Source organism: Podarcis vaucheri (assembly GCF_965113315.1).
Source record: "Podarcis vaucheri genome assembly, chromosome: 12".
NCBI lineage: Eukaryota > Metazoa > Chordata > Lepidosauria > Squamata > Lacertidae > Podarcis > Podarcis vaucheri.
This window is the reverse complement of record NC_138750.1, coordinates 50,324,147-50,468,325: the sequence shown is the minus strand read 5'-3', so window position 1 is coordinate 50,468,325 and position 144,179 is coordinate 50,324,147. Positions and strand designations below refer to the sequence as shown.

At 42.5% G+C, this 144,179-nt stretch overlaps 1 protein-coding gene and 2 long non-coding RNA genes across 16 annotated transcripts; 2 read left to right on the top strand and 1 right to left on the bottom strand.

The window, feature by feature from the left end:
* The first annotated feature begins 33,653 nt into the window (after window positions 1-33,653).
* ZMYND11 (zinc finger MYND-type containing 11) lies at window positions 33,654-142,993 on the top strand. 14 transcript variants are annotated; one of them, XM_082192356.1, is made up of 18 exons: window positions 33,655-33,915; window positions 60,845-60,914; window positions 84,867-85,001; window positions 97,163-97,322; window positions 103,237-103,281; window positions 109,637-109,798; window positions 117,999-118,076; window positions 120,546-120,638; window positions 121,610-121,697; window positions 123,850-123,905; window positions 124,670-124,747; window positions 125,422-125,540; window positions 127,144-127,351; window positions 129,378-129,446; window positions 136,553-136,606; window positions 136,864-137,136; window positions 139,141-139,326; window positions 141,464-142,993. In XM_082192356.1, the coding sequence occupies exons 3-18, from the start codon at window positions 84,886-84,888 to the stop codon at window positions 141,584-141,586; spliced, it is 1,908 nt and encodes a 635-aa protein (XP_082048482.1). In that variant the 5' UTR covers window positions 33,655-33,915; window positions 60,845-60,914; window positions 84,867-84,885; the 3' UTR covers window positions 141,587-142,993. The 14 variants fall into 14 exon arrangements, with proteins under 14 accessions (XP_082048489.1, XP_082048482.1, XP_082048476.1 ...); XM_082192357.1 differs by lacking the exon at window positions 33,655-33,915 and adding an exon at window positions 47,097-47,233; XM_082192350.1 differs by lacking the exon at window positions 60,845-60,914.
* LOC309515131 lies at window positions 97,329-102,375 on the top strand. The gene is made up of 2 exons (XR_014212305.1): window positions 97,329-100,391; window positions 100,595-102,375. It is a non-coding gene; the product is annotated as an uncharacterized lncRNA (long non-coding RNA).
* LOC309515146 lies at window positions 101,547-103,230 on the bottom strand. Its single transcript, XR_014212321.1, has 2 exons — window positions 102,365-103,230; window positions 101,547-102,324 (listed from the first exon to the last, which is right to left on the bottom strand). It is a non-coding gene; the product is annotated as an uncharacterized lncRNA (long non-coding RNA).
* Window positions 142,994-144,179: the final 1,186 nt, after the last annotated feature.

Genomic DNA, 144,179 nt, shown 5'->3' with positions numbered 1-144,179 from the left:
GTTCAGATGATGCCTGAAGCAAAGGATCTGGTGCAGACTGAGTCTCCTCCGGTTCCGAGTCCGAGCCCGAATCCCAGGCCATCACAAATGACAAAGGTTACAGGTAGAGTTTCCTGGGACATCTTGAGTCATGCCAGCTAAGCTTCACACCACAGGGCTGGAGGCATGTCTCCACCCCGCTTATTCTAACAAGGAGAGCTCACCTTTGCTGGAAAAGGGATGAGCATGCACCTATCAGAAAATGCAGAGAGAACTTGGTTCAGTTATGGTGGGATGCGCTTGCCAGCTGGCTCCTATTCATCCTGACTGTTATTCATCTGTAGGAAATTATTAATGGTGTTGCTGGCCGGAGGATCAGTTAGGCAGGTGCAACCAATTGCTCGTGGCAGGTATGGAAACCATAATGCTTTCCTTGATTTGCCGCAGTGATGATCTTGTCGCTCACAGCAAAGTCAAATTGCACACAGGGTTCCAGGATGCGTACAGAGTTCCAGCTCAACTGAGTGGCTCAGTGGCATCACTGGCCAAGCTGGCTGGGGGTGGTGGGAGTTAGAGTCCTACAACATATGGAGGCCCACTGGTTCCCCACCTCTGTTTTATGGGGACAGTCCACAGCCTTATGTGCACAAAGTCTCAGGCTTGAGCACCAACATCTCTGCTTAAACAGTGTTGTTGTTTAGTCGTTTAGTCGTGTCCGACTCTTCGTGACCCCATGGACCAGAGCACGCCAGGCACTCCTGTCTTCCACTGCCTCCCGCAATTTGGTCAAACTCATGCTGGTGGCTTCGAGAACACTATCCAACCATCTCGTCCTCTGTCGTCCCCTTCTCCTTGTGCCCTCCATCTTTCCCAACATCAGGGTCTTTTCCAGGGAGTCTTCTCTTCTCATGAGGTGGCCAAAGTATTGGAGCCTCAGCTTCAGGATCTGTCCTTCCAGTGAACACTCAGGGCTGATTTCCTTCAGAATGGATAGATTTGATCTTCTTGCAGTCCATGGGACTCTCAAGAGTCTCCTCCAGCACCATAATTCAAAAGCATCAATTCTTCGGCGATCAGCCTTATTTATGGTCCAGCTTTCACTTCCATACATCACTATTGGGAAAACCATAGCTTTTACTATATGGACCTTTGTTGGCAAGGTGATGTCTCTACTTTTTAAGATGCTGTCTAGGTTTGTCATTGCTTTTCTCCCAAGAAGCAGGCGTCTTTTAATTTTGTGGCTGCTGTCACCATCTGCAGTGAGCTTAAACAGTACCAGTACTTTATTTCGGTATTAAGCTGGGAAGGAAAGAATGGGGTCATGGAGAGCAGCTGTCAATCAGCGAAGACTGGACTCGGTTTGATGGATCTATCAACTCACTTAGTATAAGAATTTTTGTACACTGATATTGCATCACAGACTAGCATAGGGCTGTGAAAGCAAAGCAGTAAAATAACCAGTAAATAATGAAGTATTCGATTAGCAATCTATTCTGCTTCCTTCACTTTCAAACTCAAATACAACTGCTTCGGATTGGTAGACCAGCAATTTTGTCTAATCCAATGAGCAGATATTGACTTGTTAATGTGCTGTTTGACTTGTAATTTTATTCACTCAAGCAGACAAATTGTAGCTAATGGCTTGCAGATGCATCTTCTGGTTTTATCAGAGTTTAATTTGAGACTTACTGTGAATAGGGAATTAGCATGCTAAGCTTTCAGTGAGGTGATCAAGACATTTATTAGTTTGTCCTTTTTGAGTCATCAATCATATCCATTACAATGCTATTATTTCTTCCCCATCAAATTTTCCCATGGGAAGTTTGCAGTATCAGATTGTGCTATATTAATGTTTGGGCATCCAGGCATAGTTCCTTTTGAGCTAAAATATTTACATTTTAAAATTGGCACTCTGGTTTTGATTCAATATGCAGTCTCATTATTTTTATAATCTGATAGTTGAAGATTGTATGTACCATGAATTTCTTTCGTGCACGCATAGACATTTTTTCCACATGTATTCAGTTTGGTTCCTTTAACTAGGAATCATAACTTGGTAAAAGCAAGCAATATGTTAAATGTTTCTGAAAACGTATTCCATGATACACACATTGCAAACACTTTTTATTTTCAGATCACTGCAACTCTCCTGTTCCCCATTTGTTCATCATAGAAGTTCTGTGAATGGGATGTGAGTAACTGAGACTGCAGCGTAATGAAGTTCTCATGATCAACTTCACCCCATGTGAAAAAATGTTATCATATTCTTGGCGATGTTTCATACCCTCCCTAGTGAAGCATGTCTTTCAGTAAAAACCTAAATATACTCCTGTTCACCCAGGCTTTGGGTGGCTGAAAGGTCTGTTCCTGGCAACCCTGAAGTTATCAGCTGTGAGAGTAGCTGATAATTTTCTTAGGGCAAGGGATAAAATATCTAGTCCAACAAAGGTCATTGATGGGTGTACCTTGGCTGAAGCAAAAACGGAAGAAGGCAAACTCTCCCTTACTCCTATTTATTCGCTTCTATTGATATAGTTGTGCTAAAAGTCTCCAACTGAAGAAAGAAGACCTAGTATTAGTTAGGAACTGTCAGTCTCAGACTTGTGTGGAAAATTGCAGTCAAACATAACTATGCATGAGTGCTAGTTAGTGCATGAAGGGGTTGAGACCACAGAGTTAGATTCCTAGACTCAGCTAGGTCACATCCCTTCTTCATTGAGGGAGGAAGGGAGGAAGTGAAGCTCCAAGCTTAGAGCATGTATTTGAAGTTATCTTTCTGTATTCTGCCTGTGTTCTACACTGCTGCTTGAATAAATGCATGAATCTGACCTTCAGAATGTTTTGTAAGTAAAACATTTTAAACTTACTTAACTGTGTGTGGTATGTTCATTGCAAGAGGGGTAGAAAGAGGGGAACACTTTGCAAGCAGACTAAACAGGATATGCAAAAGGTTTAACAGCTTATGGTACATTTCTAATGCTTCACTGTGCTGCTTGACTTTGTGAGTTTAAACTATGCTACTGGGGGCTCTCTCTTGCTAGAGAGTTTGAATCCAGGCACCCAGTTGATGCTTTTGCTATTCACCCTATATGAGTCACAGGGATTCATGTTTTCCTTCCACAGCCTTGAGGGGTCTGAACATGAGGCCAGAAGATTAGCAGCTGTTGAATGTATGCCATTGAATTCAGGTTCCACAAAGCTGTTAGTAACTTAATGGATTTAATTACAAGGCTATATACCCTAGAAGCACTATTAGGAGTTGTGCACCCAATTTCTCTTGGTCTGAGGATTGGTGGAAGGGGAACCTGGGCTATATGTAAGACGACAGTCAATAAACTAATACAATATGACAGGTTTATGGAGCATATGAGTTCAGTTTATTGTTCTGCCACCCCTACAGAGGAATTAAGGAACCATCAAGGGACTCTCCTGAACAATAGCAGGCCATGGCAGAATGTGTGGTAAGGCCCTATTTAAGCTATCTTGCCTGCTCCTAGCCTTCCTTGCCCTTTGGCTTATGGACGATAATGCTATCAATGTTGACTAGTCACAATGGCTATTTTCCACTTCCACTGTCAGATGCAGAATGCACCTGAATGCATATCTTGCGGGAAACCACTGGAAGGGAGAGTGCTGTTGTGCTCAGGTTCTGCTTGCAGGCTTACCATGGACATCTGGTTGGCCAATGTGAAGATGCTGGACTACATGGACCATTGGCATGATCCATCAGACTCTTCCTCACCACACCCAGCCTCTCTCTGGTCCTGGGATGCCGTCCCCTAACTTGAATTGACTGCAACTCTCAAGAGATACGTCAGTGCTTTGAGTGTTTCCCTAGTACTGCTTCTTGCTGCTAAGAAGTTCCAGTTCATTTCCTAGGCAGTTATATTTTTCTGTGGGTTTGTTTACTCATTATGGATGTAGGTCTGATTTCCTACATTAAGACATCAGTGCTGGATCTCATCTTTTTCATCGGGCTTTTGAATTTCGGTTAAAAGTGGAATGCCAGCATTTTGCTTGATCAGAAGCAGACTTAAGGTTCCATGCCTTTGGCTCATAAATAAATGAAATGAAAGCCCAGCGGAGCCCTGGAAATAATTCTTCGGTAAATAAAGTTATGGGAATCCTCCCTGCTGTGTCAACAATCTTGCATTCACTGTTTTTGTTGATGTTGGTAGCTTCCTAATTGCCTTCTTTCTATTAAAGGAATTCCGCTGAACTTTCAGGCAAACTCAATCACTTTTTCCATTACTAAAGAACACCACAAATATATGTAACGGTTTATATGCCCTTGCAAATAGAGACTGGTCCAAGGCATTCAATTTGCCAAAGCAACCTTAGTTTCTTCTAAACCCCAAACAACAACAATCATCCAAACAAATACAGTGGTGCCCCGCAAGACGAATGCCTCGCAAGACGGAAAACTCGCTAGACGAAAGAGTTTTCCGTTTTGGAGGTGCTTCACAAAACGAATTTCCTATGGGCTTGCTCACAATGTCTTGCGAGTTCCTGCTGGTTTTCCCCCCTTATCCCCCCCTTTTTCTAAGCCGCTAAGCCGCTTATCAGCAGATCCGATCAGCAGATAAGCCGCTAAAAGCCGCTAATAGGGCTAATCCGCTAATCCTTCAATGGGCTTGCTTCGCAAGACGAAAAAACCACTAGACGAAGAGAATCACAGAACGGATTCTTTTCGTCTTACGAGGCACCACTGTATTATTATAAGCAGAATTTGCACATTTATTTGTACAGTATTGCTTTGAGTTACTTGCTGATGCATTAACACAACCTTTCTCCTATATCAAGTAGGTTAATCAGGTGATTGGCCAGCTCCTCTGCAGCATCATTCTAATACCAATGGTCCATGGGTTGGACCATACCTGAGAAGGTAAGAATTAATGCAGATCTTAATGCAAGAATTAATGCTGATCTTGTAACAAAGACTAACTCCGAATTTAAATTACAGAACAATCCCATACATATCTACTCAGCAGTAAGTCCCACTGAGATCAATAGGGATTACTCCCATGTAAATGTATGTAGAATTGCAGTCTAAGTATACTTAGAATTGTATCCCTTATCCAATAATAATTACTAATTGCAATGGACTGGATCCAGACTAAGTTGTACTTTGTTGCCATTGAAATCAATAGGACTTAGACAAAGCTGTGAATAACGTGACCAATTGGTTTCAATGGGACCTAATTGTAACTAACTTAGTCTGGATCCAGCCCAATAATAATGATGGTAACTGTGATTAAGGCAAAGCAGGACTGTTACATTATATTCCAAAAAGCTATAATTCTTCAAATGCAACATCTTGCCAGGATGGGTTTTTTTTTTAATAGAGAGAGTGATACAGAGAATTAGCAATAATTAATGGGGGAAAACATGCTCTATGCCAATTGGTATTGTCTAAGAGAAGTGGCAGTTGTTATTAATGATGATGCTTGTGCTGGTGACAAGAGGGACAATAAAAGAGAGCTCATACAGCTGAAGCTGAAGCTGTGCAGGGAATAGCAAAGCACAGAATTATTTGTGTTCCACAGGGACTGCAGTGGGAAGTTTGCTATTTCTGCGCAACACTTGGAGTCCTGCATGTCCGTCCAAAGGAAGCCAGCGAGGTGTCACCCTGGGAGATGAGCGCTCCAATCAAACGGATGTGCCGTAATGGGCAGCAGGGCACTTAAGACTTATTCCTTATTACGAGCTCCTCCAAAAAGCAAAGCTGCTGGCATCTTTTGTAATTCTCAGTCGCTGAAAGGGATGTACAATTCACCAAGGTCAAATGAAGGTCCCTCACTACTAAAAGCTGCTGTTTGAGAACGAAAGTGAGGGTGATCTGAATCTGGCTGGAACTACTTCTCATTCCTGAGGGAAGCTGTGTGGCAAAATAGGCAGATAGACAAGCATAAAATGCTCCTTTAAAAAATAAAAACTCCAATTGTTAAAACCCCTCTTATTGAAGGAACCCTGTAAAGACAGACATGGGGAGTCGGATCAGAAGCCCGTTATAAATAGTCAGGCTATTAGCGGTCCTCTGTTGGTTTTGGATGGTTCCCCTAGTGGTTTAATAATCTTCCATCTGCTCGTGACAGTGCTTTATGTTAACAGAGATTGCCTGTAAGCAGAGAGGCCCTGATCCAGACTTCCAAGCACAATGAGCCCTTGCAAGCAGCCCGTGCCTTGAGACACTGGAAGGAGGTCACTTTAAAATTAAAAAAAGCTAGCCTACATTAAAGTAGACAAATGGCCTCTCTAACCTAGAAGGATCCAGTGTGCCTTGACATTGGTCCTCCAATGGCCGCAAGCCCCCCACCCACCATTATATGCCCTCCACCTAGGACCTTCTATGGCCACAGTCTTCCAGTGAGTGATAACAGGGTAGGTAGAAATGGCATTCCTAGCCAAGTAGTGAAGAGTCAGTGAGGATCAAGGCGAATAACTCACAACTGGTGTCCAACAAACAATGCAGGTACATATATTTCTTTCAAACAGCAAAGAAATCTGTGGAAAAAAGCCTGCACGTCTGCCTTCCTGGATTGTGATGTCTAGGACATAGAGAACTGCCTTATACTGAAGAAGAAGAAGAAGAAGAAGAAGAAGAAGAAGAAGAAGAAGAAGAATAGTAGTTTGGATTTGATATCCCGCTTTATCACTACCCAAAGGAGCCTCAAAGCAGCTAACATTATCCTTTCCCTTCCTCCCCCACAACAAACACTCTGTGAGGTGAGTGGGGCTGAGAGACTTCAAAGAAGTGTGACTGGCCCAAGGTCACCCAGCAGCTGCATGTGGAGGAGCGGAGACGCAAACCCGGTTCACCAGATTACGAGTCTACCGCTCTTAACCACTACACCACAGTGGCTCACCTAGCTCAGGGTTGTCTACCATGAATGGTAGTACATCTCCTGGGTTTCAGACAGAGAGCCTTTCCTAGCCGTACCTGGAAATGCTAGGGATTGAACCTGGGGACTCCATCATCATCATCATCATCATCAATTATTTATATGCCGCCCATCTGACTGGGTTGCTTCAACCAATCTGGGAGGCTTCCAACAAATCAAAATATCAAATATTAAAAAACTTCCCTAAACAGGGTTGCCTTCAGATGTCTTCTAAAAGTCAGGCAGTTGTTTATATCCTTGACATCTGACAGAAGGTCCTTAGAGCTGGACTTCAGTGTGTGGGCTGAACGGTGGGGGTGGAGATACTCCTTCAGGTATACAGGGCCAAAGTCGTTTAGGGCTTTAAAGGTCAGCACCAAGCCTTTGAATTGTGCCCGGGGGGAAATGTTCTGCTACATTTCCGGGAAGTTATAGGATCTATGTGATGCTTGTACAATGCCAGCAACAGTTTCTTGGTTGAAGCAAACAACTGCTGAACTCTAATCCCGGGTAAGCCTTGTCCCTTGGAGGATAAAGTGCCCATCATTAAGTACAGACTACTGGTACCAATTATCCTAACCTTTAAATGCCACATCTCTAGGGCCAAAATAAAGTGTTAGAACAGAACACCTCTAATGCCTGGCAGAGAGTGAGTCACGTCCCAACAATTAATCCTTGAGTTTAAGGCAACAAATGAAACTGAGTTGCTTGCTATTTGAATGGCTTTCATCTGGAAAGCATGATTTATGTGTGTGGCTATATATATATTTGAGGGTCCTTTCGATATCAAACCTAGTGCCACTGAATATTATTTTTTGTTTATCTCTCTACATCCGAAGGCTTTTGTTTCAGCGATCCCATAAGAGATCAGTACCATGATCTCCATATTGCAGACAAAAGTAAAGGTAAAGGGACCCCTGACCATTAGGCCCAGTCGTAACCGACTCTGGGGTTGTGGCGCTCATCTCGCTTTATTGACCAAGGGAGCCGGCGTCCAGCTTCCAGGTCATGTGGCCAGCATGACTAAGCCGCTTCTGGTGAACCAGAACAGCGCACGGAAGCGCCTTTACCTTCCCGCCAGAGTGGTACCTATTTATCTACTTGCACTTTGATGTGCTTTTGAACTGCTAGGTTGGCAGGAGATATTGCAGATAGAGAAGTCATTATTTTGCCAACCTCAGTTGCCCTACGTTGTGGGACAAGTGAGGAAGAGCCCCCGCTGGATCAGGCCCATCAGGTCCATCAGGTCAAGCATCCTTTTCTCTTGGGGTCCACTCAGATGCCTGTGGGAAACTTTTAAGCAGGACCAGAGCACAAGAGCACTCTCCCTTCCTGGGGCTTCCAGCACTTGGCAACTTTAAGCATTACTGCTGCCTGTGACTACAGAGGCAGAGCATAGCCAGCAGAGAGCATTGTTGGCTGCCCACTCTCCACCTTAGAGCAGATTTATGCCACAAGGTGCCATAGGAAGGCACTGGACATAGTAAAAGATCCATCACATCCTGGTCACTGTCTCTTCGAGCTCCTGCCGTCGGGACGGAGATACAGGTCGATGAAGACAAGAACGAGCCGTCTTAAGAACAGCTTCTTCCCCAGAGCGATCTCGGCCCTGAATGGGAAGCCTGGACTTTGAAAGTCATCTAATCTTCCTTGCTGTATTATACTGTATTGTTTTAATTAGTGTTTTTATAGTTGTTTTGATTTTGTGTGGAGTGCCCTACCTGGGTGGATGAAGCAGCCAAGTAATTTCGTTGCCCCCGAGAGGGGGCAATGACAATAAAGATATTATTATTATTATTATTATTATTATTATTATTATTATTATTATGAATAGTTGCCATTGATAGACTTAATTTCCATGAAATTGTCCAGTCCTCTTTTAAAGCCACGCACATTGGTAGCCATCACTGACTGCTGTAGGAGCAAGTTCCATAGTTTAACTGTGCACTCTTGTGTAGCTGAAAATGTCCTGATTTGCAACTGAGTCAGACTATGGAGAAACAGGAGAACATTATACAGTGGTACCTCGTGTTAAGAATTTAATTTGTTCTGGAGGTCCGTTCTTAACCTGAAACTGTTCTTAACCTGAAGCACCACTTTAGCTAATGGGGCCTCCCGCTGCTGCCGCTGCGCCGCCGCTGTACGATTTCTGTTCTCATCCTGAAGCAAAGTTATTTCCCCCCCTCACAATAATATTTATTATTTTCCATACAAAAACATAACAAAAAAGAAAAAGTTGACAATAACGAAGGAAAAAGAATGAAACAGAGAAAAAGAAAAAAAGAAAAAAATATATATAAAACATACAATACAACAAATCATCACTTGACTAACACTTAATTAATTAATTAAGATCCATCTTCATAAACATATTATTTGGCTTCCTCAAATCTCTTCCACCTGAATTTCTTAGTAATTATATATAGCAGTTTCCAATATCATTTCATAAATCATATCACAATCATAATCATATTTCCTTACTTTTCTTTTCATACATTTTCTTATTTATATTTTTAATCCCAATTTAATCCTAGGCCTAATTGATTCTTTCAAGTGATTACATACCTTTAATATTCTGAAGCAAAGTTCTTAACCCGAGGTACTATTTCTGGGTTAGCGGAGTCTGTAACCTGAAGTGTATGTAACCTGAAGCATATGTAACCCGAGGTACCACTGTATTGTCAAATAATAATAAACTAAGAATAATCTGTCCCTACTGTTATGACGGAATTAACAATAGTTGCTGTCTTTTTTTTTAGTCAGCTAAGCTTGTCTTTCCTGTACAAATGAGGAATTCTTCTAAAATGAAGTTCCTAATTATTATTGTCATGTTTGAGACAAATGTGGTTCCTTGCTTACAAAATGATACATTCCACCTCCTCTTTTTGAATGCAACAGTTGTTGAACTAATGTTGACATACTAATGAAGACCTGCAACAGAAAAGCAAATAAAATAAAAAAGATAGTTCCCCCCCTGACATTTGCAATATGAGAGTTGAAATTTCCAAAGGTTGTAAATGAGTCATCATTATCTCTTTCTGCCGAATCTTCAACCTCACCGAACTCCCAAAAGATCTAGGGAAAGTTGAGGCTAAAGGTTCTTTTGTTATTTTAGTTAGTCAATTTTAGTATAATAGGCAACCGGCTTTTGCAAACCAAATCATTAACAACATTAACAATTAGAAAGCAACGGCAGGCAACAGGCAATGTCACTTCCATGAGCGAGGGGAAATAAAATAAAAATTAGATCTGCTCATTTGCTTTCAGTTACATTCCTTTCAGTCAGCTATGCACCTGCAGGGATAAAACAAGAAAAGTGGCTGTTTTAAAAGTTGCAAATTTGAAAAATCAGCCACTGAGAAAACCCATCATCACCCTTCCCAAGAGTGAATCTGTCAGTTTGGGTTTCTCTCAGTTTCTCACTTTTCGAATTTTAAATTCAGTTATTCACATTTCCACATCCATCGGCCATGTTGCTTTTCAGATGTGGTGGTATGCTGGTGTGGCTTGGAGAAAACAACCTCAGGGGCCACATGCGGACGCCTGTCAGGCCCGGTGTGGCCTTTGGTCTGGAGGTTCACCGCTCTTGAGGTGCGTACGCTGGTTAAAAACGATAGTAATAATAAAAGGGAATTTTTGTACTAAGGTGACCCAACTTCTCCACCATGGAATAATTCATTATCTGCATAAATTATGCAGGCAAGCACCATTCCCTCTATTTCTAACGTTCAGGTTGTGAGTGCTCTTTATGTAGCCAAAATAGCACTGCCCCCGTGCACATCCAGAAGTACAAAATAACTTTAGGAACACCTCCTGCCCCACCATACCTCCAGGGAGAACTGAGCGGGCCCAGTGGCCTCCGATTACTGACTAACTGTTGGTGGGGTGAACCATGGAAGAGGGAATGCAATTGAGGAGCTGGACAATGGCACTCGGTGCTGGAACACTCCACTGCAGGTCTCAAGATCCTTCTGCTGTCTTTTTCTCTTCCCTTTGCATAATTTTTTTAAAGCATTTTTAAATAATTCATCCTGGGTTCGCTAATTGGTGAGTGACACATGGCAGGCACAGGAGGAGGAGCCTGACGACAAGGTATCTTTCATGAGCCCCTTGAAGATCTTTGGATGCCAACAAGGCCTCTGCAGCTACTTTATTTATTTATTTATTTTGATTAGCCGGTCACCTTACTGGTTAGATTTATTTTTTAAATGTTGTTTTGCTTTAATATTGCACACTGCCCTATTATATGCCACGATGGTACAGAAATACTTTTGTAAATATCTTGTGCCATCAGTTCTGACTGCCTCCTTAAAAAGAAGAAGTATTGATCCATTTATTTTCAAGAATGCAATGAATATAAAGAAACAATAATTAAGTTGGTATACCCTTCATTCAGCTCCTTCTCCCCTCCCTTGTCCTCGAGTTTCAAGATTTCTCATGACCTGCTTGTCTGAATGTTCATATAGTGTGGCATTATCCTATATTTATCTTAACAGAGCCACCCATAACTGTCCCATAATAGAATAAAGTCGTGCTACTGTTCAACAAAATCACTGGGATTCTACACCCCCTTCACTACATAGACATGTGCTCTCCCATCTATGGATTTAAATATACATTTTAAAATATTGAGGCAAAGTTTGACCTTTGCATTACAGCCTCCTTAAAATATTTGCCAGGAAATCGATTCCTAAAAAAAGGAAAACCTCTAACCCTCCAACAAGGGCCATTACAAACAAAATGATGAATCAGATGCCTTTTAAACAAATAACACTCGTTCTGCCAACAGTGTGGAAGTATGAAATCCTTTCACATTATTTCATTCATCTGCAAAATTACACTAATGCCTATCAATTGTGGGGCTGAAACAAAGGAACACATGAAAACAAACTTTAAAATTCTAATCCTTTCTGGCCGATTTAATTTGATTTATATTGGACTAAATTGTGCTTGTGAGTTTATAACATCCTGCTTCTGTGTGAGCTCAAGGTCAGGAGTGACCATTTTACAAGACCAGGACTGTTGTATTATATATATATAGAAGGGTCATGGTTCCAGCTTCAATCTCCATCATCTCCCGTTAGAAATCCCTGAAACCCCAGAGAGTGTGGCCAATCAGTGTAGATAATGCTGAGCCTTTGTGGACCAATGGTCTGACTTAGCATAAGGCAAACTCCTCTGTATGACATAGAGCTAAGATATTGTAAACATGGGAAGAAAGCCATAATGAAAGGCTGTCCCTTCTGGGAACAGAGACTGGCAATAAGGCGGTAATTAAGAGAATCTATTCAGAGGGCAATTCATCACTAATCTTTGAGTCACAATCCACAGAATGTAGTAATACACAGGTACCTCGGAAGCCGAATGGAATCCATTCCGGAAGTCTGTTTGACTTCCAAATCGTTCGGAAAGTTCCTGCAGCCAATCAGAAGCCGCGGAAGTCGCGTCAGATGTTTGGCTTCCGAAAAATGTTTGCAAACCAGAACACTCACTTCTGGGTTTGCAGCATTCGGGAGCCAAAATGTTTGAGATCCAAGGTACGACTGTAGTGGCAGAACCGTGAACAGCATATAATGGCAAGCAAAGCATAATACAGTGGTACCTCGGGTTACATACGCTTCAGGTTACAGACTCCACTAACCCAGAAATAGTACCTCGGGTTAAGAACTTTGCTTCAGGACGAGAACAGAAATCATGCTCCGGCGGCGCAGCAGCAGCAGGAGGCCCCATTAGCTAAAGTGGTGCTTCAGGTTAAGAACAGTTTCAGGTTAAGAACAGACCTCCAGAACGAATTAAGTACATAACCAGATGTACCACTGTAAAAGTATTTCCGCCCCTCCCACAGGACAGAAACTGACAATCAGAAGCAATTAAGAGAGGCTGAGGGGCTATTTATAACAAAGCCCCCAGCTATGATCCATAGGAAACAGGAAAAGTGGGTCAGTAAACGCTTGGTTAGGGCATGGTTCTGATAACCACAAAGGTCGCAGGTTTGATCCCCACATGGAACAGCTGCATATTTCTGCACTGCAGAGGTTTGAACTAGATCAGGCTTCCTCAACCTCGGCCCTCCAGATGTTTTTGGCCTACAACTCCCATGATCCCTAGCTAGCAGGACCAGTGGTCAGGGATGATGGGAATTGTAGTCTCAAAACATCTGGAGGGCCGAGGTTGAGGAAGCCTGTAGTAACTAGATGATCCTCAGGGTCACTTCCAACTCTGCAGTTCTATGATTTTGTGAACCTTGCAATTAACTTTGCAAAGGACCGTTGTCAATGGGACTTGCTTCTCAGTAAATGGGACGACAGGGTCTTTCTTGGCTACGGGCAATGGCATTGCTATACAGTGGTAACTCAGGTTACATACGCTTCAGGTTACAGACTCCACTAACCCAGAAATAGTGCTTCAGGTTAAGAACTTTGCTTCAGGTTAAGAACAGTTTCAGGTTAAGTACGGACCTCCGGAACGAATTAAGTACTTAACCTGAGGTACCACTGTATAATACAACACATGCAGTGCCGCCTTTGGGCTGATTGCAGAAATGCAATGGCTCAGAGTCAGCAGTGCTAAAGAATGAGAGGGAAAGCATCCTGGGTTCTAGACAGGTTCCTGTTATGAGTGTAAATATAGGTGGGGAGAAGGGGTGGAATTCAGAAGCTGAGTTGTGCTGAAGCAGCTGGGGGAGGAAGTATGTGCAGAGAAACAACTGTGAGTTTTTACCTTCGTTGGGACCTCCTGGGAAACTACGTCTCCTGTAGCCTGGAACCAGGTGTGTGAAAATACAGCTGACTGAGTCCTGAATGGGACACAGCTATGAGCATTTCATTCATTTTGGAGCCTGCCCACAAAAAGCAAGCCTAGACAGATGCTGGCAGGTTCCAGGAGTGACAACCTGAATAAAATATGGGGGTGTGTGGCTCAGGTAAGCCCCACCCCACATAAGTGATCACAAGGTGTGGCGTGCACACACCATTTGAATGGCAATTCTCATCGACTTTGGGGAGGGGCCTGTCCCCTCAAATATTTTGTGGAGGGGCTGAAGGGACCTCTGCCCCTTGGAGCTTCTTTGCTGTCAGATTTTGGAGGATGAGCTGTGAGTCTGATTGGGCCGCAAGTGAGAGCCAGGAGGCTGAGCTGTTTTCAATGGGGAAATGCCTCAGAAGGAGAAGGAATTAATATCAGTCTATATTGATTAATCAAGGGACACGGGTGGTTAAACCACAGAGCCTAGGACTTGCCGATGAGAAGGTCGGCAGTTTGAATCCCCACAACAGGGTGAGCTCCCATTGCTCGGTCCCTGCTCCTGCCAACCTAGCAGTTCGAAAGCATGTCAAGTGCAAGTAGATAAATAGGTACCGCTCTGGCGGGAAGGTAAACGGCGTTTCTGTGCACTGCTCTGGTTTTCCAGAAGCGGCTTAGTCATGCTGGCCACATGACCCGGAAGCTGTACGCCGGCTCCCTCGGCCAATAAAGCGAGATGAGCACCGCAACCCGAGTCGGTCACGACTGGACCTAATGGTCAGGGATCCCTTTACCTTTACCTATATTGATTAATCATTCATATTAATGGCTTTGTTTACTTTTGCAACATTTGTTCCACTTATTTGTACACTTAGATATTTTTCTCTCTCTATATATATATATACACTGTATATATTAAGTGGCATAAAAATGGTCTAAATATTTAAAGTAAATTAATAAGAAAGGGGGAAGAGAGGATCAAATAGTAAATTAAGGAAACTTGCATAATTATTTCACTGTGCTGCCCTGAATACAACACATAATGACACTGTTGAATTCCTGTCATGTGATGCTCAAGTCAAGCGAGCTTCACATGCTGCTGATGTTTCTCTGCCACCAGTCCCACATGGCTTCTGCATCCAGTCCAGTTCTTGATTTCTGAACCGCTCTTGTCAAAAAATACTCCTGTTGCAGGACTTAAGACTTTACCAGTGCTGTGTAGAAAATAAATTATGCATCACCACATTGATATAAGATACTTTCTCCCCTCAGCCGAAAATTGACGTTGAAGCGTGTGGATAATCTTAGTTGCAATTATTCAGAAGTAACTGGACGGAATACTGAAGGCAAAGGCAAAGTCAGCAGGACCACATACAACAGCGCCATCTGGCGATCAGCATAACATAGCAGGCATTCCTTTTTAAACGTAAGCAAAACAAATACAGTACCCTTAAAACACATGGGGAGTGTGTTTGTTGTTCTGCTTGAATTTAATATTATAGCCGTGACTCTGTAAACCTAAGCTAAGACTTAGTAAAATCTCATTCAGCCTCTTCTTCCAATTCTGAAATGGTGGTGCTGAAAGAAAGCACCGCTGAGAACTGTATTGTTATGAGTTTGTGAGTGCCAGACTCCCCTGTGTTAGGAATTTCAGGGTGCCAGGCACTGAACCCCTGGATTCAGCAAATGTTGAAAAATAAAACAGGCCAGTTTCCTGATGAGGAAATTGGAGAAAAAAGGAGGTGATGAGCCATTAGGAAAGCCAAAGAGAGGGGGATCTGAGCTAGATGGCATTGGGGAGGGGCCCCTCCCTCAACTCAGAGTTAGCAGACAAAAGAGTTTTTGGGGGGCCGGGATGTGAGCTGGAGGGGAGAGGTTGCACTCTGTTAAAGGAGGCAAACAGGAGGGAAGGCTAGAGCATGATAGCTGGTTTCTGTTTGAATCCTAGGCTGCAGCCTAGGAAAAACAAGACCCTCTTGGAGCGTCAATGCTGGGAATCCCTCCATCATATTCTCAAGTTATGTACATAAATCATATATCATAAAGACACCACTGTCTCTGCGGTGCCTCAGAGCCTGGCTAAGCAGCTGGAATCCCTGGAATCTCGCACCGCTCGGAGATTGGGGTGGCAGGTAGCAGTATTATTTATGCATCTCAGAAGTGACTCTGGTCTAGGTCCTTCTCGGGTTTTATTGTCCCTCTCTTGAGCCACAGCTGTGCAGCATAAACAAGAAGTCAGTTGCAAAACTTTCTCTTTTACATAGGGTTGCTAGGTTAGAAGCATTCTGGGCCTGAGGCCTGGGGGCAGCCCCTGGCGATTATCACAGGGGCAAGTCCTGGAGATAGAGATTAGAAAGGAGTGAAGGAGGGCAGATCCCACCCAGCCCCTCCCCAGTGTCTATGTTATAATTTGCAGACAGCTCCTGGCCAGCTGAAGCTTTGGAAGCTGCCTGTGCAGTCATCTTAATTATTTTGTTTATTAAAGGTACTCTTGACCACCGGGAGATTCAAGTCCTGCACATGCCACCTGGAGGAGGCCAGGAAAACCTGGAGACTTCAGGTCATATCTAAAGATCTGGCAACCCTACTTCCATGAAATCTATCCCTGATCTTCTCCAGGATATCTTCCCTATAGTCGCAAGACTGGACTTTGAATAGCAACACTAGAGCTGTGTGAAAACTCAGGGCCAGTTCAAGCAGTACATTTTTTTGTACTCGCTTTTTGGTGGAGGGTTTTGTGATGAGATATCATCAGGGTGGTCTGGATTTTAATTTTGGACCTGAGCCCAGAATGCTTTCGGCTTGGCCTTTAGCCCAGGAACCAGACCCTACCCTGTCAGTTGTGAACAGGCAATTTGGCAGCAACCTCAAAACCATTTACTTCAGAGTAGTAAGAAGGGGACGACTTTAGCAGTAAACAAAACTACTACAGTACTAATAAATGGTCCCAGAATTCAGTTTTAGGAATTCACAAATCTCTCTGTCTAATGAGTGGCCAACAAAAGAATAATAAAAGTATCTACATCTGAACATATTTATTAAATTTCAATGAAATAAATTATTAGCCTATTCATGAAGTTAATGTCCTGTCTTTCCTTTAAGGTGCTCAATGCAGCATGCATGTCTCTCTCCCTATTTCCATGTAATCCTCTCAACGACCCTGTGAGGTAGACTAGGTTGAGGGAAAGTAACTGGTATAATGGTTTCAGGGCTAAGTGAGAGGCACCTCTAACAAATTAGAAGGAAAAAGAGAAATTATATGTCCTGCATTAGTCACACACTAAAACATCTTCATGTTTCCCCTCCAAATGTGACAGAAATGGCCATATAACTATCACCAACAATATTTAACCGTTGGATGAAAAGAACCAAACTGAGGCATGATAGGGTTGAAGAAGCTTAATGGTAGGGCCACTCTTGCATAGCTGTCAAGTGTCCCTTATTTGAAGGGACAGTCCCTTATTTCAGCGCCATGTCACGCTGCTGTCCCTTATTGATGGATGTCCCTTAAATGTCCCTTAAATGATGTCCCTTCAATTTCAAAGGAAGCAACCCCTCTCCCTCCCTCCCTGCCAGCCAGGGAGGAGGGAGGCTCCAACTGTGTTGCTTGGCTGTGTTGCTCACCCAATAAGAAGTCTAAGAACGACTGGGGGTGGAGCTTGCATGCCTTGTGTGGGGCTAGTTAATGCAAGCTGAGGGGTTTTTTGAATGCTGGACGCCATTTTGTTGCACGTGCTGCTGCAAACTTTGCAGTGCAAAGCCAGGTCGGGGAGCCATCTTAAGTTGAGGCTGCATAGGCCTTGTGGTGCATGTGATTCAGATTCTATTCAGTTGAACCTCTGGTTACAAAGTTGGTTGGACAGTGTTCTCGAAGCTACCAGCATGAGTTTGACCAGACTGCAGGAGGACAGGAAGACTGGAGTGCCTGGAACAGGTGAGGCTGCAGGTCCCTTATTTTGGCTGCTGGTCCCTTATTTTCAAGGCTGCTGGTCCCTTATTTTCAAATCTGTAAGTTGACAGCTATGCTCTTGGTGGCTTAAATTTCTAATACAGTGGTACCTCGGGTTAAGTACTTAATTTGTTCCGGAGGTCCGTTCTTAACCTGAAACTGTTCTTAACCTGAAGCACCACTTTAGCTAATGAGGCCTCCTGCGGCGGCCGCGCTGCCGGAGCACGATTTCTGTTCTCATCCTGAACCAAAGTTCTTAACCTGAGGCACTATTTCTGGGTTAGCGGAGTCTGTAACCTGAAGCATATGTAACCTGAAGTGTATGTAAGCCGAGGTACCACTGTAGTGGTTTTATGTTCGCATTTTATCCTGCTTTGGCTGTGATTTGACTTTTTATTATGCTCTTGTAGTAATGATTGTTATTTATTATTTTGACGTTGTAAGCCACTTTGAGAAGCTCAGCAGAAGAGTAGCTAATAAGAAACTTCGATAATTCCTAATACGTAATGGCCAGGTTCCAGGAATTTACTCTTATCATCTGATGGAGAGAAAACAAACCCTTTAGGTAGCTAAGTTCTGGTGACCCTCAATTGAAATTCTGCACTAAAACTGGTTCTTAGGTTGTTCCAACAGTCAGAGTGCCCTTGACATATAAATATAGCCCAAGGACATTGTATATATTCCTCTAGAAAAGAGACTACCAAGGGCTAGGAAATTGCTCTGCTCTTTAGCAGAAGGCTAGTTACGCAAATAACTTAATAACCCACTTCACATTTTCACAGAGAAGTCCACTTCATAGGGTAGCCATTTATAGTTTACCAAAAAAGAAGTTTTGCGTCACTTTACCAAAAATAAAATAAAATTGCATCACCAAAAAAAAAGAAGAGCAATTTTCACAATATTTGCATATGGCAATTTATACATGTAGGTGCAAATGTCGAAATAATTATGATAATTTAAAAGGTAGGTGACTTCTGTGCCTCTTCACATACCCTCCAACATTTTCCCAATGGAAATAGGGAGGTCCCATTCCATAATGATAATTTTACTATTTATACCCTGCGCATCTTACTGTGTTGCCCCAGCCTCTCTGGGCAGCTTCCAACTTATATAAAAAACATAATAAAACATTAAATATTTTTTAAAAAACCTTCCCTATACAAGACTGCCTTCAGACGGCTTGGGGGTCGGATAACTCCATACCGTCCAGCATTTCTCCACTGAAAATAGAGACATACTAAGGAAAAGCAGGACATTCCGGGATCAAATCAGAAACCGGGATGGCTTCTCTAAATGAGGGATGTCCCTGGTAATTGGTACACTTGTAGGGTCTGTGTTCATTGCTGACTGGATGCTGTCAGCTATTGATGGGCAACCTGAAGGCTCGTGCTCACCCTTTTAATGGTTCCTTATACATTAACCAGATTTTGGCTGGAAAACCCTAAAAAATAGGGAGACCTTCAGAATAGAGAACTGTTGTCTGTAGACACAATAGTTTACATGGGCACCATTACAAAGCAGGGGAAGCAGTGCTATTTTTCTAGAAAAAGAGGTGCCAGAACTCACCATGAATGCCTCCCTTGGTCTCTCATAATGGAAATTGCTCCCACCTGCGAGGTGCCGGAACTGAGTTCTGGCTAGAAAAAAATCCTGATGGGGAGAAGTGTGGAGGTTTCAGCAGAGCCAAAAATTTCAACAAGATTGTAAAAAGCCCACTCCTGAATATATTAGGGGGAGGGGGGAAGTGTTAAGATTCCTGCTCCTTGTTTGCAGTCATGAGATTATCTATCACATGACGGTGTATGTTTTCATTCCACAGTGTGGGAAGTGATGGAGACAGGATGTTTTGTGTTACTGTGTTCCATGAAGTGGGACTATTCTATTCTATTCTATTCTATTCTCTTTTGCTGTCTGATGAAAAAGAGGTAGGAGCTAATGCTCTGAGTGTATAATATGTAAATAAACATAGATTAGCCAAAATGGTGAGCTACTGAGTTCTGTTACGCAAACTGCGAATGTTCTGCGGATCCCTAAGTGTGCTAATGCTTTCTGGCATCAGTTGCTGTGATGTTCGGGCAGAAGAAAGCTTTTGAAGCTCCCGAACGATCGACCAGGAGGGAGAGAACATGCCAGTCGGGCATGTGTCTCTCCCAGGGTCCTACACGAGAGTAGGACGCTCCTAACAGGAAGCAGTATATTTTAAGAACATTTGTTTTGGATACTGTACTTCAATATTGCATAAAACAACAGCAATTCTGGTTCAGCAGTCACTGTATTTTTAAGTATTCTGCCTACCAAGGAAACAGGCTGGTGTAACTATCCCTCACAACAGTTTTTTTGAAATCGAACGAGTGAGCTGAAAAAATATATGGATGCTCCTGAGATGTAATCATATCTGGTCTAAGAGTGCATACACACCATACATTTAAAGTGTGCTGCTTCTGCAAATAGTCGTGGGAACTATCCACAGAACTACAATTCCCAGAATTCTTTAAAAACTGCAGTTCCCACAATTCTTTGGTGGAAGTCATATGTATGGTGTGTATAGCAGCCTAAGACGTGTTGGGCAAGGTGGGGTAATTGGATGGCCACCACACCCCCTTGCTATCTCTAAATTGTGCCTCTAATGCATTCAAAACCCCTGCAAAACAGTAATATATCAGAGCTCTGATGAGCTATAGGCTGGCTGTTGCCAAATGTCTCTTTAAACAGAAAGAAGAGGGAGGGAGACATATTTCTTATCCTAAAGGATTTTCTTCATACCTGATTATCATCACCAGTATAACTTCGTATTCTGACATTTCCCTTGTTGTTTATGTTGAAACTTTGATCAGGCTAGCCTGGCTTTAACATAACCCAGATTTGTCAAGAGTACCACTAGGAAACAAATGATTGTTCCCAGTTATTTTTCTTCATATGGGAACCCATTGTAAGCCTAATAATTTACATGTGTATTATAAATATTAACAATGTCAAAACAAGCACGAGAGCAGCAGTTACTGGCCTGCTAGTAACACACATGGCAAAATGTCTGATTTATAGATAAAGTGGAGAACCAGAGGGGAACTCCCCTTCTGAAAACTTGGCTTTAAGCCCTCTGTACCCTCATGGACAAATAATTTCCTTTTGCATTCAGTTTGGATATAATATTTTTACACGCCATCTGAATCACTGAGCAGTAAGAGACTCCAGGAGTTCCACCGCTTACTCAGTTTCCTCAGGATGAAAGTTAGTGAAGACTGTGGTGCCTTTAGCATATATGGTTTTATTTCCACATATATGCAACCTGCCACAGCTGGAGTCAGACTTAATTATCTCCTGTCAGTGGAGAAACAGCTGAACTGCAGCTCCTGTCCCCAGAAGTGCTTTGGGCTCCAACTTTCATCATGACTGGAAATAATAGGAGCTGTACTCCAAAATGTCCAGAAGGCAACAGGTTGGGGGGAAGCTAATCTATATAAAGTCTTATGAAAAAAATAAATAAATCCAAAATAAACCTTTTATCTTTATCTGGATAATTTTATTAAGTCTACTTATTTTCAGAGTTTACTTTTCTTGCTATCTTTAATGAATAGCTTATACCATTTTATGTAAACAGTTTAGAAATTTTTATTTTATTTTATAAAGCAGCACATAAATCTTGCTAAATAGTAATAATAATAAATTCAATGGCAAGCCATCATTTTAAACTGTGGGCTGCCTTGACTGCGCTGCTCAAAATCTGGTAAATCCATCAATAAATGTTTTGCTCCACGTTGTGAAATGTTTCTGCTCTTGTTTATTGTCGATTTTCGGCATCTGCGTCTGCACAGACGCGATTTCCGGCGCCGTGGAAGTGAGTCCCCATGCCGCGCTGCACTGGTTTAGCGCAGCGCACAAGTGGGTGACTCGATTTAGGGGTGGCTTGTGGGCCGGTCAAACGGCATCCGCGGGCTGCTTCTGGCCCATGGACCTTAGGTTGCTGACCCCTGGCTTAAAACATCCAAACGCCCTGGGCCAGCTCTGCAACTAATATGTAGCTCCCAACAAGCCCATGTTCACCACCACAAATTCAGTCCTGAGAAACATATTTACACAGACCTTGCTAAAATAAAAATCTTCCTGAGAGATTAAAACGGAAAAACAGTATCTAATTCCGCAGATGCCTTTCCTTTTAGGCTCTCCTACCACCCACTTAAGCAGAAAAGGAATGCATTATTAATGGTAACACCACATAAATTAAAATAAGACAGTTAACATAAAGTGTTACCACATCTGTAATCTCTAAAATGCCGCGAAATATTTTCCAGTAAACAAAAGCAGGGGGAAGAAGATGACGGCACTTTGCGGAGCTTTCATTGGCAAATGCTGAACATTCTGGAAGAAACCAAATGTACACAGAGTGTGTGTTTGTGAGACAACTAAGTGAATAATGAACTGTACAACCTCCTAGCCAACATTTTGTTATATGGGAATTCTATTTGCAGATTGATACATGGGGAGGAATCTCTTACTTTGGGAATATCACGTTATCAGTTTGAGGGGTCAGTCTGGATCACACACGTAGTCCCTTCCAAATCTGTGACCCTGTGTGTCTGGGATTGTAATTTACGAGATGAAACATGCTGAACAAGTCAGACTAGTTCTAGGAAATGGCTTCAGTTGGGAAGGGTGCATGGCATTCAATTGCCCCAATAAAATTGGAACGTCCCATTTTTTATATATTTTTTTTGCATGAGAGCATGGTGCCCAAAACATATGTTTTGGGGCACTGCAATCTCACACAGTGCCTCCAAACACACTTTTGGCACTGTGCTCTCATGTAAGAGCCCGGTCCTGAGAAAAACGCGTCTTCCGGGGTCACATTGCCGCATGGGTCATGTGACTTGCATGGAAGCATGGCCCCGTAAGATGTGCATCCCAGTTTTTCACCACCACATGCTGGTGGGTTTGAGAGTGCTGTCGTGCTCCAGTTCTGCTTCTGGGCTTCCCATAGGCATCTAGTTAGTCCCAGGAATGAAGAAGGTACAGAACAAAATGAGCCACAGGCCAAATGCAGTGGGGTGGTTCTCATGCTCAGATGGAGAAATTCAGCTGCTATGTCCCCAAACGCTTTAGTCTTCTCTTGTAGGAAAAGTACTCCAATACTCAGGTCATTTTGGTTGCTATTTACTGCACCTTTCCAGCAATACAGCTTCCTTTTTGAGATGGGGTAACTAAGGTAAAGGTAAAGAGACCCCTGACTGTTAAGTCCAGTCACGGATGACTCTGGGGTTGCGACGCTCATCTCGCTTTATTGCCCGAGGGAGCCGGCATACAGCTTCCGGGTCATGTGGCCAGCATGACTAAGCCGCTTCTGGCAAACCAGAGCAGCGCATGGAAACTCCATTTACCTTCCCACCGGAGCGGTAGCTATTTATCTACTTGCACTTTGACATACTTTTGAACTGCTAGGTTGGCAGGAGCAGGGACCGAGCAACGGGAGCTCACCCCGTCGTGGGGATTCGAACCACCGACCTTCTGATTTGCAAGTCCTAGGCTCTGTGGTTTAACCCACAGCGCCACCCGCGTCCCTAGGGTAACTAAAACAATACACAAATACCAAGGTGTGTCGGTGGATTGTGACAGCCACAGTTTTTATTTGCAGTCCCTATCTGTGGCGCTGTGGGCTAAACCACGAAGCCTAGGGCATGCCAATCAGAAGGTCGGAGGTTTGAAAGCACGTCAAAGTGCAAGTAGATAAATAGGTACCGTTCCGGTGGGAAGGTAAACGGCGTTTCTGTGCGCTGCTCTGGTTCGCCAGAGGTGGCTTAGTCATGCTGGCCACATGACCCGGAAGCTATACGCTGGCTCCCTCGGCCAGTAAAGCGAGATGAGCGCCACAACCCCAGAGTCGTCAGCGACTGGACTTAATGGTCAGGGGTCCCTTTACCTATCCTAATAATCTCTGGCATCAAATCTGGCTGTGCAGTCACTGCTGCTGCAAGCTGAGTTGATGTTTCACACCAAGCATGGCTCCATATCCCTTTTTTGGTTACTCACTGCTTGTTCAGACAAAGAACATCAGTGTAGGAGGAAATAAGTTATCAAAATTTCCTTTATGCTCAGCTCCGGAATCTTTACTTACAGTGCCACCTTAAGATTTAAGATGGTAAAACAGCTGCAGTATGAGGGGAAAATATCGCACACAGTGCCCTCCATGCTTGCTGCTTTCAAATGAAATTAGATCTGATATATAATGCAACTGTTATGGCAGTATTGAGATAACTGCACTTATGCAAAATATTTCAATATGCTGCTGTTATGACACATAAATCTTGATGTCAATGTATCTGTTCACCTGGAGTCAAAATTAGCAAGCTTTAGGCACCAGGCAAAAATTGTTCTGTTTTCCCCATGCTTTAGACGATTTTCAAGTTTGCCTATTCAGAATCTTGCTGTTGCTGGAAAATTTTGTTTTTCATTTAACTATTTTTCATTGCACTTTAAATTTATGTTCTAATAGCCTTTAAAATGTTTTATTGAAAGGCAGGATATTTTTAAATAAATAAATATACTAATAGATGAATTTGTGTAGGTGCTTCTGCTTGGTTAGTGCTGACCCATGGCAGGGCCTTTTCAGTGATGGCTCCCTGATTGTGGAATGTCCTTGCTAGTGAGGTGTGCATGTCTCCATCATTCTTAACTTTCAGGAGGAATTTGAAAACATTCCCGTTTACCCAGCCATTGGGTGGCTGAAGAATACTGTTCCTGGCAACTTCAAAATCACTGGATGGAAGTATGTTTTTAACTGTAATTGTTTTTAGAATGATTTCCCGTATTTTTTGCACCATAACACTCACTTTTTTCCTCCTAGAAAGTAAGGGGAAATGTCTGTGCGTGCTATGGAGCGAATGCCTACGGATGGCGGGGGGATCTGCTGCAGTCGTGAGCAGAGGATCCATGGCTCCCCTTCCTTCCCTCCTCCATGGCTCGCTTTGAAACAGCAAAGCGGGAGAAGAGCCGCTGTGTGAGGAGGAAAGACAGAGAGCCTGCTTCCTTTAAAGGAGCAAAGCGGGAGAGGAGAGGAGAGGAGAGGAGCTGCTTACACGAGTGTAAGCGGCTCCTGTCTGGTTGGCTCCTTTAAAGCAAGCAGGCTCTCTGTCCCTCTCTCCTCCCCACTCGCTAAATAACAGCAAAGATTTTTCAAGCAGGCTCTCCATCTCTCCTCCCCACTCGCTAAATAGCAGCAACGTTTTTTCAAGCAGGCTCTCTGTCTCTCTCTCCTCCCCACTCGCTAAATAGCAGCAACGTTTTTTCAAGCAGGCTCTCTGTCTCTCTCTCCTCCCCACTCCTCCTATAAGAGCCTTCTCCTCTTATACCCCTCTTCTGCATTATTAACAGCACCCTTCTCCACCCACCCCACGCGTGTTCCTTGTCCCTTGAGTGCTTTTCCTTCCTTCCCCACTTAAAACATGGTTACAAAGCACGGATCCACATGGATCCTCAGGATTTTTGCATTGGGCTACCCCAAACTCACCGTCAGATCACATGTCTGTGGCCACAGCACGAACCACAAAAATAATACATCCACTGTTTCATTTATAATATTTTTTTTCTTGTTTTCTTCCTCTAAAAACTATGTGCGGGTTATGGTTGGAAGCGTGTTATAGAGCGAAAAATACGGTAATTTGTTTTAGAATGTTTTGCTTTGTTGTTGTTGTTGCTTATTTTCCATCCTTTTGCTGCCCTGGGCCCAGTAGGGAGGAATGGTGGGATATCAATTCAAGTAACCACAACAACAGCAATGTAGATTGACCATGATGCTTGAAACAATCACATGGTCATATAAAGTAGAAATGGGGAACCTCAGGCAGGGGCACTAAGTGTGGCCCTCTAGATATCTCTGTCCAGACCGTATGATTCTCCCCAGGCCATGCCCCCTCAGCAGCCCTGTTTTGCAACCGCAGGTGTTTTGGTTTCGCTGGAACGTGCCCTTAAATTGTGATAATGCTTAACTGGATGAAGAGATGGTGTGTGGATGTAGAAACCTCTGACTTTTGCAGGGCTGGAATGTAGCCTCGTGACGGGGTGAGCTCCCGTTGCTCGGTCCCTGCTCCTGCCAACCTAGCAGTTCGAAAGCACGTCAAAGTACAAGTAGATAAATAGGTACCACTCTGGTGGGAAGGTAAACGGCATTTCCGTGTGCTGCTCTGGTTCGCCAGAAGCGGCTTGGTCATGCTAGCCACATGACCTGGAAGCTGTACGCCGGCTCCCTCGGCCAATAAAGCAAGATGAGCGCCACAACCCCAGAGTCGGTCACGACTGGACCTAATGGTCAGGGGTTCCTTTACCTTTAAGAATCTCATCTGTTGCTGGTGGGTGTACTTTTGCCTCTGGTTCCACCCATATTTTGCTTCTGGTCTTCCCCATTGCCAGCACACAGTCTCTGAAAAGTTGAGCATTAGGGAATGCAATCCTCAGGCTGAATTCCCACCCCACCTCTCATATAAGGTTGGACCATATATTGATGTAAATGAGAGACGCATTGCTTGCTGGTGCACTTCTGTTGTGCCTACAAATCCATACTTAAGCTCAAGACCACAGTCCCTGTACCAAAGAGAAAAGAGGAGACTCTGACTCTCACCAGGCAACTTTAAAATGTCTGTTGCAGCTGTTGAGTTAATAAGGATTGTCGATTGTTTTTAAACACAAGATGGTGGTGAAACAGTTAAAAGCATTATCATTTCCAGCATGTAAATTATCAGCTCAAACAGAGCTAATATGATATCACATCCTATCTCAACACCTTCTTAATTTGGACTGCGGTGCCTGTGCCAGCATTTTAACAATTCCAGGAAGAGTTATAAAACATATTCACTAGTTCATAACTGTACAGAAATTCATGCAGAAAATGCTATGATGAATAACAGGGCCCACGGGCATGTCAAGCTACACATTGGCCTGGATTTATATTTAGCTTAAATTACCAAGATCCGGGGCTCTGGAGTTGTGGGGCTATTCCAGTTGGAATCAATAAATCTTTCCTAGCGTAGGTTCGAAAACATATAAATCATGTGTGCTGCACTCATTCTGAACTGGACCGGGCAACCCGATCTTACTCCGTCTTGAAATGAATAAGAGCTTGCAGAATTTGCAGGTGGTTAAAAATGAGAGCAAACAAAACAAACTACATTGCAACTTCTCCTTCTACCTAACTCTAATTCTTCCCAAAATAAGTGCTGCTGCTGCTGTCGTTGTTCTTAATTAAATTTGTTTATTGCTCTCCATCCAAAGATCACAGGATGGTTCGCAACGTAAAAATACAAAAACGAGAACACAAAATACATAACAAAACGAAACCGAAGCCCTCCCCTCCCACAAACACCTTTTAAGATTGTTAATCAGCCAAAGGCCTAGTTGTAGAGAAACGTTTACGCCTGGCACATAAAGTAGCAAAACAAGTGAGTGCAAAGCATAATACTCCATGGAGAATGGGCCTATCTATTAACCATGACGGCTAAATTGTTCAGAGGCCACTGAATACCAGCTGCAAGCAGTCAAGGGCTTTGGGAGGAACAGCATCTTCATATCTGTAGGAAATGAACAAACATGCCAATTCTTACATTCCTTCTCTTCTTGTCCACTTCTTTCCCACTAGAGAGTGCTATGAAAGCCCTTCTTTCCCTTGAGTTGTTAAGATTGTCTGGACAGAGGAACTGATGGCGAATGCATCAATCATGGGTAGGCAAACTAAGGCCCGGGGGCCGGATCCAGCCCAATCGCCTTCTAAATCTGGCTCACGGACGGTCTGGGAATCAGCGTGCTTTTACATGAGTAGAATGTGTACTTTTATTTAAAATGCATCTCTGGGTTATTTGTGGGGCATAGGAATTCGTTCATTTTTTCCCTTCAAAATATAGTCCGGCCTACCACATGGTCTGAGGGACAGTGGACCCTGATGAAAAAGTTTGCTGACCCCTGGCCTTAATCATCCTAGCACTTATCAGTTCTTAATAGTACTTTTCATAGGGAGATTGGCTGATTGCTTTCAGTAGTGGATCTTCTACATCAGTTCCAAAGTGGACAGTACTGCCCCGGGGGGGGGGATTGCCTAGGTGGGCGCCAAGAAGCAAGTGGGGAGCAGGGCAGCACTGGAGGCATAAATGACTATCAGATTTTGAAAAGCTGGTATCACTGGATCAAGTCCATCAGTGTTGTTGAATTAATTAAACTAAATAGTTTTAACTGGGTTTTGAATAAATGTGCCATTATTGTGTCATTATCTTCCCTAGTGGGCCATGAAAACCACTATCTGAAGGTTCCACTGGGAGTCCACAGGGCCAAGGCAGGACACAAGGCAGGAAACCAGGCAAGGACAGGTACAGGATCTCTGGCAGGATCTAGCATACAACAACATTGCTCCCGCAACCTGGGGCGGGGTCCAACAGCCTTTTATCTTTGTTGGGGTAGCGGCTGGTCCTGACCCCCTGGCGACTCACCTCCCTGTTTCGCCCGAAACTGAGCACTCCTCCTGCGAGTACTCAGGTCTCCCCTTCTCTCGGACCTTAGTCTCTGCAGCTCAGGAGATGTCAGTGGGTTACTAGACCCAGGGGCCGCCTCAGCCTCCCCTGACCCAACTGGTAGTGGAGCAGCTGTAAGTGATGGCCCAGCTGAAGGCAATGAGGTAATCCCCTCATCTGGAGCCAGGGCAGGCTCAGACCCCTGACTTGGCCCAGCTGGTGTTTGTTGCAGGGAAACCTGTGCAGACTGGGACTCTTCAGGATCAGGCCCCAGATTTGGTTCAGATGATGCCTGAGGTGCAGACTGAGTCTCCTCTCGTTCAGAGTCTGAGCCCGAGTCCCAGGCCATCACACTACCTACCTACCTCCTGCCTTTCAATCAAATGATTTCCAAGGAGTCAGGAATGTTATCCATCCTTTTGTTTCTCTGAACTATGGAAAGGTCATTGAGCCCTGCCTCTCAGCTCTGTGGTCCTGGGGCAACAGACCAGTTCTGGCAAATAGGAGGGAATCAAACTTCCTGTGGTTGCTTGTTCTACGGCCAACGACAGCACATGGGGACCATTTGCTAACCAAATATGTTGTGGGCACCATACACACAGCACAACCAAGCACACATGGAACCCCATTATATCAGCTGTAACGAAATGCTTTCAGGCCTAATTTTGGCAGGGTGGCAGTGGTGAGGGCCTGTGACACACTGGTGACACACTGGTGACCTCTGTTTTAAAACACTTTGTTTATTTGTTGCATTTATATCCACCTTGTTCTACAAGGAGCGCAAGGTGGTGCAAATCTTTCCCTCCTTGTCATTTAACCCCCCACAACAACCAAGGATAGGCTAACAGGCAGGGACTGACCCAAGGTCACCTATTGGGTTTCATGGCCAAGTGGGGATTTGAATCCTGGTTTCCCAGGTCCTCGTCTAACAGTCTAACCACTACACCACTCTGGCGAAGCATATATTATTATGCTTTAGGAAAGATTAAATTTATCTGCAACTTGTTGCACCATGAAAGAGCTCTGCAAATGCCGCACTGCTGTTGCTGTTATATTTGTGAATGGCAGCAGTTCCTTGTGATGTGCTGCAAACTGGCTTCAAAGCCTTGTGATGTATTATTGCAAACTGGCTTCAAAGCCGTTCTAGGCTTCAAAAGTGGTTTGTGAAATAGCAGAGAAATTAAACCAAGCTCCTCACCCGGATTCAGCCCTGCACATTTCTGAGGCAGGGTCCAAAGTAGTAAAATAGCAGGAAACGTAGTATCCCATGAACGGATAGATTTGACTATGGGAGGTCTTAATAGAAATGACTGTGCTACTGCATTTGTACTCAGCTTTGCTCTGAAGTTTCAAGAGATTAATAGTACAAAGTCTGGAATACCTCCAAGTCAACCAACTTCTGACTGGTTTACATCACGCCCTGTTCATGAGCACAGCGTGATCCTGTGGAACGAAGTCAGCCATGAAGTAGGTTAATCAGTAAAGGAGTAGGGCTCCAAACCGGGATTTTATGCTAACCTCACAAATCGGAATTTGGTGTCGAAGCTTCTCTCTGCTGGGTACCTATTTGAAAATAACAGTTTGAATCAGGCGTGACTCCCCTTATAATAATAACTGTAAACAACAGCACAATAACAGCGGAAGGAGGTGCTTTTATTCCGAGGGGAAGCGAAGAGACCCTCTGAGCAAATTGCTGAAATAGTGCAAACAGTAACAGCTCATTTTTTTGAAAGTGAGCTGAATGAGGTTTAAATGAACTTTTATGTCTGGCCATTACAGAAACTGTGTATATCAATCAAGGCAAAAACTTTAGGAAAATAATATGTACGGTAAAGGAAACATGAGGGAATGTGGTGCTTCCTGTAGTCTTATGCTGTTATAGTTTGTTGAAGAAAATCCCAAGCAGGGCTGAGTAAATGTGTCAGTTTAGGTTTCTTGCTTTTCAGATCTCCACTTTTCCATGAAGTTGTTACAGAGGCACTGTGGATGGAGCCTTGTGAGAGGGGCAGGCACATGGATAAAATATAGACAGCAGGGCTGGCCCATCCGTGAGGCAAGGTGAGGCAACTGCCTCAGGGGGCAGGACCCATAGGGGTAGCAGGTCTGGCCTCTAAGGAATGCATCATCTGCTACTACTGCCACTGCTGTGGTGGCAGCGAGAGCTGTGGCATGCTCCTTGGAGGCTGGGTTTTCCATCTCCTTGAGAGCCCCTCCCCGCATAGCACCTTGCCTTGTTTGCATTGCAGCACGGAAAGTCTGAACTGTGACATTTTGCCCAGATGCACTATGTCAGTTTGTTCTGCAGGACGCTATTTTTAAGAAATGGGCTGCTTATTCAGGAAATTTCTGTACTTCTCTTCATAAAATCCATCCCAGACCGGTTCGCAAATTAAGCTAAAATTACAATAGCGGCAAAATAATCCCGCGGCAGAGTAAGAAAGTTTGGGGGCCATTCAATTAACTGAAATGCATGTGAGAATAAAAACATCTTAACCTGGAAGCTAAATGGTTACAAGCTGGGTACCACTGGGGAGCATGTTCCGCAACTGGGGTTTTATGGATGAAAATGTCCTCTTCCTAGTTTCCAACCACTTAACACTCAACACCTGAGAAGATTGGTATTGGAGAAGGCTGTCCATATGGTACCTAGGTCCCAAGCCAGGAAGGATAGTTTAAAAGCAGCACCTTGAAACTGAACTCAGAAGCAAATTGATAACTGGTGTAGATTTCTCAAGACCGTCAAGATATGGAAACCGTGCACCATCCCAGGTAATACTCTGGCTGAAGTACAGTGGTACCTCGCAAGACGAATGCCTCGCAAGACGAAAAACGCGCAAGACGAAAGAGTTTTCCGTTTTTTGAGTCGTTCCGCAAGACGAATTTCCCTATGGGCTTGCTTCGCAAGACAAAACATCTTGCGAGTTCTTGCGAGTTTGTTTCCTTTTTCTTAAAGCCGCTAAGCCGTTAATAGCCGCTAAGCCGCTAATAGCCGTGCTTCGCAAGGCGAAAAAACCGCAAGACGAAGAGACTCGCGGAACGGATTAATTTTGTCTTGCGAGGCACCACTGTATTTTGAAGTACAGTGGTAACTCTGGTTACGTACTTAATTCGTTCTGGAGGTCCGTTCTTAACCTGAAACTGTTCTTAACTTGAGGTACCACTTTAGCTAATGGGGCCTCCTGCTGCCGCCGCCGCATGATTTCTGTTCTCTTCTTGAAAATAAGTTCTTAACCCGAGGTACTATTTCTGGGTTAGCGGATTCTGTAACCTGAAGTGTCTGTAACCTGAAGCGTCTGTAACCCAAGGTACCACTGTCATCGAAGCTTCTGAAGCATCTTCAAGATTGAACCCAGACAATTTTAGTTAATCTTAAATATATTTAGTGGAAACAAGCCAGCTTCAAAGCACAGTTTATGAAGCTAGCTTGTTTTTGCTAACAAAAGCTAAATTTAACCATAGTTTAGGGTATGGACAACACACCATGAAGAAAATTCTGGTCTCTTCCTGCAGCTGCATTGAAAGATGAGAGGGGAAGGGACAGCAAGGGAGGTTCACATGCTAAACACAGCCACTCACATTGCAAGCATACATGTATGTTAACTTCCTCAAAGAAACATCTTAAACTTTGAAACCTTTGTACGTTGGGAAGCCATAAACTTGAGATGTATTTTTAAAATGTGGTTACGTTATTACAACATATTATTTTCACTAATGAGCCGATCCTGATTTTGAATTAGCAATGAAGCTGTATATGGATTTTTTCCCTGAGATTTTCTGGAATGCAGGACCGCTACATAAATTCATATATGACATGCAATAAGTAACACTGAGAGAATAATTGTTACAAGATGTTCGAGAACTGAGTACGGCTCCAAACATCTTTCCTAAGAACTGTATGGGCAAAATTAAACCTATAAATTAAAGACATTAAGCACAATTAAATCAATCTCTCTGTGCATCGTTTTAAAAATAAATTGTGTCCGGAGTGCCAATTTGACTTTTACGTTCCAAGTTCAAAAAATGCTTCAGTAGAGAAATACATTTTTTTCTTAAAACTTTCAACAAAAAATGGAAATTGTCAATCATTGTTTGGGAATTGTGGTGAATTGGATGAGGGCCAATAAACTGAGCTTGCACCTTCGTAAGATGAATGGTGGGTTGGTACTTACTGTGTCTAGGAAAAATTGGCCAGTTGTATTGCATCCTTGTAAACCGCTTAGAGATTATTACAGCCAAGCAGTAATGTATATAAATTGTGTAAATAAACAATTTTCCTCATTCCCCCCCAAACCTTTTGAATTCTATGGATTCCAAATTGTAATACAGGCAATTCTCAACTTAAATATTTTTTTCCAGGATGCTCTCCCCTTTTCTGCCAAGCATGTAAAGTTGAATGGATGCATAAGTTAAATGTGCATAAGTTGTGAGTTACTTGTACAATAAAATACTACAGATGAGAAATAAAATAAATAAAAGGAAATGAATGCACTCATTAAAATATGATTAAAAATTGTCCAATTACAATTGCCAGAACAGGCAGAATAGTGTTCTGTCAACACCCCAAGCATTTTTCAGGTGGTCTGAGGAAAAATGTTTGGGAACCACTGACTTAGAGCAACCCAATTCCTATAGTTTTTGTAATTATTATTATTAATTAAATTTCTATACTACCCTTCATCTGAGGATCATAGGGCAGTTTAGTTTACACAAAAATACGTAACTTAGTTACAAACAAAACCAAAAACCTCCGCCCATAAAAGCAATAGCTGTCTGCATTTCTCACACGTATAATTAGAATTTGATTTTTAGACCGGCTGTAATACGTTTCAGTTACTACTAGCCCTTCGTTAACACCATTCACAAGAAAGGCTTGGCGTTCATTTTTAGTTAATGTGTGAAAGCATCCTCGAGTGAATTGATTGGTAGATAACATTTGCCACCTTACAACCAAGCACCTTGCGGATTATCCTGCCATGTTTGTGGCTCAAAATGCACTGGATTATTAAGGGACTTATTCTGATTAAAGCACAATCATGATCAGATGAATTACATAATGTTAAATCATCATCGTTAATTAAGTTTACAGACATAGACAAGAGGCTACTAATGCCTGATGGTTACTTTAGCATTTCGTCACTGTCAGTTGTAGGGATGGGAAGCAAAACATGCTGAACCCACCAATAAAATAATCCACGTTCGTTATATATATATATTTTATAACACACACACTGGCATTTGATGCCTGCAGAAACCCCTTGATCTCAAATATATTTCTGAAAAGGGTGCATTTATTCATTTCCCCTTCTCCTCTCCCTCCCACCCACCAAAAAACACCTCTTTGAATTTATGATGCACAAAGAACTCCAAAAAAGAAGAGAGTGGACCATGCGCAAAAAATTACGCACGCCGTGGCAACCTTGTAATTTTGTGAGATGAGAGCATATATGTATGTTATCATGGCTCTTTCTCTTTTTTCTTTTCAATAGTTGGGAGAACCAGTGCTCTTGAATTGCTCTCTCTCCCTTTAACCCGGCATAATAAAGCGAGGGGCGGAAAGAAAAAGAAGCCAACGGCAACTCCACCCGACGCCGCTAGAGTTCTCCTTCTCCCAAAGATCCGTGGCTTCGTTCTTTTAAACCCTGTTTACCCCCAGAAAGCTGGAAGTGTGGACAGACAGGGAGAGAAGAGAGAGAGAAAAATTCAGACACAATAAAACTCCGATGGGGGGAAGAAATATGTAGGAGGAGGAGGAGAGGAGGAAGGAGGCAGCAGCAGCCTTGGGGGGAAGAGAGGATTGAAAAGTTTCGCCTGGGTTAACTTCTCCTCTTCTTCTCCTTCCCTCTTCTTTCGCGGCCACAGAAAGAGCAGCAGCCCAGAGCACAAGGTGAGAGAGACGCTCTTCGGTCTGGGGAGGAGGAGGAGGAGAGCAAAGGGGGGCGATTGTGGGGGGGGGGGGAGAGAGAGAAAGAGAGGCACGACTTTGAAATTTACAGCCCTGTGGGAGAGATTAGGATGTGCGCCTTTCTGGGAGAGATTAGGGTGGGTGGCTGGGTTAGGGAGGCGAGGGGAAGGCGGCGTCTCCGGCGTCTTCTTTTTTCTTTTTAAATATATGATGGAGGATTATAAACATGGCGCCTTAAAAAAAAAGAGAGAGAGAACGAGAGAGAAAGAAACCTCTACAAAACCATGTACACACCCGAGGCCACAAGAGGAAAGGGTTTTGCTTTTATTTTATTTTTGTAATGGGGGGAGGTTGAGCCTGCGCAACATGCCCCTTTCTGTAGGTATATATGCGTGCAATGCACAGATGAGATACATGCAGCACATATAAGGTCTCAAATGCGTGTGCGTGGAGATCGCGGCTGCAAATAATAATAATAATCATCATCGGTGGCGCCCACTGGTTTGGTGTTTTCCGTCTGAATCGTGTTTGGTTTTTTTTGTCGTGCAAAACAAGAATACGGGTCGGGAATGCATTGGTCCCTGATTTTATCATCCGTAACAATTCTCTCTACCCCCCCCACCCCAACACACCCTGTTGGGGTCTTAACGATTTTATGGGGGTTTTCTAGCCGGTATTAAAAAGTTGCATCTGCTGTACCTGCGGGTAAGGTGGGGAAGGGGCTTCGCCGGGTAGAGGCGGAGAGTCTGGGAGAGGAAAAAAGGTGCGCGCGCGTGTTAGACAAGCGGGGAGCGGCGGCGGCGAGGGTGGTGGGAATTACTTTCCGGTTGCGGCCTGCCCAGAACCGTGGAGCCGGGGCCTCGAGTGGCTGGGCACGCCGGGCAAGGCGCAACCCTCCCCGGCCGCAACCTTCCTCCCCTTCCCCTCCCCTGCGCGGTTGGGCCTCCCAGACGGAAGACGCCTGTTTCCCTGCGCGTCCCTCCCTCCTCTCCCATCTCGTCTGGCTGTGGCTGCTTTTGGAGGCAGGTTTGGACCGAGTTAATGGTAGGGGTTGGGTGGGGTGGGAAGAAGAAGGGGAAGCTTTCCCCGTAGGGAAAGTCAAGGTGGGAGGAGACGGGGCTGCTTGAACGCCCTCCTGCCCCACAACACCGGGGGAAGCGGGGAGGCGCCTACCCACGCCCACCTCCCCCCCTCCCCAAAAAAGAAAGGTGAGGGGAGACGGTGGGTTGGGTTTCTTTGCCTGGCCCTCCTTGGTGAGGAATAATAGGGCAGGTTTTACCCTTCAAACAGGAAAAGGGTGGGAAGGTTATGCTCATTGTTATTGGGGGTGGGCAAGGCTTAAGAATAGCTGGCCCCCTCCCCCCAAAAAGACCTTCCCCCCTGTGGGGCAAGGCAGTGCATGAGGGTTATTTTGGGTGAAACTGACTGTCCCCATATAGGAAAGGTTGATGCAGGAATGCCTTGCATTGTCAGGCCTACAGGATGTGGGTGTTTGCCAAAAAGAGAGGGAGATAAATGCACAGGTTATTACTTGATTTCCCTCCCCAAAAGGTTTTTTTTTTTATTAAAAAAAAACACAATAACATAAAGGTTAATGGCAGTGCTATTTTTCTAGAAAACAAGGTGCTGGAACTTGCCATGAACACCTCCCTTGTTCTCTAGAATGGCAGTGTTGCCAGAACTGAGTTCTGGCTGGGAAAAAAGCCCTGGTTAATGGGTACATATTCAGGAGAACATAATGTTCATAAGTTATGACTTCTTAAGGCTACTGGTGTCCTCGCTGCAAGGGTTCTGAAGGAGTGTTTGAAGCTCAAATGGGGATTTCCCTCACCCTTTCAATCAAGTTTTGATGGATTCTGAACTGAGTTGTTTAACTGGTTGCTTCATGTTAACATGGTGTACATCCCTTTTAATGGATGAAGGATTGTTTCTGGTCTACTGGAGTTCTTCACTGCTTTTTATTCCAAATTAATGTAGTGTAGGTCTTGTTTCTTCAAGGCTGCTGGTTTGCGTAACTTGGTGGCTGGGGTTTGTCCCTGTTGCACAAAGCGTAAGCGTGCAAAGGCTTCCCCGATGTGTTGCAAGGATCAACACAGGAAGGGGGAATTTTAGACTGTGGGGCGAAATGTGGCCCTCCAGGCCTCTCTGTCAGGCCCTCAGGACTCTCCCTAGACCACACCTCTCAACAACCTTGCTCTGCCTGCCTAGAATGAGTCCTTGAACTTTAATAATGCTTGCCTAGTTGGAGGATAAAGAGGGATGTGTGTGAGCATTTGTAGAAAGAAGCATACTGTACAAGGCAACATTGAATGGTCAGTGGCCCCAGCCAGCTTTTGCATGTGGCCCCCCAGAAGGTTACCTAGAAGGGAATGCGGACTTCGAGTTGAAAAAGGATCCCCACCCCATTCTAACAGTGGAGTAGTTATGCTGGCATGCTGTTGTATCATGTTATGCTCTCTCAGTGCTCCTCTAAAGTGAATAATGGCCTAATGCGTCTAAATGTTTAATGAGATGGTAAATATATTTATTACTTTTTTATTCCATCTTTGCTTTGTGTAGCCAAAGGCGGCATACATGGAGTTTCCAGGTAGTTGATCAAATCTGGGCCTGTTTAGTTTCAACAGCACTGCTTCAAAATGTGCCTTCAAGAGCTCTGGTGTCTTGTTTTGTTTTCTCTGTGGGTTTGTGAAGCCATCACACATTTCCCCCCAGAGACATTCTTTTCTCTAGCCCTGTCCTACAACTAATTATGTGTCCTCTGATGAGGCATTTCCTACTATAACATCTCCTTCATAGTGTAGCTTGAGTAGAAAGGTAAAAACACCCCGAAAACCATACTGAAATAAATCTGTTAGATGTTTTAATCCCAAATCCTATATTCCACCAATGAAATGCCACATTGTAAAAAAGCCACTCTGTGTAACCCCCCCGAAAAACTTAAATTTGTCAGTTATGAATCATTGAGGAAATTGGTCCTGCTGCATCTTTAAGCATTGAAAACATTTTTTTTAAAGATTTCAATACATTAAATATAGATCCCACCCACCCATTCTAGTTGTATTTCCAAAATAATGAATCATGCATATTCTGCTGCCACAGCAGTATAAGAATCTGGATCAGGAGATTTCTTCTCTTCCATGAAAACCTAATTATTTTTGTTTCACCCATTGCTCAAATTCCAGCATTTAAATTACCATAATATTTATTATTTTAAGCTGTTCCATAAACAAGTAATGAATAGGGTGGAATTTGCAGCACAGAAATACAGCAGGTTATGTTGTATTATATCAAAATATGATATATGAAATATGAAGCTGTGGAGTTTCATTATATTCTGTGGTGTCTTTATATGCTGGGGTCCTATGAAGCATGAACATAAAGAACATATATGTGTATATGTGACACCCCTTGCTTTAGGATGCATCTCATATTTCAGGGCATCTGACAGCATTGAGAGAATTTAGCAATTTCAGCCAGATCCTGACTTCATGACTCCACCACCAGCAGGATAACATATTTGTATTTTGTGATGCTTAATCCGGTATAATTACCGTATTTTTCCGTGTATAAGACTAGGGTTGTTGTGTTTTTACCAAAAAAATAGGTTTAAAATTGGGGCTCATCTTATACACGGGTGGTGCTGAGGGGTGTTTTCTTAATTTGGAGTCCCCCAAAATAGGGGGCATCTTATACATGGGGACATCTTATGCACTGAAAAATACGGTTATTCACCACACTTCCTTCCATTCACTAATACAGAAAAAGTAGATCGCCCATAAGCCTTATTGGAAAGATGTAAATATTTTAAAGGGGTATCTTATTGCCAACTTTTATGCTATTTGTATTAGTGTTAATCAGCCCCGCTTCCAAATTGTGCTCTATGAAGAGTTTGTTGTTGTTTATACCCAGCTTGGGGATGTTAATCCTAATAATTCTGTAATTCCTAATTTCTATGGAGAACTCAAATTTTATTCAGGTAGGGAATTTTAGGGATTTCCTTTTATATTGCCATTTCAAATGACGTACATATAAACAATGATAACCAGGCACTACAGGCCTTGATCTTTCTGTCTGCTTGCACAGTACTCTTCAGAAGCAGATTACTTTCTGTTTCTTTATGAGGAATGTCACATAAATGGCAGAAGATATGACAGCTGTGGTTTTAGAGTTTGGTCTGTTTCTAAAATAACTTGGACAGCACAAGCCCTGGTAGAACACTGAGCTGCAAATTTTATATTACACTTTTCCATGTGCAAAATCCTTTACTATCCTTAACCTCATTTAATATCACAATAATCCTGGGACCTAGGTTAGACTGAGAGATGACAGAGAGGACCACCTGTTGACCTTCGTGGTTGGAGCAGGAATCTGGAGTGGGATTCGGTTTTTTAACAGCACCCCACGGCAACTCACAATAACCTGCTTTTAGATAACATTTTTACAACATGTGGCATAATGCAAGCGTTCTATAGAACATTAAAAAAAACAACAACCTCTGAGTAGTAGGATTCCGTAATCAGGAACAAAGTGTTGCATCACTATCTGTTTTATTGTGTTTTAAATATACTGTGAGCTGCCTTGAGGACTTTGGTTGGTAGGAGGGGCATAAATAGTCCTAAATAAACAAATAAAATGAAGTAGAGACAAGATTATTCTGAAGGAGAGTCAATGTCAGTTTTCAGAACACAACTGAAATTTGGGAGGGCCAGGAGCATTAGAATGGAAAACTTGTAAGTCCGTCTTGTTCAGCCTGGGAAATAGGAGAGATACCAGTAAGACAGTTGGAGAGGTGGAAGTTCTCTCGGCCCAGATGTTATTTACGCAGAAGGTTCCAGGTTAAATTTCTGGCATTTCCATTTAAAAACGACCTTGGAGACCTGCTGCTGTGTCTAGGAATACAACCCTTATTTCTATATTGTCTAACACTGAGAGTAACATCTATGAGCAGTTACATCTTTGTAAGGATTTTGTTAGAAGTCTCCTTGTTCACCTGTCAGCCTTTCTCAAAGCTAAAGTGGGGCTATATTTATGCTGGGCTTGGGGTATAAGCATTTTGAATTCTTAGCTCCAAATGTTAGGCGTTCCTTTATTCAGCCGTAACATATATAATAGCTGTGTCAGTGTGCTAGGTGTGGGGTTATATGGGGGCAGCTTTACAGCAGAAGATTAAATCAGAACTCTCAAAAGAACTCTGAGCACAAGCCAATTTTATATTAATGTAAGGAATGCACTAGAATAGATTAAACCAGATTAATGTTCGCAAATGGGATGATAACCGAAAGTATGGAAATGAGTAAATGCTGGAGCGGAATGAAATTGGGCCAGGCTATGTGTAAATGGTTATACGTAAGGTGCTTATGGAGAAATCAGTAATGCAGTATTTCATTGTATTTTTCTGGTGCAGTTTTGTTAGCAAAACAAAGCAGCACACCCTTTCCGGCACTAGGGCCTTGGAAAGGCTTTCTTGTTGAAGAACAACAGAATTGCTTGATTATGGGTCTTCCATAAATCAGTTGTTTTGCAGAAGTAGAAATGGCACTCGCTTAAGAAACGCTAATTGATTAAATGGCATTAAAATATAGAAACTGCCAGTATATCAGATATTGATGTGTTATGGTGTAGGGCAATTTTACTTTGCATTTTGACCTTCTAGGTTAATCATCCCACAGGTCAGATAGCAAGACAGAAGAAAGGGAGATCTTTTCACTTCTAAGAAATCTTCTTTTGCTTAATTTTAAGCATTGTTCGATTTGCTTTTCAGAAAAATTGAGACGAGTAGGTCTGAGGGTAACGAAAGTCAACTAGTAGTTAGTTCATTTTTCATTAATCACAAAAGCCCAGGCTTCTCTCATCAGCCATTTGGAGCACATACTGGTGTTTTAAGAGAATGCAAAAAAAAATTATCTCTCTTTTATATGAGTTTAACATACAGTCAGAATTGTCGGTTTCATAGGCTTCCATTTTATGCATGTATTGAGAGCTAAATAAATATTTGTTAACTTGCCTGGAAATGTTTATGGGGGACCTTACGGTTTGCAAAGTGAGAACGCTACAGAATATGTCACACTTTAGGACATTCTGTTTCCTGTTGATCTGTTACTTTATTATAATTTTGATTGCTCTATGAATAAACACTTATATCTTATCCTTATTGGTATCTGTTGGATTTCATAGGCTTTATTTGTAAGTAATTATTCAGTGTGTCTTTATTATATTGGAAGCTAATTGCCTACTGCCATGGTGGTTTGTTACAAAATACCGTATTTTTCACCCTATAGGACGCACTTTTTCCCCTCCAAAAATGAAGGGGAAATGTGTGTGCGTCCTATGGGGCGAATGCAGGCTTTCGCTGAAGCCTGGAGAGCGAGAGGGGTCGGTGCACACCGACCCCTCTCGCTCTCCAGGCTTCAGGAGAGCCCTGTCGTCAGCCCCGCAAACTCGGGGGACAGCGGGAGGCGCAGTGCGCCTTTCCCGCTGTCCCCCGACTTGGCTAGAAGGCTGGCGGAGGGCTTTCACAGGGTCCTGTTCTGGGGGAGGGGGAAGCTCCGCTTTCCCCTCCTCCAGCCCCGCAAGCTCCCAGAGCGATGCCAAAGCTGCACGCAGCTTCGGCATCGCTCCAGGTCCTGTTCTGGGGGCTGGCGTGGGGGAAACCCGAGCTTCCCCAGCCCCGCGCCTGGGGGGGGGATAATTTTTTTTCCTTTATCCCCCCCCCGAATCTAGGTGCGTCCTATAGGGCGAAAAATACGGTATGTGGCATCCCTCCAATTAATGGTTATTTTAATTTCAAAACAACAACAACAACAAAAAAACAACCAAAACCCCCCCCACACAACCAAACTCATCAACAAGTGGCTTAAACTTACCACAAATTAAACATGAACACTATAGAACAACCATGACACTTGATTGGAAATAATCATAGTTGTTTGTACCACAAATGTAATTTGTACCGTGGCTTAATGCTCCATAAACCCTTATCCATTGTTGGTGCCTTCACATTTCTATAATTTTATGAATGCTTGGAACAGCTGCTATTTTCATTCTTTAATAGCATAGTTGCATATTATTATTAATTTTATTTAGTGATACAGGTTCCATGCTTGAAGCTAAGCAAGTGTAAGTCAGTGCACAGATGGGAGACTGCAGAGAAACTTTGTGTACACCACCTTGAGTTCTTTGGAAGTCAGTGGGATAGAAATGAAATAAGTAAAATAAACGGTGGAAAGTATATGAGAAGGAAGCCAGAACTCTGAGAGTAAACACTTCCCCCCCAAAAAGAGCCACAGAACTCCTGGAAGCTGGGAAGGTGACATGTATGCTGATGCCATGGTATAATAGCACTTGTACTTAATGTATTTCTGTAAGGTTCTGGATAAGTAGATACTTTTCAAAGGGTGTAAGCTTTCTGTTCTATAGATCACATAGAATTGTGTTGTAAAATCTACATTAAATATATATATCTATATATCTCTATATCTATCTCACTGGGGAAAGTCTGTGTCATGACATTCTGCTCCCTCAAATTCAGAAAATGTATTAAAACTGTCACTGAATAAACACCCCACCAAACAAAAATCCTTAATATGCACTCATCTCACGTGTCTCTTATTCCTTCTTCGTTTATCCATGCAAGTATTACCTCCCAGCTCAGCCTTGCTCTTGCCTATTTAGGATGTGCATAATTTCACGTGAAATTAAGAAGAACAAATTCCTCTGAGATTGTAAAAATCCATTTTCTTTTCAAAGTACTGCCTTTACAATGTGCAATAATACCACTACTTACTATCTATCTGTCTATCTATCTATCTATCTATCTATCTATGGTGCTACACAAGTTATTTAACAAGTAGTCCTGGGAAATTCTTCAGCTCAGGGATACCACCCATAAGCGACAATATGGGGCTAAATGCACAGTTGCTTGATGATGGTACTAAGTAGGGAACTATATTGAGGTCAGTTCATTCCCTCTTTTCCAGGACATGGTCAATATTTATTTATTACATTTATACATCACTTTATACCATCATGGAACTCATAGGGCTCCCATGGCCAGACCAAGACCTGCAGAGCTTCTGTTGCTTTGATACCTCATCTGCTTTTGGACCATTCCTTGGAACTAAGGATGAGCAAGGAATATCAGTCCTCTAACTTCCTACTACAGTGTTCCAGTGACAGATATATTGGTGGTGGGAATCTTGAGTTTCATGTCAGCTACCATCTTGATGAGAAGTGCTGGATTGCAACAAGTTCCATGAACTCCAGTTCTGTTCCCAAATTTGTCTTCCCCATAGGTTTGAGAACTTTGGTTTGTTTTGTGTCTCCAAGCTTTCTTTATGTGAATGTGTGTGTCCCTGTCTCTTGAAAAAATCCTTGCTTGCTGTACTACACCTTTGCTTCTTTCCATTCAGCAGAGGAGAAAGGAAAGAGACATGGAGTTGTATGTTTTCTCACTCACTTATTTATTAGATTTATACAGTATACCTACCACCTTTTGTCTGAAGATCTCAGAGCGGTTCACTAGATAAAAATACAGGATGAAAGCACAAAATAAATAATTAAAAACAAAACACTGACCATCGGTTAAGGCAAAAAAAAAAACCGTAGTTAGTGTTTCCTACAGTTAAGCATCATGTATTCGATGACAATGAATGCAACAGCATGCCCAAATGTATGTATAAAGTTGTCCAGTAGGCAAGTCTATTGGCCCCAAGCATCTTAGAAGCAGAATGAGACAGAAGCAACTGCAAGGCCAACACTGTGCCCTCTCTGACAGTGCAGAAGGTTTTGTTTCCTCCTTGTTTCCATCAGCCACTTTGACCTTTACACTTGCCTTTCTCAGAGAGATGCTTAATTGATATAACTGACAGCTTTAAAAATTGGCATGTTTGTTCTGCAGTGAGCACTGAATAGGTCCAGGTGGTAGCTGCGGTGGCCTCTGTTGAGACGAGTTTAATTTTCAGTTCAGTATGTAATTGATACATCAGATTTCAAAATCGTTCCAGTCACAGTGGTTTACATGTGTAAGCACTCGGGAGATAAAGCGGTGTGGTAGGTGGAGCTAAGCTGGAAACAAGCAGTGGCTTGACCAGTCCTAGGAAAACACAATTTGAGTTTGCAAGGAGGAAGGACTGACAAATGCAACCATGTATTTCTGCCATGTAAACAGCATTGATGTAGCCTTGAAAATCATTTAGGGGGTAAGTCATCCAGTGTCCTCCTTCATTCACCTGCCCCGCTTTGACTGGCGAAGTACTGGTTCTTTGAGACAGGGAGAGAGATGGTGCCTTGGTAGATGTTGGCCATGCTGTTTTCATCCCTGGGAAGAGGTGGGCAGGCAGAAGGGTCTGTGGGAGAAGGGACAGAAAAAGCAAAGACCTGGAAAAGCAGAATGCAGGCATTTGAGAAGGCAGTAGCTGATGAGGGTGGAGACATAGGAAATGAGAGCTGGGACTTGAAAGTTGACAAAATGCAGCTGTCTAAAGGAAGAGTAGATGCACAGAAGAAGTGTGAGAGGGGAAGCAAAACTGAGAGAGACAAAGAACAGAAAGGAGAGGAGCACACTGATGATGATGATGATGATAATAATAATAAATTTTATTTATATCCCGCCCTCCCCAGCCGAAGCCAGGCTCAGGGCGGCTAACAAGACTAGTGTGATATGAGATTAGAACACACAAATTTGAAATAATAATCAAATCTTGCGTATCCAGGCACAAGGAAACATTTGAATTACAAAAAGGTAGCCCCAAGAGCGCTGGATATATTCGATTGTTGAGCAGCAGAACTGCCGAGACTATTGGGAGTAATGAATACCTCTGAATAAGTACATAAGGACCTAGTTGCTGGATCAGATCAAAGGTCCGTCTGGTCTAGCCTTGCATCCTGCAGTGGCCAGCCAGATGCTTTCAAGGAGACCACAAGCAGTGTGTGGAGGCAACCGCCTTCCCTTCCTGATTACCCACAGCAGGAACTGATAGCTACACACACACACAAGCTCCAAACCTGGTGGTTGTATTTTGCTGTTGTGGCTGATTGGCCGCAAATTTGTCTAAGCGCCCTGCCATCATGCCATCCAAGCCAGTGTTCAGCATTGCATCTTGTGGCACTGGTTTCTAAACTCATTGTACATTCTGTGAAGTTGTACATTTTGTCCTTTATCTGCTGCCAATCAATCTTTGTGGAGCTGTAGTATTATAGCTCAGAACACAGAGTAGTAGGGCTTTAATCTGTTTAATCTGTAGACTAATCTGAATCAACTAAAGCTTTAGTTGATTAATTGGTTGGAGAGAAATTTTAATCTGTGGGGTGGTAAATGAATTGTATACTTCTTTTGTATCTGTTGGGGTTATTGTATGTTGCTGTGAAATAAATTGAAAACGAAAATACTTAAGATGTTTTTTCCTCCTAACCATAAGTACTACCTTTGTTTATTAAGTTACGTTATACTTTTCTCATTATCTCAAAAAACACTAGTAGAAGTTTCATACAGCACAAATAAATATAAACACAATGGATTAATTGGTTAAAAGGCAGATAATTAATCAGCTAAACATTCTTTAATTTGTTGACAACCATACCAAATCTCACTGCTGTGAAAGAGATGTGAAGTCGCTTAGGAACCCTGAGCAACACTGAATTGGTAGTTGGTAACCTGCCTTGAAACCTTGTGAAAGAATAACCTAACAAATGTACCTATTATACGTTTTTATTATACTGTACTGCACTTGTGGTAATGAAGCATGATTGGCTGAATTGGTTCAGTGACATCGAATAAATAGCTTGCAGTCCAGCTTCTGTGAGAGAAGGGAAAGTTGTCCATATGGCTGGGATTCAAATGTCACACAAGGAGGATTGGGCAAAGGCTCCAGGAATATAATGATCGGGGAGACCAGGAACAAGGACGCTGAAGGCAGAATAGGCAGCGGACTGAGAAAGAGGACCCTACGGCTAGAGCTGGGGGAACTGGATTTGAGAAAAAGAGAAGGGCTGCCAGAAAGGGCTAATAAGAGAATTGGTTCTGAAGAAACCCACAGTGCTCTTTGCTAAGGGAAGAGAAATCTTAGAAGAGCTGGCCAAGAGACAGTGGCTAAAGGAAGTTGAGTAAAGTAGGGAATAATCTGTAAAACAGGAACCAGAGGAAGCAATGCGTTGTAGAGATAGGGAGTTGAAGAGGGGGACAAACCAAGAGGAAAGTACAACTGCTGCTGGGAACTATTTAGAGCCCATAAACAGTCCATGTTGGGTGGTAGTGGTGGGGGACAAATGTTTGTGTGTGTGTGTGTGTGTGTGTGTGTGTGTGTGTGTATCCTTTTAAAACATTCCAGTCCTGTGTCTCACCCAGCAATCCAAACCTCTGATCCACCATGCTGGAGGGGGTCTAAATGAGATGGGTGGACACCAGCCCAGCCTAGATCTGTTGACTTCTGATGGGGGTACAACAGCTTGCATGGCGAAGAGGGTTTTTAAATAACCCATCCGCCATGGCTTTTGCAAATGGAACAGCTGTTGATATAAAAGTGGCTAATTAAGCTTCCGTTGCTGCCTGCTAGGGGTTCGAGTTGTCCCATTAGTCTGCTATCAAGGACTAATTTTCAGTCACTGTTACCACCAGATAGTTGAGTTCTCTGAATGCCCTGAAACGGGTGGGGAACTTTTGACCCTCCAGATGCGGCAGAAGTGCAACTCACATCAGCCCCTGAAAACATGGCCAGCTGCCAGGAATGTTGGGAGTTGTAGTTCAGTAACATCTGGAGGGCCAAAGATTTCCTCACCCTTTACCCTAAAACAAGCGTGAGACATGGTGAAAAACTGCTTCTGTGTTTTCCTTGCATGAAAATGTTTTTTGTACTGTGGGTGCAAAATAGATACCTATTTTAGACCAAATACTTTATGAAACATGTTTCTTTATTATAGAGTAAGAAGTGTATAAAGCATCAAAATGCACTGGTACTATTTATCAACATACCGTATTTTTCGCTCTATAAGACACACCAGACCACAAGACTCACCTAGTTTTTGGAGGAGGAAAACAAGAAAAAAAATATTCTGAATCTCAGAAGCCAGAACAGCAAGAGGGATCGCTGCGCAGTGAAAGCAGCAATCCCTCTTGCTGTTCTGGCTTCTGGGATAGCTGTGCAGTCTGCATTCACTCCATAAGACACACACACACATTTCCCCTTTTTAGGAAGGGAAAAGTGAGTCTTATAGAGCAAAAAATACGGTACTTGCTGTGTATGTGTTTTCCCCCAACTGTGTCTCTGACTTGTGTTTGCTCATATACGTTGTTGCTCTGAAGGAGGCCCTAGATTTTTATTAGTTGTTTTAAGAAGCATCAAACTGTTCCGTGTGCAACTTGGTTTGGAATGAAAATTTGGGAAGGTTGGGGCCATGTCTTAGTTCCCACAGTTGCATATTTTGCTTGGCTTGACACAGCACTGAACACCCGAGTTCTGCCTGAGAAGATACGTCAACTACAATTATCCACCCCGAACCTCTAGGCAATTCTTTTAAGGCCCCAAACTGTTCTGAGTATTTTATGGGTTAAAAACCATGACCTTGAACGCAAATGGCTATTCTTCAAGAAGCTTTAGTAGAGAACAAATTCAACAATGATATTTAAGCATTCCTCTGGGAAATTACCGTTGTTCCCAGTCACAACAGATAGCTGTTACCCAGTGCCTGGGAGAAAAGGGGCTCAGGCAGACAGGACGAAATCACCATAACACATAATAGGTTTCACATGTTCCCAGACTCTGTATTTTGCTGTTCTACTTTTAAGGGGAGCAAGTCATGGACCTTTGGAGTTACTATACAGTTATTTCTTCCTTGTTCTTTTTTTAAATTTTTGGTTGCATATCATTTAGGATTGGGACAGAAATTGTAAGGAGCGTGAATCGATCATACCTGTGCCAGTTACTTTATTAGCTCAGAGAAATGAAATGAGCGAGAAGGCAATTGTGATTCCTATAATAATCGAGTGAAAAATCTTGAAGCTGTAGCTAAGGTTAAAGGAAGTACAAACCTTTAAAATGTCTCGTATTCGCAAACTGCCTTAAATCTTATCTCCTCTATCTCTTTGGGGTTTTGCTAGGCTCGTCAAACAAGTTTGCGCAGCCACAAGTTAATCCGGTACAGCAGCAAGAAAGATATGCTTCACTGCTAGACTATACAAAGTCCAGTGGCAAAGTTGAGATCCCTTTTTGTGACGGTAACAATGCTTCTTAGAAACAACTTTTTATTTGAAAACAGGAGGAAAGGGACCTCCTATGTGCCCTGTTCCATTTCTTCACTGGCAAATCAGGTACCTTGGGGGAAAAGGAGATTCAGTGGTACTTGTTAGATTTGAGCAAAGTTTGGGGTTTTCCATCTTCTTTTGAAGTTGACTTTTAAGAATGTAGACGGGTTGCTCTTAGGGGGTGTTCTACTAACTGCTTAGAAGCAAATTGGTGGATTTTGAAACAGGAAATACGCGTTAGTAGTCAACAGTTATGGCTGTTTTCCACGATAGGAAAATCTAATACAGGGGTAAGCAATCTAAGGCCTGTGGGCCAGATGTGGCCCAGTCGCCTTCTCAATCCGGCCCACGGACTGTCCAGAAATCAGCGTGTTTTTACATGAGTAGAATGTGTCCTTTTATTTAAAATGTATCTCTGGGTTATTTGTGGGGCATAGAAATTCATTCATTTCCCCCCCCTTCAAAATATAGTCCGGCCCACCACATGGTCTGAGGTGGACCGGCCCACGGTTGAAAAAGGTTGCTGACCCCTGATCTAATAATGAAAAACCCACAGAATTTTCACATAAAGTGGTACCTCAGGTTAAGTACTTAATTCGTACCAGAGGTCCGTTCTTAACCTGAAACTGTTCTTAACCTGAAGCACCACTTTAGCTAATGGGGCCTCCTGCTGCCACTGCGCTGCCGGAGCACGATTTCCGTTCTCATCCTGAAGCAAAGGTCTTAACCTGAGGTACTATTTCTGGGTTAGTGGAGTCTGTAACCTGAAGCGTATGTAACCTGAAGTGTATGTAACCCGAGGTACCACTGTATTACATTTATAATTAGTTGGATGAGACATAACCAGGCAACTTAAAGGGGAGAGAAGGAAATGTTAACAAATGATGGGCTCACCATTTTATCCTCCCAGATGTTACATTAGATGATTACCAAAGAACTGCATTAAGCGATGAGTGATATCACAAATAATTCTTCATTAATGCCCCATTTTGCCCATAGCAAACAGAGAAGTTTCCCATTGTTAGTGTCTTTTTTCATGGAATTGTAGAGTTGGAAGGGACCCTGAGGGTCATCTAGCTGAACCCCCTGCAATGCAGATCTCTCCCCCCCCCCAATGTGGGGCTTGAATCTGCAACACTGAGATTAAGAGACCCTACCAATTCAGCGATCCCTAGACGGCTTGTAGTATTGAAAAGTGCAGAGGAGAAATTTAAACAGGGGAAACTTGACCTATTTCTGTGCTATTTTCACTAAAAATCAGAAACAATACTTACAGTGCTGCTTGAGGTGAGAGTCTCTTAACAGAACATTGCTTCCTACAATTATTTCAGGGGAGTTCAGACAAATGGGTAGAGTCTCATTGTGAGACTTTTGAGAGTTGAGCATTCATTTGAACCCAGGGTGAGAAGTGTGTCAGAAGGAAAAGGAATTGATATTGATTTTATATATATATATATTAGTAGCTGTGGATTAATGTAACATTTCTGTACAAAACTGTTTATTATTGTAATATTTTGTTCTGCTGTCGCTTCAGTTTTTTTGTACACCACTTAAGAGATATTTTTTCAACATATTAAGCCATATAGGATTTAAATAATCAAATTACAGAATAATATTTAGGAGCACTGTGTTAATGGTATAATATAGTATTCGAGTCATACAGTAATCTTCTATATGAAGCAGCCTTTTACGGAAATATTGGTTCATCCAGTCAAAACATGTCTACACTGGCTGACACCTGCTCTCCAGGGTCTCAGGCAAATTTGTCCTGGCCCTGTTGCTATCGGAGGGCAGATCCACACCATTTAAAATGCATTCAACACACATTTGAAGCACATTACTTGCCCCAAAGAATCCTGGGAACTTTGGCTTGCCCCTTACAAATACACACTTCTCAGTACCCTCTACGAAGTACAGGTCCCTTTGGGGGAAGTCGAGGGCTTTAAATGTGTGTATGATGATGATGATTTGTACCCCGCCCATCGGGCTGGGTTTCCCCAGCCACTCTGGGTGGCTTCCAACAAAGGTTAAAAATACATTAAAATGTCACATATTAATAACTTCCCTAAACAGGGCTGCCTTCAGATGTCTTCTAAATGTCAGGTAGTTGTTTATTTCCTTGACATCTGGTGGGAGGGTGTTCCACAGGGCGGGTGCCACCACCGAGAAGGCCCTCTGCCTGATTCCCTGTAGCTTTGCTTCTTGCAGTGAGGGAACTGCCAGAAGGCCCTTGGTGCTGGACCTCAGTGTCCAGGCAGAACAATGGGGGTGGAGATGCTCCTTCAGGTATACTGAAGGATGCACTTTTGAATATATGGTGTGGATATGCCCTAAAAATCTTTCGCTGCAGATCCTGGGGACTGAACCATGGGCCTTATGTATACCCGATACATTGACTTGTACTTTGCACTCTTCCCTCCCAAAGCAAGGGCAACCACTCATTATTTATTACAGATGTCACATTTTGTCCAGGGAACTGAGTGGATTAATTTAAATCCAGGCAAGTTAAAACCATTATTTAAATTGCCAAGGAAAAAAAACATGATCTAAGGTTGCAATCCCTTTACGCACCTACCTTGCAGTAAAGTCCCTCCAAACTCATTGGGACTCACGTCTGACCTGGTGTGTGTTTGACTGTACTGTAAGCCATTGATTTAAATCGGTTTTGCCATTGCATACTTCATACATTTCCTGAACAAGGATGTCTACTAATTAGTTGTAACAATATGTCATAGTACGTTATAATCATTAAAAGATATTGGTTTGCAACCGAGTAGAGCCTTTTATACAATCTAGGAACAGAATCCAGTCTTGGAGCAGATATAAAATAGACCCAGATTGCAAGTTTCATTCCATGCAGTAGGAGAGTTGCATGCATGGAGTACAACTCCTCTTCAGTTTATGGGAATGGGTGGGGTGGGGGAGTTAGGATCCAAGCCTTAGCCTAGGTGCCACAACTTTATGCACCAACTCTCATTGGCATTTCACGGCACAGTTGCATCACATGACAGTGTGGGTGCAGGGTGGGTGCCTTTGCTGCCATTTTGTTGCTGTGGGTTTGTTTTTTAAGCCCTCCCCCCCCAATCTTTTTGCCATCTTGTCTTGCTTGATTTCCCCCTCCCTCCGCAGCTTTTAATCAGTAGACGCTGCTCCGTTGCTAAATTCTCTCCACGACTTAAATGTAGTGAGAGGCAATCAGTGCCCAATTACATATCTTCGTATTAACTAATGAATTGCCTTTTTAGATATGCCACCACAGTTTAATAATAAATTTAATATCTGGATCTGATGTTTTTAAGTAATAGCAATCTGAATATGTTGCCGAGGCTTATTATGTGCCGCTTAATTTGTATGGATGAAAACTTGTTAAAATTAAAAACGTTATGAGGTGATTTGTTTCTCCCTCACGGTGGGGGAAAAACTAAACAAAACAGCTTTTCTCCAAGATTTTACCAATAAAAATTATTCCTAGTAATTACTGTGCCAATCCTGTGCTGAATTAATGAAATTCTGTGATAGGTCTGCTCATTTAATGCTTCTTAAAGCAACTCCCAAATTATAGGGGGGAAATGTCATTTTTATTTTTTATGATGTGTTTGTCTCCCGCCTTCCTCGTGTATTTAAACGATGGCTCCAGCTCATGTATTTTTGGACTGTAGTGCTGGTGCCATTAAAGATAAATCACTAAAATGGCACCATTTTGCTGTTCTGGTAGATAATGAATTGGTGACAGATATTTCTGAATTCCGTTTTGAACGTTCACTCATATTCTCATTTAATTATGTGAAGCATTGTAACTAATCACTGCACTTTCAAAGATCTCACTAGAACAGGGATGTCAACCACTGTGATCTGGCTGGCTTCCAGGCTGGGTAATTATGTTCTGCCATTCTGAATTCCTCCCGCAGTTTCGACTGGATGTTACGACAATTATTTATTTACACAGAACGCATATGAATGCTGGCTGCTTGCAGCGCGGTACCGCTCGCTGCTGCACAAAAGCGGCAAAAAATCCCAGCTCCCTAATAATTTTAAATTTTGTCTATAAAAAGAGGCGAGGATGCCTAGCGGAAAGAAGAGGTAGGGTTTCAGAAGATTGCAAGCGGGGAGCATGTATGGGGATCCTTTACCTGCGTATAAAATGGAGGAAGAATACATTAGAAGGAAGGAGAACACATTCTTAATCATTAAAGATGCATGAATTGGAACAGGACAAAACGATAAGGGGAAACGGAAAGGGCCGCCTTATGGGGAGAATGATAGAAGCATATACTTTTATAAACTTGATGACTGTGTTCACGTAACTTCCTGGGCTGGCACCGTCACGGAGGAGAGAGATTCCACCCTCAGAAGCCCAAGTCACCTAACATGCATTGTGACCTAACACTCACTTCTTCAGCCTGTGTAGGGGTAGTATCCTGGCAAGCTGTGTGAACTGGGCCAAATAATCTCATGGCTCCTTTAGGGCTGGCCTATAACAGTGGTACCTCGGGTTAAGTACTTAATTAGTTCCGGAGGTCCGTACTTAACCTGAAACTGTTCTTAACCTGAAGCACCACTTTAGCTAATGGGGCCTCCTGCTGCTGCCACGCTGCCGGAGCACAATTTCTGTTCTCATCCTGAAGCAAAGTTCTTAACCTGAAGCACTATTTCTAGGTTAGCGGAGTCTGTAACCTGAAGCGTATGTAACCTGAAGCGTATGTAACCCGAGGTACCACTGTACATGCAACAGAACGAAGGTGGTAGAATAGATGGAATCATTGCAGCTTGCAAGTGGGAATATTATTTTTTTTAATGTTCCCTCATGTTTTTGGAAGAGCACACATAGGTTTCCTTCCCAGCTCTCTTCTGGCTCTGCTAGTTTTGTTATTTTCAGGAATATATTTCCCTCACAGGGAAGGATTAAAAAGTGATGCCTCCCCTGCCTTCAGTCTGAAATTTTATCATCTATTCTGCCGGTTCTTCAGGGCTCTGCCATTGCATTACTGCCTTCCTTCTCATGCAGATCAAGCTATATTGGATATCTGGCCATGAACTTTCATAGGGTACAACCCACAGCATCAATCACATGCCATGCATCTTATTTGATATTCATAGCTGTGGTGGTCATATCTGTACACTGCCGTGAATTCTGATATCCAATGGGGTGGTGCAAAAAAAAAATGTCTTAAATAAATAGAAATATCAGCCAGAAACTAGATGGCATGGCTCAGATTTTGTGATGTTAACAAGGGAGATTCCATGTTTGTACTGTATTTAACAATTACCTTTTATTCTTCAAGAAAATTATAGAGGGTGCTTTTTACAAACAAAATACATAAATATCTGGAAGCAAACAATGTTTCTCACCCCTTGCCTACCCTTCCTATTAACCTGATACAGTGCAGTCCTGTGCATGTATCCTCAAAAGCAGCCCTCCCAAGAGTAAGTGTGCTTAGGATTGCATCCTTACACACTTGGTCCATCTAACCCAGAATTGTATAAACAGGCTAGCATTGGTTCTCCAGGTCCTCAAGCCAGAGGTCTTTCCCAGTCTTCCTTCCTGCGACAACAGGATTTGGACCTTAGGACTTCTGTTTGCAAAACATGCCTTCTGCCATCCTAAGCCCTGTCTGTGGGCCTGGAAGGTTTCGTCATAAGATCCTTCCACTTGGCAGTCAGCTAGAAATCCACAAATGTAAATCGGGAGAAGCTTCACCAAGTTCGAAAATGCAATGACTATTTACAAAGCAAATCCCGATTGTATTGAGTTAAGTTCGACTTAAAAAGCTGTTTCTTTGGATGTGAGCTGTGCAGTCGTCTGTGTGCCTTGGCTTTTTGCCCAGGTTACACGTTTCCTTAATGATAGGGGTTTGATCCAGAGCAGTAGAGCATGAGCAAGGATACACGATTTGCACGTGCATCAACAGGATGAAAGGCCTAATTAAATGGGTGTTGCATGCATGCGAATGGGATTTAAGCAGCCCCAGATCTGTACGTGGCAATCAGCTGCTGGCAAAGAACAGCCCCTTTCTCTTGCTGCATTGCACGATCCACTTTGGAACTTTTTGTATCGAGATTTTTATTTGAATAATAGTAGGAACAGCATGCTGTGCCTGTTCCCATATTCACAGATGAAAAAGCACAAATGATAAGCGGAGTTTGAGAAACTAATATGTGTTTTTGTTTTGAACTACTGTCCTAGTAATTTGTAGCTGCGAGTGATTTTTGTTCATGTGTTTTTAATACCATTATAATTTTATTTTGGGGGCCGCTTATCTGCTCATATCTTAAAGAAGGATGTGTAAGTAAGGCTTCACCCTTATGCTCACATAGCAGGGAGCAAGTTCCATTGAAAGTGTTACTTAGCTTTTGAGTAAATGTGCATAGGCTTGTACTGCATGCCTGGAATAGATCTCAGCGCTTCTTCTTGATAAAGATTTAAGGGTGGACATTGCATTGGATTAGTCTAATGACTTATTGCTCAAGAGTCGTTTCAGATGTTACCGTTCACTTACTCGCATCTTAGACCTAGATAACATATGAGAAGGGTGCTTTGATCTGATAAGCCAGACTTGGGTCTGGATTTACTTATAACACGTGAGAAACTAGATCAGTTACAATAAATGTTACTCCTACCTCCTTAAAACCTGCATTGAGTAAAATCCAGTGACCAAGACTCCATGGGATTCATTATAGTCCTTCCTGTTATGGTATGTAAGTTGCAAATTCTAAATTTACTAGGAGTCTTTAAATTTTGATTGGGAACTTTTCTGAAAGTTATGTGGTTCATTAGTGTTTGCTTACATACCAACGCAGGAATAGTTTATTCCATTTATATGGCTTCCTGTTGAAAGCCTGCACACATTTTAAAAAACTGCCTTCCTTCCCCATTTTTCTTCAAGAGTACAGGGCGGCTCACAACAGCTAAAAATGAAGGGTTCGTGGTGTTGTAGAGGTGCATCTCAAAATACGCAGGAAAATATGACATTTGGGGCAGCCAAAATAAAAGGTTCTGTAAGGCAAAATTGCTGAAATAATTTCTGTACTAAAGCTACTGGAAGGTGGCCAACAAATATACATATATACATATTTAAAAGATCTTAATGTGTCAGCAAATGAATAAATCTGTTATAACAAAAATAGGCAATGTTGGAGAACGGTTTGTGAATAACCTTACTATAACCTTGGAAAGGTGTTACGGAATAATGAGTGTAAGGCCAGGGCTAGGGAGCCTCGGGTTCAAATCTCGGCTCTTCCATACACCTCGACGGTTGAACTTGGGCCAGTCACTCTTTTTCAGCCTAACCTATTTGATAGGATTGTTGTGAGATTATAAGGTGGATTGTATGAGGTGTGTACGCCAGTCTGAATTCCTTTGAAGAAAGGCAGGATAAAACTGGAATGAAGAAAACATATAGGTCAAGGTGTGACCAAAATAGGAACAGAGTTGTCTTGAACCACAGCAAGAGTCAAGGGAAAGCAGAGATGAGACTAAAGAAAGGTCTGGAACTGCAACTATAGTCCTGTGCAAAAAATGATCTTGGGAAACAAACTAAACCTGAAGGCCTCTGTCCAAGTACCGTGGCACCTTGGTTTTAAGAACAGCTTAGTTTATGAACAACTTGGATAAGAACGCTGCAAACCCGGAAGTACAGTGGTACCTCAGGTTACATACGCTTCAGGTTCCATATGCTTCAGGTTACAGACTCCGCTAACCTGAAGGTTAAGAACTTTGCTTCAGGATAAAAACAGAAATTGTGCTCCGACGGCGCGGCAGCAGCAGGCGGCCCCATTAACTAAAGTGGTGCTTCAGGTTAAGAACAGTTTCAGGTTAAGAAGGGACCTCCGGAACGAATTAAGTACTTAACCTGAGGTACCATTGTAGGTGTTTTGGTTTGTGAACTTTGGCTTGAAATATGAGCATGTTTTGCTTCCTGTTGAGTGTGTTCCATTTGTAAATTGAGTCTCCCGCTGCTATGGGAAAGCACGCTTTGGTTTAAGAACGGACTTCTGGAACGGATTAAGTTCCTAAACCAAGGTACCACTGTACCAAATATCAGTGATCTTTTTACTATCTACAAGACGAGCTTGCTGAACAAATGATGAGTGCTTTAATCTTTGACACCTGTTGTGGGTAGGCAGGTGCCTAGATCCAGACTTCCCAACCTCTAAAAACAAGTTGTCATAGCTGACAACACAAACCACCCATGTGGTGGGCAAGAAGTGTCATGCAGGCATCTCCTTGATGCCGAATATAGATATCCTGTCCACTACTCCGCTTGACACACTTTTCGACTTTTTGCAGATGGTTGGACTGCATCCAGTAGGTGGTGGTTGCCTCTAGGGACCTTGGTAGGACAGGGATCAAATTGCAAGCTTTTCATGCAGCTGGCCATTCACTGTGAGCTTCTTGCTGCATGTGTCCCAGCTGGGAGCGGAGTCAAATCTCGGCGTTCAGTAATTATCCCTCTTAGCAGTTAAAGCTCCATTTTAAGATCTATAACCTATCTGAGTTGGTCGGTCCTCTACGTGGGTGGCCAGACTCCATCAGGGGATTGTGGCATACCTTGGCACAGGTGGGCTCTGTGTGTGGCCCCCAACACAACCTGAAGCTGTGTTGTACCTTCCCATCAGAGTTTCTTTCAATTTGTTCCTAACTTGGCTGGGTTGGGGGGGGGGGCAAAATACTGCAGCCATATAACACCTTGCTTGAGGAATTGGTAGCCAGGGCCAGTCTCCTACCTGGTCAAGTTCAAGGTGTTGGTGCTAACAGGGCTGTTAACTTGAAGGATCGCCTTATCCCTTCAGTGTTAGAAACTGAGATGTGAAAACTAGGAGCTAAATGGCACCTTAGACCTAGGTTATGTGCACAACAATGGAATGCCTAGGCGTGCTTTTTTAATGACAAGAATACAAAGCTGAAAATGAACGAGCTGCAGCTAAATTATTATGTTCATTTTTCACATGGTCTAGTCCCTCCCCTGCCTACCCCCCTAATATTCTTAAGAGGGTCTCTTCTCCAGCCTTCAGAGAGTAGCTAGAAGTGGGGAGGCAGAAAAAGGTTCCCCCTTTCCTTCCACTCTGCAGTTTTAATCTGAAATCTTAGGCGCAGTCCTGCGCCCAGAGCTCAGAAACTGCTCACGCTAATGAAATTCCCTGTCGCAAAATACACCTAGAACAATGGGAGTTTCGAACACCGTATCCCTTATATATCCAGTAGGTCACTGCGGTCTGCTGGAGAGCTTTTCCTGCAAGTTCTAAAGATATCAGAAGCTCACTCTACAGTAACACAAAGCAGGGCTTTCCGTATGGCTGCCCCCATCAAGATATGACAGGCACCCTCAATCCCCACTTTCCAGAAACTGAAGACATTTCTCCCCGACAGATTTTCAGTTTGATGAATGAGTCTCTTGCCATGGGTGTCTATTTTGTATTGGTTTTTTGTGTTTATTTAAAATATATCTGTTGGTTTGGTTTTTGTGTTGTTTTCACTGTTTCTTCGCTAGTTTTGTTGTGCATCACTTTGGGACGTGTGCGTTGAGTGTGATTAAATAAATCACGTATGTATTGCACATTACCATTGTTTGCATAATGTTTGTAGTCTAAAAACATAAAGGTAGTTAATACAGCCCCCGTTTGCTTGCATGATTTCCATTCTTGACCTCACCTGAACATGCACATTGCAGCAATTTCTGCTCTCATTTCTGTTTCTGGTGAAATTCTCTGACATCCTACTTAACAGTTGGTGCTAAGAAAACGTATAGATCTGTAGGTCCGTAGAAACATCAGTAATATGTGGCATGTTGGGTACTTCAATTCCTCCTTTTTTCTGCTTCAGTCTGGAACCATGACTGTACCAAAATCAAGATATCTGCTCTTGTCTCTCTCTTCTCTCCCCCCTCCCCAAAATACACACTCCTTCCCTCTCTTTCCTCTACTTTGATAAATACAGTGGTACCTCGGGTTAAGAACTTAATTCATTCCGGAGATCCGTTCTTAACCTGAAACTGTTCTTAACCTGAAGCACCACTTCAGCTAATGGGGCCTCCCGCTGCCGCCTCGCCGCGGGAGCACGATTTCTGTTCTCATCCTGAAGCAAAGTTCTTAACCTGAGGTACTATTTCTGGGTTAGCGGAGTCTGTAACCTGAAGCGTCTGAAACCCAAGGTACCACTGTAGATATTTGCTCTCCTTTGCACCCAGAGATAGCCAAATATACACACATGTAGCATCCCAAGACACATCCAGTCACAAGTCTGCACACATGTGAACCATCCTCTCAAACGTATACATGGGCCCTATTTCTCCCTTCAATCAATAGCTATGGAAGGAAGCAGGGAAGAAGCCTTTGATGTTCTGTAGAAGGCAGACAAAAGCACTTCCTCTGCAACCCTTCCCCCCCTCTCTCCCCCTCCCCTTATTCTTGTCCATTCTCTGAAGCCATAGCCAGTTCCTCCTTGGAACAAGCATTGATACACATCTTAAGGTGTATGAGCACTGAACGATAAAGCTGCATGTTGTAGTGTTGGAGGCTTGTTTTAAGAACCCGCTTTTATTGACAAAGAAATTCTGGGCTTGATAATAGGATGAAATGCAATCCTCAAAAACAACAACCCCCCAAAGCTGCTTGATAATAATTTGTCATATATTACATTGTATTGCAAGCAGCATCCCTCAGGAGGAGATTTTGGGCCAGATTCAACGAAATAGTGGCTCTTGCGGGAGGCAACAGGAATTCCCTCCCAAATTGGCTCTGGGGGTCAAGAAAAACCCCAGAGCAGTGTGTTGCAGCAAGTGAGTAGAAAAGCTTGCATTTGACAGCATGATCGCATTAGCACACAGCTGAATTCCTTCTTTTGGATCCACTTCAATCTGTTTCTGTTCCATTGTTGGCCCCTCTCTCTGAATTGTTTGTGAGAAAGGCGAAACAGGTTTTATTTCATAATCTGTCATCATCTCTTGCCCTTCGGTGCTTGCAGCAACTGTGGTTTTCCACAAAGTGAGGTGTGACTCTTTGCTGGGTTGCAGCCGTTTCAACTCTGGGTCGTATTGGTAAGCTGCATCTTAAAATTTGCTGAAAAGCAAAAGGCTCAGTGCTGTGGCTTTCTGTCCTTTGCAGAGAAATGGTCAGGAGCCATTGCTATAGCAGTACACCACTGTGACGTGTTGCTCTGTACCAGTATTGTGAGCAAGGGCATGGCACTACTGCAAAATGATGGGTTGATTCTTTTGCAGTTAAATGGCTTTAAATAAGACATGGAAGAAGTGGTGTGGCCGAAGAATTATAAATATTTTACTTATACAGTACCTCATGCAATAATATTTTTGGTGTCCTGTTTATGAATATATTAGCAGCCTCGTACCCAGTGCTGCTCTGTAACTTGAAGAAACAAAAAGATCAGTGCATCCAGTCGTATCCAAACATAGACAAAAACCTGCTCCTCGGTCTCAGGAGCCACCGTGCAGAATTTGGTTACCTGTCCAAATGCATAGTGAACAAGCAACTTTCTGTCCTTTGGTCCATCTTGCCCAGTTCTGTCTACTGTGATTGTTTGCAGTTATTCAGGATCTCAGGTAGAGGTTCTTCCTAGATCTCCTACCTGGAGAACTTCCTAATAGGAAGGCGTGTGTTCCACCACTGAGCTATGGCCCCTTCACAACCCAAGCGCCCAGTAATCTGACAGCAGCCTGTTTTAGCAAACACATAGCACAAAGTAGCCAATGTGATGAACTACAGCCGCCTTAATCCTGACTGCTGACATGCTGGTGAGAGTTGGGAGTCCCAACATCTGGAGGGTACCACGTTGGCTACCGAAGGCACAGCAGGCCTTTCCTCCTAGCCAGCTCTAGCCACTCTCTGCACTGCCAGTTCTGCCTTTTAAATATTATTGCACGAAGATACCTTTTCTTTTCTTTACCTGTTGCAGGCTTAAAAACTGAAAGTTTTCTTTTTTTCCTTTTTGGTAAAATGTGTGTCAAAACACACAGGACAGGGTGATGCAAAGGCAACCTAACAAAGAGCAACAGTGCCTTTTTTTTTTTTTTTTTTACTTCTGCAAGCAAGCAAGCCTGAGCCAGAAGCCTCTGTTTAGCACGTCCTTCATTCTGATAGTTTGGTGTTAGGAACCTTTCTCCCAGTGTGGTGTAGTGGTTAAGAGCGGTAGATTCGTAATCTGGGGAACCGGGTTCACGTCTCCGCTCCTCCACATGCAGCTGCTGGGTGACCTTGGGCCAGTCACACTTCTGTGAAGTCTCTCAGCCCCACTCACCTCACAGAGTATTTGTTGTGGGGGAGGAAGGGAAAGGAGAATGTTAGCCGCTTTGAGACTCCTTCGGGTAGTGATAGAGCGGGATATCAAATCCAATCCAAACTCCACTCCCTGGTCTTGCTGATTTCCCTGTAGTTTCTGCCTTTAGCCAGAACCTGCCTTAGTCCTGGTCTGGGAAAAAGACCGGATATAAAAAAATTAAATACAACTATAATAATATATCCCTAAGGTCCCAAATATAGGCATTGACTCTGCAGATCTTTTTTCAGCCGTTTCTTGTTACTCCCATTCATGTTCATGATACCCACACCATACACTTAGAGCACATGGCTTTCTCCCAGAGAGTTCTGGGAACTGTAGTTTACCGCTCACAGAGCTTCAGTCCCCAGCACCCTTAACAAACTACTGTCCCAGGATTCATTGAGCAAACTGATGTGCTTTAAATGCGTGGTGTCGATGCAGTCCTGTGCATTTTGCCTCCCAGGCGACATTCAGGTGTGGAATCTTATCGCATATGTTTCACTGGTTATAATGCTAGCGCTTCTATCCTGATTTTAATGTTCCTTTTGCACTGCAGTAGCTGCTGTGTTATGGAACTGCGAATCTTTGATCAATATGCTGCCACATCTCAAAAAATTTTAAACGGCAGGAAAGAACTGGGTACTGGGATAGTGCTCCACATTTCATCATATCAGGAAAAGTGCAGGAAAATTACAGTGCAACCTTCTGCAATTTTCCAAGTTAAAAGGGTTGCAAACAATCCCCCCCCCCCATATTTCCAGAAGGGGCTTTTACATCACATGAAACAGGAAGATATAAAGAAATGTTGGGAAGGTGGAATAAAATGCCATTTGAATGCAATCCCAATAAGCCCTTATTTGCTGTTATGGCAGGATTTAAGATTTTGTTTTGTCACTATTAGCATAAGTAGCCCGCGCGCACACACACACACACACAAGCACACACACACACACACACACACACACACACACCATGGAATAAATTATTCTTCCACATAATTGAAGGGAATTTGCTTTCACAGGATCTTATGATGGTCAATAGTTTACCTTAAACAACGGGGGGGGGGGATAGATGTGAAAAAGCACTAAAAAATTTTTTTTGAAAAGGGAAGAGGATTAGACTAGTTGCATGAAATCAGATCTAGCAACAGCTGTTGCCCATGATGGGTCCTTCTGACTATGCTGGGAATCAGAGGTTGCCACAGTATTCCTGCCCTATGGATGAATTTTCTTTGAGTCATCTCGGCCTCCCAAATAAATAAAAAAAGCATTATAGACAGAACAAAGCTGTAAGATCAGCAGATGCATCAGAGCCCAGCCGTTGCTGGTTCAGGTGACAGGCTTGCGTTCGTAAACTCACATGGCTGTCATTTGATTCCATTTTTTCCTCTCCTTGTTCCTGTCTAGTATCCCAGCATCTCTGACGTCTGCATAAATCATTGGCCTTCGTCATCATAAGCCCCTGACAATTTTTGAAGTAGGTGTTTCTTTTGTTCTTGCAATGTTGTGTGTTATTGTCAGTGGCCCCTTTGCCTAGGATTAAATAACCCCACGTACAGTGGTGCCTCGCAAGACGAAAAGAATCCGTTCCGCGATTCTCTTCGTCTAGCGGTTTTTTCGTCTTGCGAAGCAAGCCCATTGACAGCCTAGTGGATTAGCGCTACAGCGGTCTAGCGGCTTTCCGTGATCAGCTGTTAAGCGGGTTTTTCAGCGGAACAGCTGATAGGCGGCTTAGGAAAAGGGGGGGAGCGGAAAAAACCCGCGGGGACGCGCAAGATTTTTTCGTCTTGCGAAGCAACCCCATAGGGAAATTCGTTTTGCGAAGCGCCTCCAAAATGGAAAACCCTTTCGACTAGCGGGTTTTCCGTCTTGCGAGGCGTTCGTCTTGCGGGGCACCACTGTATATAAAATCCAGTTTCGAAGGAGTCCAGCTACTGATCACTTGCCGCTCTCGGTTCAGTGCCCACTATTGTATTCTAATCAGTAATCTGGAGTGCAATCAGGAGCAATGTTCAGAATTCACCAGCGACCAAGTGAAGATGCCCTGTTGCCAGGATGGTGCCTGACGTCTCCACCATCTGGAGGTACATGCCAGGGGATCCTTGGATCCTGACTGTTTTCACACGCTAACAGCGCATCCTTTGGAAATCTATCTGGGTTATGTTATCTGCACAATTGGAACGAATTTCAGGAACAAAAAATGGTATTGAAAAATACAACTTTCGAGCTGCCTGGCCCCCAAATGGCAATTAGACATTCTGTTTAAACCCTGGTTTAAGGCACCATTTGGTACCTATATATCTGAGTTTCTAGCGCTGCTCAGGAGCCAGGTTTCTGGAGGGAAGCCATGTGTTAGGGGTGACAGATGCCAGGCATCTCTGGGCAAACTGACTAGAATCTTCCTTGTCCAGGATTATGAACAATAGTGTAAGCAAATACAGTGGTACCTCGGGTTACAGACGCTTCAGGTTACAGACTCTGCTAACCCAGCAGCGGGAGGCCTCATTAGCTGAAGTGGTACCTCAGGTTAAGAACGGACCTCCAGAACAAATTAAGTTCTTAACCCGAGGTACCACTGTACTGAAGGTGGCTGTATATAACAACCAAAACAAAGCCAACAGCATTGGGGTCGGTGGGTGGGCATTAATCCGCTCTTGTCGAACTGTCCTCCAACTCCTGGTCAACTTTACTTTTTATGTGATTCATCTGTTTAGGCATTTTAAAGCTCTGAGCCGCCTTGGGTGCCTTGACAGAAAGGTGGTACATAAATGCAAATACACTGTTGTATGCAACGCAATGCTTAATATACACTGATAATAATCCTCCGAGGCACTTAATATTAAAATACATGTACCATGTTGAAACAAACAATTGCATATGATAAGGGGCAACTGTGGAAAGCACGAGGCAGTGTTGTGGTTGTTGTAGACAGGCTAAACATGGATAACAGAGACTGCAGGAAAAACCCCTCTGTAGCAGCTCAGGCAAACACTACGTATTTTAAAGACTACAGTGTGAACCAGACCCTCTGATGCGAAGAGGCAACAGGACCGCTGTGGGCATTCAACTGTCTGTTGAGTGACCAAAGAGACATTGTTCTAGATCAGGGGTCTGCAACCTGCGGCTCCGGAGCCGCATGCGGCTCTTTTACACCTTTGCCGTGGCTCCGGGGCGGACACTAGCGAGGGGAGGAGGCGCATTGTGCGCCCCGACACTCCCCACTGTGGCGGGCGCTGTACTGGCTGTGATGTTGCATGGGGGCGGTGTGTGCGTTAGTCACGCACCGTCCCAACATCACCTTCCCGCCCGCTGTCAGATCGGAGGGCAGCGGCGCGCATGCTTTAAATGTCGCAATGGTTTTGCGGCTCCCAGGTTGTTGTTTTTCTTCGGAAACGGGTCCAAGTGGCTCTTTTTGTCTTAAAGGTTGCAGACCCCTGTTCTAGATATAGGTAGGTAGCCGTGTTGGTCTGCCATAGTCGAAACAAAATAAAAAAATTCCTTCCCGTAGCACCTTAGAGACGAACTAAGTTTGTTATTCGTATGAGCTTTCGTGTGTATGCACACTTCTTCAGATACACACTTCAGTGCATGCACATGAAAGCTCATACCAATAACAAACTCATTGGTCTCTAAGGTGCTACTGGAAGGATTTTTTTTTTATTTTGTTTCAAAGACACATTGCGACAGTCTTTGCCAACCCGGTGCCCTTCAGACATTTTGGCTATGCTGGCTGAGGCTGATGGGGTTTGTAGTCCAGAATGGAGGCTGCAATAAGTTAGGGTTGCCATACGTCTGGAATTTCCTGGATATAACCGGATTATGGTAGTCGGAATCCAGTGTCTAAGCAGAAATGGCTGGGGAAATCTGGATGTATGGCAGCCCATGTCGGAAGTCTAGTTTTTGCCGAATTTCCTTAAAGCTGAACAACTTTTGCATTCGGTGTTTTACTTTTTGAAAGATGGCAACCCAAAATAAGTGGTGTTAGTTTACCCTCTTGGGAAAGTTTTTATCCTGAGGGGTCCATTCAGACATACAGTACTGCTCACATTACGAAACACATTTGCACAATGCTATCTTCTTGTTTTAAATGTTGAAACAATGTTACTTGAATTGCCATTTTGTATATTAGCTGGTACCTTTTTCCTAAGCAATGGCATGGGAATGTGAGCTACAAAGTTGAATGTGCATTGCATAAACTTACCTATTTTTCGCTCTGTAAGACCACAACCACAAGACGCACCTAGTTTTTGGAGGAGGAAAACAAGAAAAAAAAATATTCTGAATCTCAGGAGCCAGAACAGCAAGAGGGATCCGCTGCACAGTGAAAGCAGCAATCCCTCTTGCTGTTCTGGCTTCTGGGATAGCTGCGCAGCCTGCATTCGCTCCATAAGACGCACACACATTTCCCCTTTTTAGGAGGAAAAAAGTGAGTCTTATACAGCAAAAAATACGGTATTTTGTGTTGTGTGGTTGGTCCTGCACAGACAGCAGACCTTGAAGTTGTTTTGCTATCATTTTTTCAGCAAGATAGCCTTCTGGGTCCCTTAACACATACACACCCCTTTTGTGTTTTCAAAATTTGAAGCTCACAAAAATGAATTTGCTCTTTTAAAAAATGAGACTTCCCCATAATACAGTGAAATTGCAAAAACAAGCATTTATTTATTTATTTATTTATACATACATACATACATACATATCCCGCCCATCTGGCTGGGTTTCCCCAGCCACTCTGGGCGGCTTCCTACAAAAGGTTAAAAATACGTTAAAACATCAGTCATTAAAAGCTTCCCTAGACAGGGAAGGAGAACAACAAAACAAAGGAGGAAAACAAGAAGAAAAGAAAGGAACAATAGAAATAAAGAGAGGAAATAGAGAGAAAGAGAAAATAAAATAAAGCAAAAGAAAAGAAACATTAGCAAAAAAATACAGAAAAGGAACTTCTAATTTTCCTTCTGCTGTTTACATAAAAGAATAAAATATGATTACTTAAAACCTTTGGTCCATGCGAACATCCATCTTCTCCACTTTCAGTTAAACAGTATTTCTTTTAATACTGAGAGCCAGCGTGGTGTAGTGGTTAAGAGCGGTGGACTTGTAATCTGGTGACCTGGGTTCGCTTCCCTGCTCCTCCACATGCAGCTGCTGGGTGACCTTGGGCCAGTCACGCTTCTCTGAAGTCTCTCAGCCTCACTCACCTCACAGAGTGTTTGTTGTGGGGGAGGAAGGGAAAGGAGAATGTTAGCCGCTTTGAGACTCCTTAAAGGGAGTGAAAGGCGGGATATCAAATCCAAACTCTTCTTAAGTTAAAGTGTCTCAGAATCAATCATTTCTTTTTCCCCAGGAAAATTCCGAGATGGGTTCCCTAAATGTTAGTATTATTAATAAATGTTAGCCATATTTTTCCTTGTAATTTTATCTCTTATTGATTCCCAACACTATTACTCCATACTGAGTGCGAAGAAGTTGCTTTTAGGAAGGAGGGGAGCAAGTCGTTAAGCCCTGTGTTGCACAAATGCCATCAAACCTGTTTAGAGGATTTTTGGGTATCAGTCACTGATTTTAAAATTTAAGAAGACTGTGTTGATTCTCTAGGGTGTCACTTTCCTGATTAAAGCAGTTTATAGATTCTAAAAGGAGATTTATTTATCTGTTGCAGGAAAAAAAAGGAACAAATAGTCTTGTGGCACATTACAGATTGACAAATTTTATTATGGTATGGACTTTATGTGAGTTGGGAGGGGAAAACTGTGTTGGGTTCAGAGGGAAATGTCCAGAAAGTAGCAGTTCAGTTGGAGCTAGAATAAAATAAGCACAGCGATCCTTTACAAGAGCACCTAAAATACGCAGTAAAAAGCAATAGATGGTTTGTAAATGGATGTAATAGATATTTAAAATTATTGGGTGGTTTTGATGTAGGGGTTTGTTTTTTTTTCATTGGCTTTTGCGGATGGATTATTCTGCCTTTATTCAGCTGATTTATTTATTTATTCTTTTATCTATAACATTTTTATCCTGTTCTAAAGCCAAAGAAAGGCTTCAAGAGCGGTTTACAGACAGACAGTCGCTGCCTCAAACTTACAAACTGAAAGACATGACACAAAAGGAAAAGGGATTGGGAGGGAGGAGGGCAAAAAGCAAACTTAGGCGCTGTTTCTTAGTTGCAGAGTTCTTGTAATGAGCAGCTGGAATGGAATTCTGGAGTGGTTTTTATATGATGTCTAGATTCATCCAATACTGTGATTTTATGCTTCGGTGAACTATTTTGAAATGCATTGCATGCATGTACACAAGCATTTTTTTACTTGCTACATTTATATCCCAATGTTTTTCTGGGGGTCTCTTAAGGGGAAGTTTATCCTCATGAGAAAAACCAAATCTGCAAGGTCAAATAAGGTAGAGAACAGGAGCGGAGGAGACTGAGTCAGACCATTGTTTCATCTAGCACAGTATTGTCTACAGTGTCTGGGAGTGGCTCCCTGGTTTCAGTCATGTCCCCCCATAGAATCATAGAGTTGGAATAGACCACAAGGGCCATCGAGTCCAACCCCCTGCCAAGCAGGAAACACCATCAGAGCACTCCTGACATATGGTTGTCAAGCCTCTGCTTAAAGACCTCCAAAGAAGGAGACTCCACCATCTATCTATCTATCTTGAATCTATCTGGAGATTCCAGTGATTGACCCTGAAACCCATTTGTACGTAAAGCAGGTGATTGCCCAAGATAACCTGGTGAGACATGTGTGTTCTGGAAGATGGCATAGTTCTCCTTCCTTAATTAAATTGAAATTCTGTTATGAAGCCAATGAGCTTTGATATAGCCTAAGACAAACGCGGGTGGCAATGTGGGTTAAACCACAGAGCCTAGGACTTGCCGATCAGAAGGTCGGCGGTTCGAATCCCCGCAACGGGGTGAGCTCCCGTTGTTCGGTCCCTGCTCCTGTCAACCTAGCAGTTCGAAAGCACGTCAAAGTGCCAGTAGATAAATAGGTACCGCTCCAGTGGGAAGGTAAACGGTGTTTCCTTGCGCTGCTCTGGTTTGCCAGAAGTGGCTTAGTCATGCTGGCCACATGACCCGGAAGCCGTACGCCGGTTCCCTCGGCCAATAAAGCGAGATGAGCGCCGCAACCCCAGAGTCGGCCACGACTGGACCTAATGGTCAGGGGTCCCTTTACCTTTACTAAGACAAATGTTACAAATGGCAGGGATAAGTCAGTCCCTGCCCTCAGAGAGACGAGGGCCCCAAATTGGCAGAGAGACCCTCTGATCTCATCTCTGCCTCTCCCTCTCCTACAGCCTGATGGACTGGCAGCTTTAGATGACATTTATAGGAAAAAACCACATATTGCTTCTAATGAGGCCACATACCAAAGTTCATTTCCTGTTGGATTTATGGAGCTTTATACATAGTCTTGCCATGGATTCTATCTTCTCTATACTGTCCTTTTGCATCCTGCCAGCATGCAGAATGAAATTACTCGAAATGCAGTTGGAACTTCAAGAGTCCTGATTTGATCGCAGTAGTGGAGGTGTTGCCAATCAGCTCTGATGTATTGGCCCTGTCTTTATCATTTTCACATACTAATTTCAACACGATAGATTTTGTGGGGCTAAAATTTTGTTTAACTTCTCTCCTCCCCCGGCTGCAATCCGGAGAAATACACTGGTCTGACTTGTTTGTGTAGTGCAGGCATAGGCAAACTCGGCCCTCCAGATGTTTTGAGACTACGATTCCCATCATCCCTGACGCTGGCCCTGTTAGCGAGGGATGATGGGAGTTGTAGTCCCAAAACAGCTGGAGGGCCAAGTTTGCCTATGCCAGGTGTCGTGGGACTTTTCCCAGCCAAGCTGGAGTAATACTCCCTCTTCTCTCTTACTCCGCTAACAAGTTCTCAAGGGGGTCTTTGCAGCTTAGGAATGCTTTAAAAGCCTTTGAAGCCAAAGCGGGAAGCCATGGAGCAAGGAAGCGAAAAAAGATGCATATTCTCTTACGTAGATAAAATAGATTGTTGGGTCCTCACCATTTTGATTTATTGATCTTTTTAATCCCTTTCCCCACCCTCCTGGCTTACTGAATTCTGCTTGACAGATGTCTTTGGATATCTAGCTGGTATAAAGTAATCTGTATATACCCTATGTCACTCCTCAGGATTCTCTGTGTTAAACGGAACTGTGTCCATCAGTCCTTTACTGCTTGTGAATATTTTTGGGTAAGAGGTCTAAATGCATAAAGTTAGTGCTAATAAGACAGACTGGTGGAGGAATGAGAATTTTAGGCTATCAAAATATTACAGGATTGGAGGTTTACTTCAGAATTTTTAAGTAAAGGCAACGGCTGATTTGCATAGGGGGTTACATTCCTTTCCCCGGGCAGAGTGTGCATAAGACCATTACGCCCTGTTACAACCCTGCCCAGTTAGGCTCCCTTTTCTGGCCACTTCCAGGTCGCTGTGATGCGCTCAGTTGTGCATCAGTCGATTGTTGCCTGAAATGCACATTATAATGGAGATTATGTGTTGGAACAGAATAATAAGCCAGTATTTAAACATCAAATCTCGTCTTGTGACACTTTAAAGACTTAAGGGTTATAGGATGTATCCAACTAAGTTCTAGTGGGCCTTAGTTAGTCATGCCCCATTAATTTCAATGGATCTGCTCCGAATGTGACCATCATTGGATGCAGCCCTGACATATTTATTATGGCATAAGCTTTTGTCGACCACAGTCCATTTCATCAGATGAAATTGGCTGTGGCCGGGAAAACTTATGCCACAATAAAGAGATTCATTATGTGAAGCAGCAAGATAAAGAACTTGGCAATGTGAAGGAGCATCTCGGGCAGTATAAATAGAAAACGGAAAGTTGTCCCCCCCCCCTTTTCTTTCACATAATATTGAGATGGAGTTGGTACCTCTCTTTTGGAGAAAATTATCTGTATAGGGTCCAGTACCAGCTTAAAGAGGTAAACTACCAAGAACTGTTGCCTGAAAAGGCGAAAGTATCAAGCTGAGGTCCTACAAACAATATGTGATATTACTGGATGTGTGTTGCCAGATGCTCTGAGGGAAAAGGTGCTTATTTTCCAAATCCTGTGAAGCATGAGGCTCTTGCTTGAGATTTAATCATGTACATATCTATTCAGTAGTAGGTCTTACTGAGTTCAGTGGGGCTTACTTCCAGGTAAGAGTGTCTAGCTGAGAGAACCAAAATTGACAGAGACGTTTATCTCTATTAAAGATACAGCTAGTGTTCTAAGTTTGGGCATCAGCTATAGCCTCTGTTTGGCAGTGCGAGGTGTTCCCTAGGAGTTCAGCTCCTTCCATTTTGTGGTAGCTATGACTTGCAATGCAAGGTCAACTTGATCGAATCCTTACAAGCAGAAAGAGGGCAGGCCTTTTCAAGGCGTAGTGTAGACATTTGATTTCTAAGTGTTCCCCCCTCATCTCTTTTCTTTTTGCCCATCTTGCGTTCTTCCCTTGCTGTTGAAGTGCCTTCTGTGTCATCTTGGGAAGTTCTCCATAATTCACACCAAATAGAGCTGTCTAAAAAGAAATAGGAAGATGAGCTGATGACCATTGCAGTAGTTTTCTAAACCACAAGGAGTTAGTCCGTGAACAACGTGAATTTGTGGATAAGAGAATTATTGTTTTCACTGTAAAAATGTCTCCTATTGCCCTAAACTTGTTTTATAGTAGATATTCTACCATAAAGTGCCAATAAAACGTTGCACAATGCAGATGCAAGCAGTTTCATGTTGGCTGTTGGCCAGATATTAACAGCAGATAAATAAATGTTTCCAGTTTGAAGCTGTGAGCTGTTTTAGTTACTGCTGTTTCTTAAATGGAAAGCACAGTTTATTGTTTGCCTTCTAATTTAAATTATAATTGAAAACAATGGAGAAACACAATAAAGTTAAGAATTTGCTTGTAATTTGGACATGCTTGTCTGTATTTTCAGGTTATTCAGTGCGAAGAGCTGATTCAGTGCGAAGAGCTGAAAGCACCCGTGCTTCAGATTTAGAATTTATTTTATGTTCATTAGCAGCGGCAAAAAAAGGCCCCCTGAATGTTTCATATTCTGTAAAAGACAATTCATGTTTGGGATGCTAGAATTTTGGATATATCACTAGTGATAAAATTTGCTGATCATGACAGCGGTGTGACAAATGTGCAGACAAGGACCACTTTTTTGGGAATGAGCATTATAATTACTGTGTTGAATCATCTGAATTGTTCTCTTTAATATTATTATAAGTAATTTTACTTGAAAACATTTTTTAGAAACATGCATAGGTGAAAATGATGAAAGTTGTGAATGATGGTTGGAATTATTTAATCCTGACTGGAATGTGTAGAACAGGAATGGGAAAACTCTACTATGGACTCCAAGGAGATTGTTAGCTGCTTTGAGACCCCTTAAGGCAGGCATCCCTGACCACTGGTCCTGTTAGCTAGAGATGATGGGAATTGTAGTCCCAAACATCTGGAGGGCCGGAGTTTGCCTATGCCTGCCTTAAGAGGAGTGAAAGGCGGGTTATCAAATCCAAACTCTTCTTCTTCTAACATCAGATTTTCTGTGTGCAGGGATTTTATATTTAACGCGTACTATAAACATGTACCGTATTTTTTGCTCTATAAGACTCACTTTTCCCCTCCTAAAAAGTAAGGGGAAATGTGTGTGCGTCTTATGGAGCGAATGCAGGCTGCGCAGCTATCGCAGAAGCCAGAACAGCAAGAGGGATTGATGCTTTCACTGCACAGCGATCCCTCTGTTCTGGCTTCTGAGATTCGGAATATTTTTTTTTCTTGTTTTCCTCCTCCCAAAACAAGGTGTGTCTTGTGGTCTGGTGCGTCTTATAGAGCGAAAAATACGGTATTCTATTCTATTCTCATACAGAGTAGTCTTACCGGTCCATTTGTAAGGGGACAGTACGAAGTACAGTCAAGACGCTGCTTTGATGCAGGGTATGTCATGCATGCAACAAATGTGGGGTATATAGCGGCCCACTATACAGTTTGAAAGCCATGCATGGAAGGCACTATGCAGATGCATCTTTCCCCAGTGTTGGTAGGACAACAGCCAGAACGTAATGGTGAAACTACAATGGATATTCTTGTCATCCCTTTTCCACTTCCCACTATGATTGTGCAGCACTAAAAAAATAATAATCACATCTTGGTATAGTAATTTCATATAAAATCCATGTGGTCATGGCTTTCTTTTCCCAGTGTGGTGTAGTGGTTAAGAGCGTTAGATTCGTAATCTGGGGTTCACGTCTCCGCTCCTCCACATGCAGCTGCTGGGTGACCTTGGGCTAGTCACACTTCTCTGAATTCTCTCAGTCCCATTCACCTCACAGAGTGTTTGTTGTGGGGGAGGAAGGGAAAGGAGAATGTTAGCTGCTTTGAGACTCCTTAAAGGTAAAGGACCCCTGACAGTTAAGTCCAGTCGTGAACGACTCTGGGGTTGCGGTGCTCATCTCGCTTTACTGGCCAAGGGAGCCAGTGTTTGTCCACAGACAGTTTTTCCGGGTCATGTGGCCAGCATAACTAAGCTGCTTCTGGTGAAACCAGAGCAGTGCACGGAAACGCTGTTTACCTTCCCGCTGGAGTGGTACCTATTTATCTACTTGCACTTTGACGTGCTTTCGAACTGCTAGGTTGGCAGGAGCAGGGACCGAGCAATGGGAGCTCACCCCGTTGCAAGGATTCGAACCGCCAACCTTCCGATCGGCAAGCCCTAGACTCAGTGGTTTAGACCACATTGCCACCCGGGTCCCTTGAGACTCCTTAGGGTAGTGATAAAGCTGGATATCAAATCCAAACTCTTCTTCTTCCCTACCTTTTATTATTTTTTTTTTAACAGATTGCATTGTTGGTCGTGCAGTGGAGATTTCCCATAGAACCTAGAAACTCCCATTTTAGCTGCTCTTGCAGATTTATAAAACAGACATCCCTCGGCTTTATGTGTAAATCATACCTTTAAATGATAGTTTCCAAAGGCCAGAGCCGCTTAGCTTCCAGTATAACATTGCCATTGTGTTGAAATACATAAAAGCAATGTTAGCTGGTGATTCGGCAGGGGGAATAGTTCTTCTAAGCCCTCTGCTGTATTGTGTGTTATCAGGAAGTTGTGTCTTTTATTCTCTGAGTGGTATTTTCCTGTCCTTTAAAAAAAAAACTTCCAAGAAAACAAATCCGTTCAGCCGCAAATGTACTTACTCCAGCCATGGCTCTGCCATTATTTACAGAAATACACAAACACACCCATGCAGTTTTAGTGACACCCACCAGTGAGTTGCAGCAATAGAATGAAACACTTGAGTACGGTTGGATTGTGCAGCTTTGATCCTGCAAATCTTACTTTAAACGCTTCGTCATCTCCCAACATAGTCTTTCCCACAGAATCATAGAATTGTCAGGTTGGGAAGGGACCCCAAGGGTAATCTAGTCCAACCCACTGAAATGCAGGAACCTCTATTATTAAATTTGTATACTGTCCTATACCCGCAGGTCTCAGGGTGGTTACAACATCAAATCACTATAAAAAACACAAAATTCACAATAAAAGCCAACCCAATAATCCCCCCTCCCCAACACATTTTAAAAGGACATTGGATGTTTGGAAAGACAAAGTCAAATTTTTACTGTACTATATAATAACAACAACAACAACAAAATTCATTATTTATACCCCGCCCATCTGGCTGGGCTTCCCCAGCCACTCTGGGCAGCTTCCAACAAAATACTAAAATACAGTAATGCATCAAACATTAAAAGCTTCCCTAAACAGGGCTGCCTTCAGATGTCTTCTAAAAGTCTGGTAGTTGATGTTCTGTTTGACATCTGGTGGGAGGGTGTTCCACAGGGCGGGTGCCACCACCGAGAAGGCCCTCTTGGCTTCTCGCAGTGAGGGAACTGGCAGAAGGCCCTCGGAGCTGGACCTCAGTGTCTGGGCAGAATGGTGGAGACGCTCGGTTGCTTGCAGCCTTTAAATGGTACATAGTTCTTCAAGATGCTTACAGAAGCATGTATTTTTGCTGGAGCAGCTCCAAAGTCAAAAAATTATGGGAAGTTCACACACCACACATACTTCCCCTCCTCCTTCCGGACAAGCAAGAAGCATGATCACACGGTAGAGCTTGAGACTCTTAATATCAGGGTCATGGGTTCAAGTCCTGCGTTGGGTGAAAGATTCCTGCATTGCAGGGGGTTGGACTAGATGACCCTTGTGGCCCCTTCCAACTATGATTGAATTACATGACCCAGGCAGGAAAAGAAGCACTCAATTAGAGGTGTATCCTATTGAGAGGGTGTGTGGCCTGGGGAGAGTCCCAGAGGCTGCAGAGTTGCATTTGTTCCTCAGGCCTGAAGCTCTACACCCATCTAGTAGGTGAGCCTGTAAATAACTTGTATCGTATGTCATCTTCTTGGTTAGAGAAAGTAAACCAGCTTTTCAGGCTTGAGTATGGCAAAAGCAAATCAGATTTGCATCTTTAGAGATGTGGCAAGTTTTTGTTCCTTATCCCCAACTTTCCTGGCTGCAGAAGAGCCAGCGTGGTGTAGTGGTTAAGAGCGGTAGACTCGTAATCTGGTGAACCGGGTTCGCTTCCCCGCTCCTCCACATGCAGCTGCTGGGTGATCTTGGTCTTGTCACACTTCTCTGAAGTCTCTCAGCCTCACTCACCTCACAGAGTGTTTGTTGTGAGGGAGGAAGAGAAAGGAGAATGTTAGCCGCTTTGAGACTCCTTCGGGTAGTGATAAAGCGGGATATCAAATCCAAACTCTTGGATTTGATATCCCGCTGCACAATAATTGGGCTGCACTACAGCATCTCATAGTCTTCACACTGAATATGTTGAATTGTCCAGGATCTGTAGAAGAGCGTTCCTGCAAAAGAAGCAAGTAAGGAAACTGAGATTGCAATTTAACATGCTCAAAGTGTAACAGCGTTAAGAGTACGGATACCAGTTTTATGTCCAGTGAAACATATAAGAAGGAAAAGAGAGAGGCTGAGATTTCAGAAAGTTAAAGGGTTTGGGTTAGGATCATTTCCAGTGCTACATTTATTTGCTTTCCTTTTTAAAAAGTAAATAAACCGAAGCAGCCAGATTATGGCTGAATACTGTATACACATCTTCATAATGTTGGAAAGGTCAGGTAGGAGTATGAGACTTGTATCTTGCAAAGCTCGGAGGACTTTGCAGGAGTTTATATTGTTGCTCGTGCATAACTACTTGCATTCCTTTAGTTTCTTTAAGCACTAACACAGCCTTAAAGAAACTGCGCAATCATTTGTCTTGCATAGCTGCTAACACCCTGTTCCCTTTTTCTTCCACTCATCACCTCCTGAGTGAGTTCTCTCTCTTTAGGTGGTGGGTGCACCTTCTAGAATACCGTATTTTTCCGTGTATAAGACTAGGTCCCCCCCCTAGAAAATAATGTCAAAAATTTGGGGGCGTCTTATACATGGATACATCTCCCCCCATTTTCTTAAACCCTAGCCCCCCCCCCAATGGGGAGCGTCTTATAGACGGAAAAATACGGTATTTTGTTGACATAAGACATTTATGGTCCGGCACTGGTATGTATCAAGACTTGTGGCTATAGTCTTCTCTACACAGATTAAGAAAATAAACACAGTCAGGGAACTATTGACAATGGAACGAGGCCTTCATTGCCCTATATACTTGCCGCCAAGGTCTTTGAAGAATGGCAAAAGGGTGAGCCCATTGGATGCTTAATCGTGAAGATTGTGATTACAAAATCAGGGTATGCTGGTTAGCATTCCATGGATTATATTGAGTAAGTTAGAGTTAAAAGTTTATCAGGTATTTCAACCTACTGTAGGCTTACACCTACCGCAACCACAACACATTGCATGGCCTCCCAAAGAATCACACAGATATGCTCAGAGTATTGGAATACTCCATCTGTTTCCCCTCAAGAAGGATATTGTTGTGGTGCTTACCATGCGAACTTCCTCTTAACTTTTATGAATTGCTCAAATTGTTTAACCCAGTGATTTAGAAACTCTGATCTATAGGCCACAAGTGGTCTGAGAGACCACAACAAAAACAGTAGAGGAAAACTCTTGAGATAATTGCCAGAAGAGGCAGTGACTGCTGATGTAATTACTGATCTTTTATTTAAACCTGAAAACTTTGATCAGTTTAATCAGTAGATTGAACTGCAGTGCCGTGTGTACTTACCTGGGGGTAAGGCCCTTTAAATTCACTGGGGCTTACTTCTGAGTAAGAAGGCAGAAGATTGCACTGTTAATTAATTCAATCTTCAGCTGATTAATTGAGGCAATTAATTTTCATTAAAGATGGCAAACTTAATTGGTGGGCTTGAAAGCTAAGGGTACATGAGTTTTATTTTTTGATGGTGTTTTGATTCTAGTGTTCACAGTAACAGGGAAATTTAAAGATAAGTATTGTTAACACGGGGGGGGGGGGCTGATAAGGCATATCTAACTGGGGACCCTTTTCAAAACTGCTACTCATATGATCCTGAAAACATGTTCCCCCAAGAAGGATATTTAGCTGGAGCCAAACAGAGCACTTCCCAGCATGTGTGTATCTGAACCCTGCGCAAACTATAAAGGTATGCCCACATGGAGACTATAGAAAAAGAAGGATTTTGTTTTTGAAAATAAATGTAATTTTAGCAATAAACCGCAGCACTTTACACTTGCTGTTCTGGTTACACATAAAGCAATATTCTAACACAAACATAGGTCTGATTTAAAGAAATAAGAGTTCTAAACAAAAAGGGGGAAAATTCTCTAGAGAATGTGATCAATTAAAATTATTTATTTGATTGACTGCCTTGTGTTTATTTATATATATATATATCTCACAGAACAAGCATATCTATGATGCAAGTGAAAAAGCAGCTATGAAAAAGATGGTGTGGGAGCCCTCAGTCCAGAATCTTTTTCATCTGTGTTTATGTCAGCTGATTGAGAAAAAGAAAGAAATTACACTAATGTGAGAAGGGAGGAATAACCCACAAACACCTGAGGCCCCTAATTCCCATAGTTTATGGCAGATTTATATTTTCTCTTCCCCAGTGTGGAGCAGAAGAGTTGCATTCGTTCAGCAGTGACTTGTTTTTCTTCTCTCTTCCACTGTGAAGATGCCCTCCTGCATCAAGCCATCTCATACAGATAATGAGAAGGGTGGGTGGGTAGGACCTTTGGGCTTTGGAAAAACTCCGCTCCTCCCCCAGAAAACAATCTTTCTGGTGTTCTTCCCTAAGCAAGCAATAAACACCATCTTCTAGAAACCACTGATACTGTAAACACAATAGCTGTACCCATAGGAACAACTCGAAATACTCAAAAACACAGTAGAGAATCCTTTTTTTGCAGGGTTTGGGCTTTGACCCATTCTGTGCCGCTCCCTCAGATTCACTGTGCAAAGGGTCTGGGGGCTGGTCCACTACTGTATGATAAGAGCTGCTGAAGTGTGTGTGTGTGTGTGTGTGTGTGTGTGTATGTGTGATTTTTTCTGTAGTGTTACCATGGAGTCATCTTGATAGGACAAGAATATGAGTGTAGAAGGAACATACAGTGGTGCCTCGCAAGACGAAAAGAATCCGTTCTGTGATTCTCTTCGTCTAGCGGTTTTTTTGTCTTGCAAAGCAAGCCCATTGACAGATTAGAGTATTAGTGCTATTAGCGGCTTTTAGCGGCTTATCAGCTTATCGGATCAGCTGATAAGCGGCTTAGCGGCTTAGAAAAGGGGGGGGAGGGAAAAAACCCGCAGGAACTCGCAAGACATTTTCGTCTTGCGAAGCAAGCCCATAGGAGATTCGTTTTGCGAAGCACCTCCAAAATGGAAAACTCTTTCGTCTAGCGAGTTTTCCGTCTTGTGAGGCATTCGTCTTGCGGGGCACCACTGTATATTATACTGGTTCAGACTAAAGTAGTTGCTAACTATTGCTTATCCTGGTACAGTGGTACCTCGTGTTAAGTACTTAATTCGTTCCGGAGGTCCGTTCTTAACCTGGAACTGTTCTTAACCTGAAGCACCACTTTAGCTAATGGGGCGTCCTGCTGCCGCCAGAGCACGATTTCTGTTCTCATCCTGAAGCAAAGTTCTTAACCCGAGGTACTATTTCTGGGTTAGCGGAGCCTGCAACCTGAAGCGTATGTAACCCGAGGTACCACTGTACTGACTTGATAGTGTTGGGAAGCGCACCAGGGTTCATATTCTAACTTCTTTCCTAGAAGGGCTGCTTGACATCCTTCAAAATCGGGGATTGCTTAGGATTGAACTTGGGACACACACTGCATTTCTTTATTTAATTTCTACCCCACCCTTCCTCTCGGAGTAGCCCAGGGCAGCAAACAGCAAGACCAGCAAAACAGTTTTTCCCCAGCCCTATTCCAGTTGGACTATGAAGAAAGCTTGACTTCACAGCTTCTTTCATTTTGGGCCTTCTTCTCTTGAAATAACGTGTCCATTCAGTGGCCTTCCAGCAGAAAGAGCTGTGGTTTCTTATAAACGGGACTGCCATTTTCCTTTGAAGCAGACCTTTTATCTGTTGAAATAATCCAGCCATTTTAATTTCTCCATATAGTCAGCCATTTTGTTTGTTCTCCACCCACAAAGCCTGAGAAAACGCCTTTTGTGTAGTGAGCACCATAACATTCCCAGTGGACTTTATGAACATGATTGAAATTTGAAACTTGCTACGGGCTTAGTCGCCCTTAAGGAGTTGTGGAATGTTTGTCCTTGGAAGAAAGAATTTGTCTTTAACAGCTATGGTTGTTTTGCTGTTCTAATGAGCATGCAGAGCAAACAAAAAAACACACAAAACACTACGGTTATATTCAGAGGCTTGTACTGTGCGTAGCCTAAGAAAGATTTCAGCTGGCTGAAGACATGAGATAAACCCATAGCGAAAGTTATTTTTCACAAGGAGAAACCTTGTGTTTGCAAATGCTAAATAATTGAACTGTTTGAATTCCATGATACTACAGACATAGGAGCTTGAAAGAAGAGTTGTGTCCTACAATTTGTTCTGCTCGTGAGCGGTTCCTTTTAGTATGTCAGAATTTGCAGCATGGAAGGCTTCCTCCATTTATGAGAATTACTTTAGCAACGTAAATTTTGATGAGACCGGGGACTCTTATTTTGAATTCTGTATGAGAAGCAGGTTTTTGTGGTGAAGAGAAGACCCACAATAAAATCCAAAGGTGTACAGTGGTACCTCAGGTTACATACGCTTCAGGTCACAGACTCTGCTAACCCAGAAATAGTGCTTCAGGTTAAGAACTTTGCTTCAGGATGAGAACAGAAATTGTGCTCCGGTGGTGCGACGGCAGCAGGAGGCCCCATTAGCTAAAGTGGTGCTTCAGGTTAAGAACAGTTTCAGGTTAAGAACGGACCTCCGGAACGAATTAAGTACTTAACCCGAGGTACCACTATACTCTTGAATAGGTTAAAGGTTAAATGCAAAAGGCAGACATTGAGAACAATGGCTGCCCTTTGCATCTCATCATAGTTGTAGCAAGTTTCTGTATGGATAAACTTGCTACAACTATGATGAGATGCAAAGGGCAGCCATTGTTCTCAATCACCCCAGCATGGGACATGAGCAGGATACCTACCTTTTAATTACTAGTGTTTTGGACTGTGATGATGCTCAAAACATGGCTCTGTAGACTAGTAAATAGACTTTGGTCACTGAGACTTCTTCTGCTTCAGCTGACACAGAGAATGCGTGTTTCCTCCTGAAAGCAGCACCAATCCTCACTCTAGTTTGCTCTGAAATTTTACTGCTCATTCTCCCATGTGATGGACACCAGGTAGCGTTTTCTGCTGCTATTCTGGATTTGGATTCAGATATACCTCGGTCTCAAGGGCTGGCAGTGGACAAATGTTTTTCTTTTTAATGTATTAAAATGAACTGATATCTTCAAGGGAGAAATTAATTGTCTTTTGGGATGAGGATACCTGTCAGTCACGCAGTATTTCATGTCAAGTCAGGAAAAGTACAGAACACAAAGAAAAATGTGTGTTACCTTTCCTCCCCTCTCTGCCTTTCCTCTGGCCTTCAAATGTGTACAGGCTGTGAGACCGAGAGATAGCGAAGCGTGGCTATTTCTGTACCTGACTCCCAAAATTTAAACCAACTTCTCTTTGAAAGACGCAAGGACAGACTTTTTGACGGAGGGGATTGAAAAAGATCAAAAGGATGTGCCATGTTTTGCGTTTTTTGTTGGAGTGCAAACAAAACATTTGAACGTGTTCAGGCAGCTGTGCTTTGTTTTGGGAAAGTGAAAGGATTGTCTCGACCTTCTTGTATTAAGAAAATTGATAAGATTTGTTGAAGAAAACTACTTTAGCGAACAACTCAAGAAAGAATTGGCTTTGAGGCTGCCACCTGGTTTTTTTTAAAAAAAAAACACAAATAAATAAAATGTCTTGTTAACTGCCACATGTTTACTGTGGCCATAATCTTGAATTCTTAAGATTAATTTAGTTGCATATTTATGCACATATTAAGGTTCTCATCCAGTGAGGTAAATAGTGTGTGCTTTAAGACATAATTTGCACACCGCTGTGGTTTTCTGTCTATTTCCTTTTTTTTTTAAGTAACCAGCAACAAACCAGTTTTAAAGTTCCCTTGAGTTTAAAAGGTGGTCTTGCAGAGGGAGTTGAAGAGAAAGTAAAGATATGGGTATGCACAGGGATCTTGCATGTGCACACTCACAGATTTTTGACTTTTGGGGGGAAATGTTGGGGCTCCCCCCCCCCAAAAAAAACCACAGAGGTCTTCTTGCAGAGCATTTCCCTTCGAGCACTATAAATCTATCAAATGTCACAAGTGTCAGGGCAAAGAAATTTTTATTTATTATTGCATTTATACCCGACCTTTCCTCCAAGTGCTTCAAGGTGGCTTAAATAGTTCCCTCCTCCTCATTTTTATCCTCATAGCAACCCTGTGAGGGAGGTTGCACACAGGAGGCTGTGAATGGCGCAAGGTCACCCAGTGAACTTTATGGCTGAGTGGAGGTCTCCCAGGTCTTAGCTCTGCACTCTGTAACTGCTAAACCACACTGTTAAAAGACCTGACGAAGAGTGAATCAATAAGAAGGAGCCTGTTGCTGAGCTGGAAAAATTCTTCCTGGAATAGCTGATATTCTGCCCGCCTAAGGATTTCTTGTACTGGCTAAACCAGTTCTTGTTTGATTTCACTTGGGGTTTATCCTGCCTCTCATCACTCAAGGCTTTTCCCTAACTCGTCTCCCTGAATGCTAACCTTTTAAGCTTGTGTAACCTGTAGTAATTAGCTAGAGGGAAGGAGGTTTAACTGGCAGGTCTACTCCAGGCCTATTCAGGACCTAGTTCCGGTTAGAATCAACAGCGAAACCAGAGCTAAGATACTACAATGTGGAGTTAAATCTCTTGCGCAAGAAGTTGTTTTGGTTTTCTCAATACTGCGCAACTCAGTTTTCTGCTCTCAGTTCAACCCATCAGGCTGTGGAGAGCCTATGTTGGGGGAGAAAATGGCACCTATAAGGATTCATCTGTGAGACTAATGACCACCAGTAGTTGTTGAAATACAACTGCCTTCATCACAAGCCAGCACAGCCAGTGATCAGGAATGATGGGAGTTGTAGTTCAAAACACCTCTAGAGCACGGCATTGGCTTTCCTGACATATAGCATTTTAGACAGCTCACTCTTTATCAGTAGCTGAGGCATGGGACGTCCCCCCCCCCATTTATTACATCCCCCCCCCGTTTATTTTGCTTTGGAGCCTTCCCAAGGTCTTTGACAGCTGTGGTGTAAAATACTAAAAGTAAAATAAAAAGTATTCAGTCTCTTAACCCTGCCACCGAAAGCCAGCTCAAATAAGAATATTAATTGCACAGCTCCTTAAAGCTGCAGTGGTCACTAATATTATGACAGGCACGTTTTGAAACTGGATCATAATTTGCACAACTTAGACACAGTGCAGCAGTTGTGTAAATTATGCCGTAAACCATAAACCAGTTAGGCTGCATTTGTAAGATGGTAGTGAGGTGACGAGTCCTGTTGCTTTATTCTTGTTGGTTTCACTTTTGCTCCAGATTAAGTTGACAATTTGCCTATCTTCCAAATTTATCTACTCAAGGGATGATGATGCAGTTCAGGAAAATCCTCCACTCACTTTTCCACCCAGACACATCTTCAAAGTGATATGATTGGATGTGGTGCCCATCGACCATAATTAATTGTGATTTATATTAGGTAGTATATGCTGCCCTATAACCAAGTTCTCAGAGTGGCTTACTTTTTTAGAAAATATATATTATTCTTAAAGCTTTCTTGGTTTACAAAAGTATGTACAATGTCTCTTTTTTCAAGTTAACATTTTCTACAGATCAGTTTCATTTGTTGAGACATTAGTGTTACATTAGGAAGAAAAATGGGAAAGAGGGAGAAAGGTGATGGGGGTAGAGGTGAATGGGGTGGGGTTGGGTGGCAATACTTCTATTCTGTTTAATGTATGTGTGGGGCTCAGAGTGGCTTGCTAAAAGAAATATATGTTAAGTATTGCTAGATTATAACAAAAGGGTGACTTAAATAGAATATGGAAGTTATTTAACTGATAGGCCTTCTGTGTCACTGCTTACCGTATTTTTCTGTGCATAAGACTATATCCCCCCCCCCTATTTTTTCAAGTTTAAAATCGGGGGTCGTCTTATACACAGATAAAGCGTTGGGGGGATTTCTTTATTTGGAGTCCCAAAAAATAGGGGTCGTGTTATACACGGAAAAATATGGTATATATAAACTCTTGTCTGCCTTCAATCAGCCATCTCTGTCAGGCTCTTTCTCCTTCTCCTCCATAGTCTCAATATTGCCCTGGTAGACCTCAGCAGGAAGGAGAATGGGGATTAAACTGGAATTAGTTGGCCAGGCATTGCCACTAGTTCCACCTCCTGCCTTCTGCTCTGCCATTTCCACTGGGTACCAATCACCACTGGTTGGATGGCCGAGTGTGCATTTGAACTTCGATTCAGCCCTAGTCCAACACTCTAACCTCAGCATCACATGCCAAGGAAATGTGGTAGGGCAACTGAGGAGAGTGATTATGCTAACAGCGACCATATACATGTCAGTAAGACACTAGATGCTGTGCAATATTGCTATATTGCAATATTATCTGAAGGAGCGTCTCCACCCCCACTGTTCTACCCGAACACTGAGGTCCAGCGCTGAAGGCCTTCTGGCTGTTCCTTCACTGCAAGTTACAGGGAACCAGGCAGAGGGCCTTCTCAGTAGTGGCACCTGTCCTGAGGAACGCCCTCCCACCAGATGTCAAAGAGAACAACAACTACCAGACTTTTAGAAGACATCTGAAGGCAGCCCTGTTTAGGGAAGCTTTTAATGTTTAATGTATTATAGTATTTTAATATTTTGTTGGAAGCCGCCCAGAGTGGCTGGGGAAGCCCAGCCAGATGGGCGGGGTATAAATAATAAACTACTACTACTACTACTACTACTATTCCAAATTAAAGTATTAAGTCATAAGGTGACCACCAAGTCCCTGGGCCCATAACCCCAAAGAACACACCGAGAAATGAGAGGTGCTCTCTAGCTTGGGCCAGTGCAGATGTTTTGCGCTGCAAAAACGATATGCAGATACTGGAATAAATATCGACTGTGAACAGTGCTCCTATTGTAGAGTAGAATTCTTACTTTATTCTAAATATACCTCTTGTTTTGCTGTAAGCTTTCTAATTCTAGTATTACACCAGAGGGTTTCAGTTTTAGGGCACTCATTGGTGTCTAGAACAAACTGCATATATGTTAATAACCTGCCATTTATCAACAGTTTCTTACTCTGAAAGTGGCACCGTTAAACAAAGTTATGTAGTGATCGAAATGCAGGATTAATCTTCTTAAAAGGGGGGATTCTGGCCTGTAACGGCCCTTTGGGCGATTTGTGGCTTATCTGTACCTTTTGCCTGCTGCTTCTGGAAATTTTTTGTAAACAATGCCAGCTGCTTGTTATGTCCTTGTTTATAGTTAGATGGATGAGCAAATTGCAGCATGGGGCCGGGGGGTGGTGGTGGATAAAGAGGGATTTATTTTTTTTAAGTCTAATTGAAAACGATTGGGCTCTAAGCATTTTGCACACTTTTTAAAATAAAAAAAGATGATGCTTTAAATGCTATGTTCTGCATTTAAAGCAGGAATCCCATTGCCACTGACTTTATTATTCCTAATAATTTATATGCTCATATTAATGGGCAGGAGAGACTTTACAGTAAAATCCTTCCAAGAAGGTTTATAGTTGCATTAGGGTTGGGGGGGGGAAAGTCTCTCCTGCACTGCCAACTCCTTAGATTACTTGTGGAGTCTCTCCTCAGAATTTCAAACAGACAATCCTACTCTCATATTGGAGAGACTTCTCCTATTGGAAGGGACGCGGGTGGCGCTGTGCATTAAACCACAGAGTCTAGGACTTGCTGATCAGAAGGTCGGCGGTTCGAATCCCCATGACGGGGTGAGCTCCCGTTGCTCGGTCCCTGCTCCTGCCAACCTAGCAGTTCGAAAGCACGTCAAAGTGCAAGTAGATAAATAGGTACCGCTCCGGCGGGAAGGCAAACGGTGTTTCCGTGCACTGCTCTGGTTCGCCAGAAGCGGCTTAGTTATGCTGGCCACATGACCCGGAAGCTGTACGCCGGCTCCCTCGGCCAATAAAGCGAGATGAGCGCTGTAACCCCAGTCAGCCACGACTGGACCTAATGGTCAGGGGTCCCTTTACCTATTGGAGAGAATGTCCAAACTGAGTTGGAGGGTAGGGAACAGATTATCCTGAGGAGTTGAAGACATTTGTTGTCCGGGGTCTGATTTCCGCCTAGGAAATGTTGATAAGTCCGAGATGTTGTGTGTTATGGTGAACATTGTGTAGGTTTACTGTAAAATAGGCACAGACAGATTGGTCCCCTTGGATTCTACTGACAGTGCATTGCCCTCTCTAGGGACGTCATCCTCTCCTTAAAATTAGTAAGAGACCATATTGTGGCTACAGGTAACGTGTAGAACTTCATTTTCTTAGGGTGGAAAAGTGTGATGGACTTTAGGAAATCCTGATGCCTGTGACCTCTGATATTATTAACTTTCTATATGTTAAGGGTTAATTCAAAATATTTCTTGCTTGTTTCATTACTTCGTTCTTGAAGTTATTGTATTGGGGGGGGGGAGTGATCAATTAGACAAAATAAAAGAGTATTTATTTGAGTGGCCATGTATGTGACAGCCCACAGGCTGAACCCAGCACATGAAGCAATTATATCTGACCTTCTGGCGCCTCACCAATTTAAACAGGGTTTTCCCACAGTTTCATTTTTGGTGAAATGAAAAGTGATTTCAATTATTATTATTTAAATATTATTATTAATATTTATTAAGTTTGTATGCCATCCTTCATCTGTAGATCTCGGGGAGGTTCACAGCGTAAAAATACAAGATAAGAACACAATATACATTTATATATAAAAAAGAATAAACAAAACCAATAGCCCCTCTCCCCCACCCATCCTCTCCCACAAACACATTTAAAGGGATATAGGATGTTTCATGCTGTAAGAAATGTAGATATCTACCCCTTTAATGTTATCTTTCTTGGATTTTGCAACATGCAAATATTATTTGTATATAGTGCAGAAATCCTGCGGCCCTACAGATGTTGTGGGACTCCTTCTCCTATCTGTCCAGTCAGCATGTGGGATGATGGGAGTTGTAGTCCAGCAATATCTTAAGGCGCAGAGGCTCCTCATACTTGGTGTAATGGCTGCCCCCCAAGTTTGTGACGCTCATTTGACATCAACACAAAACGGAGCCTTTGCAACACGAAACTGAGCCCTTTAGTGTCATTGAAACAATCTTTCAACAGAGATCCTATACTAAGCTTTAAAAGTTTGCTGAACATTTTTCTTTGCCTCCAGACTTCTGAGGCAACTTCTGAAAAACAAAGCTGTAATAGTTAGCTGGTGTGGTGGTCTGTTTTAAAATTGTGTGTGTGTTTCCTCCCGCCTTGAGTGTATATAATTTGTTACTTTTAATGAAATTGTGGCATGCAAGTATTTTTGTAAATACAGTGCCTGACCTCTGCTACATGGCAGAAACTTTATTATGGAGCCAGACTGTTTCTGAGGACAGGAGAGTTAGTTTGTGCAGCAAAAAAGCATATCCTGGGCATTATCTCTGGAGAATAAAACTTTGCTCTATCTGTATACCAAGATTTTGAAACCACACATATAGAGCTTGTGTTAATACAACTTATAAAACAATAGCCTCCGAATCAGATTGTTGCAGTTAACATAATTTCCCTCATAATCTTATTTGTGGCAGGTGCAATATAATCACCATGTAATCTATTTTATAATTCATTATTGTTATTTTTCCACTGCAGTTGAACAAGTAAAGGGGTCATGGCACGCTTAACGAAAAGGCGCCAGGCAGATACAAAAGCTATCCAGCATCTTTGGGCGGCTATAGAAATCATCCGAAACCAGAAGCAAATTGCTAACATTGACCGTATTACGAAGTAAGTGTCATTTAAATACTACTAATAGAAATAAAATGAGAAGGTGTCAGCAATAAAAACTGAGTAGCACAGAAACATTTTTGCCATATAATATATATATTATTCTCTCATATGAATCTGTGTGCTCTTGTACTCTATATTTCAAGTCATGGACCATGAGTTTGAAAAAGGAAACGGTTGTGTTGAATTGAAATTGACCTGTGGACTGTCTTGTCCAGTCTCCTGCCATTAATAGCACCTGACACATGATAGGAAGATGGAAAAAGTTATTCTCAAGTGGAAAATAATATCCCTACTACAAAGATTGTGTAATAATGGTGGTATTCAATCCTAGTTATACTTGTAATAGACCCACCAAAGTTAATGCACATGACTAACCTAGGTCTATTAATTTCAATGGGTCTACTCTGAGTAAGTTGACTACGACCCTATATAGTAAAAGGTTTTCAATCTTTAAAACAAAAACAAATAACTCTTCCTGCTTAATAACTGCATGTGAAGACTAGCTGTGGGAAATAATTTATTTGCAACTTTTATGTCCATACGAAACTCTTACTACAACCGACTCTTCTCCCTACTACAGTCATTGGCTGCATTCAGACTATAATGCCAAATCTCTAGAAAGGGCCATAGCTTAATGGTAGAACAACTGTTTTGCATGTGACAGGTCCAGGTTCAATATTTGGCATCTTCAGTTACAATGAGGCAGCAGTTAAAGGGAAATGCCCTCTGTGCCCCAGCCAGAGTAGACAATAATGGGCTAGCTGGAAAAATAATTTGACTTGGTGAAAGAAACTTTCTTTTGTTCCCTAGTTCATGTAGCCTGTACTCCACTATGCTTTCTGTTCCTATTTTGTGGCAACCCACATTTTGTCTTTTTACCCAAACTGGATCCACGAGTCATCATTCATGGGCAAACTTTGGCTTGTACAAACCATAGTTTCCTGGGTTCAGGTGAAACAGCAAACCGGTTTGCTGAAAACAACAAAGGGAAGCTTCCAATCTCCACTAGTGCCTGCTCCTTCTTGCAGCAGCAAACCAGTGAGTGAGTTGGCCTCTGTCTGTCTCCAGAGACAATGGAGTGTGCCTCCAGGGGTGAAGCCAAACTCCAGGAGTGAAGCCAGGCTGGTGTGGTCCAAAGGAAAGAATAGCAATACAGTGGTGCCCCGCAAGACGAATGCCTCGCAAGACGGAAAACTCGCTAGACGAAAGGGTTTTCCGTTTTTGCGTTGCTTCGCTAGACAAATTTCCCTATGGGCTTGCTTCACAAGACGAAAAAGTCTTGCGAGTCTTGCCATTTTTCCCCGCTTCCCCCCTTTTTTCTAAGCCGCTAATAGCCTTTTAGCCGCTAAGCCTTTAATAGCTGCTAAGCCTTTAATAACCGCTAATAGCGCTAATCCGCTAAGCCACTAATAGGGTTGCTTCGCAAGACGAAAAAACTGCTAGACGAAGAGACTCGCGGAACGGATTATTTTCGTCTTGCGAGGCACCACTGTACTTTTGGCACCAGCTTGGCTGTAGGAGCTGCCAGACGGAGGCATACAAGGCTAAGGAGTAAACCATACGCAACAGCAGACCATGCTTGAATAGAATAATTGTTTCATGCAGTGTGGGTGCGTCTTGCTGATACCTGCATGTCTGCTTGCAGGCACAGTGGGGTTACCACATATCATGCACCATGAATGGCTACTAAAGACAGCAGTTACATACAAGCACTTCCTGCTTTTAGATGCCACCTCTGTTAACGTCTCATAACGTGATGATGTCACGTCATTTTGTTGTGGCCTCTATATAAGAAACTGGTTGCTGGTTGTCAAATGCAGGAGGTGAAGGCTCCCTGGTGAGCAAAAACCTTATTCCACTTTCCAATAGGTTTGCAGCAACCTTTTGGACATCACTTGTTATTTTGTACGTTGAATAGTTTGTCCTGCTTTTCTGTTTAGGTTAAGAGAAGTCTAAAAATCCTAGAAAGCGTGTTTTCCTCGCAGCGAACTACACTAGCAGAAATTTGAAGTAATAATCCACAGCCATCTCGTTTTAGCAACACTGATACTTGATTTCTTAAATTCAGCTTATTTCCTGCCCCTCCTCCCTAAGGAGCCCGGGGCAGCAAACATATGAGCAATAAAACAATTAAAATATCTAAAAATGGAACTCCCAAAGGCTAGTAAAAATAACGTTACTGGTGCATGGTTGCTGTTCGGCAGTGAAGCAGAAGCAATGATTGGCGGTTGTCGTGTTGGTCCCAGGCTTCAGAAGGCTGCTTAGCTGCACGAGGGACAAGAGATTTGGCTCTCAAGGGTATCTCTTTCTTCTCTCCATGAGCATCTTGTCCTCTTGCTGTTCCAACTCCCCCCTCCTCAAATACCCTTATTTGCAGCATGACTCCCATATCACTCAAGAGCCTCTACAAACTCCCTCAAATCTGAGAAGCGTGCAAACTTTCAACACAGAGCCCACCTTGTTCCTGTGCAGCAGGAGCTGGTGGCTTCTGCAGAGAACAGCAAACATATTAATCTGTCCGAGGGTAGCAAAATCTACCCTACTACTCATTTGACCAGCTAATGAAGCGGAAGACAGAGCAGTGCGTACTGATGGTATAGGAACTGAGTATTACTGTGCTGGTTATTTGAATTGGCTGTGTTCTTAATAACAGTGAATTGTTCCGTTCAGAATAACGTGATTGTTATGGCATGTCAAGGATGTGATGATACTATTATTCTTAATGGATTTATATCGCGCGGTAAACCACCAAGTGCAGTAATTGCAGAAAAGGTGTATAAACCTGACGACTGCTCGGTTTGCAGCACAGTCGTAACCAGAAGTAAGTCCCACCAAATTCAGTTTGGGGACTTACTCCCAGGTAAGTTGAGTTAGGATTTCTGGAGAGTTATAAACTGAGCATCGCTACTGTGTACATCAAACTAGATTGAATGAGATTTTTTAAATAAAAAAAATACCCAGCTTATTTTATTTTTAAAAAATGAATTTTACCAGCTGCTAGATTACAGACTGCACTATACACCTGGTTCTTTCTGTTTACTGTCTGGGCTTTTCCTTTGGAGGAGGAGAGTGTCTGCCTTGTGGGGGGACATTTTTGTAGGAATGCTGATTCAGCAAGTCTGAGTATTAAGTAGGCCAAACAGATAGGCCGAGGGAAGCAGTGTAATGAGATGGGAACAAAATAGCAATTTGCGAGAGATCTCGCAAAATGTGAAAGCACCATTTAAGAAAGGCCATTCGAAAGTTTCCTCAAGTTTTACATGGATGGAGCAGGGAGATGGTTGGTGAATAATGCTATTGCATTCCTTGAATTTCTAACCAGTACTTTAATTTTGCATGTTGCATAATAAGCGCAGAAAATGCAACAGCAGGCCAGTTTGGGGCTGATTTGCTGATATGTGTAAATGGCCTTGTTTACAGGGTATGTCTTGTTCGACTTCAGACCCCCCCTTTTTTTTACTGTCTTTCATTTTCTAATGTGGTTGACCTTGATGAAAATCCAAATCCCTCTAGCATACTTCATGTCATAACAGATTAATACTAACATAAACAAAAAATAATAAGCCATTACCATCATTAAGGAAAGATTACACTTGAATTTATCATTAACCTTGCATTCAGGTTTAGATAAGCTACATTGTTAAAAAAAATGTTTTTCGTTTTTTGCTGAAATGTAACAATTTGGTGTCTGCTTTTCACTTTTTAATATACTTTTTTTTGGTATGGTTTTATGTTTTATTGCTGCTTTGATACAATTTTATAACATAGCGGTATATAAATATTTTGATAAATAATAAACTTGGTAGATTTTCTCATAATATCTATTTCCCCTTTTCATATTGCATTTGGCTGGCATCTTTTCATAGTTTTGTCTATGTAGAGTCCTCTAAATGATGGTTGCATTCCATCCAGCTACCAGAGGAAAGGAGGGTGGGATAATGGGCCGTATCCAATTAATGTGTCCCATCAGCTCAAGGATTTATGCTTGCACGTGGAAAATTTCCACCCTGCAAGCCCCAACTCTAATCTTGGGTTCTCCAACTCTCCGGATAAGATTGGGGGAGGGTCGGGAGAAGAAGAGGAGCGATTCTGTTGCACAAGCTTAAATCTTTGCATTGGCGGGGCACATTCGTTGGATATGTCTCAATATATTTGCTGTCTCAATATATTTGCTGGATAGATTTCATTAGCCTTGAAACTTGCATGTCTCGTTTCAGGGGGGTTTGCATTGTAAAATTGGTTGGTGGATTGTGTTTTTTTTTTGTTCTGTTGTATTGGCTTACATATTCCCAAATGTGTTGTTCTTAAAAGTTCCAGTGAAAGGGTCTGCATTTGTTGTTTGAACAGCACTTCTGAGATCACGAGATTTGATCCTAAGTACCGGTGGATCTAAAACAGACTAACGAAAACAGTAACTAATTGAGAAAAAAGCAGGAACTAATTAAGACAACACATCATTTTGGTAGTCAGGAAAGCAGAGCTGGATTCATGGAAAGCTTATCTATAATAAGAGTTGCTGCATTCAGATGTCAAACTAAAGTTTAGCTTCAGTTACAGATAGGTAGCCGTGTTGGTCTGCCATAGTCAAAATAAAAAAATTCCTTCCAGTAGCACCTTAAAGACCAACTAAGTTAGTTCTTGGTATGAGCTTTCGTGTGCACGCACACGAAAGCTCATACCAAGAACTAACTTAGTTGGTCTTTAAGGTGCTACTGGAAGGAATTTTTTTAAAGTTTAGCTTGATGAGAATAATCCTTAGGAAGGCTTAGGTTCCCACAATCTCCCATTCATCCAGTATAACTGTGAAAAGGAGATTGAAACTTTAATTTTCGCTCTCTGATAAATTATATGTTTATGATCTGTAGACCAAGTAAACACAACCTTGAATAAGGCATTAATTATAGTTAGCACCCTGCCTGAACCCTAAACTGTGGCTCATGTTGACTTAAGGTTTGTTTAAACAAGCCAGCTCCATAATCCATTATTTGAAGTTTGCTAGTTTCAAATAAACCATGGTTAACCTTCACCACAGCTTGTCAGTTTGGACGACACACCAAGCTATGGTTAATCTAACCTGGAATCAAAAGCTGATAAACTCTTCTTCACAGGCTCATTCAAGAGGAGAGGGTAAGCATTGCATACTCAAGGTTCATTGTGAGTTGCTGTTGTCGTGCAAATTGTGCCTTCATGTGATACCTGAACCAGTCCAGTGTTAAAACTGTTTTGGTTTTGTACCATTGAGTAAAGGTCTGTCTCAGGGGTGAGAAATTGTTACTCCAAGAGACCTGAGTAGTTGCCCAGTAATGCTGTATCTATTGACCATTCAACTCCATGACAAACAAAACCCAGAGGGTCAGCTGGCAGAGTAAAAAATGCATTTTTTCCCCTTGAGGATGATAGCAGGAATAAATTAGCAGTTACGATGTTAAGGGAAACCCCTTGTTGAAATCAGCTTTAAACCGATCAAAAGCCTTTTCATTTACAGAGGCAAAAATAAGATGCTGTCTTTTCTTCTGGCGTTTTTTAAAACAAACCCCTATTCATACAGTTCATTCCTTCACCATTAAGGTGAGCTGCATGAAATTGATATTCTTGTGGCTTGTTGCTTTTGGCACAAGAAACACTGGCTTTCTGTTCTTGTAACACTGTTTTTTTATTGTAAATTAAAATGTGCACCTATTTTGTCTGTACATGTATAGTTTATTCTCGTTTTGCATGGCTGCCATAACTATCATCCCCAAACATTTAATTTTGTAGTAATCTCACGAAAGCTTCTCCAGCTTCTATGGAACAGCTGCTTGGGGAATTACAGTCTATAGGCGCAGTTTACAAGCTACTTTGCCCAAGGATCGTCTCACCTTTGCTACTGCTGCAGGGTTTACTTTCACGTAATTCAATAAGCAAAGTATGGGGTCCAAAGGTGTTGGAGAAATCCACCTGCTTCTTGCTTTACTGTAGTCCAGAATTCTTGCACTTTGTTATATTTCCACCATAAGTAAATAATTTTTTGTTCTTTCATGCATTTAAATTGGTTTGTCCCTATAAAATTGTCTTGCTAGGATGCTGTATTTCAAAATACTGAAATTGAGGTTTTTGCTTTCCTGTTTTAATTGACATTTTAAGTATAGTATTGTGCTAGTTATGTTGTTTATTTACGTATCATTTATTGTATTTTTATTTATATGCTATTATTTAGTTTTAAGTTACATTGTAACTTATCTGGGATACACACACACAGTGGTACCTTGGGTTACATATGCTTCAGGTTACATACGCTTCAGGTTACAGACTCCGATAACCCAGAAATAGTACCTCGGGTTAAGAACTTTGCTTCAGGATGAGAACAGAAATCATGCTCCGGCGGCGCAGCGGCAGCAGGAGGCCCCATTAGCTAAAGTGGTGCTTCAGGTTAAGAACAGTTTCAGGTTAAGAACGGACCTCCAGAATGAATTAAGTACTTAACCCGAGGTACCACTGTACCAGTATATTATGAGGAGTGGAATATAAATACTTTAAATCAATTAGGCAGTCAATAAATTTTCAATCCAGCAGGCCAAAAGCCTGCAAGAACAGAAGCATTTTGAGTAAATGACAGAAATTCTAGGTGCTACAACTGTTCCATGTGCCTGGTCCCCATTTCTGTAGTGGGGCAAAATAAGAGAAATGAAGGATCTGTAAGAAGCAGCTGCTCTGAATTATGGAAAATATGGGCAGAAGGGGAGTTCAGTGGCACAACTGCTTTTGTGGCTTGTGTAGGTGGGATATTCAGTCTAACCGCCTGAGCTGTAAGTTAATGGCATGTTTGAGTGTGAATGTACAGTGAATTTAATTGCTGGAACAAGCCCGCCTTATCTGCATTAAAATCATTACTTCTGACAGAACTGACCAGATAATGAGCATTATATGAGGTTGCATGTTGCCTGAGGTATTTAAAGCGTGAACAAACAGGATCACATCTTAGGTCTGTCAACAGCTTCTGCGGAAATGTCAGGCAGATTTCAGTGTAATTCCATCTGCTGTGCATCTCTCTATCCAAGGCCATGCATATGAAGCCTTGTGTTTTTAAGTAAATTGGCTATTTTTAAGGATTCCGTGCAGTGGCGTAGGCTCTTGTGTCACGTTAAACCATGGTTAATTTTTAACCGTCGTTTCACTTGAATGAACAGAACGCTAGGGCACACTTTTCAAAAGTACCCTTGCCTGCAGCGAACCGCGAGCCTAGACTTGCTGTGTTGCCCAGACCAGAGCTCTTGGCATGTTTCTCTCTTGACATTGTGTGGTAGGCAAGGTTTGTTCTTGGCTTACCGCTCATGGTTTGCTCGTAGGAAACAAGCAAACCACAAGCGTGTCTCAGACCACACAATAGGAGTAGCAAAGCATGGACTTTTGATTAGGGCCCACCAACCAGCTCTTCATTTGCATTAACCATAATTAAACGTTGACTGTGGATTGTAGTCCAGCTGATTTTAGGCATGTGAACTGTTTAACTGTACGATAGTGATTGGACTGGGATGGTCCCTTGCGTCTTTTAAGTGTAAGAGGAAACCGGATGAATTACAATAGAACATTTTTCTTTTGGCTGAAAGAGAATTCAAGCTTCCGAGGCTAGAGAAGTCTTGTTTGTACAAGTTTGAAAGCTTGCCTTTTATATTTAATATCGTTGTTGTAGTTTTTAAAATACGTAATTGAATATTGCTTGTAAAAACCACCTTGGTAGGATTCATATCCTAAAAGGTGAGCTGTATAAAAAATTGCAGTACAGTGGTACCTCTGGTTAAATACTTAATTCGTTCCGGAGGTCCGTTCTTAACCTGAAACTGTTCTTAACCTGAAGCACCACTTTAGCTAATGAGGCCTCCCGCTGCTGCCACGCTGCCGCTGCGCGATTTCTGTTCTCATCCTGAAGCAAAGTTCTTAACCCGAGGTAATATTTCTGGGTTAGCGGAGTCTGTAACCTGAAGTGTATGTAACCTGAAGCGTATGTAACCCGAGGTACCACTGTAAATAAATAAAAATTTCCACCAATGCAAACAAAATGGTAGCAGAAAACTATAATATTTCCAGAGCAGCACTCTGTGTGTACCTTGCCCTCATGCAGTTGTGTACATTTTGAAAGGACTTGTTTTGATTTTATTTTGCAGATAGAACTTTTTTTTTTGGCCCACATTTATTCCTGTAACCCGAAAACTAGTGGATTCAGATGGCAGCTCCCATCGTGAGTCTGTATTGATGCCCTTAGATAGCAAGTCACTAAAGCCTCTTAGAGATATTAATGAGGTGAGGAGGCCTTTTGCATTCAGTGAATGTAGCTCAACTCTGTGTGCAGTATGTTGCATATCTGCACAGTTCCTATTGCATGCACCAAGTGTACGATTCAATTTGCAGGCAGTGAGAGCGAGATCTTCCTGCCGCAAAGATACCTTCTGCCCTGCATGAGTTCACTGAAAGTGCAGAGCCCCCTGAATGTTCAAAAGGATTTCAGCTTCGCTTCCTCTTTTTGTGTAACGGGAATAAAAGTGACACCACAAGAGGACTGTGGTGAGGTTCAGCGAGATGAGACTATTTTGGGGAGCGTCAGAGACATACATCTCAATTGTTTTATTCCTTTTGTATTCTGCTGTATAAAAATACAATCAATAAATAATATAGCCATATGCGTAATGAAATTTGAATGGTAAAAACAATAGCTGGCACCATCAGCATTCGTATTTATACAGATCTTCTTGACAGGTTGGCATTACTCGTAATCCAAATGAGTTTGCATTTTTAAGAGTTTTGAAACTTGAGTGGTCCCCCCCCCCATATTGGTAAGAAACTGAGTGCGTTAGGCGTTATTTAAACCAAAAGGAATAGGTAGAGTTGCTTGTTTATATCGTAGCATTTAGGGTGACCTTGTTCTCTTGCTCAGGATTCCTGCTGCGCAACCTTGTAGTAATCTAAATGGGTTTTGTATTCTCTGTTTGTAGATGAGTAAATTCTGAGAAGCCTGAGCTATAAATACCAGTCTACTGAGCTGTGACCTAAGTTTCTTCCCCCCTCCCTCCCTCTTTCTCTCTCTCTCTCCCTTCTGTGCCCTGTGGGCAGACAGCCTCATCTGGCCAGATTAGGAATCTAACAAGTAGATTATCAGGAAGAACATCTTTATTTCAGCAGACAGGTCTTTATTTTAGCTAGTGGAGATTAGCATTAACTTCCCCTGCCTGAGAAGTTGCAGTGAAGACGGGTTGTTTCAGCCTCCTGGCCGCTTAAAGGCTGGTTCGGTGTCTTAGGGGAATTAACTTTGTTTCTCTGCCATGTACTTACCCATCTGCAAACATATTTGCTTTCCTCCTCCCGCCTGACTGGAAAACAGCCTAAGGAGTGTAAAATGCTTCCCAATCTGTTGACCAGAGGCTGAACGCAAATAAGTTGCCTTAGCTCCCTTCCTCCAAGGTAAGGATAATCAGATATTTCAAGAGAACAGCTACGAGGGGTTGCTTTATCTCTGGCTGCTGTGCAAGATGGTTCCTTGTGCCCCATTAGCAGCAGAAGCCAACTCCTTGTGTTAGCAACTAACATGCGCGGGAGTTTTCTCCTTGCTTTACTTTCATAATATCCAGGACTGTCACTCTAGCGTCTTTAAGATTTCTGCTTCCCCCTCTTCCATGGCCTTTTTGCAATCACTCAATGAGAGAGGCAGCAGAGGAGGGCGACTGAAAAATGGCGGACATGCAGAAAGTTCTAGAACGTCGGCATAAGCAGACAGCCTTCTGGCTCCAGTCCATTGGCTGACAGGTCTCTGTTGCTTAAGGCCAGGGGTTGGAGCCAGCACCATTTGACTTCGTTCTTATCTGAGTACCAGGAGAGCAATTGGACGTTTTCTCATGCTAAAATACACCACCACTTCAGAGCCTCCTGAAAGGTTACTTTCCTTTTCTAAAAACAAAACCGTCCTGGTGTTTTTTTCTTCTGTTTTCTTCAGTAGCACTTGCCTGCCATCTTATTTTATTCTGTCTGTATACTTCTGGAATTATTATTTCTTCTTCTGCACTGATGTTTCTCTGGCGGGAAATAGAACATCTGTAAGGTGTGTTTTTTTATTAAAAAAAATCAAAACAAAACAAAAATTGCATTGATCCCTACATTAAATTAGTGCTTTTATACCTGCTTTGTTGGCTACACATACCCATGACAATACATGCACTAAAATTCTAAGACTTGGAATCATGGATTTCCAAATTCAGTTCATCTCCATTTCAGCTTTCCATTGCTTCCTCCCTGGTAAACTCAAGCCTAGTAGGTTTGGTCTGGTCTGGTTTTGTTTTGTTACTTCCCTTGTTATATTGTCAGCCATTCAGAAAAGTCCTTTTATTCTTAATACTGCAGGACAACCTAATTCTCTTGAAGCTTTTGTAAAGAAAGTAGCTTCTCAAACTTGGGTCTCCAGCTGTTTTTGGACGACAGTTCTCCTAATCCCTGACCACTGGTCCTACTAAGTAGGGGTGATGGGAGTTATAGTCCCAAAACAGCTGGAGACCCAAGTTTGGGAAACGCTGTTCTAGGGTACCTGTCACAGGAGCCTATTACATATAGTATCCATCACCACCAAAACAATCTGTTACATCCAGTGTGGTTTTGCGCGTGTGTGTGTAATCTACTATGTGAAAGCATGGGATATCCACATGTGCACTTGTGTGGAAAGAGAGAGATAGCCCTTTAAAAGAAAGAAGAAGAAGCAGGTTCTCTCATTTTGCATTGTCTTGCCATTCAGTTAAAAGAAGATATTATTGATTTAATTTCTACATGCAATCAAATTGTCCAAGACTCTTCTTCTTTGGTGATCATGCATAGCCAAGTAAAATTGTCTTCCATGAGTATGGTCTTAACAATGTGTCTTTAGTGATTGTGGAGGCCAATTCTGGATCCACACGTCCTTCCACAGTGGGGACATAGATTTCTGGGCAGTAGTTGATCGCGGTGAGACTTTGCCAAATGTGCTTTCCTCTTAGCTCATTTCTCCCGTTTGTCTGGAGTTTGTGCTTCTTCAAAGTCCAAGATGCCTTTGGTAGAGGCTATTCCCCAATTGGAGTGCTCGCAGGCCAGTATTTCCCAATGATCTGTGCTTATACTGCATTTTTTAAAAATAGATTTGCCGTGAGAGAGTCTTTAAACCTCTTTTGTTGTCCGCTGACATTTCACTTTCCTTTCTTAAATTGGGAATAGAGTAGTTGCTTTGGAAGACGATAATCAGGCACCCATACAAGACTAGAGTAAGAAGAGGCTACAATGAGGAATTACCAAATCAGAGTAAACAACAGGATCCCTCACCCCAGTCCTCTGTTTTTAGAGGGGCAGCTCTCCAATTGTCTAAAACTGCACAGCCACTGTGCATATGTTCCCTTGACAATAATAAAAGACTCGGATATTTTTCTTTTCTGCCAGTTCCCATGATACATTTACCACGTGTTACCAGGGATTTGGCAAGCTTTGATTCTGCTTTGATGCTTTTCCATTCATGCTCCCAAATTGCTGGCCAGCCCATGATGAGCTGGAGGTTTCCTTTGCATTCTCCCAATAGTCATCCCCCTTAAAAGGGTTAGGCAGCTTTTTGTCAGCACTGTTGTGCATTGGCTTGAATGAAAGTTGTTATGCTAATTGACATCATTGGCAGGTTTTTTTTGTTTGTAGGTCTTCAGTCTCAAATGGAGTGCTGGGTGGGTATAGGAGGTGTAATCTCATTATTGCTTTCTCTTAGCCCTGGTGGGTAATGGCCAGTTGAAAAGGAAGACTTCTGCCCTTTCCCTTTCCACAGCAATGTGACAGTTCTTTCCTTCCCCATAAAAGCAAGACCAAACTCTCTTGCAGGAAGAGATCCTACCATTCCAGGAGCTGTAGCCTGTTTCCAGCAACGACAGTTACTTCTGATGGAAGCTTAAATGTTTTTTAAGTTAACCGTAGTAGAGTTTTCTAAAAAGGGAGTCCTAAAAATTATGAACTTCCTCGGTATGTATGATAACGGCATACACGGAGTATGAAAGTGTTAAGAAATGCAGAAATAATGGGTGGAAAAAACTAAAACGTGTTTCAGGATGTTTGAGTAGACAACTCCATATCGGAAAGTAGATGCAAACATTAAGTAAGATGCTTTTGTAAGAACTTGTTTTCTGCTCTCTTTGCAGGTATATGTCTCGGGTTCATGGTATGCACCCCAAAGAGACCACACGCCAGCTTAGTTTAGCAGTGAAGGACGGCCTAGTTGTTGAGACCTTGACAGTGGGATGTAAGGGATCTAAAGCTGGTATTGAGCAAGAAGGATACTGGCTTCCTGGAGATGAGATTGTGAGTATATTTCCCACAAGGCTTTACCTTGCATTTCCTGGTACGTTGACTTGCAATCTTGCTACTTGCAGTGTGTTCTTGCAGCTTGTGCACGGGGCCTCAGGACAGCTTGCTTTTTTTTACTTACTGGATAGAAAGTTATTACCCTTCTGCAGTCTCATGTAGCTATAAGGGTTTTGGTTTCTAGCAAATGATGTTTTAGAACAGGGGTTTCCAAACTGTGGCCCGTGTGCTGCCAGTGGTCCACAAGCTTCATCGAAGTGCTGTGCGAGAATTTGTGATTGAAGATGGCACATTCGTCACGTTAAAAATTCCTGCTGGTTTCTCATTGTCTTTTTATGGCTTCGTTTATTTATTAAGTTGTATTGTAATTTGAATTCCTCGGAGCTCAAATTGTAATACAAAAATTTACAATGAGCAAACAATAAAAAACCCGATAAAATAAACTTACAATTGTTACAACAGGCAGAAAAAAATCATTAAGTGGTCTGGGAAGACAGATCATTGGCAATTTTCAGGTGGACCACGAGGGGGGAAGTTTGGGAACCACTGTTTTAGGACCAAACTAATTATTTCCCAGATGAGAGCCTCATAGGTGAATGAAAGAAGTTTTATTTTTTACAAAAAACAATATACAGTCGTACCTTGGAAGTCGAACAGAATCCGTTCCGGAGGTCCGTTCAACTTCCAAAAGGTTCGGAAACCAAGGCGCGGCTTGCGATTGGCTGCAGGAAGCTCCTGCAGACAATCAGAAGCCATGTTGGACGTTTGGGTTTTGAAGAACGTTTGCAAACCGGAACACTCACTTCCGGGTTTGCGGCGTTCGGGAGCCAAAACGTTTGAGTCACAAGGCGTTTGACTTCCGAGGTACGACTGTAATGGGTTTTAGTCAATGCTAGTCCTACTCAGAGTACGCTCATTGAAATAAGTGTAACTAAGTTAGTCATGCCCATTAACTTCAATGGGTCTACCCTGAGTAGGACTAGCACTTGATACAACCCAGTGTGTATAGATAATGTATATACATATATGCATATGGGGAGATTGCTATTCTGCTTTTGGGCTCCCCATAGCATCTGGTTGGCCACAGTGAGAACAGGATAGTAGACTACATGAACCATTGGCCTGATCCAGCAGGTTCATCTTACGTTACTATTCTTTAGCCATAGATTAATTTTAAGGAATGGAAGTAGGCCAGGATCAAAACACCTTCTTCAGTCTGAAAATTCTAACCTTAATTCCCACCCCCCTCAATAACATACCATGTCACAAGCTCCTTTTGAATACGCTCCCCCCAGTTGCAAAGGAGGGGAGCTGCTCTCTAGGAAGCCTAAGCCCAGAGCACACGGAACTTGTCGTGTAGGTTCAACGGATCCAGGCCATAGGGTATCAGTCTTAAAATATGGCCCAAAAGCGGGGAGGGTGGAGAATTTCGCCAGGATGTCTAGGGATAGATGTTTGCTCTTTAATTGCCCTGTTCTGGTAGGTTATATTTGAAGCACCTAATAATACTGGTTGCTGTTGGCATGGGTATGACCAAGAATGGCTGTTCTTATGTTCTTTTTGCAGAAGGGTCCTGGATGAATGCCGTCAGAGGAGCTGCCATGCAAGAGTTTAGGAGGCTCACTGGGTGTAGGGGTAGGATGGGGTGGCCAGTTTTTGTCATTTAAAGTCCTGAGCATTAGGAGAGACCAGGACCTCTGGTTGGGTGAGTGGCCCCCAGTTTGGCTTGTGAATCACCACAGAGACCAACCCCAAGCTCCCTTCCCTATCAGATTTATGGCATTTGGGTCATAAAAGTTGGGTGCTTTTATCTATGATGAGTTGTTACGTTCAGTGAAAAATTAGATGAAAAATTATAACAAATCACTTGGAATAATGCAACAGTATAGCCAGACTCAATCAGAACTTTCTAAAATATATGCTTATTTAAAACTTAATTTACATTTAATTGTACAGTATCAGTTAGTATGCCAGGACCCTGGGAAAAGATTGGCTGTTGAAAAGTTAATTCTAAATGGCTAATTTTTTAGGTAAATTATGGACTCAGAAATAAGGTTACAATGCTGAATGAAGGCATTTACAAACCAGTTCCTTGAAGAATAGTAGAATGCCTGTAACCTCATGCGACAAAGCCATAGCTGTCAACCTTCCCTTTTTTTGTGGGAAATTCCCTTATTCCAGCGCCGTTTCCCGCTGCTTCCCACTGCTATCCCGAATTGTTAGATATCCCGTAAACTGTCCCCAGTACAGGTGAGGCTGCTGATCCCTTATTTTCGAGGTTGCTGATCCCTTATTTACAAATCTGAAAGTTGACAGCTATGGACAAGGATAATCGCTTAATAATAATATGATCCAATGCATGTTTACTTGGGAATAAGTTCCATTGTTTTCAGTGGGGCTCACTCCCAGGAATGTATGTATATCATTGCAGCCTCCATTTAAAATGGACGCGGGCGGCACTGTGGTCTAAACCACTGAGCCTAGGGCTTGCCGATCAGAAGGTCAGAGGTTTGAATCCCCGTGATGGGGTGAGCTCCCATTGCTCGGTCCCTGCTCCTGCCAACCTAGCAGTTCGAAAGCACATCAAAGTGCAAGTAGATAAATAGGTACTGCTCTGGCGGGAAGGTAAACGGCATTTCTGGTTCGCCAGAAAGCGGCTTAGTCATGCTGGCCACATGACCCGGAAGCTGTATGCCGGCTCCCTCGGCCAATAAAACGAGATGAGCGCCGCAACCCCAGAGTCGGTCATGACTGGACCTAATGGTCAGGGGTCCCTTTACGTCTACATTTCAAATGTTAAGGAATTATATCCATACCAGAGTAGCGGAAACCCTGCCTTAGAAAACAAAAACAGATTTTGAAGAGCTAATTTAGCCAACCTTGTCCCAATGTGGTGATCTCCAGAGATTGTTGGACTACATCTCCCATCATCCTTGACCGTTGGCCATGCTGGCTCTGGCTGATGGGAGGTGGAGTCCAACAACAGTTGGAGGGCACCAGGATGGGGAACACTGATCTAGGGAAAAGAGGACAGGATCGTTCAGCTGTAGACAGCAATTCAAAAGGGTTGTATATATTTACAGGTACCTTTTGTCCCTTCGTTCCATTTTTGCTTGGAGAATTTCTGCTGGTCCCTGTTTCAGCTGTTAATTTTTTCAAGTTAAGAACCCTAATATTCTTGACACGTTTTACATGGCCCAAGACATAATACCATATCAACTTTGTGGTGCTGGACTCAAGTGTTCAGTTTGGTTAGTAATGCCTATGAGGTTTGTGTCAGACATGATGTACGTAGGGTTGTGTGCACTTTGCACTAAAGGAAAAACAAAATCTACCCCCCCCCCCATATTGCCAAAGTAATTCATACAGAGGTGGCGATATATAAATAAAGCAAATCTCCTCATCTTTCCCCAGTCTGCATAATTATTATGCTGCAGTTACTCAAGCAAAGGCACATTAGCTTTATATAGCACTGAAATACTGCCCCATCAAAATTTAAACATCTTCTGAGCTCTCCTATGACTTTAGCATGCATTGCCCATATTCCTAGCCAGAAGGTGGTGGAGAATGTGAACTGAGCTTTTCAAAATGCTGGAATGTACACCCAAGTATCATTTTCTGTGGATTTTCTGTGCTCGCATGGAATTGCAGAATATGTACAGTCTTGTATGCTTCTATTAAAAAAAGGGGGGGGGGGTCCAAGAAGTTGTGAGATTCTTTTTCTCCCCATGTACATATGGACCACATTTAAAAGGATTTCGCCCATTATAGCTTCCACACTAATACTATTCTTGCACCACACTGCTATAGCGAAGATTAATTTTATTAAATCAATTTGGAATGCTGAGATGAAAGGTGTTGTATAAATGCAAACTTTACATATCTTCTGTAATTAATGCAGCTGATTTTTTTTGGCTTCAGTTTGTTTAATAAATACCCTGACTGACATTCATTTAGAACCTTTAACACTGTTTTTTTCTCTTTTTTAAAAAATATTTAATTACTGGTACTGCCATCACACTGCCCCCTTCCACTACCAAATGCTGTTCTTGGTACAAAAGAATGAAGACTCTTGGTTATCTTGGTTATCATTTTTGCATCATTTGTTTTTCAGTTTTCATGTGTCCAAAATATTTACTGGGCATAGGCATTGTCTTTGAATGCACCAGATATGCCTTTGGTTCATTTGAGTTTTGATGCACATGAGCTGCATTTAAAAAAAAAAAAAGTTTGCTTGCATCCTTGATCCTTAGTACACCGTGATCCAGCTGCACATGTGTATAATCTCACTCACCTTGGGGCTTTAGAAAATAGGAGTAATATACAAGACGTACTCTTGTAACATGCGAAGTAACCCTGACTGCCAGTTATTCTGTTCCAGGCCTCCATGTCTTGCGATCCTGCACAGCTCTCACAACTCTGTATGCAATTCTATAGAACTTCCCAAAGACCAAATGCAAAAAAATAAGACATTTGTTATTCCACCAAGTGTCCGTTTCTTTAAATAATAGCTTTTACATAATGCGTGCAGTGCCAAAATCACATTCATGTGTAATACAGGGTGTCTCAAAGCCAAAGTTCCGTCCAAATATTCCTTCCTTCGATAAAGAGAAAAGGATCTCTACAAGTATACTTGTTGCTAAAGGATAATCCACAGACGGGCAAAAAACCCCAGTGCACAACCTCAGGAGTATTGCAGCTTTGCTGTCAATCACTCAAACCGCAGTGGCAGTGCCCCCCAGCTGTGTGAAATCCTAAGCGGGATGCCTTACTTTTATGTTTGGTCTTTGGGAGGTTCTATATAATTGCATACAGAGTTGTGATCCAGCACATCGTGAACGCAGCCCGCCAGCCGTGTATGGTGAACCCACCTGGGGTTTAGTAAACCTGCTGTTTTGTGCTCTTGGCCTTTGACCGAGGGTTGACAGGTACCTGCCAGGCCATAGTAGATGACTGGAGGGCTATGTTTAGCTTCATGGGTGAGAAAGCTATATTTGCACTATGTGTGTGTGTGTGTGTGTGTACACACACACACACACACACACACACACACACACACTTAAAAAATCAAAAGCACAACTACTCTGGATTACCAATTAAAAAGGTTAGTATCACAATGAGTTCTTCACCTGTTTTTAAAGTGCAGTCCCAGAACCACATAAACATTTCCCCTTATAGTCTACAGGTTTCTTTTTCCACTTGCACTGTGTAATTTTATATTAAAACAACCCTACTTTTCCCTTCAATGGCAATGTTTTATCAGTCAGATTTTTGATCATGTTCCCCATTGTCTGCTAGCTAGTACACTGGCCCCACGAGCCTCCCCTTCTACATGTAAGGATATTACTCTTACAAATTTCTACCAGGTTTTCTGATTACTTTCAACAGTCACTCCCAAGGTGCTATTGTCCCCTGCTTTTTAATTTTATTTTTAACTTGCATTTTTAAAATTTATGAAATGTGGAGACAAGTATCTGATAAAGCATTAACATCGAAGCGCTTCCTGGATATTCCAAAGGGTTGACCACCAATGCTGTATGTCATATGATACAAGCATTTGCTTCTTCCCAGGGGTTATTCAGTGAGCACGTCAATCCCTCTGCTAATTCCAAACAGTGCCAGCGATTGGACCATTTTGGCTCTGTCCTTGCTTTGAGTGTGTGTTTTCCTAATTAATTTTAACTGCTTGGGAAAGCTTTCAGGAGGCCAAAAAGGGAAGAGGGGTAAATGGGTGTAGATAAAGCAGTCCATATAGTTTGCTTTAGGGGGTAATTGTATAGTCAGGATGCTATCTGTAACAGTGTGCTTTCCCCATATCCATGTTTCAATTCGTTTTAGTCCTATGTACCTCAGATGGGTTCCAGCACAGAGACCATGTGTTTTTGTTTTGTTTTGTTTTTTATTTCGAAAGGCCTACAGTATGCAGCCTTTCTCCCGGACAACAGCAAAAATCAAGGTGAACAACTTTTGCACTATGTAGTCTTTGAATTTCCTTGTTATATTCTCTTATTTCTGTTGTGCATTAAGGATAGTCTAGAATTGTTGCTTCTGCAAATACGTATTAATAATGCCTGTCATCCATGTTCCATGCAGTTCTGAGATTGACCTGCACAGGATTGTCGTTTAAAGTATTATTTTTCTTCTTCTTCTTCTTCCTGGGGAACTGGAAGTGGTTACTCACATGTTTTGCCACAAGATGTAAAGTTGCAATGGTTTCCCTTTTATCAGTTGTTTCTGGGAGTAGATGATGACACCTGGTGGCAGACTTGGCAAGTGCAGAGAAGGACTTTCGTACTTTCTAGATCTGCCATTATTAGAACACTGGCGGCCAGATGTTAAAGTTATATAAATACCTCCTGTCTCATGCGAGGAAATCACATGGCAAACATCCATGTACATCCCTGGCCCTGCAACTGTTCCAACACATATTCAGATGGTAGGCATTTAGAAACAAAAGAGCTTGATATTTAAAAATAGTGATAGGATACACATGATATCAGCAAGCGACATTTGCCAGAATTACCCCTTTGGCATTAGGATGCGTTTCTGTCCTTGCAATTTTACTACTGAATTTCTTTTTAAATTTAGATTTTAAAATCTTCTGTCCCTGTAATTTTACTACTGAATTTCTTTTTAAATTTAGATTTTAAAACCATTACCTTTTAATTTTTAATATTTTTAATTGGAGCTTTATACATTAGTGGTGTAGACCCCTTGCTCCTACCCCATTGGCACAAAGACTAGCCTCCTACCCAAGTTCATATTCCTCCCCCTTTCTACCTTCTTCAACATGGTTATGCAATTTTTCTTCTCTTATTGTGAATCTCCTCATTTTATATCTCTCTCTATAAACGTTTCTCCAAAACTAAGCTTTAAAAATTGGTGATGAAAATGCTAAAGAAAATGCTTTCCCCCCTTCAACCTGTGTAATTATTCAATGTATCTGAATGTCGCCCTAAACCATGGTTTGGCACAAGGGTGAGAACAAGCTGCAGGTGAACATTATAGTTGTGCACCTTCCCTTTCTGTCATCCAGCACAGCTGCAAGGAGGAGTTTGGAGACCTTTTTTGCTTCTGTTTTTGCTTAAACACATGTTGCCATCCAAACAGACAAAACAGTATATGAAGTCGGTTTGTTTCTTGCAAACCTTAGTTAATGTTAACCACAGTGTGTCAGTTTGGATGACACAACAAACTGTGGTTAAGTGAAAACGGAAGCAAAGGTTTGGAACACCTTATTGTGGTTGTACTCCGTGAGAAGAGGGGAGGATATGATCTGAGGCTCATTGCAGTTTGTCGTCGTCACACTAAACCATGGTTTAACATGACATCTGAATTGAGCCTTTGTCTTTGACTTGGTAATGCCATTATGAAGGACACCTGGGATATCCTTCAGTTTATATTTATTTAATGCTACTCAAGCATATGGTAAAAAACAAATGAACAACCACCTGTCATTTTAAGGCTCTGTACCTGTGTTGCAACATAATGCACTTCTGCTATGTTGGGTGGTGGATGTTATAAAGATGGTTCAAGCCTAGTATGTCAGACAACTAAGCAGAACAATCTTCTTTCGACCAAGGATTTTATACTAGGGGATTTTATACCAGGACACAGGATTGTGACCTGGGTTACCTGGTTCCCAAGTTGCTCCGAAGCTATGTGAAAAAGCCCTTAGGTGCAACGCAGCAATAAGGCATTCTGTGCTCGAGTTAGTTACTAGTACTATATGAACTTTGCGTTAGCGATTTGGAAATCTCAAATTTTATCGCCTCTTTAGTTTTGTTTTTGTTAGCTAATTAATAGTAAGGGCCCAATCCAGAGTGTCCTTTGCACAAGCCCAATTGAAATCCATGTGAGTTGAACAAGCCCTAGTAGTGCTATTGTACAGTGTCCTTTCATTTAAATGGGAGGTTAAGGCTATCAGTGGCTGCAAGCCATGATGGCCACACTTTACCTTCACTGTCAGAGGCAATACATCTCAGAGGCAATACGTCTCTGAATACCAGCTGCTCGTAGTCACAGGTGAGGAGAGAAACGTTGCACTCAGGGGCTGCTTGCAGGCTTCCCATAGGCAACTGGGTGTCTGTGAGTCTAGATGGACCTTCGACCTGATCTAGTTAAGTTCTTTTTATGGCCCTTGAAGAAAGACTTCCCAGTGGTGGATTGTGCCAAAACATTTTCTTCTTAAATTGGGTCTTTGCTGCTGCTGAGCATTTGGGCAAACCTGTTCAAAGAAGAGGAAGGGGAATCCAGTGTGAGAAAGCTCATTAAGATTAACATCCCTTTAGTCTTTGGTAAATCATATATCAAATGTAAGAATCAGGTGTTTTCTTTCTGAAACATTTTGATCTGTGCTATGAGTATAGCTCTAGTATAGTTCTAGGGAGGAGCTTATAATACGAAAAGGCAACAGAAAGTAAAAGTCAACACCTTTATTTTATGCTACTGGTGTAGAATACATTGCACGTGTCTTTCTGTTTTTAATATTGTAGTTGATAGTGAGTCTAAAGAAAAGTTAAGAGGATTGGTGTTGTGTTTTGTTTTGTTTTGTTTTTCTAAAGCAGAAAATTGTTGTGATTGTGCAAATCACATGGGCTGCTCTCACAAATCATACCTTCATATGAGTGAAAGCCCCACATATATGCTCATCCGATCTGAATATGTTATTAGGGTAAAAGAACACATCTAATCAATGGGCTGCACCCAACTAAGTCATACTCTGAGTAAACCCATTGAAATTGAAGGACTTAAGTTAGCAAAACTAATGTAAGGCCAGTGATTTCAAGGGTCCTACTCTGACTTTTCCAGGCCCAAAACATTTGGGTTTCTGTGGAATTTTCTTAATTTTCTGCTTTGGTCATGTTAAGGCGTACTACGCAGGTAGCAGCACCCAGGTGTGCTCCATCCATGCACAATGCAGTTATTCTGGATTCTGATAGATTATGGCCAATATATTTAAGGCAGTGAAAGAACTGATACTCCCTGAATTTGACAGGAGTCAGTGCCAGTGAAAATTTCCCAGCTGAGACAGGCTTCTTATAATATGTAATATGTCTAGAGAGATTGCTGGTGGGCTCAGAGGATGGGACTGTTTCCTAGACTTGATGCAGACACATCAACTTCAAAGGCTGATGAGAAACACTTCATATTCACAAAATGAAATAACAAACGAAGGAATGAGATATTTCCTTTTGTCACATAACATAACATTATACAGAAGTTAAAATTTAGGGAGACAAGATGAAAAAGAGGACAAGTCTCCTGTAATAATATTTTATTATTATTTATACCCTGTCCATCTGGCTGGACTTCCCCAGCCACTCTAGGCGGCTTACACTACATATAAAAACATAGTAAAACACCAAGCATTAAAAAAACCTTCCTGATACAAGGTTGCCTACAGATGTCTTTTAAAAGTTGTGTAGTTCTTTATCTCATTGACATCTGATGGGAGGGTGCCACTGCTGAGAAGGCCCTCTGCCTGGTTCCCTGTAACTTCATTTCTCGCAGTGAGGGAATCACCAGAAGACCCTCGGAGGAGGACCTTAGTGTCCGGGCAGAACGATGTTGGTGGAGACACTCTTTCAGGTATACTGGGCCGAGGCCATTTAGGGCTTCAAAAGTCAGCACCAACACTTTGAATTGTTCTCGGAAACGTAATGGGAGGCAGTGAAGGTCCCAACAGCTGCTCCTAGTCACCAGTCTAGCTGCTGCATTCTCTATTAGTTGTAGTCTCCTAGTCACCTTCATAGGTAGCCCCATGTAAAGTGTGTTGCAGTAGTCCATGCGGGAGATAACCAGGGCATGTACCACCCTGGTGAGACAGTCTGTGGGCAGATAGGGTCGTACCTTTAATAGTTTTGTAGAAGCATGAATTTTAGCAGATATATGCTGTCATGCAGCTGTTAAAGGCGCAGCAGCCCTGTTCTTTATTCACACGGTCATCCTATCTTAATTCATAATACATTACTGAAGTAGAGTTAGGAAGAAAAATGAGCTCAAGTTTCACCACCCTAGGTGTTGCAAGATCTGAGTCACACACACGAGGGCCTCTTGTGGTGCGCTGGTTCACATGTCCCATTAAACCACATTAAAGTTTATTCTGAACCATGCCTTAAGGCAACTGAGCAGCGTGCCCTGCTCAAACATTTCTGAGTTGCTCCTCCAGCCTTGGTTTCCTAATTGTGATTTGCTTGTGGGAAACATACAATAAGCACCGATTTGCACATGACACGAATCCAGCCTCTGGGTTTTTTCCCTCCCTGGTGCGGCAGGAGCAGAGGAGGAGCAAAACACTCTTTCATATTGAACGATTGCTTATTTTAAAGGATGGTATAAAGGGATGTGTGAACAAGCCCAGCATGTCTTCTGAGGCTTCGCTGACACCGCCAATAATCTTGTCGCTTCAGACGACAGCTTCAGTTGTTCCTGCAGTGGAGTTGCCCCTATCAGGGAAAACAGTTGGAAATTGCCGCTAGAATATTTATTTCTTTGTTATTTGTAGCATAAAGGCATTGGTCACGATCCAGGATAGCTGATTATGCTGCCCTGAGGGATTTTTGTTTTTGTTTTCCCTCGCAGTGCGCAGGGCTAGGAGTTCAACTTGAACGGAAATCATGTACACTTATTTATTATATTGAGTTCAGGTTCTGTTTTGTTTTTTTTAAAAGAAGGTATTGAAGAGCATTTGAACACATTTTACCCATTGGTTGCTTAATTCCTTCCCACTGACATCAATGGGGTTTAAAAAGGACTTAGCTTTGGCTGGATTGTGGCTCATTCAGAGTTGGGAAATAGAAGTGGAGAGATGAGAGACAACTGTTATTTTTTTCTGAATTGTATTGAGAAATCCTATTTATAGGCTTCATTTACACAGTTGAAAACGTTTGAAGGACCAAGAACAAAATTAGGTCAAACTTTCCAATATTTGGATTGATTGAAATCGCATTGCAAAAGGTATGTTAAAAGGAAAAAAAAGGAAGCTGCTTAATGTAGCCGTATTCTAAAGTTTAAAAAGACGCCTGTTTTGTTATGCTCTGCTTGTAGGTTCTCATAAATTTCAAAACTTTGTCCCATTTGTGGATTTTAGTTGAACTTGCACCAGGAGCGCTGAGCTCTTACATGGACCTCTGCTTTGACCCAGAATAGGTCAACTTCAACAGATCTTTCTGTTTTATCCTGAAGGCCTATTTCGATTTTTTTAAAAAGCCAATTTCAGTGAAGGAAATGAGAATTTATAAACTGCAACCTTTCCAATGAACCCAATCAGAGCAACAACAAACTACAAGGCAGCAGAATTTGGAAGGAGGAGGGAGATGGTTGAATCCATATAGCGTTAACCTCCAGCAAAAGATCTAGATTTGGCAATTATGTGTACTTCACATTTCTGTTGAGTTTGAGCTTTCTCAGGCTTGGTTCACACTTAGGTGGAAGAAAGTCCTCTTCCAGCTGCATGGGATTTTGAGGAGAGGAGTGTGTCCGCCTGTGTTCAGCTCAGTCACACAGGGCAGTATCGGCTTACCGTCACTCCATGCTCTTGGAGAGAAATCAGGAGACTGAGGAGCCACTTCTGCTCTTATCCTACAGCTGCCCATCTTCCTCTGCAGCTCTGACTGTCTTTTGAAAACAGTGGCTACTTCCTAGTCAGGGGAGGTAAGCTATATAGAATTTGATGCTTTCCAAAGGAAGTCATAGCTGCTTAGACAGATTGGCGTGGGGTTGCAATAGCAACTCCTGTCCCTTTTTTCCTTTCCAATAATTCAGGTAAGGTGAATTATCTTCTGAACTTTGCTTGAAAGGAGTTCCCTAAATTCCTTAGCGTCCCAAACAGCTGGAGGTGGATTCCAGTCCACACTTTCAAGCATATAACAGTGGTATAAAATCATGGTTTTAGCGGCCTAATGCAGAGAGGGTACTCTCATCACCTTTCTTCAAGAAAATAGAGGTCGTGTAGGGATTTTATAAAGCTTGCATTATTCAAGCTTGCACTATTAATTTCTTTTAGCAGGGCAGTTTTTCTGTATAGCTGGGGACATTGCATATATGTTGTGTTTGTGTTGCTAACCAGACACTCTCATAACAAGCCTTTCTTAGAGGTTAAAACCTTAGTGTCCAGTCATCCAAACATTTGAAAAAAAAATAGGGTTTCAAGTTTAAAAAAGAATTGAATAAACCATTAAAGAGGTATGGTAATTAAAAAAAATATTTATAATGCCTAACTGTTACTAGACTTCAAGAAATGTGCTTTGCTCATGGCTGTTTCAGATACTGACAGAATGTTCTATCAAATTATTTTGTATTTTTTGTAGGACTGGGAGACAGAAACTCATGACTGGTATTGTTTTGAATGCCATTTGCCCGGAGAGGTGTTGATATGTGACCTGTGTTTTCGTGTATATCATTCCAAGTGTTTATCTGATGAGTTCAGGCTTAGAGACAGCAGTAGTCACTGGCAATGCCCAGTTTGCAGGGTGAGTACATCTGAGCTTTCATGTGCTGAATAGAGACTTGGTATTTGTTATTTCTAGTTTCAAGAAGATGTTTCTGGCCAGGAGAAAACACCCAGTTTTGCCTACTGCAGGGATGGCGAACCTGGACTTTTTATCTGGGACCCTTAACTTTCAACAGACCCAGCCAACATGGTCAGTAATCTGGGATGATGGGAGCTGTAGTCTACTAACACCCAGAAGGTCGAAGGTTTCGCCATCCCTGCCTAAACAATGCATATGTTAAGTGCAAATCCGGAATATGGTCAAATTTGGATGTGCCTGGGCAAAATCTAGAAAAGCCTGCTGTCAATGGGCATTTCTTGAGACAGACATTAGAACAAATGTTTTGCTAGATTGGTCTGAAGCAAATCATGATGTGCTATAAGCTGGAATTCCAGAAATACCTAAGTGAATCCTCAAGTCAGTCTTGGCAGACGTTTGTCCTGGTCAGGCAAGCTGTCCCAAGTGTGGAAAGCTCCAGTCTTTACAGAGGGAGTTCCACAGTCAGTTTCAGTAACAGAGCTCCCTCCTCCGATTCAGTTCATGGTGCTTGGAATCTGTGGGCACAGATCAGATTCATACACACACACACACCCCATCAGAGCACACGCAGAACTTTGATTCGCAGCCATTTTATCTTTTGCATTTGCCTCGATGTTTGGCGCTTCCTACATTTGCCCAAGCTATCCAGATATGTGTTAAGATTTGGGGTTCTCTCATAACTCAGATGATGCAGATCAAATATAAAAAGAAAATGTGCATACCTCCAGAAGGTTTGCATTGTGCTGCAGCAAAATGCATATATATATATTTTTCTTCTGAACTTTACTGATGTTTATAAATGCTACATAAAACTGTGGGTTGAGATCCACTGCAGTTTTTATTCAGACATTATAGATTGAGCTAATATTTTAGGTTCCCTAGAATTTCTATAATGCAAGGGTCTTTTCAGTCCAAATCTCTGTTTTAGTATTTTTCTTTAAATCACTCAAATACAAATACCAGAGTCTTTAAGCTTTTGGTTCTCCCCGCCCAGTAAGTCATAGTTTGGGGGCTGCGATGGCAGCGGGGAGAGATGGGAAATGAGAATTTCATATTTGCCAAGTTCAGTTGATGAGGCAAGTAGGCTTTTCTCCTCTGCTTTTCCCATTTAACTTTCCTATATATACGTGTATAGATACACATGCATACATGGAAGATATGTTGAAAAGCACTGGGGCTGTGAATGAACGATCGTTGTAACTTGTATTGTTGCAAGTATGCTCTTGTTTATAAGCAATAATGAGTCTGGTAGCAAAAGTAATGGAAGTTCAATATAATTTGGAGTCCATTGATAGAGGGCTAGGGTAAGCCATGGGTTCCATTTGGCCTCAGGAACAGGGAATGAATTTACTTCTGCCTGATTCCTCATTTAGTTCTCGGTTTCCTTCCTTGCCAGAGAGAGCTCCCAACCCTTTGACCTTGTCCTCCCATTTGCTGCTTTCCATCCATGCCTGCTTCCTTCCTCCCTTGCCTTGCTCATGATGTGGTTATAGCTCTTCAAGAGGCCTCACTTTAGCCCAAGAAAACTCCCTACTTCCATATTTTTCTGCTGCCTCCTGTCCCACCTGCCCATATCTTTGCTTTTACTCAAGTGAATGTAGGGTGGCTGGAGTCAAAAGAGGAGAGGACCCCTGTATAGTTGTTTAGAAGGGAGAATTTCACCAAGCTACACCTTCTACACAATTCATAGCAGTGCAGTAACAAATGGCTGCCCTAAGAAACATCTAATCCGTATAGCTGCTGATCATCCTTATTGCCATCCCCAGCACTGTCCAGCAAGACAGATTTTTGCTTCCAGCTTTGCTGGTATAGCCAAGCTGCTTTTAGGAACAGCAGCTTGTAGTTCAGCGCTGGAGATTCATGTTGTAAAATTGGGCACATATTCCTGGGTGTTATGGGCTCCTTAAATTAAACCCATCTTTTTTTTCTACGTATCTTCAGGCAGTTTCAGTGTAACTTTAGGGGTGTATATTGTTCTCTGGAATTCATTGACATCAGGCCACAAACACAGCCTTAAAGAAAAGAAAAGGAAAACCCCACATAGGTCCCTGCAAGAGAGAACAAAAATTGTGACACTGTACCATTTGGCAAAACAACTCCACGCAGCCTGTTCTGCCTAGTCCCTTGGCACTCTGCCGTAACACTGGCCAGCTGCATCTCTTAATGTTTGTGTCCCACTATGCACACCAGTAGTGAAGCAACAAGCATATTATACAAAGCTTTACTTAATGGTGGCAAATACCAGTCGCTACTCAGCAGAGGAACAGCTGATGCAGAAAGATTTGAACACCACCACTAGTTTATTGGCACTGAAGTTTGCAGGTGTAGGTTTCACATTACAGACAAGTGGGGTGGTTTTTTTGGGGGGGTTTTATACTCTCATGTTCTTCTGGTATGCTTAATTTTACGGGTGAGTGCATATTCTCCTGCAGACTGCAGTGTCGCCAGGCCACGAATGCCTTTGTTTTGGAAAAAGCAAGACTTGGCCTGCTTCGCACTATTCTTGCTCTCCCTTAGCAGGAAGCAGAGGCTGCTGGCTGTACTTGGGATGGCAGCAGCTGAATGACCAAGTCAGCTTTCTGCATTTCCCCCATCATCTTGCACAAACGTGTCTTCTGAGTTTCTACTATTATGAAGCAGTTGAACTAGAGATTCATAAAGTTTAAGTCTCTCTACCCATGCCTCTCTCTAGTGCACAGGGGCAGGGAACCTTTTTGGCCCAGCAGGCCAGATCTTTACCCCCGTGGGTTAACATTGACAGAGGACCACGGCCACTTGCCTATTAGTCATCTGACATGGTCCCGCCCACCTACCTGTCAAAGGTGGCCTATGGAAATGATGGTGTGGGGTGCACCAGCACATTCACTGCAGGGACCCCAACAGAACCTAACCCCCATCCCATCCCTCAGTGACTGTGGCGATCACACAGGGTCCCCAGACGCTTCACCGTCTATTGATCCCTGTGCCACCACTTTATTTCTCGCTGCCACCACCCAGGCCCTACCTGGTACAATACTGAGTCCAGTCAGGGTTAAATTGGAACATAAACTTCTGTTTCTTTATTGCAGTTTAACAAGCGTGTGGTTTCATAAACGGTATCGGTCAATTACAGTCATGGGGTGTCTATCCAGACCTATAACTTCCGCTACCTGCTCTCACTCACTAAACCACCTCTTAGTTATTTACTTGTCTTCCTGGCCCCTAACTGTTCCTGACTCAGCTTATTTCGCTACACTAACTCAACGTAACCACAGACTCTATCCCAATTCACTCCCACTCCAACCAACCACCCAACTCCCAACGAACTTCGCCCCTCCCAGAGCTGACTCCACCCCCTGGGCTCTGATTGGGTAACCTGTTTAACTCTTTTACATCCAGCACTCTCATATGTTAACGTCACAGTGACATCACCTGTTGGGCAGGTTGGCACGGTTTGGGAAAAACAGCTGTGTGGGCCGACGTACGCACCCATGCTGTAATGCATGCACACCACTCAAGACTTCATTCTTGAGCTAAGAAACAGGTGGTTCACTTGGGCACCAGGAAATAGGCAGTGGGTGGTATCAATTGGCTTGGCTCCTTCTGTTGCACCTTGTCCCCCAACTTGCTTGGTGAAAAAGACTGTTTAAAGTGATGATGGCAGTAGAGCAGACCTTTGCATCATAACTGGGTCACCAGTTAATCCTTGGAAAACAGGAAGGGGGGCAATTCAATGCATATTTAAGGGAGCTTAGTTCTCCCCAACCTGTGCTTTCCCTCAGAAGGTGTCTTTAAATCCCAAACCCTCAGTTTATATTAATATGACCCAGGCTGTGTTGTCCTTTTAATAATAGCTGTTCATCAAATGGCATACATGCAATACCCTAATGCAACTTTAAGTAAGCATAGATGTGAACTACTTGCCTCTCTTCCTCTATGCTTGCGGTTATATATATATTATAGTCAAAAGCCAAATAAGATTACCACATTCTACAGGGACAGTAAAGAGCATATGTGCTTTGAAAACCGTTTTATTTTCCAGTCCCTTTGTGAATTGAGATTCAACAAGTTTTTCAGGGTAATGTTTGTGTTTGTTAACAGCGTGCATGAGCTACCCAGGCATTCTCCCATTCAGGAATTGTAAAAGTCCAGACATGTCTAGAAGCATATCAAGCAACTGCCATTCTTGAGTTCATATTTTAAAACTTACCCATTTTTTTTTTTAAATGCAGTGGTTGAGTGAGTGAAAGTCTGAAGATAATAGGTTCATAAAGGCTAGTAACAGATTATCATTATTATTATTATTTTTTAAAAAATTCATTACAGTATGGTATTCCTTGACAAAATAAACAAACAAATGTGCAGGTTCCTGGAGAGGAGATCACGGGCACTCTGTTCTTCTGCTGCTGTGCTACTGTAAACTAAATCATGGTTCCTTTAGTGTTAACATCTCGTGGATTATCTCGCTCCAGACAGACCATGAGCTGAAGCCAATATTTGTTTATGGACTGGAGAAAGGAGCAAAGCAGCTGCCATATTCTTTTTCGGAAACTGTCCATTTGCTCGTTCACGCTAAGCCATGATTTGGCTTAGTGTCATGTGTGAACTGGGCCAATATGTGGAGCAGTTTCTGGAATGCTTGATGCTGAGTCAATTACCACACGCTCCAGCACACAGACATTGTCTCTCATTCACCATGAATGTGGAATTGTCAAAAGTCAGTACTGAAAATATTTAATTGGCGGTATGGACAGGGCTTTCCTGGGCTGACATGGCAGCAGAAGCTAAAATTGATAGCAAGACCTGTCTGAATACTGTCCTCTATAAAAACGTTGGGACTGTTGAACCTGGTGTGCAGATCGCTACTGGCTAATCTTAAAAACAGTTTGGCACTTGGGTTTCCCCTCCCATATTTCTAGACGAGTCCCTTCCTGGACACATTTAAGCCAGATTGTTGAATCATTAAGGGCCGTGAGAAGTGTTTATTCGTGTTACAGCCTTTTTTAGATAGTATTGCTGAAGAATTCATTTGACAGACTTTGAATAATTCAATGTATGTCTGAAAAATGCTGTTGGCTTTGGTCTTTGAAAAATATATACAGCACATGTGCAGATTAAGCATACTGTATAGGGTCACTGATGCCCTAGCCCACAGGAGACAGTGCCAGAACATTCACAGGCAATTCTGTTTATGCCAGGGGCAGCATGCCAGTGGCTTTATAGTAAACAAACCCTACTCTAAAACAGTTTGGTTTTTCCAAGCATGCTAGCTGTGTAGATATTTCTCAAGAAGTAGTCTGCCTCCTCCTAACTGGCTCTTAAATCCAAATTTGGCTGTCTTCCTTGGTCACTTTTTCGCTGTGGTGTTTGAGAATGAATTTGGACATTCAGAGATAGGGACAGGAAGCATAAATGCCCCGTGCTTCCTTTCCCTAGTATTGTTTCAAATAATATTTGAAACAGATCAAGAGGTACTATTGCAGGATCAATTTTTAGTTTGATAAACCATGCTATTCTTAATGCCAATGGGATAACCTGAACTAACATACTTATTTTCAGCTACACTGACTATTTTTGCTTAGAGAACAGGAACAGGGAGACTCAAAAGAGTATTGCTTGTCACCCCGCAAAAGTACCTCAATTCTTTTGCATCCCTTAATGCAGTTTGAAAGAAAATACCAAGATTTTTCTCAGGAAATATTGTGGTTTATGTAGGGATGCTTACAGAATATAGGGTTTTAGGGTTCTGAATTACCAAAACTCTGATCATCTTGGAACCCACAGTACTTTGGTTCCAGAATTTGTGCCCTCAGGTGTTTAAAAATTAAATAAAGGTGTTTAAAAATTAAACAAAGGTTGCTTTTCTGCAGGAGTATATTAGCACCCCACCACAAAATAAAACTTTGAAAAGGCTTTCCAGTGTATTATTTCAATTTTTCTCTTTATTACAGTTCTGAAAGCAATAAACACATTTGTTTGCAGGAAAGTTTTTTTTTAAAAGTGCACTCCTACAAAAAGCAAACACAGAAATAACTTGAAGGAGTAACTTTTTTTTTTTTGGCGTGGTGTGTGTGTATGTGTGTTGTCACTTTTTGGGTGGTTTCCCCCCTCCTGTATAAAATACATTATAAACAATCCACCATTTTTATTTCGTCCTGCGTAACAGCTAGCCCAGAACTCAATCTATGATGGAAAAGTTGAATAGTTAGCAAATTGTGCTTTAAATGTTTGAGACAGGTACTAAACAGGTGACCTTGTGTTGTGCATTGCAAGTTTCACTTATGCAATAAGACCAAAATTACTCAGTTGCCAGGTATAGCAGCACATTGAATCTGGATAGCCATGTTGGCTTCAGTGGAACTTTTCAGGAATAATGATTTTAGTGAATGCAGCCAATATACCAAACATCTTGCATTCATTGGAAACTGACAATAGGAAATTGTGGTTAAGAAAGTTGCACTAAGAATTTAGAATAAAGCTGTTTGGGTTTCAGAGCACCCTTCTGGCACAACCCTCTGGTTTGATATTATTGTACAAGAGTGGTTGTGAAGCTCTGATCTTCTGTAAAAGGAAGGAGCGACTTTTCAGTTTCGCAATCTGGATTAGGTTCCATGGCAGCTGAACCACAAGAGACGGAAGGGGGGGACGACCAAAAATGCTACTATAAGTTTTTCAAAGTGGTGACATTTCCCCCCACTAAATAGGACAGTTGACATTTGTGACACAGCAAGGATCCCTGTGCATGCAGGGTTTCCTAGTCTCACCTTTAAAATGGCATAAGCACAGAGGTTATGACTTGTAGCCCCCATGACTTAAACAAACAAAAAAAAAGTGTTTTTCATCCAGCAGCTTTTTGCTCCCCCAATTGACAGGAATAGGATCATAGAGTTGGAAGTGACTCTGAGGGTCATCTAGTCCAACCCCCTGCGATGCTGGAATCTCAACTAAAGCATCCATGACAGGTGGCCATCCAATCTCTGCTTGAAAAACCCCAAGGAAGCAGAGTCCACAACATCCAGAAAGAGAGTCTGTTCCACTGTTGAACTGCTCTTGGTGTCAGAAAGTTGATGTTCAGTCGCAATCTCCTTTCTTGTAACTTGAAGCTATTAGTTCAAGTAGAGAACCAGGGTCAAGTTGACCCTTAAGACTTTTCTGATCCCTCAACAAAATATATACAAGGCTATTCTCCCACTTCCCACTTGGCGGCTCATTACAGTACCATGGTTGACCTACTGGTTGATGTTGAGACTCTATTAGGTGTCCTCTTTTCTCTTTCTTTCTCTCTCTTTCTTCCCAGCCTCCTTTGGCGTTGATGTGGACTTACTGTTCCCTGTTAAGATGCCTTCCTCTGTAGTTTTCAGTCAAGGCTAATGCCATGTCGAGGCAAATATACGCCTTTGCATATGTTACCCAGGGTCATCCCCCTCCCTCCCCAGATTGCCCTAATCAGGTATCTAGATGCCATTGGGGTTTCTCACCAGCGTAGCATAGCACATAGAGTGCTGGAGCAGAACACGAGAGACCTTGGTTTAAATATCAGTTCGGTCTTAGACTCTATAAAGATGAAATCAAGAGAGACATTATCCTAGTTTCTCTTCCTTAACTGTAAAACTAGAATTAGCAGTTTAACCTCACAGGGAGGGATGCTTATAAGGGCAATTAAAGTAATTGTATTAAGCCGTTTGCACAGTAAAATGCCAGTCCTAAGCAAGTTAACATAGACATAAATCCTGTAGGTTACAGCAAATGCATCGACCCAGCGAACTTTGGGGCAAGTTAAGTGTGCTTAGGCATGGGATAACAGCCTAGGATGGTTATTGCATCATTTCACAGCGGCCATTAGATTCCTCACAATTAAAAAAACAACGACAACCCTCTTAAGAGAGTCTTTCTTCACTTTCTGGTTTTAAGAAATTAGAGGAGGGACGGACAGAATGTGCAGTGCCTTCTAAACCAGCATCAGGATCACTCCGTGCAGATTCTTGCCTAATCGCAATCTGCAAGTGAAGATTAATCTAGCTTGCTTGAGCTAACCTGCCGCTCGGTGTTTTGCCATTGGATCTTTAAACGTGTTTTGCCTTGTAAGATTTTAAGAGACTTGCTAAAAGTCTGAATTCTTTAATAAGACTGCTTCTTTTCCCTTTTGTTCGTTTGTTACCAGAGCATTAAGAAGAAGAACACAAGCAAGCAAGAGATGAGCACCTATTTGCGCTTCATCGTCTCCCGGATGAAGGAACGAGTGAGTGTTGAAACATGATGCTCTTGATGGTGCAATTGCTCTTTATGGCTAAGCCCCAGATTCTAGTGTTTCTTCCTGTACCTTTTGATTCATTTCCAAAGCAGAAGACAAGGCAGTGGTGGCCTCTCTCACCTTCCCCCCACTCTACACCCTTCTCCCTCACCTCTCCAGCTGCTTTTGATCTCCCCGCCCTCTGCTAGAGGATGGCGGGCAAAAGATTGCACGAAAAACAGGTTTCAACAGGGCCGTGACCTCATGCTTGAATTCATGCAAGGGAAATCTTCAGGTTGCCACCAGACACTCCATGTGGATTAGCTTCGGAATGGACTTGTTCCATCAATTATATTGTACACTGGTGCCTCGCAAGACGAAAAGAATCCGTTCTGTGATCCTCTTCGTCTAGCGGTTTTTTCGTCTTGCGAAGCAAGCCCATTGAAGGATTAGCGGATTAGCGCTATTAGCGGCTTTTAGCGGCTTATCTGCTGATCAGATCAGCTGATAAGCGGCTTAGAAAAGGGGGGGGGAGGAAAAAACCCGCAGGAACTCGCAAGACATTGTCGTCTTGCAAAGCAAGCCCATGGGAAATTCATTTTGCGAAGCACCTCCAAAACGGAAAACTCTTTCGTCTAGCGAGTTTTCCGTCTTGCGAGGCATTCGTCTTGCGGGGCACCACTGTATTTGGGAGAATGCCGTGGCCCAGATAAGCTTGAGCACCTCTTGGCAGACAACAGCATTTTCTTGTTAACAGCTGGGTGACACTGGATAACACGTGTCTGTGTAACAAATGGCCATGACTTCAATCCGTGAGATAGCCTTTTGAAGGTGCATCAGGCTCCCAGGTGATCTCTTCCTTTCAGAGAGAACTTGGTGCGGCTCTTACTCAGAGAGCTGGAAAACTCCCTGGCATTACAGGACCCCTGTCTGCAATAGGTACAGCTTTCCTGTGTCCTATCGCATTCCCTCCTCCCTGGCTCACCACAGGGATGAGCAGCCCCAGGCTCCAGTGTGGTGTAGTGGTTAAGAGCAATGGACTCGTAATCTGGCGAACCGGGTTCGCGTCTCCGCTCCTCCGCATGCAGCTGCTGGGTGACCTTGGGCCAGTCACACTTCACTGAAGTCTCTCAACCCCACTCACCTCACAGAGTGTTTGTTGTGAGGGAGGAAGGGAAAGGAGAATGTTAGCCGCTTGAGACTCCTTTGGGTAGTGATAAAGCGGGATATCAAATCCAAACTCTTCTTCTCCTTCCTTCCTTCCTTCCTTCCTTCCCCTCCTCCTCTCTGTCCTTCCTTCCTCTTTAGGCAGCACTGCAGCAGCACAGTCACTCTCCCCTGTAATCTCTCCACTGGTTTGTCTGCTTCTCTCCTCAATAGCCTTCTCCATGCCAGCTTCCTCCGTTGTTCCTCTCCGCTTCTTCTTCTAGCCAGGGCCTGCTGCTAATGCCCTATGTACCATGGCAGAACATGCTCCAAGGTTTCACAAGCATATTGTCACTGCACAGTTCCACTCCTGTTCTGGTTTCCCATCAGGTCATCTGAGAAGCCACATGGAGCTTGGCTGCAGCGGCCACGCTCTTCTGGAAGCATGGTTTGGGTGTCCTTTCACTTCCCTATTCTTGCTGACCTGCAAAGGTGCCAGGTTGTCCCCAAGGCTGAGGGAACTTGGATTGTGTGTTGTTCAGAGGAGGCTGAGCTCTCTGGAGGAGCTGGCCACTGAAGCTGTGGTGTGCAGTGCGCATTGTGTGTGGCATCACACACGTGCGCCAGACCCGCTCATCATTGAGGGGGCCGAAGACACCTCATCCCTCTAGAGTTGGCACACCTGCTGACCTGACATAAAATTTGACAGAAAGTGTGGTTTTGACTTTTGCGTATTTGCACGTTTCGCTTTGGAAATCAAATGTGAGCTCAGTTTCCAACTTGAAATGTTAGGAGATCAGGGTTCAAATCCCTGCTCGCCCATGAAGCTCACTGGGTAACTGCCTCATCCCAGCTTCCTTCGCAGGGTTGTTAAATGAGGAGGGGAAGAACTATGTATGCCACCTTTTGCTGGGGGTGGGGAGAAGAAGGTGGGATATAAATACAATAAATAATAACCCTTTTTTTTTTTTTTTGCATGCAAATTCAAGTTAGCAGAATTTACTTGGAAATCACCACCCCAATTTGTTTGAAGCTTAATACATCTATTTTGGGAAGGAATCACTGTTTAAAAGTTCCAGATGGAGAGAGAAATGCTATGGGTTTTGCCCCATAATTATAGCATGGCTGTTTTAACAAAAATTGCTTTTTGCAAGGTGACCCCAGGAATTTTTGAATTGGCAAGTTCAGAAAATTTAACATTGTCCATGCGCATCCACTAGTCAGACAGACACGCTTTGGGGCCTCCATCTGAGTACATTTGAATTATGTCAGTGCTTTTCTGTTACAGCACTAACTAGCTACTGAACTGATTTGCTGTGATGCTTTTTTTAGGCTATTGATCTAAACAAGAAAGGCAAGGACAACAAACACCCAATGTACCGTCGGCTGGTGCACACAGCCGTTGATGTTCCAACTATACAAGAGGTATGTTCTCCAGTGGTGGACCTACATTCTGGGGAGCCCTGAAGTTTAAACTGTTCACAACCAGCAATGAGGTCTGGTAACTGCTGTCGTCTTCTTCGGTGGAGTTGGTCCACGGCAGATCACGATGACGGACTCTCAAACTTTGAGACGGTTGAAATACGCACAGCAGAAAATCAACTGATTTGAGTCGTGTGACTCAAATTGGGTCTGCTAGACCCCAAAAAATTAAGCAGTATAGATTAAAAGTTGCTTCTTGGGTCCTGAAGCTTAAGGTTTGTTAGTTTCCCAGTAGATCTGCCCCCGGTTTTCCCTTATAGTATTGGAATTGTTATTTTGTGTGTGTGCCTTTTCATAAGACGATGAACGGCAGTGGAATAGGGATAGATTTGGGTGTGGGTGGGTGGGTGGGTGTGCATGTTAATGTTGGCAGCCCTCAAACGGCTTATTCTAGATCAATCACGTGCCAATAAACCCTGAATAGACGTAGCACTTACATCTTTATTAAGCCAATAGCAGTCTGTGGGGCTGGGGAGCAGTGTTTTCCGGTGGCATCGCTGTGGTTACCAGGAGAGGCCGAGTGGGGTGATGGCAAGGTCAGTGTGATGCAGATATACTGGTGAAAGTGCCAGATTAGCTTGCACATTTGTGCCTCGCCAAGCTTGCTGCTGCTTCCCCGCCCGGTGCCTTGATAAGCTTAATGACACAAGTGGTTGAATGGTCAACTAAGCATTGTGCCACACAGAAGGGCCTGTTCCAAATGTGTCACGGGGTGTCTGTCAATCAAAAATGATACGGATTGAAGCTGGGACCTTAAGTGTACAAAATCTGTTCTTTGGGTTGTGTACAGTTCCACTTTTTTTTTTTTTACTCCCACGAAATGTGTAATATAGAAGTCATTGTCCTGTGTTTGCCTGGATGTGGTTGGTTGCCAGCTCAAATGCATGCTTTTATGACTGTTTCAATCTATTTAGAAAGTAAACGAAGGAAAGTACAGGAGCTACGAAGAGTTCAAAGCAGACGCTCAGTTGCTTCTACACAACACAGTGATTTTTTACGGAGGTAAGGTCAAAACCACGGGAAGGCAAATTAAGGCCCGGATCTGGCCCAATTGCCTTCTCAGTTCGGCCTGTGGATGGTTCGGGAATCAGCATGCTTTTACATGAGTAGAATGTGTCCTTTTATTTAAAATGCATCTCTGGGTTATTTGTGGGGCCTGCCTGGTGTTTTTACATGAGTAGAATGAGTGCTTTTATTTAAAATGCATCTCTGGGTTATTTGTGAGGAATAGAAATTTGTTCTCCCACCCCAAAAAAATATAGTCCGGCCCCCCACAAGGCCCGAGGGACAGTGGACCGGCCCCCTGCTGAAAAGGTTTGCTGACCCCAGTCAAAGCAAACCAGTGCGATAGGATCTTACATAAGCCGCACACCTCATAGGGTTGAGCCGAAATATTTCCTGCAATTTCAATTTCATTTCTGCTCCTTTGAAAGCATCAATTGCTTTCCATTGAGGCTATGGAATCTCCCAAGTAGGTTCAAAGGAGACTGTGCTCCCCATCCCCAAGAGAGCTAACTAGTCCTGAGATAATCCAAAATGACCCCAGCTTGTGGGAGGAGGTCCCACAGGCCAACTCAGCTAGAGATCAGTTGGCTTTCCTTTTATATATCTTGCGCAAGCTCTCCCAAGTCCCATGTGACTGGAGCAGCGTTTCTTGACTGTACAGCTATTTTGGCTGCCAAGTTGCCAAGTACTTCCAAACCTATATCCTTTAGGTGTATCTGAAGAAGTGTGCATGCACACGAAAGCTCATACCAAGAACTAACTTAGTTGGTCTTTAAGGTGCTACTGGAAGGATTTTTTTTATTTTGACTATGGCAGACCAACACGGCTACCTATCTGTAACTATATCCTTTAGGGTTTGCTTCTGTGTTTCACAGTCACACGCTCTGGAAACTGCTACCCTCAGAGCATCTTCAAAAAACACGTGGGCATTTTCTCCTCAAGAAAGACTGCCTATTTATTGAGTAGGAATTTCTAGCTTGCCAAAAGAGCAACAGCAGCAACGATAAATGTTTGGCTTGGCCCTAGTTACAAATCTGAATGCATTATTTTACTCTCCGGTGTTGTCTCTTCCTCGCCAGCGTGCTTATCGGAAGTGCGTGTGCCGGAAGGATTAAATGTGGCTAGAGCCACAGAGATCTCAAAAGCAAAAACACACCAACTGCCCTTTAGCTCCTCCAGAGACCAGCCTGCCCAGCTGAAATTTTAGCACATCACAAACTGAGAGAGCAGGTGTGTTGCAGGCAGGTGTTTTCAGACATAATAGTTCTAGATGACTTTTAGCAAGCCCAACTGCATAGTGCGTGTACCAAGGAACAGAAAATAATAATAATAATAATAATAATAATAATAATAATAATAATAATAATAATAATAATTATTATTATTATTATTATTATTATTATTTATTTATTTATTTATACCCCGCCCATCTGGCTGAGTTTCCCCAGCCACTCTGGGCGGCTCCCAATCAGGTGTTAAAAACAGTACAGTGTTAAATATTAAAAACTTCCCTAAACAGGGCTGCCTTCAGATGTCTTTTAAAGATAGGATAGCTGCTTATTTCCTTCACATCTGAAGGGAGGGTGTTCCACAGGGTGGGTGCCACTACCGAGAAGGCCCTCTGTCTGGTTCCCTGTAACCTCACTTCTCGCAGTGAGGGAACCGCCAGAAGGCCTTCGGCGCTGGACCTCAGCTGAACGATGGGGGTGGAGACACTCCTTCAGGTATACAGGACCAAGGCCGTTTAGGGCTTTAAAGGTCAAACACCCCTTTCTCACCATAGTTGGATATATCACTGAGAGATTATACTCTGTCTGGCAAACACATCTGTTGTGTTCCCCACAGTAAAAAGAGAAAATTCAGGAGGTCTGTAACGTGCACCTCAGATTCCTTAGTTCTGTTGTGCGTTTACGAATGTGCCCTTCATGTGTAAATATTTGCTCTGGGGGACTTTGGCCCATAGTCATGGCAAACAGCACCAGTGCAAGAACTACAGAATTGTAGAGTTGTTGAGAAGCTCTGAGGAATCAGAACAGAAATTAGTAAATAGCCATTATAAATGTATCCATTTGGTTCTTCACACTAATAAGAGATTGGTGGTTGTATGAAAAGTGTGCAAATACTTAGTTTTGTGTGCCTATATTTGCAGCGGACAGTGAGCAAGCTGATATAGCCAGAATGCTTTACAAAGACACCTGCCATGAGGTGAGTAATATCCAGCAAGTAAGTTGGCTGGCAGTGCTATTTGGTGTCAGGATAATTGCCTACCAGTTTCCATATGCCATTTGTCTTGAAAGTTTTCCTGGAAATAAGTAAATCTTGCGCAACAGTTGATGCAAGATCGAGAGCCCCAAGTGAGACGCTCTTTTGTGTTTTGTAAATATTGTCAGCTTAAAAAACACACCATTTCTTAGCAAGCTTATTGGCTATTCTATCTTCCCATATAACTGTGGGTTTACATAGCTGCATTTTTTAAATCATGCAAACAGAAGAGGAAAAATGGATTTTATTTTTATTCAGTTTGTGAGAGGTGGCTGATTAGTTAATGGAAAGAGATGGAATTAGAAGTGAAGTGTTTTAGCTTCTGGTTCATGCATTTGCACTCATCCAGATCAGAGATGTTTGACACCTGCTTCAAAAATCGAAGCCACTTTTTCACTTTAATAAAAAAAAGGAGACATCTAAACATTGTCAGCTGTTGCATTAGTGCTTCCATAGTCAAATTATTCTAGAGGGTAGGAAATGTTTTAAAGTTTGCTAATTATTCTCATATTCATGTCATAGTTTGTTTTAAAAAATTGAAGAAGTTTTTGGTTTTATACTCAGCACAAATAAAAGAGTGCTAAGGCCAAACATTTGCTTAGCACGTACAGCTAGTATAATTTTGCAAAGGCAGAGACCACGTGAAAACCCCAGTCAAAAATATAATCATGTTAGAGAACATACTTACGGATTGTTTCCCGTTTCAGCTGGATGAACTTCAGCTTTGCAAGAACTGTTTCTATTTATCGAACGCACGTCCCGACAATTGGTTCTGCTATCCTTGTGTAAGTTTTACTTCTCCAGTTTGCTTTTGCATGCTACTCATGATTAATTTTTCAGATTTGCTGCCACAATATATGGTGATGGCCAGCAGCTCAGATAACCTTTTAAAGAACATTACATTAAAAAAAACCAACACAAAACAAAACCCAAAGGTCTATTAATGGTTACCAGCTGTGATTGCAGAATGAAATCTCTGAGTACTAGATGATGGGAACAAGCACCAGTTAAGCATTCAGATGTACCAGCTTGAAACGCGTTTTACACTTTTGATTGTAATGCAGCAACTCTAGCGAACCTGCACAGATTCCTAAGGGCACATGGAGCATTTCCCATGTGCAAGAGAAGAAAATGCTCAAGTGCCTGGAACTTCACATGTCGGTCAGCCTCTGTTGGCATCAAATAACCTGGTATTTAGGTGCAAACGAATTCTAACAGAGTACTTAAATTTAAGCTAGGAACCTCAGATTTGCTGTGCCTGCAGCGAAAGGGATAGGGGATAATGGTTTGGCATTGTGGTGTTAGGCTCACAAAGGTGAAATCTTATGGTTCCTGTGTATAAGACATAGTTCAGCACTAGCACAGATGAGTTTCGTCTTGATTCTGCAGTTGAGTGTCATACTTTTAAGTCCCATAGCCAGCCATCATTCTACAACTTACATCTTCCTTTAATTTCTAGATACCCAATCATGAGCTGGTTTGGGCTAAAATGAAAGGTTTTGGATTCTGGCCTGCCAAAGTCATGCAGAAAGAGGACAATCAGGTGGACGTTCGCTTTTTTGGTCACCACCACCAAAGGTATGTTCATATCTGCAGCTTCCGATGAGCCTACCTCTTTGTTTCTTAAGGTCCAGGCAAAAAATAATAATTACAAGCCACATAGACCATGTTTTGTTTTCCCTAACTCACTTGATTTTAGAAAAGATATGAGGGACTGTCCAGTGACTCACAAGAAATTTCACTTTCAGAACTGCTGCAGGGATGCTCTCTAACATATTTTAGATAAAAGAATGAGACAAAGTCTGCCTGACTCATTTCTTCATATAGCAATCTGAATAAAAGATTGGTACTTACAGTTGTATGGCATTTTAGACATGTGCAAAATGGGATGAGATCGTAACCACATACAAATAAAAGTAGCCATTGCTAGAGGGGAAACACGTTTGGTAACACTTTTCTTTTATGCTAGCTATTTTTTTTAAAAGGGGTGGGGGAAGCTTCAGGTGGAAAATCTATGGCCCGATTTAAATGTCAGCATTATTTGTTAGCCCAGGAATTCCCATGTGCCTTTGTGCTGCTTGCTTACCCAGTTGAATTCAATATTTCTTGGTTTGCTAAGCTTCAGCTCGCTGTGATGCCCGAGCTTGGAAACTCTGTGATCTGAGTACTCCCTACAAAGCAGATTTGCTGTCAGCTTCAAGCCATAGTTTCCTGCCTTGGACATCACAGTAAACAGTGGCTTGACAAATCACAGCAAACTGTAGCTTGAAATCTTCTATTCAATTAACTAATTAAAGAGAGGGGGGAACACACAGGTACATAGTGCATTTCTGATCCATGGGGTTTTTTTCAGACTGGCATCTGAACCGGCCCATCATATGAGGCTAATAATAATAATAATAATAATAATAATTTATTATTTATACCCCGCCCATCTGGCTGAGTTTCCCCAGCCACTCTGGGCGGCTCCAAATCAAGTGTTAAAAAAAGTACAGCATTAAATATTAAAAACTTCCCTAAACAGTGCTGCCTTCAGATGTCTTTTAAAGATAGGATAGCTGCTTATTTCCTTCACATCTGAAGGGAGGGTGTTCCACAGAGTGGGTGCCACTACCAAGAAGGCCCTCTGTCTGGTTCCCTGTAACCTCACTTCTCGCAATGAGGGAACCGCCAGAAGGCCCTCGGCGCTGGATCTCAGTATCCGGGCTGAACGATGGGGGTGGAGACGCTCCTTCAGGTATACAGGACCGATGCCGTTTAGGGCTTTAAAGGTCAGCACCAACACTTTGAATTGTGCTCGGAAATGTACTGGAGCCAATGCAGATCTCTCAGGACTGGTGTTATGTGGTCACTCCCAGTCACCAGTCTAGCTGCCGCATTCTGGATTAATTGCAGTTTCCAGGTCACCTTCAAAGGTAGCCCCACGTAGAGCGCATTGCAGTAGTCCAAGCAGGAGATAGCCAGAGCATGCACCACTCTGGCAAGACAGTCCGCGGGCAGGTAGGGTCTCCTGTAGCAAAAGACTGTAAGGTATCTTCCCTTATGATAATTCATGTATAGACTTTCAGTATGAAAAAAACACTACTTTAGAAACTGTGCCCTAGCCAGTTTCAAGAGGTGTGCATAAATCAAACATGCAGCTGAGCTTTCTTAAGAATGACTTTTAATTTACGTTGTCCAGGGCCTGGATTCCTTCAGAAAATATTCAAGAGATCACAGTTAATATACATCGGCTGCATGTAAAACGTAGCATGGGCTGGAAAAAAGCGTGTGATGAGCTGGAACTACACCAGCGCTTCCTTCGAGACGGCAGGTTCTGGAAATCAAAGAACGAGGATAAAGGGGAGGAGGAGGCAGAATCCAGCATCTCTTCCACCAGCAATGAGCAGGTGAGTTGTCCTGGGAAATCAGCCTTTCAGGTAAAGGCTCACTTTCCGTGGATTCGTGCACAAAGTTAGGCTGTTCTTTTGAGTCTGCTTTCTCACCGAACGTCTTCCTGTTTTGAGTAAGTAAGACAAATTCTGCACCAGCTGTTATTCCTCGGAAACACTCTGTACTTCGTAGCAAGAATGATAATCTATAAAGTTTGTTCCTGACATCCTGGTTCTCCAAGAATGTTTTTGAGCAAGGAATGAAAAGATAGGCGTCCACAGGCTTTCAGGTTTCCACTGCAGACTAGAAACCAGAAGCAAGGTGGCTGTTGTTCAGTGGTAGAATATCTGCTCTACAATTAGTGGGTTCCAGGTTTACTCCCTGGCATTTCCCATTAGAATCGTAGGGTCCCTTCCAAATCTACAGTTCTGAGTGTCATCTTAGTCCAACCCCTTGCAATGCAGGAATCCTGTCTACAGCTGTCCCTGGATAGGCTTGAACCACCAACCTTCTGGTTAACAGCCAGATGCACTAACCCATTGCGCCACCTAAGGCCTGGAAATGTCTCCTGTCTGAAACCCTGAAGAGCCACCGCAAGTCTGTGTAGACAATACTGTGCCAGATGAGCCGAAAGCTGATAGGATCTGGTTTCCTGTTTTTGCATGATACACAACATTATTTGGTTGCATGTCAGTCCTGTGAACATGTCCTGCTGATGATGTGTAAAACATGCATTGATGGCCATTACTAACGAAATTCTGTTCCCCTTTGTTTTGTATTTATGAGCCTGTTTGTGCAATGCGATTCCCCCCAGCCCCACTCAGTCATGAATTTGGGAAACTTAAATGTGATCCTTCTACCTATTGGACAGCTGCAACCATTTCATTTGTTGTGCCCGTGCAATTTAATGCTGCTGCAGTCGTGGCACTAACAGCAGCTGCCTCTGCTGTGTCAACAGCAGGGTTGGATTTTTAATTCCTCTGCAAGGACATGTTACCCAGAGGGATATAAGCGTGAATTGTTTGTTATCTGTAGGGCAGTTCATGCAAAACAAAGGTGAATGGCTGCACCTATTCCTAATCTGTATTGCAGTTTTGATCAATAATCTCTGAATGTTGGCACGGCTGTCAGTTTGTGGATTCCAGCCTCTTAATAGATGTTCTGGAGCAATGGTTCATGCACTGTTTAAAAGCTAAATGATTGTCAGTGAAAGCAAAGTCACAAAACATATTTTATGCCCGCCGCCTCAAATATGCCATATTCTTACTGATTTACATTTTATTTAGTAGTCTGTTTCTTGTTGGATTCAGATGAAGTTTGAGATTTTAGTTGGTTTGATTTGGCTTCAGGTTTTGTACTCTTTGTGGCCTAGCATGGATGAAAGTTGGCTGTTCATAATGTGATGTTATTACCTACTCTGCTCTGAATCCCTCCCTCATTTATCCTAATTTTATTATGTAACCAGATTTCAGTGTGCCTCCAATCTGTGCTCTTGGAAGGAAGCTCCAAGTTGCTTTGAAGATGGGCTTTCCCAGATGCTCTAAAAAAAGGCTTCCCTAACTTGGGTCTCCAGCTGTTTTTGGACTACAGTTCCCATCATCCCTGACCACTGGTCCTGCTAGGTAGGGATGATGGGAGTTGTAGTCCAAAAACAGCTGGAGACCCAAGTTTGGGAAACCCTGCTCTTAAAGTTTATGGCCATATGATAGCTTAATAACTGAGGCAATGTCACCATGAGATCTAGTTACATCCTTGCGGTTCAAACATGCTTGCTTGGCACTGTATCCTTAGCACTGTATCCTCCTTGGGGGCTTTTTCAAAGGCTTGGTATTCTTTTAGTTTGCTTTACATAGTTCAGCATATAGAAATAAATTAATTGGTATTAATGAACCGTTTATTTTGTAGGTTGTGTTTTTATATATAGTCAACTTCTTTTTTTGCAGAGAAATAAAAGTAAAATACTCATTACTTATCAGCAATTCTGAATTAGTGTTTTATGGCATTTGAATTAATACTATATTGTTTTTTCAACAATATCTCCAGCTAAAGGTTACTCAGGAACCAAGGGCAAAGAAAGGAAGACGTAATCAAAGCGTGGAACCCAAAAAGGAAGTAAGAAACAGCAAATTTGGTACATGCACCTATGCATAAGGCAGGAGAAAAAAATTCTGAGAGGCATCCTTTCTTTCTTATCATTCACAAATTCAGTTTATACTCCATTACTATTGACTGTGTGAATGTCAGAAGAGCGATTGCCATTTCTTAAAAGAGTGCATTACTGTTCCAAATTACTGCTTGAAGCTGTCTTACCTATTTGGACCAAGTTCTCCAATCTGGATCTTTTAAATGCAGTTCTATGTAAATAAATTGTGCTCTCATTTCATTAAGGATTGATTGCTAAAAGTGACACCCGCTTGCTCTGTCACTTAAGTGACTGGAAAGCTCAAAATTCCACAACGTCAAGTCCCGTGGCCTGGGGCAGATGTAACACTGCCGATCTCTTTTTTTTTTTTTTTTTTTATAATAATTTTTATTACATTTTTTCCAAATTACAAATAAGAAAAGACAGAATAAAAGAAAAGATAAGAAAAAAGAACAGAAAATAACATCCATTTCAATAACTTATTTCAAATTTCCATTGGACTTCCCCACGTCTCCCGCATAGTGCATTCTTGATAATAAAGTCATCAGCAAATTATACCCTTATTTCGTGTTTTTCTTTATATTTTCAATTGCAATTTAAGTTTAAATCTCTTGTTCTCCGTTTACTCTAAAAATATAACCTGATATCATTTAATCCATTTAAACTTTGGTTCTTTCCCAAATGTTAACAATTTCCTAAATAATTAAACTTCATTGCTGGGGCTAACGTTCTAAATCATACGACATCTTATGTTTCATACAACTTATAATACTTTTGCAAATAGTCTTTGAATTTTTTCCAATCCTCCTCCATTGCCTCTTCTCCCAGATCCCGGATTCTTGCAGTCATCTCAGCCAGTTCCATGTAGTTCATCAGTTGCGTCTGCCACTCCTCCAGTGTGGGCAAATCTTGGGTCTTCCAATACTTGGCGATAAGAATTCTTGCTGCAGTTGTAGCATACATAAAAAAAGTTCTATCCTTTTTTAACACCTTCTGGCCGACAATGCCCAGAAGGAAGGCCTCTGGTTTCTTGGGAAAGGTGTACTTAAACACCTTCTTTAACTCATTATAGATCATTTCCCAAAAGGCCTTCAATCTTGGGCACGTCCACCAGAGGTGAAAGAATGTCCCTTCAGCCTCCTTACATTTCCAACATTTATTATCAGACAAATGGTATATCTTAACGAGTTTGACTGGGGTCATGTACCACCTGTATACCATTTTCATAATGTTTTCTTTCAAGGCATTACATGCCGTAAACTTCATACCGGTGGTCCATAACTTTTCCCAATCTTCTGACATGATATTGTAACCAATGTCTTGAGCCCATTTTATCATGGCTGTTTTAACTATTTCATCCTGAGTGTTCCATTTAAGCAGCAAGTTGTACATTCTCGAAATTACCTTGGTCTTTGGTTCTAACAACTCTGTCTCAAGTTTCGATTTTTCCACCTGGAATCCTATTTTTTTGTCTTGCTTAAAAACCTCATTAATTTGGGCATAATGTAACCAGTTTTGCACCTTATCCTTTAATTTTTCAAAGCTCTGCAACCTCCAATTACCTCCAATGTTTTCTATTATTTCCCAATATTTCGGCCAGTATGCCTCCATATTGGATGTTTTCCGAGCTTTGGCCTCTATTGGTGAAATCCACCTCGGAGTTTTACTTTCCAATAAGTCTTTGTATTTTTTCCAGACCATAAATATTGCTTTTCTGACAATATGGTTTTTAAACGTTCCATGTGTTTTCCCCTTGTCATACCACAAATACGCATGCCAACCTAACGAATTGTTAAAGCCTTCCAGATCTAGGACATCAGTATTTTCCAATGAAATCCAATCTTTCATCCAGCAGAAGGCCGCAGCTTCATAATATAACCTTAAGTCCGGCAGGGCAAACCCCCCTCTCTCCTTTGCATCAGTTAATATTTTAAACTTTATTCGGGGCTTTTTGCCCTGCCAGACAAATTTAGAAATATCCTTCTGCCACTTTCCAAAACAATCCACTCTGTCCACGATCTGCAAAGCCTGAAACAAAAACAACATTTTTGGCAAAACGTTCATTTTTATAGCTGCAATTCGGCCTAACAAGGATAGTTTCAATCTTGACCAAATTTCTAAATCTTTTTTGACTTCTGACCAACATTTTTCATAATTGTCTTTAAATAAGTTCAAGTTCTTGGAGGACAGATTGACCCCCAGGTATTTCACTTTTTTAACAATGTTTAGTTCTGTTTCCCTCTGAAACCCCTCTGTTTCAGTAACCGTCAAGTTTTTCCCTAACACCTTAGTCTTTTGTTTATTCAACTTAAAACCCGCCACCTGACCAAATTTCTGAATCAATTCCAAAACTCTTTTTGTGCTAGATTCTGGCTCCTGTAATGTTAAAACTAAGTCATCTGCAAATGCTTTCAGTTTATATTGTTTCGCTCCGACCCGTATTCCTTGTACCTGCCGATCCTCCCTTATCATTTTCAGCAAAACCTCCAGGACTGAAATAAACAACAGAGGGGATAGGGGGCACCCCTGGCGTGTTCCTTTTTCAATATGAAGTTCTTCTGTCACCACATTGTTCACTATCAACTTAGCTTTTTGTTCAGAATAGATTGCCTCTATTCCATTCTCAAACCCCCTTCCCACTCCCATCCCTTCCAAGTTTTTCTTCATAAATTTCCAAGAAATGTTGTCAAAGGCCTTCTCCGCGTCAATAAAAATTAACACCGCTTTGGTGTTAATATTTGTTTGTAAGAGTTCCAAAATATCGATAATGTTCCTAGTATTATCATACAAATGTCTACCTGGGAGAAAGCCTGCTTGGTCCTTATGGATTACTGCATTTAATACCTTTTTAAATCTGTTAGCCAAGACATCCGCAAATATTTTGTAATCCACATTTAGGAGTGAGATGGGGCGATAGTTCTTAAGTTGAGTCTTTTCAGTTTCCACTTTAGGTATCAATGTGATGAATGCTTCTTTCCACGTATCTGGTGCCCTCCCTCCCCCCATAATCTGGTTGCAAACCTCCATTAATGGTTGCATCAAATAGTCTTTTAAAGTCCTGTAGTATTTGGAGGTAAGTCCATCGGGGCCCGGAGATTTGCCTAATTGCATATTCTGAATGGCATCCTCGACTTCCTGTTGTGTTATTTTACAATTCAAGATTGATCTCTTCTCTTGAGATAATTTTGGTAGGCCATTATCTTTCAAAAATTGTTCTATCTCGGTTGCCTCCTCGGGTTCTTGTGTGTACAATTTTTTAAAATATTTCTGGAAGCACTTTCTAATTTCTCCCGGTTTCTGAAAGTTTTTCCCTTCAACTTCTAAATTGGTAACATAGTTTAATTTTTGTCTCTTTTTCAACTGCCAAGCGAGCAGTTTCCCACATTTATTCGCAGATTCAAAAGATCTTTGTTTCATTTGTTTGATTTTCCATTCCACTTCTTGGTTAATCAATTTCGCATATTGTGACTGGTGAAATTTGATTTCTCTTAAAGTCTCTTTTGATTTTGGATTCACTCTTAATTTTTTCTCTCCATCACTTATCTTCTCCAATATCTTATCTTTTTTACCATTCCAAAGTTTTTTCTTAATTGTATTCTGTTGTATCAGAAACCCTCTCATAACAGCTTTACTTGCGTCCCAGATAATTCTTTTTTCCACCGAGGTATTCAAGTTGATTTCAAAATAGTCCTTTAAAGTTTTTTGGGCCTTCTTTACAATCTCTTGATCTCTTAACAGGTTGTCATTCATTTTCCATCTGAAGGAGTCGGCAGTAGTAAATCTCATTTCCATTTTCAAAGCGTTATGGTCGGAGCAAGTCTTTGGGCAGATTTCTATTTTTGTAGTCTTAGGTGCCAGCCCTCTAGTTGCCCAAATTTGGTCGATTCTTGTCCATGACAGGTGGGCCTCAGAAAAAAAGGTTCCTTCTTTACCTAGGGGGTTTCTCGTCCTCCATAAATCAATTAGGTCCATATTGTCAGTTAGTTCAAAGAAAGTTTTTGGTAGTCTTCCGTCTTTAGTCAAATTCTGATTCTGTGACTTATCCATCAAAGTAGAGACGACCCCATTCATATCTCCCATCATAATGATGTTGGAGTAGTCCAGATAGTCCAGTAATGTCTCGTGCAGCTTCTTATAAAATTCTGATTTCCCCTCGTTTGGTGCATAGATTCCTAATATCAAAACTTTTTCTCCTTGGGTCAGAATTTCAATAGCCAGGATTCTTCCTTGTTCATCTTTAAACAAAAATTTTGGTGATAGATTCTCTTTGGCGTAAATCACCACGCCTCTCTTCTTAACTCTATCTGATGAAATAAATTCTTGGCCTAATCTTTTATTTGTTAACACCTTCCTGTGTAGCCTGGTCACATGAGTTTCTTGCAAGCAGATTATGTCCAAATTCTCTTTCTTTAATATATGGAAAATCCTTTTGCGTTTTTCTGGGGAATTCGCGCCATTAATATTCCAACTATAGAGCTGCAGAGACATCCTGTATCAATCTGTTGTTACTCTTGTTGGGTGTCTTCTTTTTTGTCCAAATCCGAGGGTGGTGGCTCTTTTCCTAGCTCTGGTGGTGGCCAAATAGCTACCGCTCCTTTCTGCAAGTCTTCTCCGTGGTCGTGTAGGAACTTCTGGCTATCCTCTTTCGTTTTGATTTTTATCTTCTTTCCTTTGTATTTGAACGAAAGGCCTTGTGGAAACTCCCACCTGTAAGGTATTCCGTTGCCTCTCAAAAGTCCAGTTAGGTCAGTGTAGTTAGATCTTAGATCCAGTAATTGTTTAGGTATGTCCTTGTAAATTTGTGCTCTTCTGTCCTGGATCTCAAGTGCTTTATTGAAATGTAGGTCGAGTAGCTTGTCTCTCTCCTGCTTAGTCCTTAAGATAATCAAACAATCTCTAGGTCTGTCCTTCCCAGCAGCCCTTCCCAATCTAAATGCAGTTGTTATTTTAAAGTCTGTATCTTCGTTTATACCCCAGAATTTAGAGAATTCTTCTGTCAAAAAGCCAGTCAAGTCCTCTTTCTCGATCTCTGGGATAAAGCGTAATCTCAAATTATTTTCCCTGTTTCGCAGTTCCACCAAAGACAGATAGGCCTGCTGGTCAGTAATATGTTTATGGAGTGGCCTTACCTCTCCTTTCAGTTCCTCCACTTCTTTAGTTACTGCTTCTACTTTCTCATTCGCAGCCTCGGCCAATTTTCGATTTTCAGACACAACGTCCTTTAGGTTTCCAATATCTTGTGAATGCTTAGCCACCTGTTCAGAAAGTTTGTTGATTGAAGATGTGGCTAAGTCAATTTTTGCAGTTTGATCATCCACTTTTTTGTTCAAAATTGCAAATTGTTGTAGCATTTCCTCTAAAAGAATGTTGGATCCCCCAGCTGCCATATCTTCACTTGTTAATTGTTCTGGTTCTTCAGCTGGGGTTGTTGGTAATGGTACAGCCTGTAATACCGCAGGGACTGAAGATCTACGGCCCTGGGAAACCAAAGTTGTTTGTACCAATTTGCCTTTCCCTGCTTTCGACGCAGCTCTTGTTTTTGGTTTACCACTCATTCCACACTCATTCCACACCTGTCTTTGGATTCAAGGTCAAACTGTCCAAAGTTCCATGGGAAAGACAGGCCTCAGAGTGAGTCACCAAACCACAGAGAGACAAAACAAAATCAGTTCTCAGGAAATTGTAAATCCCAAACTCCACTAGAGGGAGTATTGTTCAGTTCATGAAAGAAGAAACAAAGTTTCCGTCGCCATTAAAGTTCCTACAGTTAGTTAGATTAATAAATGTCTTTAGAGAAGAACTTTTCCTTCTTGCAGAGCCCTCTCAGTTTTGCCACAATAGTTTCCTAAAAGGTGCAAAAAACAGTTGCTTAATTGTATCCACCGGTAGTGCCTCTAAATATCTGTTTCAACTTTGTAAGTGTATCCACAACACAACTTTTTGCCCGCTGCAAAGTCCGGGACTAGGGATTTTCAAGTCTTTAAAGTTTTGAAAGTTTTAGCGGAGAAGAAACCCCAAGTGAAATAAACACAGTCACAGAAAAATAAAGATAACTTGCCTTTCCCTTCAATTTCCGAATTTCTCCAGACGTATGCTGTCTCTCATTTAAAAGCCCTTTTGTACTGCTTCCAGCTTGTCAGTTTCTTTGCCTTTGATCATTAAGCACCTCCGGGAGACGGACTTCCTTTTTCTCGTCTCCCGCTTTCAGCCGAATTCACAAATTTGTAATCCAATCTCAAATAGATCCTACTCACGAGTAGTTACTTTGTAATCCAATGTAAAGGAAGAAAGGTCGGCGCTCATCGGTAGCAGCTGCGCGGCTTCACTCCCGCAGAAAGAGCGATGAATCCACAGCACCGCTTCCCCTCCGCGCTTCCGGAGCCCCTTACGGGGTCCCTTCTTCGTTTTGGGGGTCGCTCTCGGTGCCCGCCGGATCCCACGGCCACGAGCTCACTCTGCTCGTGGTTTAACTTAATGGGTCGTCGCTTCGCCGTAGCGAACAACCCTTTTCTGCGGAGCCCCTCTTTGCTGTGCAAAGAGGACCGCCATTACACGTTTCGCGCCGCCTCCGGAAGTCAGAACACTGCCGATCTCTTAACCGCAGTTAGGAGATGGAGAGCACTCTCTCTTGCCTTCTTCCGTGCAAATTCCTCCTTGCTTCCCTTGTTTGCCTTAACCATGGTTTAGCATTGCATCTGTGCCAACTTTCATTGTACATAACCAGGGCTCCCGCCTTAAGCAGAGTTTGGGAAGGGAGGGAAAGTGTGTACACTAACCTGCAGCCTGCTTCCTATCTCATGGCCAGTGTTACATCTGCCCCAACCTCTACAGCCAAAGTCAAGAGACACCTAGTCTCTGGTTCTGTAAACCTACAGCCCTTATTCTGTGTGTGTAGTAATACTCATTCATTCATTTTCACCTCATTCTTCAACCAAACAAGGCTCAGAGGGGGTTACTAAGGGGTTTACTAATCATACAGTCCCTGCCCTCAGGTTTACAATCTAAAAGACACAACACAAAAGGAAAAAACATTGAGAAGGGAAGAGGGGGAAAAAACAAAGTCTCTGTTTCTTAGTTACAGAATTCTTGTAATGATCAGCTGGGACTGAAAGATTTCAAGGAGAAGCTGGCAAGTTAATTCATTTCTATGCTAGATGTGTTTTCTCCCCCTCCTTATTAGGTAGTTTTGCAGCACTTGGCATGGTCACCTGTGTTATTGTTGTAGTGCTGTAATACTATATAGCATTGCTCCTTTTGCCTTCAGGTGTGTTTGGACCTGATTTGCACATTGCTTCAGTGTCTTCCCACTCTGTATATCTGAAACCCAGATGATTACGTTTGTCTCCACTGGTGATTAAGAGGAGTCGTTTTGTTGGTTTCCCCCAGGAGCCGGAGCCTGAAACGGAAGCAGTTAGTTCGAGCCAGGAAATCCCCACAATGCCTCAACCCATCGAAAAAGTTTCCGTGTCAACCCAGACAAAGAAGTTAAGTGCCTCTTCTCCAAAAATGCTGCATCGGAGCACCCAGACCAATAACGACGGAGTATGTCAAAACATGTGCCATGACAAATACACCAAAATCTTCAGCGACTTCAAAGAAAGGTTCAAGGCTGATCATAAGAGGGAGACGGAGAGGGTGGTGCGAGAAGCTCTTGAGAAGGTAAATCTGACCAGAGAGAGGGCATTAATTCCAATTGTATGCCATCCTCAAATTTCACACCACCGTGTATCAGTTTCCCCCTTCCTTCAGAGTGTACTTATTGTTCCACATAGGGGTGATAACCCCTGGTTGATCCCTTCCCAGGTAAACTCATCTAAAAGCAAAGGCTGTTGGAGAAGAGTCCCTGGCCTCGAGCCCTGTGGGAGCAGTACAGGACCATCACAGGACCATCACAGGACCATCGAGAGCCAGTGTGGTGTAGTGGTTAAGAGCTGTAGTCACGTAATCTGGGCAACCGGGTTCGCGTCTCCGCTCCTCCACATGCAGCTGCTGGGTGACCTTGGGCCAGTCACACTTCTTTGAAGTCTCTCAGCCCCACTCACCTCACAGAGTGTTTGTTGTGGGGGAGGAAGGGAAAGGAGAATGTTAGCCGCTTTGAGACTCCTTAAAGGGAGTGAAAGGCGGGATATCAAATCCAAACTCTTCTTCTTCTTCTTCTTCATCACCTGTAGGGGGACATTGGTGTGTAGAATGTGAGCTGGTTTAAATGTTGCTTCAGCCACATGTGTCGCTCCCAATGTGACTTAAGGCCAGCGGGGTGCCTTCCAGGTGTTTTTGGGACTACAGTTCCCATCAGCCCAACCAGCATGGCCAGCGACCAAGGGTGATTGGAATTGGAGTCCAGCAACATCAGAGGGGCACCACGTTGGCTGTGTGGCAGAAACATGGCACACCAGTGAGAAATGCCTTGCCTTGTATGGCTTTTGTAAGGCATGCTAAGGTGGAAGAGAATCACTATATAAATTATTCTTGCTATTGCACTAGTGCAGGGGTGAGGAAACGCCAGCCTGCAAGCTACTCTTGGCCTTCCAGGGATTCCAGGTTGGCCAGCAAAACCATTTTCCTCCAAACCAGACCCACCTGTCCACCAGCTTGATGTCACTGGGGTAGCAGCAACTGACGAGTAGCAGGGCAGGGTTTGATTCTGCTGGGGGCTGCTTCAGTATGTTCTGTGCTGCTGATGCAAGACCCATTGCAGGCAGCAAGGTAGAAACTTCTCATCAGCTGGTGAACCAATGGCCGAGTCCTGCTGGTGCTGCTTTGCCAGCGCGTTCCCCGAGGGAAAGGCAAATCAGACCCCTTTGACAGGTGGGTCTTCCCCACCCACTTGCCAAAGTTGGCCCGTGGGAATGGGAAGAGGGAGATCTGGGGTTCCCCACCTCTGCTGCATTAGAATCCATATAGTTGGGCAAACACCCACACAAAGGAGTAGCCTGGGACTTAAAAGGAGCAGAAGCAGGGATGTCAGGAAGAGAACAATCTTTGTTGAGGGTGTTGATTAATTCTAATCCTCAAAGCAGTTTGTTCTTTTAAAAAAAAATCCTGTGCAAGACATTACATGATGTTATAGCTGGCTTCTCAATCAACAAAGATTTCAAAGAGGAGTGTTTTCCTTTGCTTTTAATGAGATTGCATCTGCACCTGGTTGTGCCATGGGTGTTGCAGCCTGAGACAGAACATATACATCTTCTAAACTGGAGCAATGTGGCAGCATCAGCCGTGATGCATTACACGTTCCAAAAACACAGCTGTGGCACTTGCCTGGATTTCAGGCTGCGCAGATCAGTTGGTGCAGCAGCTCTGTGCCTTTTGCCCCAGTGCGGGCACACAGCCTGGCGAAATCTCAAGGGTTTTTTGTTATTGAGGCAGATCCAGCACACTTGATCCCTACAAGCCACTTGGCAGCTTTGCTCCAGCGCCCAGGCCGATGCCTGTGACTCCAAACGGCAGCCGAGGAGAACTGCCAAGAATAGCGCTAGCTCATCTAGAGGAAAGTAGGCACAGTGTGAATCAGAAGGGGTGATGTGGGGTCAGTTCCACGTTGGAAAGCAGCTGGCAATGTGGAGTGTTACCTGTTGCAAGTCGGGTGTTTGTTTTTTGTGAGGGGGTGAAAACTGCTGTGTCCATTCACCTGCTCACCTGCTTCTTTGCCCCCCCCCCCAGCTGCGTACAGATATGGAGGAGGAAAAAAGGCAGGCTGTGAACAAAGCTGTTGCAAACATGCAGACAGAGTGCGACAGGAAGACGAAGCAGGTGAAGGAGAAGTGCAAAGAGGAGTTTTTAGAAGAGGTTAAGAAGCTAGCCAGCCAGCACAAGCAACTGATTTCCCAGACCAAGAAGAAGCAGTGGGTAAGCAGCGCTGGCTAACTATTGCATGCAGGCAGCGTCATCATTAGGGCAGACGGACGGACGGTGGCCTGTTTTGTGGCTTTATTTCCGCAGTGCCAACGGGGGGCGTGGAAGGGCCTTTTCTTTTCTCCATCATCTCTGCAGGAGTCATCGTTTGTTTTCCCTTTTTCCTTGATGCCCAGTTGCTTTGTAGCCCTTCCTTTTCCTCCCTGCACACGTGCCATGGTTGAAAGAGATTGTTCCCTTTGTTAAGCATTGTCACGCTTTGCGCAGTTATCACGACACACAGGAAGGGTTGCAAAGCCTGGCATTTTCAGCCCTTTGAGACCCTCCCCTGCTTTTCCTTTGTGCCAGAGGTGCAACGGAGTGCAAATCCCACCCAAGCCTCTGGTGCCCTTACACACATCACCAAATGCACTCCCTTGAGACCTCAGCAAGCCTCCCATCCCCTCTGCCCTTAGACCTTCTTCTGTGAGGAGGAGGGAGGTGGTGACAGGTGGTGAGCTGCAGCAGTTCATTTTTTTTCTTTTTTAAATATATCTTTATTAATTTAAAATAAATACATTTATGAGAAAACAGACGTATATTCAAGTAAACAAACAATCAAACAAATAACAGAAAAATCAAGCAAACCACCACACTATAAGATACAAGGATTAATATAATTATCATCCTATATATTCCTGATACTGAACACAATTATAAAACTTATAGAGAATAAATTTAAAACTGACTTCCAGTTAATCTCACTGTACTTTATCTATCCATTACTTTATACCGCACGGTTACATGTTGCTTATATAATTTCTTTTTACCTCCCTACGAACTTATATTCATACAATACAGGGATCAGTCTAATTTTATTAAGCATTTTGCCAAAAGAAATACGGAAATCAAAAAGAACATTGTTCATGTATGGAATAATGGCAGCCAGAATTTTAGTAGCAAGAAATTGGAAAAACACAACAATACCCAACACGGAAGATTGGCAAATCCTAATGGTAGAATATCTGCAGCTGGCGAAAGCGACAGGAAGAGTAAGAGGCCAACCAAAGCAGAGCTGCAGCAGTTCAGTCGCCAGGGGCCAAGGCGGCTCCATCCTGCTCACCTGCTCACCTGGAGCATCATTCTGTTGCAGAGCAGGATGGCTGCTATGGACCTGGGGGTCATCCCTGGCCTTGCTGGCTGGGGCTGATGGGAGTAGGAGCCCAGTGACACCTGCAGGGTCACAGAGCCCCCTCCTCCATACTAAACAGTCCCCTTGCTTAGACCTACAGCTGAAACCTGGGCAAGTGGTGCATGGCTTTTCTGGCGCTTTGGCCCTTGTTCCATGGGAGGCTTGCTTGCCCCATTCCCTGCCTATTTTCAGCTACCTGTCTAAGCTTCTGCTATTCCGCATCTTGACGCCGCTTGACCTGTTTGACTACTGCTATCTTTGCTTCTTTGTTTTGGAGGATGCTTTCTTTTGATGCTGTTTGGCTGCTTTTTGCCGTTTTTATTCTTTTGTTAGCACTGATCCCTTTTTTAAAAAAAAAATGGTTTGGGTGTATTGTGTCATTTGTTGTTAGCCGCCGTGGAGTACCGTATGGGTGGAGAGGCAGGATAAAAATGTTTAAATTGAAAATAATAAGATGGGGAGCAGTAATGAAATGTAGAACCCCAGGCCACTGTCTGATGCCTGTTAAAAGTCATCCTCTGCCATGTTAGATTATATTAGTTTGGGTCTGCCCTCAACCTATGAACGATCAAAGGTCATCAGCATTGGCATGCATGTCTGTTACTTGGTGGTTTGCATGTGCGAACAACACAGAACAAACCTTCCATCCCACCTTGAACAAAAAAAACTGCTTTCAGAGGTGCCAGTTCACTGATTGATTTGCAAGTCACCAAGGGGTGCATTGTGAGTCAGCCCTAAATCTGGATCCAAACCTAGTGCCACCAGATGGAAGTGGTGGGCCGGTTTCAAACTTGCAACGTTTTCCAGAAACCAAATAGCATCAGGGGGTTTTTTTTTGGGGGGGAGGAGGCAGGTCCTGGACCGACAGGCAGCTGCAGGATGAGCAATAGGTACTGAGGAGAGGCCGTGTGCCTAAATTTCACTTGACTGTTTTTTGCTGTTTTCCTTTCTCCCCCTCAGTGCTACAACTGTGAAGAGGAGGCCATGTATCACTGCTGCTGGAACACTTCCTATTGCTCCATCAAGTGTCAGCAGGAACATTGGCACGCTGAGCACAAACGCACCTGCCGCAGGAAAAGATGAGAGCCCCCCCTTTCTCTGCGAAGGAGTCGCCCCAGTGCAGTGCTATCCTCTGACGCAGCAGGTTTCTTTGGGTTTCGTTTCATTTCTAAAGTTTGTTTCCCAAGGGGTCAGAATTGTTGATTAGAATTCGTTCCCCCTCTTCTACTTTCCCCCTCTCTTTTTTCCTTCCCCCCTACCAGCCTTTAAAACACTTTTTTCGTAAAGAACTTTTTGCACAGTTAAATTTTCAGTCTTGTGTTTTAACGCTCCTCTCAAAAATCCTCCCCCCCCCCTTTTGTCAATAAGGCAATTTGAATCCCAGCCTTGGAGCACACTGCTTCTTCTACTTTTTCTTTTCTTTTTTTGTAATTGTTAACCTAGACAATTTGTTGGGTTTTCAGCAAATTTAAAAAAAATAAAAATGAAAGCGAAGTTTTTAGGTTTCGTAGAGACGAAGAAATATAATGACAGGAACATTTTAAAGAGATCTGAATGTAAGACATTTAAAACTGCTTAGAAAGAAAGAAAAAGCATACTACCTTGATGTAACATTTACCTGTTAATCACACGAGCTGGTTTTGTTCAGCTTAATTTACTGTTTAAAGGCATTATCTGTTGGTTTGTGCCAGTGGGTATATGACTGAATTTTGGGAACAGGGTTGACACAGCAGGTACTAGTCCTGCATATTTTTTTCTTAAAACGATTTCCCCCCAGTTGTGTTTTGTTTCACTATTATTATTATTTTCCCCAATATATAGCTTTTATAACAAAAAAAAATATTAGCTTTGATCTTATTGCTTAAAAAAAAAATCACAGGGGACTAGGGTAGCCTTTTTGCTGAGCTGGATCTTAGAAAAATAATAATATTTAAATTTTAAATTTTTGCACATTTCATCCTCCTTCCAACATGAATGCTTGTAAAAAGGAAGCCAAAAAAGAAAAGATTTGGGGGGAAAGACACCCAATTTTGCATCGTTAGGCACATATGGAGCTAAAAGGATGAAGCATAAGTAGAAAACTGGCTTAATAATTTGTCCCCTTACAATCCCCCATTCTGCACAGTTCCCCACCATATGGAATGTTATTTGACTGCCCGTTAATCTACAATTACTAACTCAACAGTAAATTAATTAAAGTTGGGGGATGGGGGAAGCACTTAAGTTTCACAGAAGCAGTTATGTCTGTAATAATTGGTTATTGCCATCTCTATACTTAGAATGAAGAATAATGCATGTTACTTTTCCTGTATTAAAAGATGCTGTGATTTGTAAAAAGTTTGTCTTTTGCGGAATGTCTGGATTAAGAAGCGTTACCAATAGGAATGGATCGATAGTTGAAAACTGATTTCCCTCCTTCCTTTTTGTTTTGTTTTATGTATAGGTATATATATATATATACACACATATATATACATATATATATATATATATATATATATATATATATATATATATATATATATATATATATATAATTGCATCCATGTTCAGAGACAATTTTTAATAATAGGTGTAAAGTTTATTTAACCAACTTTTTTTTCCAAAGCTTCTCACCGTTTTAGGGGTTCTTTCAAAAAGGTGGTCTTAGACTCGACTAATGCCCATTAAACCCATAGCATTCTTCTTTTTTACCCCCTTCAAGGTAGAAAAATAATTTGTAAATATTTATTTAGCTCTTGGATATTTATTGAAAGCGGTAACACAATGGAAATGGAAGAACGGGAGGAAAAAGCTCTCTTAGTTTTCTCTAGGTATTTTCAGGGCCAGTAGGTAGATTAAGCTCATGCAAAGCCGTCTGTGATCTTCACTGCAACTGAAAATCATAAGAGATACAGCGGTGACAGGAATAGATACTACCAGATAATTTCCAAGTTGCTGTTACCACCACTGAAATCAGATATGGTAGTAAGGTGGGCGTATTTCCCCCCTGATTCAGAGATATTTGCACATGCAAATAGTATGCACGTACGATCTTTTACAGGCAAAAACTGCCTCATTCATATATGCAGAGGAGGAGGAGTTCTTGTCAGTCTGATTCCTTTGCCCAGATGAATGGGGAAATCGTGGAGGTCCAGGAACACCTTATAAGCAGCAGGGCCTCTGCCTTCAGAAAAGGTTGCTATAGGTTTGTGTGAGCACCTGTACCAGCTTTATCTTAGTGACCTCACATCCTTTAGAAAATGAGCTTTTGTTGCTCTGCGTTGCAACTATAAAGGAAGTTTCACCACTATTTTGAGTGCAACTCAGAAGCACCCTTTGATTATTTTGCGATTTTTCCATGGGAAAAAACAACACCACAAAATAAACTTCGGTCCAGCCCTATAAAAAGCAAGTTTTTGTGTGAAAACTCTTCTTTTTTCCCCTCTCTCTCTTTTTTTTTCTTTTGGTGTAAAATCATTCCAAGATATGTAATATTTAACTGATAGCTGCATGAAAGTACGATTCGTGTTCTTTTTGAGGTTTTCTTTTTCTCCCTTTTTGTCTCTGTTGACACGGTTGCACATTTTCAAGTTACTACAGTGTGAAAACTGTGTTTCCTTTTTTATATTAAAAAAAAATCAGAAAAAGAACAAAAAAAAATTTGTGGCCTGGTTTTTGTATAAGTTTTAGGGGG

Bases quoted from the DNA above. Each gene is read 5' to 3' on its own strand.
- ZMYND11 (XM_082192350.1), top strand. From the start codon at position 84,886: ATGGCACGCTTAACGAAAAGGCGCCAGGCAGATACAAAAGCTATCCAG. The intron at 103,282-109,636 runs GTGAACAACTTT...TATTTTTTGTAG, and splicing joins GGACAACAGCAAAAATCAAG to GACTGGGAGACAGAAACTCA. The intron at 120,639-121,609 runs GTATGTTCTCCA...CAATCTATTTAG, and splicing joins ATGTTCCAACTATACAAGAG to AAAGTAAACGAAGGAAAGTA.